The 130380-nt window shown below is 37.4% G+C and overlaps 3 protein-coding genes, 1 long non-coding RNA gene and 1 pseudogene across 6 annotated transcripts in view; 3 read left to right on the top strand and 2 right to left on the bottom strand.

The window, feature by feature from the left end:
• The window catches only part of pxylp1 (2-phosphoxylose phosphatase 1), a 14206-nt gene extending 7612 nt beyond the window's left edge, over nucleotides 1-6594 (top strand). The window contains exons 1-5 of one of the 2 annotated variants that reach the window (XM_039678707.2): nucleotides 117-247; nucleotides 1730-1891; nucleotides 1966-2092; nucleotides 4746-4885; nucleotides 5573-6594. In XM_039678707.2, the coding sequence (XP_039534641.2) occupies nucleotides 148-247; nucleotides 1730-1891; nucleotides 1966-2092; nucleotides 4746-4885; nucleotides 5573-6594 (1551 nt within the window). In that variant the 5' untranslated portion in view covers nucleotides 117-147. Of the gene's footprint in view, nucleotides 1-116; nucleotides 248-1729; nucleotides 1892-1965; nucleotides 2093-4745; nucleotides 4886-5572 lie in introns of those variants that run through there. The other variant, XM_039678708.2, reaches the window with a different exon arrangement.
• Nucleotides 6595-20729: 14135 nt separating this feature from the next.
• On the bottom strand, nucleotides 20730-29284 carry LOC148973376 (uncharacterized). Its single transcript, XR_016146905.1, has 3 exons — nucleotides 29068-29284; nucleotides 25395-25496; nucleotides 20730-21231 (listed from the first exon to the last, which is right to left on the bottom strand). It is a non-coding gene; the product is annotated as an uncharacterized LOC148973376 (long non-coding RNA).
• Nucleotides 28313-47376, top strand: LOC120483306 (uncharacterized). Its single transcript, XM_089121524.1, is given in 16 exon segments — nucleotides 28313-28425; nucleotides 28598-28708; nucleotides 29524-31299; nucleotides 31449-31597; nucleotides 31791-31812; nucleotides 31907-32080; nucleotides 32475-32621; nucleotides 41462-41489; nucleotides 42161-42169; nucleotides 42668-44397; nucleotides 44567-44737; nucleotides 44830-44922; nucleotides 45047-45220; nucleotides 46348-46518; nucleotides 46598-46771; nucleotides 46863-47376. Coding segments are annotated over 16 exon segments (5154 nt in total). The 5' UTR covers nucleotides 28313-28357; the 3' UTR covers nucleotides 47020-47376.
• Nucleotides 47171-96406, bottom strand: epha4l (eph receptor A4, like). Of its 2 annotated transcripts, none has more exons than XM_039678677.2 (17): nucleotides 96236-96406; nucleotides 95304-95371; nucleotides 88761-89424; nucleotides 70010-70165; nucleotides 67156-67491; nucleotides 61251-61375; nucleotides 60855-61014; nucleotides 59003-59117; nucleotides 58505-58557; nucleotides 58306-58419; nucleotides 58036-58221; nucleotides 54336-54397; nucleotides 53585-53794; nucleotides 51186-51335; nucleotides 50794-50987; nucleotides 48715-48876; nucleotides 47171-48617 (listed from the first exon to the last, which is right to left on the bottom strand). In XM_039678677.2, exons 1-17 carry the CDS (start codon nucleotides 96330-96332, stop codon nucleotides 48503-48505), a joined length of 2967 nt encoding a protein of 988 aa, XP_039534611.2. In that variant the 5' UTR covers nucleotides 96333-96406; the 3' UTR covers nucleotides 47171-48502. The 2 variants fall into 2 exon arrangements, with proteins under 2 accessions (XP_039534611.2, XP_039534610.2); XM_039678676.2 differs by having other exon boundaries at nucleotides 58306-58422.
• Nucleotides 96407-124850: 28444 nt separating this feature from the next.
• Nucleotides 124851-126380, top strand: LOC148973377 (uncharacterized; annotated as a pseudogene).
• The last annotated feature ends 4000 nt before the right edge of the window (nucleotides 126381-130380 follow it).

Consider the following 130380-nt stretch of genomic DNA (forward strand, 5'->3'; position numbering starts at 1 on the left):
GCTACAAAGAGCTCTTTGTGTGGCCGGCCTCTACACTGAGCTGTCCTGTGATTGGCTGAGAGTTTGGAGCTAACATGTGATTGGTCAGGCTGCTTTTAGAGGCGGGAGGAAGTCAAAGGGGGGGTTTGATGCTAAATTAAAACCAGTATGAAGTGCGCACACACACACACCTGCACATGCTCCTTTCACACCTCCGCAATGTCCGCCGCTGCACGTATAAACCAGCTAACCGTTATACTTCTATCTGGTGAGTTTAATTCCTGGTTGGATACATCAGTAGCATTTAGCCCAATGCCAATTATTCATTCATTCATTTATTTAGTATTTAACAGTTTGGTTGTTTCTATGCTAACATTGGTTTTCATAATATTGTGTGTGTATTCCAAATTTAGTTGTTATATAAAATGAAAAAAATGTTAACATTAGATGTGTAAAATCCATGTTCAGAAAGCAAAATTCTTCCTCAGTATTTTGTTCCAATCACCTGGATTTGCTAATTTGCTAATTAGCATTTTTTTCAGCCAGGAAATAATGAAATCAGCTCACGGGTGAGATAAACTTTTACTTTCTGACCCCTGGACTTTACACTTCTGGTTAGCATTGCATAGTTTTGCTTGTGTCAGGTTTATGTTGACCCAGTTTCCTCGTGTATTTCTTTTTGTTCCTCTATTCTGTTCTCCTGGTTCCCATTAATTAGCTTATTAGTTCCCTCATTTGTCATGTTATTAGAAAACAGGATTATGTTGTATTTTATAGGGCCGTCAAACGATTAATCGTGATTAATCGCATCCAAAATAAAAGTTTGTGTTTACATAATATATGTGGGTGCATTGTGTAAAATTATTTTATATATATATATAAATACACACACACGCATGTATATTTAAGAAAAAAATATTATTTATATATAAATTATATATTGATATTTATATATAATATAAATTATATATAAATCTATATACAGTATATACATGAAAATATTTCTTAAATATATACAAGCATGTGTGTATATATATATATATATATATATATATATATATATATATATATATAATAATTATACACAGTGCACCCACATATATTATGTAAACACAAACTTTTATTTTGGATGCGATTTAATCGTGGTTAATCGTTTGACAGCCCTAGCATTTAAGTTGTAATGTATTTAAGTGTATTAGATTATAATGTATTTAAAAGTTTGAGGATGATGTTGCAGGTTTCTCTTAAAACATTTTACGTGATTTAAGAATCATCATACCTAATTTTCACATTTTATCCACGTATGTTTTTTTTAAATAAAAACAATCATAATTCGTTTTTTCATAGTTTGCGTGAAACAGTTTAGATTCTGTAAATGCTCCTTTTGGACTGGTTTAATAAATGCTGGTTTTGAAAAAGTTTCTTAGAGTATGTTTTCATAGTAAAGTTTACATTTATCATCATAATATAAAAGTTGCTGTAATTTATTTATGTGTACTTAAAGTGCAAATATTTTGGTCTTGTTTATAAGTCATATTGAAGGATTGTAGGGCCCTCGTTCTGGTAGCTGTCAATCATTGGCTAATTTCCGGTCAGACTCCTCCCTCTGCCCACATCGCCATGGCAATTCCCCAAATCCAACAATCTGCAGCACTGTGCAGCCTCAATGTTTGTTCTATGAGGTCAGAACTGAGGAAGCTGGAAATGGTGTGTGTGCTTTTATGAGCCTCATAGTCCTTTCTTTCTCTAGTGCACCTCATTCCAACCAATCCAGTGGCAGAGCAAAGGGCACTTGGAAAAAGCAGAAAGCGTGTGAATCCAGTCCTCCATACAGATCCTCCCGCCCCTGACCCCATTCGAGACACCCACCAGTACTGTAATTACCCCAACCTCAGCGAACACGGCTGGGAGGGTAAGAAACACATACACACGTTTACCTCCTCACAGACCTGAAGACTCAGACGTGGTGTGATGTGTGTGTCGTAGGTCACAGTCCGGCAGACTACAGGCTGCTGTCGGTCCAGGTGATGATTCGTCATGGAGACCGTTTCCCTTTATACTCCATCCCAAAAACCAAGAAACCTGCCATAGATTGCACTCTATCAGAGAAGAGGTATGCATTCATATGCAAATGACCTGATGAATCTATCTGTCTGTCCTTCCATCTCACTGTCCATCTATCTATCTCACTGTCTGTCTGTCCATGCATCCACCAGTCCATCCATCCATCCCACTGTCCGTCTGTCCATCCATCCATCCATCCATCCATCCATCCAACCCACATGTCTGTCCTTCTGTCCATCCATCCATCCCACTGTCCATCTATCTATTTCACTGTCTGTCTGTCCACGCATCCACCAATCCATCCATCCAACCCACTGTCCGTCTGTCCATCCATCCACCCCACTTTCTATCTGTCCTTTCATCCATCGATCCATCCCACTGTCTATCTGTCCGTCCGTTCGTCCATCCATCTCACTGTCCATCTATCTATCTCACTGTCTGTCTGTCCACGCATCCACCTGTACATCCATCCATCCGACCAACCCACTGTCCGTCTGTCCATCCATCCATCCCACTGTCTATCTGTCCTTTCATCCATCCATCCCACTGTCTATCTGTCGTTTCATCCATCTATCCATCCCACTGTCTATCTGTCCGTCCGTCCGTCCGTCTATCTCACTGTCTGTCTACGCATCCACCTGTACATCCATCCATTCATCCATCCATCCCACTGTCCGTCTTTCCATCCATCCATTCATCCATCCAATCCACATGTCTGTTCGTCTGTCCATCCACCCATCCATCCATCCCACTGTCTGTCTGCCCATCCACGCATCCATCCGTCTATCCATCCATCCATACATCCCACAGTCTGTCCATCCGCCCATCCATCTTTCTGTCCATACCACTGTCTGTCTGTCCATCCATCCATCCCACGGTCTGTCTGTCCATCCATCCATCCATTCATCCCTCTGTCTGTCCATCCATCCATCCATCCCACGGTCGGTCTGTCCATCCATCCATCCATTCATCCCTCTGTCTGTCCATCCATCCATCCCACTGTCTCTCCATCCACCCATCCATTCATCCCTCTGTCTGTCCATCCATCCATCCATCCATCCATCTTTCTGTCCATCCATCTATCCCACTGTCTCTCCATCCACCCATCCATTCATCCCTCTGTCTGTCCATCCATCCATCCATCCATCTTTCTGTCCATCCATCTATCCCACTGTCTGTCTGTCCATTCACCCATCCATCTATCCCACTGTCTCTCCATCCACCCATCCATTCATCCCTCTGTCTGTCCATCCATCCATCCATCCATCTTTCTGTCCATCCATCTATCCCACTCTCTATCTGTCCATACATCCATCCATTCCACTTTCCATCCATCCATCCATCCAGCCACACATTCATCATCCCACTGTCCGTCCGTCCATCCGTCCATCCATCCCACTGTCTATCTATCTGTATGTCTGTCACAATATATGATGAAATGACTGTAAAAGTAAATAATGCATCATATTAAAAGTCTGCCTGTTTTCAAGGTCCATCATTTTAGAAGATTGTTGTTGTTTTTCAGAGCTTACTACTGATCGGTGGACTTATGTTTGCGTGTTTATCAGATTTACTGTTTATCAATCGGGCATGCAGTTTATGAATCGTTACCAGATTAATATTCCATTCCCGCAGTCGTCTTTTATCCATCTCTGAGCCGTGTCGCCGTGGTTACGGCAGCAGTGAAGAGTCACTGTAATGCTACCTAAAATAACATTGTTGTGTTTCCATGGTTTCATCATTGTATTCTAACCTGACATGACAAATGCTGTGCTCCAGAATATCCCAAGAATTATTAATCACGCACAGCAACCCATAATATTCCCATGATGTCTGAGATTTATGTATTACAAAGTAATCCTCAACCATAAATCCTTCTTTCTCTTTATCAAGCTCTAGTTCTTCACAAACATATCAAACCTTGCTATCTAAATGCAGACGTACCCTAAGAGGTCTGATGTGTGATTGCGTTTGTGACCCGACCCAACATGACCGTAATGCTCTGACGGGTTCTGACTGGAAATTAAGATGTATTATAATAAAATGCAGTAATCCAACATCCCTGCTGGAGTTTTCTGAAGTCTATTAAAAATTATCAACTTTACCTCAGAGTCTATTGCATATAGTGCATATAGTAATGACAGAACATCATTTTGTTTTGATTTATCCACAGTTGCATTAGATCTGCATTTAATCTATGCAATGATTTTATTTAATGATGCATGTTTTGTGTAATCGTGGTTGTATTATGCATCTTGATAATGCGGTTGTCTTCAACAATCGCTGAGCATTAACGTTAGTTTCGGGAACAAAGCTCATAGCAGACCTCTGCCCTTGACTTTTATTGTTTTTAAATAATGTTAATTATTTTACTACAGACTAACCCACGTCCTATTCCTGAAAGCAAATTTAGCATTTTTATAACAAACCAAAAGATTAATCTACCTTTTTATTCGCTTTGAAGATGTCCCATGTGCATAAATAGATCAGCTTGAAAAATTCAAATGGTTTTCTGGCTTCAATCATTATACATGTTAGCATGCCTCCCCCTTGTGGATATATCTTGTAATGACATCCTCACGTGGCTCCTCAGAGCTGCTTGTTGGCCATTATGATGCATATTGTGTTTAGACCCGAACGCATACATTTATTTCAGATTTAAAATAAGATCTAAAACATCTTTCATGTTTGTAATTTCACAGAAAGCCCTCTCACCCGCTTTTGGCCGCCTTCATTAATCACATGGCTCTCGGTGGGCGTGGTCACTGGGACGCATCACTGGGATCTCTGCCCAGATTACCCAATCACAACACCTGTGAAATGGGAGAGCTTACACAGACAGGTAACCAGTCACAGGCTGCATCCGAAAGCGCATACTCTCTTGAGTTGGTACTTATTTTAAATAAGTAATTACTTCACAACCACTAAGAAAGTATCTTCTATATAGTATGAATGTAAGCTGGACGTACTACTTTACCTATGTTGTCATTATCATGTGACCTCCAGCGTCAGTTGTGTCGCTTCAATGAATACTGTGAATTCTGACATACTACTTTTGTCACATACTGTTTTTCGCCTACTATATAGCAGGGAAGTATGTGATTATATAATACACACACACACATATATATATATACAGTATATATATATATATACAGTAAATTGTATTCTTGATGTGAAACCATCATTAACTAAAATCACAAAAAAAGTGCTGCTTGAAATCAAATAAATGTCAACTGGAAAATTAAAAAAATATATATAAATACAAAATTAAACTTACATATTTTTTTTTCATTTTTGTTTATTTTAAGTATTTTAAATAACTACATTTGGTATAAAAACCAAACACAAATCATAGAATTTTTTTTTTAATCTAATAAAAATGACAAAAAAAACCAACATAAAAGATAAATAAAAAAACTAATTCAAATTATTATTAACAAAAAATGTAGTAATATATCAATGACACTAAAAAAAAAATCACTGGTGTGAAATGTAACTGGCCATGCTTACTTTTCCTCTCTATCAGGAGTCGTACAGCACTTGAAAAACGGCGATCATTTTCGCCAGGCCTACATCAAGCGTCACAATCTGCTCTCTGCTGATTGGTCACCGCGTCAGGTGTGGGTGGAGACTACAGGTAAAAGCCGCACCCTCCAGAGTGGATTGGCCTTCCTCTTCGGCTTCCTCCCGCATTTCGATTGGTCGCGTCTGACGGTTCGACAGCAATGGAGTACGCTTTTCTGCGGTTCCTCGTGCGACTGTCCCACACGCAACCGGTACCTGGACCAGGAGCAGCGCAGGCAGTATCACCAGAGGACTGCCGACACCGAACTCGAACGCACGTACGTCACCATGGCCAAGACGTTGGGTGTGGCCACAAAAATTCTGAGGGCGGCCAATCCCGTGGATGCTTTGTTGTGTCACTTTTGCCACGGTCTTCCCTTTCCGTGCTCCAGCTCTCAGACTACATCACATGTTTCGGATGAGGGGGCGTGTCTTACACTACAGCACTTTGCTGTGATTCGACGGCAGCAGAAAGACGACGAACTGGAGCGGCGGGAGGCGGGGCTTTATCGCCGCTATGCTGTGCTCGCGGCTCATCCGTACCTCAACCGCACCGCGGCGCGACTGGAGAAGATCGCCAGAGGAAGCCAGACGCGCAAAGGCACAGAAGAGGCGGTCTTCGCTTTAGCATCTGCTCACGACGTGACCATGGCGCCGTTGCTAAGCGCGCTCGGTCTGGAAGGGGCGGGATTTCCGCGGTTTGCGGCCCGCTTGGTGTTTGAGCTGTGGAGTAGCCCCGAAGCGAAAGACAAAGAAAGGAAGAATGAAAGGAAACGTGGAAAGTGGTTGGACGACACGTTTATTCGTGTTCTTTATAACGGAGAGGACTTGACCTTTGACACCGCTTTCTGCCATGACCACAATCGACACTCTGCTCAGCCACTGTGCCCTCTGGGTAATTTCCTGTCTTTTGTGAGGAAGGATATGTTCAATATCGTTAACGCTACAAGTTACCAGCAGGCCTGCCGCCAAATTGTACTGTAATATATGAACAGAGCGTAAACAAAGAATAATTTACCCAAATATTCTGTCATCATTTGCTTCATGTTGTTCCAAATCCATATGACTTTTTGTGGAATGCGTAGTGCAATACTATCAATAATGAGACTTTAAAGCTAAAAACAAAAAGCAATCTCACTAAAAGTCCATTCGACTTATGCACTATTTACCAAGGAGTTTCCAGGTGCTTGTCACTGCATGTTTTCAATGTATGGATCAAGAGCAGCATTAGCATTTTTCTAAATTTCTCCTTTTGTTTTGCGACAAAGGTTTGGAATGACGTGAAAGTGAGAATTTCAGAATTTTTATTTTTGGGTGAACTGTTCCTTTAAGAGCGAGTACTACTAATGTTTTTGATGTAGTGTTAAAGGAGTAGTTCACTTTTAAAAAACTTTTGCTGATAATTTATTCACCCCCATGTCATCCAAGATGTCCATGTCTTTCTTTCTTCAGTCGAAAAGAAATTACAGCTTTTGATGAAAACATTCCAGGATTTTCTCCATATAATGGACTTCAATGGGAACCAAACGGTTCAAGGTCCAAAAGACAGTTTCAGTGCAGCTTCAAAGGGCTTTAAACGACACCAGACGATGAATAAGGGTCTTATCAAGCAAAACGATCGCTCATTTAATAAATAAATAAAAAAGTTTTATAATCACAAATACTCGTTCTGTTCTGTGATGAGCGTTCGTGACTCTCCTATTCAAACTCGTTCATCAAAATGAACAAATCTTTTTTCGAGTCACGACTTGAAGGGTCCTAGATAACACCCTTATTCATCGTCTGGTGTCGTTTAAAGCCCTTTGAAGCTGCACTGAAACTCTCATTTAGACCTTGAACCGTTTGGTTCCCAATGAAGTCCATTATATGGAGAAAATGCTGGAATGTTTTCATCATAAACCTTAATTTCTTTTCAACTGAAGAAAGAAAGACGTGGACATCTTGGATGACATGGGGGTGAGTAAATTATCAGCAAAATTTTGTTTTAAAGTGAACTCCTCCTTTAAGTCTGAGGACCAAATAATTGTCCTGCACAAAAATTGGTACACTTTGCTAATCACATAAACTGAAGTGTTTACATCAACTTTTTTTTTTAGACAGAGATTGGTGATAGAATATGCACATTTGGATGATGACTGATTTTAAATGTGACGTTATGTCAAACGACCCCTACAAAAGCACATATATCCAGCACACAATCAGTCACCTCTTGCCTTTATTCTGAGTCAGTGATCTAGGAATCCTGCCCAGTCATCATGACAATCCCAATGGATGTGCTAAATAGAGAAACGGTCCGTTTATACCACATTTCATAAATATTTAGATATAGGGCACTTCGCCACTTTATTGCAGAGATTCTGCAGTGATCGGGAATTGGATATTTCAATTTCACGTCTCTTCCATTTGATGTCCCGGATGAGTTCTCACTTGAATTGTATTAGCAGAATTTCTAGTTTTGCGTAATCATGTTGTCCTGACACATTTCTCACACATTGTGTGTGCTTTTAATTTCTTTTGTTCTTTTTATTTTCGTACAACGTAGCGGTGAAAGGAATGGTAGTATTTCTGAGTACTGTAAAATTGATTCGAACGAACTTTTGTATTATGACGTTCTTAAGATCAGTGTACTGCCACATTCCAAAGCACATTTTTCAATAAATGATTCATTTGTCTATAAAATTCACTGTGGTTTATCTGAAAAATACATTTAATTTTGACTTTCAGACAAATTATGTCCTATTCTGTTCAAAATCCACCCACTTAGATCAGATGAGACATGTAAAGTGCCCAAATGTAATGCAAGCCAGCTAGTGAGCACTTTTATAAGTAAACCTCACTCCCCAGATCTCAAGAAATCAGTCGCGGGGTTTTTGCCATAGCTATCAACTCACACTTTTATTTTGATGCATTTTTTAATTATTATTATTAGAATCCTCTATTTCCATTTTTAAATTATATCTCTATATTTTGTTTCCCCAAGCGGCAACATTCTAATCTGAAAGATGAAGTCTACCCGGAAGTGCGATAAACTGCAATACATCTCAAATCCGCTAGAGGTTGGTCCTAAAAGGGAGCAAATATCCATAGACGTCGTGTTATAATGTCCGTGTTTACAGCATAAATTCATATGTTTACACTTTGGTCCCATGGACTTTTATTGTAATCTTCAATACGTTCCGCGTGCCTGACAACTGTGAGGGGGGTGAATTTTTTTCTAACTCGTTAGTTTAGATCATATTTAGAGAAAAAACGTATGACAAATAAGGGCGGTTAACTTTGATTGACAGCTGATAACGGGCTGCGGCGAGTGGAATTTGACGTCTCGGCCATGATCAGACACAACACATCATACCACCTCTGTATCCTTTCTGAAACTTTTGTATTTTCCAAGATTTTCTAATATGGCGCTGCCCATACCCCCATAAACAGCTTCAAACCCGTTCTTCAGAGAGTCTATGGGTGACATCACAGACGCTTTGTCCATATTTTTTACAGTCTATGTGTTTACCATAGTATTCGGGACATCTGTTCTTGTTTTTTAAATTATTGTATTTTGTATTTTGTTTTATTTCAATGATACCCAAACATTTTGTACAGCAAAAATAATATAATTAATAATAATAATAAATTAATATAATGAATATAAAATACCAATAATATAAATATGAAAATGATTTATAATAATACATAAATAAATAAATAGCTATATAACCTCTGTACGTAACTATTGAACTGCCAAAAACTAGGCTAGTTCTTTTATTTTGTGTTTCACATGATGGCCACAAGGTGGCAGGAGACTTTAGTTTGTGGTCATGTCTCTGACTTCAGGTTGAGTCAGCACTATAGTGCAAGAATCAGTTCATTGGTCAGCATTATGCATATACTAAATGTAGAAAACCTCTCTGGATTTGAGTCATTATTGTTAAATATGAGATTGCAAATCATGCGGACTGGTTTTAGCCTCGCCTGTCAAATAACTCAATCACAACAGCCAAAAATCTGTCCCAGAGTAATCTCCAAAATTTCCCCAGGAGTGTGTATTGGGATGTAAGTAAAGGAATCGGAGGCCTTGTGATCTCTACGAGATGATTTTAATTAGCCGCTGCTTTCCTCGCCAAAGAAAAGATCGTTTATTTGCTGACTTTGACAGAGAAATCGATCTTCATTAAAGAGAGTTAGAATGTGGGTTTCTGATGGTATTTGTGTGCCGGTGAGTGTTTAGAAACTACAGAGATTAACTTTTTCAAATTAAAAAAAGATGATGCTGCCAGACAAAACACTTTCTTTTGCATAATCTTTAGCAATTATGCCAAAAATGGCTTGTTTTTGGTGTGTACACGAACCCATTTGGAGACCTTCAAAAAAGTTATTCACACTGAGTTCACAGTCTCTATTAAATGTACATATTACTTTATAGGACGCAAAACGTAGTATGTTAAATGAGTAGGATGTCTTATTGGTCTAAATAGCCATCACATTCAATGTGGATAAGTTTGGCCTACATGTTACTGGAAACGTTGAACTCCCAATGTTATAAGGCAACTATATCACTAAGATCCTCAAATAAGCTCCTGTTAACTATCCCACAAGTACATATTAAATCCAAGGGTGATCTTACTTTCGCTATTGCTGGTCCGAGATTATGGAATGACCAACCCTGTTTTTGTTAGATCTTAGCCAACATTAAATACTTTTAGGTTTCGTCTAAAGTCTCCCTTTTAAAGTCCTTCTTTTAATGGGTGTTGTATTTTTTTATTGTTCTCGATCATTTGTTAAGTAGGGTTGTTTTGATATATCATTTCTAATGCACAGCACTATGGAGCCACTGTATAGCCTGGAAGGTTCTTTATAAATATATAAATACAAATACAAATACAAATGATGACAGAATTCACCTTTGGCTAAGCCCCGCCCTCCTTAGTTACTGTTGCAACATCCGTCAAATTTCATCTGCGCTCTGCATGGCTTATGCTGTAACAGCTCTTCCTGCTGAAATGTTATCAAACTTTTATAAAGTAGCAAATAAAGCGTCCGATAGAAGTAGGCAAAAGGGGCTGCAATATGCGTTCGAAGGCTATATTCAAGACATACAGGTGAAACGCAAGAATCAACAAGGCATCCAAATAGAGGCAAAAGCATAATGTTAACGTTACCGGTCACAGTCAAAAAATTAACCACCGCCAGTGTTGGGTAAGTTACTCTAAAAAAGTAATTAATTACTAGTTACTAATTACCTCTTCAACAATGTAATTAGATTACTGTAGGCTACTAATTACTCTCTCTGAAAAGTATTTAAATACTTTTAATTAATTACTTTCAAAATCCCATTTCAATCTCAACCAGCTGAATAATACAAGGATAGACATGAATCTGTTTTAATTCTTTCAAATAAATACTATAAAATTGCATGAATTAGAAGGTTACATTATAAAAACATACTTTTTAGCATCAGACAATACATTTTGATGTTAAACCCACTATTGTTTTATGTCTGATCTAATGACATTTCACACTTTTTTCATACATATTTTACAATAATTCATACGAATTTGTACAAGTGCGGTCGTAATATTTAGACACCTCAAAAATGCATAAGAATCACTGTGAGATCGGATCCCAGATAGCAGACTGACATTGAATCAACGTGGAAATATGACATCGAAACAACGTTGATCTGACATTGTTTTGCTCATCGAATTAACGTTGAACCAACGTCAGATGCGTCATTCTTTCAAAACTAACGGAAAATCAACTTGAAATCAACGCGTTGTTTCAACGTTATGAAAGCAAACCAATTTTCGATTTTCATTTAGCTTTGAAGAATGCCGCGTCTGACGTTGGTTCAACGTTAATTCGATGAGCAAATCAACGTTGTTTCAATGTCATGAGAGACGTCGTTTCCACGTTGATTCAATGTCCGTTTGCTATCTGGGATTGATCTATACACAGTATTTACCTCAATTACATCAGAAGTAACTGTATTTAAATTACAGATAAATGAAGAGTAATCCCTTACTTTACATTTTCAAGGGAAAAGTAATTAAATTACAGTAACTAATTACTTAGTAATTAGTTACACCCAACACTGACCACCGCATTTCCTACTAATCGAGACGGAGGCTGGGACTAACAATATCAGGGAGCAACACTGTTCATGCAAAGCTGGGTAGGTCTCTATTCACTTCTATAATCGTTATTACAAAGCAAACGGACTACACGAGTACTGTAGTATTTATTAGCAGCGTGTGCTAGTGTACCAACAACCGGTATAAGAACCGAAATCATAACCTAAAACATTATAAAACGGTCTAACTAGTATAACGTCACACTCACAGTAAGGTTGGGAGTAAAAAAAAGATGCTTGTTGTTGATCTTTGAGGGGTTTAGCTGACTGAGGACGTCCACACAGTTTAATCCAAAGACGACACTTGTCAGGATTTTACTTCAGTTTTGGGAAGGGATAAAACGGACACCCCCCTCCAACCTCTCTGGGAAATGCGTATCTGTGTTACAAATGCACGAGACACAACATTTAACCATATTTTTGATAAAACTACGACGGTAATGGACCAAAAATATGAGACGCCTGTGTTGAAAGTCAATGGAGTGCAATGGAGCTTGTTGTTGGTTGCGCTGTGATTGGTCAATCTACATTCTAGGGCGTGGCTTAGCCAAAGGTGAATTTAATTTTTTGGGTGAACTATCGCTTTAACATTGACCAACCCTATTGAGGCCTTCATCGGGTCTCCAGTAATGTTAATAAACGATTGCCTTCATGACTGTGTCTTTTTCAGTTCTGTGTGTGTGAGTGTGTGTGGTCACATCTGTGATGCGTCACTCACTGCTCTGTCATAACATTTTCTTCAACCTGATGTTTCCTCTGTCAAAAACAGATCCTAAAACACGAATAGGTCTCCACACACACACTTAAAGGGTGCAGAAAGCTGTGGAACATCAACATTAACGCACTGTGAGTTTTTCCGTGTGTGTGTGATTGAGTGATGGAGCGAGGAAAAGAATGACGAGTGAATGCTGGTGCTGAGTGATCATGAAGTGTTTCAGAAATCCTGACCTCCACACGCCAGACGCAGTTCATCAGCCTGGCCAAACATTGTGTTTCTCTCCCCATTCCTCCCTCAACACGCTGAATATTTTAGACGAGGTGAAATTAGTAAACAAATCATGTGTGTGAAAGTGTTTCTGTGTTGTTCTTAGTGCAAAACACAGCTAAAGAGTTTCAGTTCTGATATTTAGCTTGTACTTGACTCTCACCATTTGTACTATGGACACAAACACAATAGTGATGCCCTAGCAACCACCCAGAACACCCTAGCAACCACCCAGAACACCCTAGCAACTAGGCTACCTTGGAATAATTTTGAAAACTCTAGTAGTAACTGAATAACTCCTTAGCAACACACTAGCAACAGTCTACAACCACACACACACAAACACCGCTTACTGACTAAAAATACACTTAGCAACCACTAGCATCCACCTATTAGTGTACAAGAAACCATCAAGAATACAATGTTACTGATGAGAAACACCCTAGCAACTACCTAGCACTAATTTAGAGCATTTTTCAACTGCCTAAACACCATAGCAACACGCTAGCAACCACACATAGTGTCCTTGAAAGCACCAGAACACCATAATACTGGCTAGAATCACCCTAGCAACTACCCAGCAAGATGCTAACAACCAGAATCACCCTAGCAACTACCCAGCAACATGCTAACAACCACAATGTCCTATGGCAACCACCAAGAACATTAGTTAGCATGGCTTTGCAACCACCCAGAACACCCATGCAACTGCCAAACAATATTAATAATAAAAAAACAACAACAACAACAACAACAAAAAAACATTTTATCACCTGACTGAACTCCCAAGCAATAGGAACATCCTAGCAATTATTACTAGCATGACTCTGTTGGGTTGAAGACAGTGACAGAGACTCAAATTCACATTGTACTCACAGGTATGACATGGTTGAGTCCATGTCACCCCCCATGTCAGTCTCAGTGGTTTCTTCCATCTCCACCTGTTCCTCAACACACACTGAGAGCTGCAGGTCGTACCAGCTCACCTCCTGCAGACACACAGAGAGAGAGAGAGAGATAAAGAGAGTTATTTTGAATTCCTCTATCTCTTATCGCCTATTTCATTGTGTGTCTGACATTTGTATGATCAATAATATTAAGAGGCTTGTTCTAAAACCTAAAGTATTAAAATTGGGGGTATAACTGATGATGTGAAAAAGAAACAACGCCACAAGTCAAAGAGAAACGCGATATTACGTTTAAAGGTTGATTTGTAAAAGTATACATTTTTGCATTTGGAATTTTTGATGCGCACCAGAATACAATAGAGGCCTGTAATCAACAACCTAGCAACCAGCCAGAACAACAACAATGCTCAGACTACCTCAGAAACTATTGTGACTTCTACTTAAATCACCGTCGGCATGTAAAAAGGTTCAATTCAGTTATTCAAAGCAAGAAAGAAAAAGTATCTCTAATATGAAAGACATTGTTTGTTATAAAATGAAGTTCTGTTTGTGCTTTGCCCTGTTTCTTCAGTGTGTGTGTGAGTGAAATATTTCTGGCTGGGTCTGATCCTCTCAGTTTTGTGCACCAAAAACCAGATGGGTGTAACAGATCCGAGCCAAAACGACACAGAACCCCCAGGGCAGAACAAATCCACACACATATCGCAATACAATAACACAATCACTTGCCGAACCGCTTGAGACCCACAAACACTCAAGTAAACAGTCACTCAGTCAGTCAGTACATTTGTATCTCACTCATTATTCAGTGTTTTGGAAGAAATCTGTGGATATAAGTGTGTGTGGGTGTATGAGAAGAGTGGGTTAAAACTGTGTTCAGTTATGTTGCATCAACGCAGACACGCAAGACGCAAAACCAATGACCTGAAAATCACATAAGGTCAAATATACACTCTAAAATTGCTGGGTTGTTTTAACCCAACTTTGGGTCAAATATGGACAAACCCAAACGTTGGGTTAAAAATGTAATTGAAAAATGTATCCCAATGGCTGGGTTTGTCCATATTTGACCCAAAGTTGGGTTAAAACAACCCAGAAATTTTTAGAGTGTAAAAAAAGGTCAAATATCCTTCATTCTGTGTGTATATTTCTACATCGAAAGGTGCGGGATCTACGACTTCCCAAACTGCACTAAATCTGTAAATCTGAAAGGATCCAGAGGTAGCTGTGAAATTTTCCCTCCATTGTATTTTTTTCCTTTCCTTTTAATAATAAAACAAATAAAATAGACTTGATACAATTTAATCTTATTGGTTTAAATAAATCATGTTTGTTGATTTTGTTTTGCTATTGCATTTGGTGCCACTAGTCGCACATACATTTCACACTTCATCCAAAGAAGTGATTATGTTGCTTGATTCTTCAATTATTTTATAGTCCCATGGTCATATACGTATATATATATATATATATATATATATATATATATATATATATATTAACTTTCATTTGAATAATTAAAATCACGGTAAAGATAGAGATTGTGTTTTTGTTTCGAATTCACAGGACAATCTCAACTAAAATGCGTCATATTTAGTCATTTGACCAAGTAATTGTTGTCTTAAAGATGAACTGAAGAAAATTGACGTTGATAACGTGTTGTTTATGACGATCAAATTCTACAATTTTAATAATTGCACCAATGATAATAAATAAAATACATCTGTTATATCACATTTTTTTCAAATTTCAGTTCAGTTCATCTTTAAAGCCACACTATGCAGGATTTCCGTTTTTGTCCGGGACGCACAACACTCAACCCGAAAATAGTCATATAATCATTGCAATAACTCTAAAGCTATTCAGTTAAGGTAAAAAAAACTGCATAGTGCCGCTTTAAACTGCAAGGCATGGTGAATATTAAATGTTAAAGGTCAAATTTTTTGTTTAATTCTGCAAAAGTGTTGCCAACATATAGTTTCACCTTCGGTGCTTGGCCCCTAATTAGTACAGCAAACGAAGTCCAAGATTTAAGCTGTTTTTGACTGAACATACAACATTTTCTCACAGAAATAATATTTACAAACTGTGAAAACAATTTAACATGCATCTCACACACTGAGAATAATAAATACCACATTGACTTGATAAACACATTTCTAATGCTTTCAGAGCCTACACACACACACTATAAAAAGCACATTCCTCAGACACATTGCACATGTACGGGGAAGGCCAAACACATATTTCTCACACAATATGGTCTTTTGTACTGCAACACACATACGCAACACCCTAAAAATGTTTTAGAATTTGTTACACAAGCAAACTCCACACTTAATTAAACAAAAAAAAAATAAATAAAAATGAATGCTTAAAGGTTGCAAACACTATTGCTTGTTTAATTCCAGTTATGAATTACTAAATTGTCTTTGAAGAGATTAAATATGAATTAACTAGTTCGTTTTGGTTGCCTCCTGAGCTCATAATTCAAAGGTTGAAGGTTTAATTGCATGTTTGGGTTCCCATGAGATTGAGCTCAACCAGAACCATTTGACAGACTTAATTTACTGTACATCCATTCGCTTGATACAATTATAAAGATGAATTTAGGAATGGCGGCGTCCTGTGTGTTAAGGCTGTGTGATTCTTTGAGGCAGACTGACCTACACTGACATGCTTTGAACATTTCGGTGAGCCAACAAAAACATAAGGAAAAGAATCTTAAAATGTCAGTTACCTGTTAGACAAGCTGTCATGTTGTCATCTTAGCTTTCAATACCTCCCCCTGGAAAAATGCAAAAGCTAGACAGACATCGAAGAGACACGCTTTTTACTGCCAATGCTTCAAAAAGGGGTCATACCATCTGGAAAGGCCTTGAAAAGAAGTGTGTATGTGACTTATGTCGGATTGTGTGTGTGTGTAGGTCATTTAAAGTGCCTCCGTATCTCATTGGTAGTTCACTATAACTCAGAGCAATGTGACAGAAAACACATCCACAATGTTAAAAGCCCCTCAGAGGAGCATTCGTCACTGATATTTATTTTCCGATGTGTTTTAGTGAGCAGAATAATGCATGTTGTGTGAAATATTATTGGTGAGATCATGGACGTGCACGTATAGGAACAATCTTCTTTACATCATTGAATGTGCTGCACACACATTTTTAAAGGTTTAACATTCACTTAATTTTAAAAATAGACCAACCAGCACATGTGCACCAGTTGTTTAAATCACTAAGTTTAAGTCTTAATCACTGAACAATACCAGAGAGAGAAAGACGGATGTGTGTTTATGCGTGGCATAGTCTGGGATTGTTGAATTAAACATACAGGTACTGCCAAAAGCTCATCTGAATGTTCCAGCCTGTCTTTCTCATTCTAACGTGTATCTAAATTGTTTTTTTTACACGGACATGGGAATTTTTAGAAAGTTTTTCCTCCTGCGTTTAAAAAAAATCCCGTCCACATAAAAACGCAAAAACACGCTATCAACGCTGTCATGAGCATGCCACACCAGCAGGCGGCAATATAACCCTAACCGTAAAGCCACGTTGGCCAATCAGAAGCCTAACAAAAAGTTATTAGAGGTTCCGGTAGGCGGATAACGACGCAGCGCGGGCGCACACTCTGACGTCGCAAGGCAAAAACCCCAGTTTTACTGTCTACACGACACCACTGTAACCGGCGTTTCTGAAAATCCTCACCCTGGCAGGGGTTTTCAAAAAAGTTTGGTTTCGGTGTCCTGATACCGCGTTTCCGTGTGGACGAACGGCCGAACCGCGTGAAAAAAGTCACGGTTATAAAAAATACCCGTGTGGACAAGGCCTTATACATTCAATATCATGAAGCTGAAGGCAAAGGTGGGAAGAAAAACAAACAAAAAACACTGATGGAACGGAAAAACAAAAAGCTCAAGCTATCAAGAGAACAAAATTTGGATGGATGGATAGATAGATTAAGATAGAAGGATAGAGAAAGATGGATAGAGATGGATTGATGGATAGATAGATAGATAGATAGACAGACACAGATGGATGGATGGATGGATGGAAGGATAGAGATGGATGGATGGATGGATAGAAGGATAGAGATGGATGGATGGATAGATAGATAGATAGATAGATAGATAGATAGATAGATAGATAGATAGATAGATAGATAGATAGATAGATAGATAGATAGATAGATAGATAGATAGATAGATAGATAGATAGATAGATAGATAGATAGAGGTGGATGGATAGATAGAATGATAGAGATGGATGGATGGATGGATAGATGGATAGATAGATAGAGATGGATGGATGGATAGATAGATGGATGGATGGATAGAAGGATATAGATGGATGGATGGATAGATAGAGATGGATGGATGGATGGATGGATAGATAGATGGATGGATGGATAGAAGGATAGAGATGGATGGATGGATGAAGGATAGAAATGGATGGATGGATAGATAGATAGATAGAGGTGGATGGATGGATAGATGGATAGAGATGGATGGATGGATGGATGGATAGATAGATAGAAGGATAGAGATAGATGGTTAGAGATGGATAGATAGATAGATAGATAGATAGATAGATAGATAGATAGATAGATAGATAGATAGATAGAAGGATAGAAGGATAGAGATAGATGGATAGAGATGGATGGATTGCTATATGGATAGATGGATGGATGGATGGATAGATAGAAGGATAGAGATGGATGGATGGATAGATAGATAGATAGATAGATAGATAAGATAGATAGATAGATAGATAGATAGATAGATAGATAGATAGATAGATAGATAGATAGATAGATAGATAGATAGATAGATAGAGATGGTTAGAGATGGATGGGTGGATGTATGGATGTATGGATAGATAGATAGATAGATAGATAGATAGATAGATAGATAGATAGATAGATAGATAGATAGATAGATAGATAGATAGATAGATAGATAGATAGATAGATAGATAGATAGATAGATAGATAGATAGATAGATAGATAGATAGATAGATAGATAGATAGATAGTCTGAATGAGACCGCACTCAATACTAGTTTCCTGAAAAGCAGTGAGCCACAGTCCCCCTCTGTGACTAAACCGGCTTCGGATGATTTAAAGTCTGCACTGTAAAACGGGCTAGTAGCGTTTTAATCATTTGGAAAGGTTCACTGCGGTGGCATGGAAGTTCACTGAAGAGCCGAGGGCGTCCACTCTCCTAGAGAAAGATGCTTTTAGCATCAGGAAACCAAACTTCTGACTCGTCTCTCATGCCTGCTGGAGAAACATTGTCTGTTATTAATCTGTTTTCACATATAAAGCGTTACATTGCGGCGAAGCCTTGATCGTTTCCAGTGTGTTTGCAGCTGAAGTCCTGGGGTTGTTAGTAGGTCGTAAAGATGAGTGAGATCATGTGGTTTTGGCGTTTGTGATCTAGCACATGGACAGCCATGGTGACACAGAAACAGCTCAGTGGGCTGAGAAAACATCCAAGACCACATTGAAGACCACATCGAACCACGAGCAAACCCTACAGGAAAAGGACGAACGTGAGGGAGACTGAGCTCTATCAGGTCCGGAGTTGGGTGATGGCAATCAAATTGCCAGGGCGGGCTTTATACGATGATTTACAAATGATCTGCAGGTACGTAATCATTGCGTCATCGCTTGGTTTGAACTGGTTTACGACAAAGAGGACTGCAGAAACAAGAAATCAACAGCGCATTAATTTAAAAAGACAAACAGAGAACTGCAATGAAGGCATTTGTCGATGGTCGAGATGTGTTAGCAAACCGAAGCATTGAGAACTTTGTCAGTGTCCATAGAGTTTAATAAGAAGATATTTTATACACACAGTCAACTTCGCGAACACAGGAAGAAGCCATCTTTGAAAAATAGTCTCTACCAGTCGATCTACGAACGCCGATCCAAGTGCGCTGGTGAGATGTGAATAAGGTGATAAAGTGAGCGCGAACAGTAGTCTACATGTACATATTGATGAGAAGAAAACGGTTCGTGTTTGTGTTTCTCCCGGAAACAACGGACCGTATGAGATTCTGCGCACTTGGATCGGCGTTCGTAGATCGACTGGTAGAGACTATTTCAAAGATGGCTTCTTCCTGTATTCGCGAAGTTGACTGTGTGTATAAAATATCTTCTTATTAAACTATATGGACACTGACAAAGTTCTCAATGCTTCGGTTTGTATGTAGGGACCCCTGTTATGCTGTCGTGTTACTGTGGGGCTATTTTGAGCCTTGTTAGTGGTAATAACAAGCGATTTTTATTTGTCATTACTCTATGCCCTATATACTAGCGTCCTAGGCTAAACTGTTTTTAGAGATAAAACAATTTACATTCGGCAATCATGAAAACAAATCTCGGATAACGGTTGATTAGGTAGCAATACGTAATTAGACCAAAGGTTCATTTTGCGCCGGAGTTGTCCTTTAAGACACGCCTCATAATCAAAGCCCTGTGGAGCAGAATCAGATTCACATTCTGACTAGAATATGAGTATGACGGAGTCAGGCTACTACAAAGGAGGAGATTCTGCATATTAACTGCGAGACAAGAACAAGCAGAAAGAGCATTAACTTACACCAGTTCATCAAGCACACAAAAAGTCTTCCAGCACCTTCTTCTCTTTCTTTCCAGTCCATCATATCTCTATACTGACCAACATAAGAGGGAGGAATCTGTCATACTTTCCTTCTCCCTTTGATCTCGCTCTTTTCTTCTGCTTCATTCTTTACATTATCTGCGTGTCCAATGTGATCCAGGCCGTAGTGTGCTTGTGTGTAACTGAATGACTCCTCCACCTCCCCCCATCTCCAGATCCACGCTGAACTTCTCCATCAGTCTGAAAGTTGTTCAAATGAATTTGCGTTATTCTCGTGATATGGCAATACAATCAAGCACTCCGATGCAGACTCACCTCAGTTATCGGATCGCTGGAAAACTTGAAGTGAAACCACAAACCAGCTGATATTTTTGGCTGAAGTTCGTAAGAACATTCTATGAAACTGAAGTCATTTTATGGGTTTTACACTTCATGATTTCAGAGTATAAAAGGAGCAATTTTGGAAATCATTACCTGTGGAGCTCAAACGTGCTCTAAAATGAACATTCATGTACATAAAGATAATAAATTCTTCGTTTACGAGGATAAATCAGATAATTGGCAGAGGTATTTGTACACCATTGAGGACACATTTATGAATAGAAATATTGATTTGAAATAAGTACACATTGTCCCTTTAATATATTGTGTTAATAATCGTAAATGTCTCTCTTCAGGCCTCCTCTAAGAAAGGTCTGTTTAGAGTATAATCAGGGATGTTGGACAGAATGAAAAACGAAGAACACTTTGTCAGCGAGTTAGGCGACACAGATACACACACATACAGATGACCTTTGACCTCCAGCTGTGATCCACTATCAACAGGAAACTGCAAAGGTCTTGGCTCCTAAATGAGGTCTTTCATCAGACGGCTGTTACTCCGTTACTCAGGGATGTTGAAATTTTCAGTTGAGGAGATGGTGTGTTTTTTTCCCCGAGCTTGTATCTCGCCTCGTTTCTGCGCTCAATCTCACTGCACCTGCAAAGGAGAACATGTCAGTTATGCTTGTTAATTATCTGCATCTTGTAAGACAGATGATCACATATAGAAAATGAAAAGAGTTACATTTGAAATTTGTGTGTGTGTGTACGAGAGAAAAGGGGTACATGTGGTTGTCTCATTTGAGACTGAGCCAAATGGTTTTCGTTAATTGGCCGTGCAATATCACACAGCTGGGACTGATTAAAACTCTATACCGTGAAGAAAGAGAGAAATTAGGAGAGGAAAGAAAGAGAGAGAGAGAGATGAGGAGAAGAAAGAGCCAGAGAAGGTCCCAACATGTGCTATGCTCATGTGCATACTAGCCTATGGGATGAGTGAGTTTTAGTTGATCGCTGGCCTTAATATTTATATCTACGAAAGCTACAGAATTTTAAAAAAATGACTTCAGATGTCAGGATGAATATCATAATAACCTGTACAGGCCAATCTAAAATCAAAAGAAAAAAATGCTTAAAGAATGCTCAGTTGTCTTTGTCATTATTTACATCATTCGCATTACTAAAACACATTAAAAATAATGTGGTAACACTTTATTTCGATGGTCCACTTTAGACATTCTAATAACTAAAAGTAACTTTTCAACTACGTCATTAGTATCAGTAGACTGTCAGCTTAAAGGTGTAGTTCATTAAATTTACTCACCCCCTTGTCATCCAAGATGTCCATGTCTTTCTTTCTTCAGTCGAAAAGATATTAAGGTTTTTGATGGAAACATTCCAGGATTTTTCTCCATATAATGGACTTCAATGGGAACCAAACGGTTCAAGGTCCAAATGACAGTTTCAGTGCAAACTGCAAACTGTTCAAAGGGTTTTAAACGATTCCAGACGATGAATAAGGGTCTTATCAAGCGAAACGATCGCTCATTTAATAAAAAAATAACAACGTTTAAGTTTTATAAGCTCAAATGCTCGCCTTGCTCTGTTCTGTGATGCGCGTTCGTGACTCTCCAGTTCGAACTCGTTCATCAAAATGAACGAATCTTTTTCCGAGTCATTTGTTCGTTTCATTCGTTGAATGAACCAAACGACTCGGATAAAGATTAGTTCATTTTGATGAATGAGTTCGAACAGTTTGTTTAAAGCCCTTTGAACAGTATGCAGTTTGCACTGAAAGTGTCATTTGGACCTTGAACCGTTTGGTTCCCATTGAAGTCCATTATATGGAGAAAAATCCTGGAATGTTTTCATCAAAAACCTTAATTTCTTTTCGACCGAAAAAAGAATGACATGGACATCTTGGATGACATGGGGGTGAGTAAATTATCAGCAAAAGTGAACTACTCCTTTAAAATCTGCTAACACTTTATTTTGTTGGTCCCCCAAAAGACATTCAACTCACTCGACTACAAGTAAACTTATTCTCCTAACCCAAAGCCTAACACCTAACCATAACCTAACAGTCTACTGACAGTCTACTAATACTCTAATGAGAGTTACTTGACATGCAGTTGAAAAGTTACTTATAATTAGTAGAACGACTAAAGTGACTATCGAAATAAAGTGTAACCAATAAGGTTTTTAACCCACATACAAAAATGCTTTAAAATGTAATTTTTTTTATTTAAACAATGAACACTGGGATAAATAATGTGTTTAATTGTTATATTGTTTTGGGGGAAACATGTTCCAGACACGCAGACGGGTCTTGTGAGACTCATCACCTCACAAAATGACCGATTGAATTTATTTTAAAGTGTTTCATTTCTTGTTTTATTCAGGGTCTGTCAAGAACTTCAACACTGATAGAAGGATTTTGAGCAGTCTTACCAAAAAAGGTAACAAGCTGGGATTCTGAACAGCTGGTTTGTATAACAGTCCATAATTGTGTTGCATTTGGAGCTGAACACATCATCTTCCCTGTATCCCGCTATACGCTGCCCTAAAGCGGTCATACAACTCACAGAGACCTGCTGTGGTCCTGCAACCTGACGGCTCTTACACTAAACGTCAATCTCTACTGCGCGGACCACAGCTTTTTCATGAGATCGCACAAATACCAAGAGAAATTCCCTGGATCTGTCCTCCGTCTCCCCATCTCAATCTGCTTCTGGAATGTGACTGTCCTTCTTCCTAAATCCTTCCCTCTCATGTCATTTACATACTACTCCTTAATCTTCCCAAATCCCTCTCTCACGAAAGTCAGTCGGGAATTTTTCCAGAAGAGGAGGAAAAGCTGTCTGGACTGATATTTTATTACTCTGAGGGAATTATGGAGGGATTAGAGAGGAAATTGATGAGGAACACCACTCTGCGATGTCTTTCTCTCGCTCTCACACTCTCTATGGAAGTACGCCAGTGCTTTGTGTTCATGGATATTTTGATTACGTGGACATGAAGACATGCTTTGAAGGCTGAGAAATTCATAAACAGTCGATATTCATAAACAGAGCCACCTGTGCGTACCTCAGATACAGCCAGACAACCAACAGAGTGAAGTACTTACACATCAGTGCTATTCACCTTTCATTACCCTCTGATTTTAGGGAAAAGTTATGAGTAGGGTTAGGTTTAGGGCTAGGGATTGGGTAAGGACTACATTTTGGGACAGGAATGTTGATCCAGGGATTGGGTATTGCCGTCTTGGCAAAATCATTTGGCAAAATGGCCATTTGAGGAGAGAGATTATAAGAGTCAGAACCAGAAACAAAGTAATCAAATTCTGTTGAAAGTTGGAGTGAGCAACATATGTGCCAAAAACTCAAAACTAGAGAGATGATCACAGCTCTCTCCACTGAGATTAAACGGGCATTCAGTTTTTCACAATAACGCAAAAGACAACACAGAGTAGTGCGTGTCACAGTGGTATATCTGGCATTCTCCTCTCTTCTCTAATCAACACATTTTGCATGTGACCACTGAAAATCAGCAGATCGTACAGGACACAACAGAGCAGGCAAGTGTGTGTGTGTGTGTCTTAAAATAACAATGCACATCTATATCTACATTTACATATGCCTTCCACAAAACCAGAAAAACATGTTTCTGCTCTTGTGAATGATTCAAAGAAAAAAATGTCTTTCATATGTGTCAAAGTGTATTTTAACTTGCTGTGCCTTGAGAAGGCCAATCACTTTTCTTTCAGATTAAAATTATTGTCTTCATTTACCAACTCACATACTTTTTGCCATTCAATACATTTTTAAACGTACATCTCTTGCTCTGAAATACGTCAACTGAAGAACAAATGCAGTTTAATGTTAACTATAAAGCCGCAAGGCCTACAGAGTGAACACTGCAACAAAATAAAAGTCTACTTTTTAGCATAAATATGCAAACATGCATAAAACAAGACACGTTTTCTTGAGACGGAAATAGATGTTACGTTGTTTACCAAAAATAATTTAATATGGTTTTGCTAAAAAATTATAATGAATAATTATTTCCCTGTAGGGTCAGAAAAATAAACTTAATTCAAAGGGAAAACAGCTTTATTTATCTGAACCCATAGGCAAACATTAGTTTTTCTTGTTATAAGCATAGACCTCATTAAATTTCTCTAAAACAAGACTTAATATCTCATGTCATTTTTCTTCAATTTATTATTAATATCAAAGGTCATCGAACCTATGAATCCCATCATTGCAAACATTAATTCAAGCTCATTTCCCGTTCTGGAGGTAAACACTCTTAGAAGAAAAGGTTCTATATAGAACCTTAAAAGGTTCTATCAGCGCTATGTATTTGGAACCCCTAAAAGGTTCTATACGCTCTTAAAAAAGGGTTCCTCTGGGTTCTATATAGAACCCTGGGGTTCCATACTTGGCCAATAGAACCTTTTACCAACAAAAAAAAAATGGTTCTATATAGAACCATTTTGGAGTTCCATATATGCAGCGGGGGATGGAACCATTTCTGGTTCTAAATAGAACCATTTCTTCTAAGAGTGATGCTTGTTTATTTGTGTATGGATTGTTTAGTGTTATAAAAGTTGGACTGACATTCTGCAGGAGTGAATGTGGAGAAAATACAGCTCTCCGCCAGCACATGACACACTAACAGTGGACACAGTACATCACCTCACACACACACACACTTCATTTGTAATGAATGCACCTGCTGTTCCTCACTTTTATGGATTATGCAAATGTTTATCAAATTGACTGTTTTAAAAAGGAGAAAAATCTGACACTCCGGCACCTGATCTCTCCTTGTCACGGCACATTCCAGTCCGCCTGGCTGCTCGTTGGTTCTAACAGGATTACGGTTCTGCAGGGGAGAACCGCGGGGCGCTGCAGTGACCTGTGGAGAGATGAATATGAGTGTGATGTGTTTCAGGAGGATTTCTCAAAGTCACAAATGTTCTCTTTTAATTTGGGTTTTAATAGAGGTTTATAAAGGATAGTTAAAGGACAAAACCTGAGGCTATAATTTAAGCCCAAATTTTATAGCTGTATTAAAAATTGCTTAGAATCCTAATAAAATATTATTATTTAATACTATTAAATGCATGTAATTGAATTATAAACAATATAATTGTATTCAAATGATATAGCCTATATATTATTAAGTTTTTTCATAATATATATATATATATATATATATATATATGTGTGTGTGTATATATAATATATATATATATATATATATTTTTTTTTTTTGTGAAAAAATGTATTACCCTTTTCTGGAAACACATCTGCATATTCATGACATCATCCCTCGAAGCTTATTTGCATTAACATGCTGGGAAATTCTGAGCGAATTATTACATCATTGAGATGATCTCATGCCTCTTGTCATAAAACTGATTAATATGGACATCTGAATAAAACAGCACAATAAAACAGGTATAAGCCCCACGACTGCTGTGTGAAGTTCAAATGAGTATCGTAAAATAACCGGAAAACTTGTTCACTTGTTGTAAATTGTTCAGTTTAGTTCACTAACCGTTTTCGTTATCATATTATACATTCACCTATGTTGACATTGCTGATTGTGAAAGATACACAAATAGTTAGTGAAATGGCTTATGCTATATAACAACACATGTCGGCTAAATGCAGTTTATTGTAACATTATCATGGACGAGCACATAGCATTAGTTCAACGTCAAGCTGGTAAAAGTAGGCTATTATTGTAACTGCAGTGGGAGTTTACATTAGTTTCCAACATGATGTGTGATGATTTCGCCGTTGCGTTGAAAATCTCCGTGTAGCCCCCTGGCCAGTAGTAAATGCTCACTCGTGAGATCGAGCACACACACGAGCACGAGCGCTCTTGTTGCATTCTGAAACATCACCGCTAGAGGCCGCTAAAAAACGCAACCAGCACCTTTAAATAAATCAAATACCTACAGGCATTGGTTGATGAACAAAACAGTAATCTCAATACTGCATTTTACACAAGTAGCAGCAACATTATTGCTTTAATACTAGCAGTGGTTCTCAACCAAACTTGGAAATGTGGTTCATACAGTATCAGCTCCATCTGTGATAAATCACAAACCTGTCAGTTTCATAAACTGTAAGATTAAGCTCCTCCTTCACAAAACAGGTAAAACAGAAAACACCATTATTCTCCTGTCTCATAAGACAGCGAGTGGAATCCAGAGCACAGATGGTAAGTACAACCGCACAGACTGAGAGAAGAATGTTTGATAGATTATTACATTAGGCAGGATAAATCATTTTGAGTTAACGAGTAAAGACTCAAACGTATTTGACACGGTCTAATCTGAAGCTTTTCAGTTATATTATTTGCAGAATGCATTAAGTTTAAGTGTTATAAACAGCACAAAATAAACACTATGCTTCCACTACCACTTAAATAATTTTATGATCACAAAATGCATGCATTTATGTTCAGTAATACACTATAAAACAACTTTAAAGGCTTACACAACCTAAAGGTATGAACTATTAACTAGACCAGGAAACAACAACAAAAAAAAAAAAAACCCAACAACCAGTCAAACCAGCTTGATCTATTTGTGTTCATTGTTTTTCTTCCTCGTTCCTGTCATTTGATTACATAAAGTCTTTGAGAGAGTAAAATATATATTTTTTTCATTTAGTATATTATCTTTATTTGATTGTGATGGACACAGAATTCAGTTCAGCAGTTCGGGAAACACAAACACCATAATGAATTATGATGAAGACGCAGATCATCACAACACTTGTGATGGAGAGAAAAGGTGAGAGAAATATTTTTTAGCATTTGTACATTGAATCATATTTATATAGATATAAATCACACATAAAAAAAAAAAATATATATACACTATATAATAATATTTTAAAGAAGCATATTCTTTATATATGTTATTAAGTGACAGATTGCAAACCAACTTCAAAACAACAGTTTACAATTTGAGATCAAAAATACAGCTAATTACATTTTATTACCAACGGCATTGACAATCTTAATATAATTTGAGTGAAAGTGATGCTGAATTGCTCTGAACTATGAAGATGGATTTTTTTTTTTCAGTGCTGAAGATTCTTCGTTTAAACAAAGGTAAATCCAATTACACTCATGTTTGCTATGGGCCTATGGCTTCATAGCTGTGCTGCTTTTGATCCTGTAGCAAGACGTAAATAATGTTTTCATTGCAAATAACCTTTCATTAATAAAGATTAATGACACCAACATATTAATTTACCTGAAAATAATAAATTAAACTTTTGAGAGATGATTATTTTAAGATTAATTAAACATTTAGATTAATGAAACCAAATAATTTGTTAACTTTCGAGAAAAGCTTGATGTTTTTCAGGTCTCTGGAGAGATCAGGATCACATGTCTCCAGTGGTTTGTCCATGAAAAGTGACAAATCAATGAAAAAACCAATTGAATTTAAAAAAGGAGATTCTCAGTGTGATCGGAGGTAAATAGAACTATTTTTATGTGACGTAGCTTTAATGGTTTTGGCATCAAAATAATGTGATGGTTTTGTCAATATAAAATTTTGCTAAAATTTTTTAAATAAAAATAAATTTTTTTAGATAATACAAATTGTCCTGAACAAATCTTTATGACATCGACTTTTATTTGGAATTACATAATCATTGTTTAATGGTGAGATTGATTATTTAGTTTTTTTTTTTTTTTTTTTCAGGTCTCTGGAGAGATCAGGATCACATGTCTCCAGTGGTTTGTCCATGAAAAGTGACAAATCAATGAAAAAACCAATTGAATTTAAAAAAGGAGATTCTCAGATTGATCAGAGGTAAATAGAACTGTTATAGAACTGGTTTTGGCATCAAAATAATGTGATGGTTTTGTCAATATAAAATTTTGCTTTTAGATAATATGCTATTGTCCTGAAAAAATCTTTAGACTTTTATTTGGAATTACATAATCATTGTTTAATGGTGAGATTGATTTTTTTTTTTTTCCAGGTCTGAGGAAAGATCAAATTCATCTGATCCCAGTGTTTTGTCTATGAATAGTGACAAATCAATGAAAATAGCAAATTATTTAAAAAATGAAAATTCTCTGTATGATCAAAGGTAAATCTATTCATGTTTTATTTGCATTCGTTTTAGCCATGATGATGATGATTGTAGCCCTAAAGTTAAAAAAGAATTTTGTTTGTGAATGTTTAAAAAGTATTTCCCCAATCCACACTAAATTTTATTTATTATATTTATTCTCTGATCCCAGTGCAAAACAAATGAAAGATGAATCAAATATACAACAGTGGTATTGTATCATTAAAAACACCTTTAGTGTTCATTCAGTGTTCACACCAAGAAGGTGCACTTCTGCTTCCCAGGTCAGAGAGGGTGTACGGGGGTCTGATGACTCACCAACCATATTAATTGCAGAGAACAAAAATTAATACAGATTGTTTGCTGTAAACTCTCACCAGATGCAGGGTTTCAGCAATAAACGGCAGAACATCTCATATTTCCTTATCCAGTTGCCATCATGCTGATCTCTCACATGATCTGTTTTTAAAAAAATGAGAAATAACAAAGTAAAATTAAATTTAATTCATTATTCAATCAATTATCTATGCTTATTAGAGTCATTACTCTTATATTTTTACAGAAGTCACAGTCTTCATTAGTAGAAACATCTAATTAAATTGGCCACAAAAAATGACATTACAGAGATTACAAAAAAAGGAAAATACATATGATATCATAGTGTTTATCTGTTGTTTATATTTATCTGTTATATATATATATATATACTGTATATGTGTGTGTGTGTGTGTGTGTGTGTGTGTTTGTGGCCATTTATTTATGTAAATGGCTACATAGGCAACAGATTCTGTAGTTTTATTACTTTCGACTGAAAGAAATTATATTTTTTTCAGACATAATGGTTACAGACATAACCGGCAAACACATGATCCAGAGATCTACCAAAGATTAAAATCTTGCTTGAAAAAGAAGCATCTCTACATTTTTGAAGGGCTTGCAAACCAGGGAAACCCAACACTTCTGAATGAGATCTACACAGATCTTTACATCACAGAGGGTGGAAATGGAGAGATCAGTAATGAACATGAAATTAAAAGGATAGAGAAATCATTGAAGGCTGCTGAAGGAGCAACAATACCAATCAAATGCAATGACATCTTTAGAGCTTTACCTGGACAAGACAAACCCATCAGAACTGTGCTGACGAAGGGAGTCGCTGGCATTGGAAAAACAGTCTGTGTGCAGAAGTTCATCCTGGACTGGGCTGAAGAGAAAGACAATCAGGACGTCCAGCTCATATTTCCACTTCCTTTCAGAGAGATCAATCTGATGAAGGACAAAAAGTTCAGTTTAGTTGGTCTTCTTCAAACATTCTTTATGGCAGAGACAAGTTCACATCTGATTCAAAACTCCTCTGTAGTTTTCATCTTTGATGGTCTGGATGAGTGTCGTCTTCCCTTAAACTTTCACAGCAATGAGACTCTACGGGATGTGACCAAAGAGACCTCAGTGGACGTGTTGTTGACGAACCTCATTGTGGGGAATCTGCTTCCCTCGTCTCTCATCTGGATCACCTCCAGACCAGCAGCAGCCGATCTCGTCCCGTCTGAGTGTGTCCATCGAGTGACAGAGATACGAGGCTTCAATGATCCACAGAAGGAGGAATACTTCAGGAAGAGAGTCAGTGATCAGACTCTGGCCAATACAATCATCACACACCTGAAGTCCTCAAGGAGCCTCTACATCATGTGCCACATCCCAGTGTTCTGCTGGATCTCAGCCACTGTTCTGGAGAAGATGATGAGCGAAGCAGAGAGAGGAGAGATTCCCAAGACTCTCACTCAGATGTACACACACTTCCTGATGGCACAGATTAGCATCAAAGACACAAAGTACAATGAGAAGAATGACACGAACAGAGAGATGATTTTTAAATTAGGGAAACTGGCTTTTCAGCAGCTTGTGAAAGGCAATGTGATCTTCTATGAGGAAGACGTGAGAGAGTGTGGCATTGATGTGACAGAAGCATCAGTGTACTCAGGATTGTGCACTCAGATCTTCAGAGAGGAGTTTGGCTGGTATCAGGGGAAAGTCTTCTGCTTTGTTCATCTGAGTATCCAGGAACATCTAGCGGCTCTATATGTGCATCTCTCCTTCCACAACAAAAATGTCCTTGCAGAAGGCAACACACATGAATCAGAAATGAATGTGACTGTGCCAATCATACTCAAATGTGCAGTTGAGAAAACGTTAGAAAGTAAGACTGGACATCTCGATCTCTTTCTTCGCTTTCTCATGGGACTTTCGATTGAGTCAAACCAGGCCCTCCTAGGACGTTTTTTTGGGAAAAGAACCATTATCCCCCAGGACTCCTCGGAAACTACTGAGTACCTCAAGGATGAAATAAAAATCGCTTGTCCAGAAACAAGTATTCTTCTGTTCCACTGTCTTAATGAACTTAATGATCATTCTCTAAATGATGAAATCCAAAAATACATAAACTCAGGAAAAGTCGAAGAAATCCAGTCCCAAGAACATTGGTTGGCTCTATTGTTCATTTTAATGACATCAGATGAGAAGTTTGACGAGTTTGAACTCTATAAATATGGTAGATCAGATGCAATCTTTAACTGGCTTCATCCAGTGATCAAGCTGTCTACAAAGGCCCGGTGAGTACTTTTCATAATTTATTATATTTGTGAGTGCAACAAATTTGTTAATATAAAAAAAAAAAAAAACTGAAAAAAAACAAAACAAAAAAACAGCAACAAACAAAACAAAACAAAAACCATCTAAACAATCTCACTTTCTTTTCCAGGTTGGATAATTGTAATATTACAGTAACAGGCTGTGTAACGCTGTCTTTACTTCTTTCATCACAATCCAATGTGAGAGAGCTGGATATGAGCAACAACAAACTGCAGGACTCGGGAGTAGAAATACTCAGTGTCGGAGTGAAGAAATCATGCAATGCCAAACAGATGTACGCTTCTATGGAATAAATTTAAATATAACAACGTTATAATACACAATGTACATATACAATCATTTAACATTTTTCTATGTCACTTCAGAATTGAAGGATGGTTCTGCAATGTGCCAAATAAAGAGAACAAGTTGGAAGATTTTATAAGTCACACTGCTGGACTACAGGACATAGAGTGTAGACTGGAATCTTTGAAGTAGGTTAACCCTAAATAGAAAACTTTAAATGAGTCATCATGCAAATTGTGCATGCATTTCTGCCAATTGATCGAAACATTCTCTTCTCTCTAGTCTGAAGAACTGTGGAGTAACAGGAGCGGGCTGTGTTTTCCTGAGCTCAGCTCTGAGTTCAAACCCTTCTCATCTGAAAGTGCTGGACTTGAGCAGGAATAACATTGGAGACTCAGGAGTTAAACATCTCTGTGCTGCTCTGAAGAAAGCTCAGTGTGCATTGGAAATACTGAAGTGAGTTATAGTGAGCTAGCCCGTTCTCATCCTTTATCGTCACATAGAACGCTATATGACAAAACGGCGCTATACTACGCACATGGCACCCTTTATCATTAATATAACACGCGCACCCAAGTCGTCATAAATCCTTTAGCGTAATGTGAGACTACCCTACCCCACACCTAATCCTACCCATCACAGCGCGTTATATTAACGACAACGGGTGCCATGTGCATAGTATAGCGCCGTTTTGTCATATACCGTTCTACTAACAAACTAACTGAATAATGAAATATTGATAAAGACTGTGAGAGAAACATATCTCTGTTTGAACCACATTTCATTGAGTTCAGAAAGATTCAACTGTTTTTTAAGGCATCATTTTTCAAATCCACTCTGCTTTCTTAAGGTTGTCCAACTGTAATGTTACACATGAAGGCGTGACAGCACTGACCGAAGCTCTGAAATCAAATCCATCCCACCTGAAAGAGATCGATCTGCTTGAGAATGATCTGGAAGAGTCAGACTTGAATGCGATCTCCATGATCCTGGAAAAGTAATCAAAAAACACCAATACTTATGATGACTCTATAAACACTTAACCTTTCAACAATAAGTAATCTCTCAATTGTAAAAATGTATTAAGAATTTTTGCAAATCAAATCCTGATATAATCAAACTTCAGGTAAAAACAGATCACATTTTCAATGGACTGAAAGTTTGGAGGGTGTAATGTAGAAACATTTCAGTTATTCTGTGTTGATGTAAAAGGCGACGTCCGCCCCCACACAGTGTACGTGTGTGAGTCTGTATGCGACCGGGGAGTACGACTATCCAGTAAATAAAGTTGGAAAAGTATTCTTAAATCCACATCTGGCATCCTTATTGACAGCTCAATAAACATGCATGTCAGACCGATTAAAACAGGAAGTGACATTACAGATAATATGGTTTTATATTCTGTATTTAAAGTACATTATCAGTACATCTTATACGAGTTATGCTGCTATTGGACCATTTGAAGTATGCTAAAGAGCATTGAAAATATTAGATAAGAAACCTTCATCATATCATCATTATAATATTCTAGATAAATAAATATACGTTTTTAAATTTAGCGAATTTAAATTTTTTTAAATCAGCCTGTCTAATACTGTATATAAGGTTATCCATGGTCTGGCGCCTCCACCATTAAGTGATTTTATCAAAGAAAAGTCTATCAGTGCTGTCGGGTCTCGAGTAACTAAAGCCACTATGAGAGGGGACTTTGACTTGCCGTTTAGGCGAACCACCTTTTCACAGAACGCTCTATCATACCAGGGGGTGAGCTCCTGGAATAGTATTCCTCAGTCATTGAGGGAAAACACAAGTTTTCCTATTTTTAGGAGTCGTTTAAAAGTATGGTTGAAGGACACACAAATATGTGAGCATGTTTAGTAATCAGTAGTCTACATATCTGATGTAAAATAGAGTTAGTGTTTTATAAAACTAAAGAGGATAGAATTATTAGTGTGAAATGGGTTGTGTAATAGGAGTTAGGATAGCATGGGTGGTGTAAAAGGGGTCAGTGTAATATGGCTTATCCTAATATGTTGTGATCACTGTTATTGTCCTTGCTTCTGTATATAGCCTGTGCATAGTGTGTCTGTATCTATTTGTGTAACATCTACCTGCTTGGGGGTCTACAGATGGAAATTAGCCTATGGCTATATATCTGGCATATTTACATATGTGAAAAATGTTCATTAATATGTATTGTCCCTTGTGTCTTTTTCTACAAATAAAATAAATAAATAAGCACATTTCTGGTAATAATTTACAATAAGGTTCCAATTGTTAAACACAACTAGGCCAAAGATAAAAGGGGGTAAAAATCTAATAACGCATCCACTATTCGTAATCCACTAATCAAAGAGTGTCTCAAACAAAACACAGAATAACCTTCATTTGATATAACAAACCTTTTAAACTTTAGCCAAATCCACAAATGATTTAATTCTCAAAAGCCAATACTGTCATGAATGCCACTCTCATGGTCATATGTCGTGTAAAGGAATTTATTGAACTGCATTTTCTGTTCCTAATGTTTCTGTTTTCACTTCCTGTTTAGATCCTTTTTGCTTAATAGGTGTTTGTTTCCATAGTTACCCTCATTTGTTTCCATGACTGTTAATCACCAACACCTGTCCTTTAGCCAGTTAGCCATTTGCTGCGTCCCAATTCGCTTACTTATACTACTGTATGCCCTAAAAGTATGTACTCTTTTTGTAAAGAAAAACTACATACTTTTGAGTGTGTAGCAAAAGAGTAGGCAAGCTTTGGGACATACTATCACATTATCTTTAACGCATGCTGCATGCATCCTGTCACTGTAAACTGCCCTGTCAATCATCTCATCACAGTTAAAATCCTCCATTCAATCTAATTTGATTTCCTACCGTTTCGGAGAGCACGTTCATCTGCCAGTCGTGGGTATTTCATGAGGAGACTCTCCTCGTGTTTTCCATTTGAATATAATGATGCATTTAAAAAGTCATGGCTAAACGTGTCTTTACAAAAGTTCACAATGCTGCTGCATATGCAATATACTGTAATGTGGAGAACATTGAATAAATTCATTTTCATCAGGTTAGATACTAAAATTAATCACACAAAGCCCCGTGTCTTTTTTTTTTTTAACACTTTTTACTCGTGTTTATAGTTCTAACCGAATCCTCATCTACCACGCAATGGTTTGTGGGCAATATCAGCCGTTAGAGTGTGCACAGCATAGATATCATATAGAGACTAGATACCCTATTGGCCGCTGGAAAACCATAGACATATACACTAGAAGAATCTGATGCATTAAAGTGGAGGGGCTCCCCTGTTTCAAGATGGCGGCTCTATTGACGCATTCGTTCCAATGAACTGCCGTAGCCAAGGTGAGTTCTAGTGTATATGTCTATGCTGGAAAACGAGAAATCTGGCCGCCATCTTGAACCGGTCATATTCCTAGTCTCGTTGCGTGGCAGCAGATAAGATGCCAGAGCACTGTGGAGCATTTTCCTATTCTAATCTCCGGACCACCGAAAATAGTACTTTTCACAAGTAAGTCTTAACGTTACCATACTATTGGTTGTATTTTGTGAATAGAATATTACCAGATAATCGAGAAGGAGCAAGGATATTTGTTATAGAGCTGGTAAGTCCCGCCCCTTCAGCTAGCCCCGCTGGACCTCTAGGTTGAAAAATCGTCAATGCAAGTGAATGAGAGAAAATAATTATTTTCTAATCCCGTTTGAATTTTGCAATGAATGTGAACATATGTTGTCTCTGAATTTTTTATATAATGTTTCGTGTAAAGAATGCTACAATTTAGCGGGTAGAATTTTCACACGGTTAGACTTTGTGGACTACAACTCTTTCGACGTGTTTGATATAAATCACACCCACTAGCACACGGATCCCGCTAAACATGCCTGTGTCTTTGGTGCACTTCACCACCTTCTTTCAGGGTGAGGACAAACTAGTTGAGTGTGGTGAAAACCGTGATTTGTGGAGGGAAAATGTGTTATGCGGCGACGTCACATATGCGACGTGTAGTCTTTTTTCGTTATGTCTATTCCACAACTGCTAGCCAAAGAATCATACAATATACTGTCAAACTCGTTACATGAGAAATTATATAAAAAATTCACAGACAACATATGTTACATTCATGGCACAATTCAATTCAATTCACAATTCAATTGAGTTACCCCTCCAACTTCTAGTTTTATTGATAACCTATATCTTATCACATGCGATTTGGCTATTGATATTACAGAAGTCCTGTGGTAAAATTGCATTAACTTACTCCATCTACCCTTGTAAATTTAATCCGAATAGGGCTTTATGCTGCATTCATGTGCTATGGTAATTATGGTAAATACCAAAAGCCGACGTGGAAAATGCACATGAACACCCCCTCATGTGGTATTTATCACGGGGCAACTCGTAGAATATTTTGATGGACGAGTTGCCGAGATGAGATAACCTTTTGATCTTTTCAAAATGGCGGAGAGCACCGCGAATGGTAAACGCGTCGTGAATGGTAAAAATATATACTATTCATGATCTAGAAAATATAGGCTACAGCATATTTACCTTTTGAGTTTTGATAAATCATTTTCTTGCTGTTGCAGATGACTTAAGCCATCTAAAATAGTTTTAGCTAAATAAACAGGTCTGGAACATCTTTTTAACACATTACGACAACAAAAGCACTTGAACGCAACACACTGGTAATTACCAGTTCACAAGTGGAAAATATCCTATTTTCCATAGCACGTGAACGCAGCATTAGTCTCGACATTTTCCCCTCCCACATCCACACATACAATAAAAAAGGTATAGGCTTAATGTTTACAGACGTAAACACGTTGAAAAGCTTCTTCTCAATTTTTATTACAGGTGGCTGCGTTCGGTGGATGTGTGTGTGTGTGTGTGTGTGTGTGTGTGAGAGAGAGAGAGACGAGAGTGTCTCTTCGTGTGTATGTATGTGCGTGTGTAAATCATAAATTGTTTCTTCAACTTATTAAAACTTTACTGCTACTATCAGTTTCTGCTTCTTTATTATATTTATAGTGTGTGATTTCTAAAATACATTATATCCTTCATCACACATATTGTGTCTGGTCACTTTATATCTTATATCAGAATATTATATTACTGTTAAGCCTACAATGGATATTAAAATACGCCGAACCATGTGTCCTGTATCATAGCTACATGAATGACCTTTGCAGCAAAAAAACAAAACAAAAACAAAAACGTGTGAAAATCAGTTCAGTATTCAGTGAGGTATGATTAATTTAATGTGCTGACAGCTCATTTCACCTGCCATTCAGATTACACTGAGCGGAGCGGATGACCGGTTTAAGATGGCGGCTCCAATTCTTGTCCGTGCCAATAGGCAGTAGTGGTTGATAGGGCGTCTACCTATATGGTGCACAGAGACTATTTGGTGTGCATCGATCTACACTTCGGATTCTGACCGGATATAGTAGACCATCCGGGTATCTTTGAAACACTCATTTCAACATACTACGATTTGGGACGTACTAATTCTATTTTCGAATAAACTTTTTTTAAGTTTACCCATATGTTACAGGTCCCCTTTAAACATGATTTTGTTTCCAGCCAGACATTGAGAGGTTGCTAGTGGCTTGCTTTCCACTTATGATTGCAAATAGTATCAGGTAGTTAGTGGGAGTGACGCTGAGACTCTGGGCTATTGCCAACTTCCTTGATGCCACAACATCATCACATGAGGAGCAGGTTAGCCATGATAAAAAAATAAAAAAAAAACATTGTTCAGTTCGACTGATTCCAGAGGACCGTCAAGTTGAATTTAGAAGACACATGGTAAGTACAACTGCAATGTTTGATAGATAAATTGCAAAATGGATCCTCCTGAGTTAAAAGATAAAAGAATCTTTTTGCAGAAAAGATTTGCAGAATCTCACATTACATTGAATTAAATGTGAATTAATTGTTAAAAAAACATCTTTATGCTTTACCGAGAAGTTAAACATATCATCTTGAATGATCACAGACTGTATTTGTATTCTTATGTTTAGTCAAATATAGTCTAGTATAACCTGTTACACAAAAAATCTAGTAAAACCAGTTCTTAAAAAGAACGCTTGCATGCATAAACAAATGTTTCTTTCATTTTTCCAGCATTCTTGCAAAAAGCAAAGCCTTGACACATACGGATAAAAAGCATGTCTCTAATAAATACTAAAGGGAACAACGATTCCGGCACCTCTGTCAGTGGATTGAATGGGTGAGAAAAACATATTTAATTACTAGGGGTTTGTAAGGATACACAAAACTGACGGTTCGGTTTTCCCACGGTTTTGACGTCTCGGTTCGATTCAGTTCGGTTTAGAAAGTTTTATTTATTTATTTTTTTTTTAAAGTGGTTTAATGAAAAACACTGTCTTCGTCTTTAAATTAATTCAATTACAATTAAACGTAGGATTAAAAAAAAATCTGCTAATGCTGTAAACTATATCAGGGAGCCACATTACTATAACATTGAAGGTTGTACAATGTAGCCTAGACTTTTAACCTAAATTCAGACGCTATTTATTTTTTAGATATAATAATCAACACCCAACACATTGTATTAAAACATGTAAACTGAACATAAGGCAGTTTTTGCATTAACTTGTGTTTTTATTCTATATGTTACTGAAATATAATAATTTACACAGTTGTCATTTTCATGAAAGATATTTTAAACACAAATTAAATAACCAAGATTTCATTAACAGGTTAAGTAAAATATAATATATAGGCATGGTGCATTTATTTAGTGCAATAGGAACCAATGTTGTGGACACTGAATCACTTGCCTGTTGAGGTAAATATAATGAGTGACAAGCTATGCTGTTTTATTGACGTCTTTCCGCTGCTGAAACACTGATTGAGCGATTACACGAGTTATGATGCCTTTCAGTAAGTATCCTGCATCTTTCAACATACCTTCAGGTGTCCATTCTGTAACTGAGGAAGAGATGATCGCGTTTACTCGCGCGCCGCGCTGCCGCTTGTTATTTGGTGTTAATGGTGGTTTGGCTACAAAACTGAATTTGTTGTGTACTGTACAAATAAACGGTGCGAATCCACTTGTCCGTGCGGCACTTCTGTCGCTCTGCGCTCCGCTTTATTCCTATGGGTGACGTCACACGACTTTAACGCGCCCGCAAAGCATCCCGGGAAGGCAACAGAACTAAGTTTAATCCTAATGAAACTTTTATTATTAATCTGATTATTCTCTTAGCAAAATTCTACATTCATAAATGTAAGTTTACACATTCCATACTATCTTTTATTGCTTTTAATAATGAGGTCAAGCAATTATGTCAACACTATTAAGCTTTCTCTTAATCAAAAAGCAATAAAAACTGTGAATGTATGTAAACAATTTCATATTTTTTTGTAAATCTGTACTACCCCTGGCTAAACGTGATGTAAGTCTGTTATGTTTTCTGTTATGCTCTTTATGTTTTATGTTATACCTGCAATATTGGAAACTGCACAATGTATTTTCTTTTATAATTGAGAGGAATGTTCTTGTAAACTGTGCAATTGTTGAATAATAAAAAAAAAAAAAAAAAAAAAAAGAGTACTTGGAAAAAAAAAGCAAAAAAAAAAAAAAAAAAAGAACTACTAACGTTTTAGTAAAAAAAAAAAAAAAAAAAGCATCCCGGGAAGGCGGCGCTTCATTTGAAAAAATGCATAAAGAAGTAGAGCATATGGAGACGGAGGGAAGTCTCTCGCAGGTCCTCTGTTCTAGACTGGCCGCTGGCTCAAAACCTCGCCCATAGAGGTAAACTTGAGGAACGCCCATCAAAGTACAAATGTGGGGGTCGCGACACCACGCGACTGTCGTTTCGGACAAGTGGATCCGCACCGAAAGCCCCGTTCACACTACACGTGACGCGTTACCATTCATTATCAATGGTGAGCGGGCGACTTCCGGCGACACGCGCAACGGCGACCGGTGGAGCCCCGTTCACACTACACGCGACTTTGTTGCTGCAGGTCGCCAGTGGCTGCACTGGAGGGCGTTCCCCACTACTGGTTGCCTAGTAATGTTTCTGAGTGACATTCAGGGATGTTGCTCTATGTTAGACAACAAATGTGTTTTATTGCCGCTACAAACAAATATTTTGGAAGGAACGGAGTCAGTACGATGAACACCACTGTATGTACACGGTGACGGAGATATATCATCCATTATAGGACAGTTTCTGACTGCTAAAATGAGCTTCTCGTTCAACTTGCCTCGGTCAGACTCAGCACTTAAGAGTGACTCGCTCCACTGACTTCACTCCTATTGGTTGTCGCTCGTGAAAATCGCTCTTCATTTGCATAAAGTAAAAAATTTCTCAACTTTGTCGCGTCGCTGGACATGCCCCTCCGGTCGCGACCGCGAGTGTCGCCGGAAGTCGCCCGCTCACCATTGAAAATGAATGGTATCGTGTCGCGTGTAGTGTGAACGGGGCTTCGCACTAGACTCGACCAAGCGACGTGATAACATTCATTATCAATGGCGAGCAGGCGACTTCCGGCGACATGCGCGACAGTGACCATTGGGGCGTGTCCAGCGACGCGACAAAGCTGAGAAATGATTAACTTTATGCAAATGAAGGGTGATATTCGCGAGCGACAACCAATAGGAGTGAAGTCAGCGGAGCACTCTTCAGTGCTGAGTCTGACCGAGGCAAGTTGAACAAGAAGCTCATTTTAGCAGTCAGAAACTGTCCTATAATTGATGATATATCTCCGTGTACATACAGTGGTGTTCATCGTACTGACAACGTGACTGAATGGTTTCAGGCAACACAGATAGACTGATATTTGACCGTTTGCTGCAGTTAAATTGCCAGGATGGCAAAGAGCACTCACTGTTTCTCGTTCATCTTTAATATTATGCATTTTACGTATGTACTGATTCCATTTGTATTTAGACTTTTCCTTACAAAATATTTGTTTGTAGCGGCAATAAAACATATTTGTTGTCTAACATAGAGTAACTTCCGTGAATGTCACTCACAAACATTACTAGGCAACCAGTAGTGGGGAACGCCCTCCAGCGCAGCCACTGGCGACAAAGTCGCGTGTAGTGTGAACAGGGCTTAAGACATGAGGTCCATTGAGCCGGGCTGGGCGGGGCCGGGGTAGCAGGGGGCGGGGCGGGGCGTGTTCGGTTTGCAATGATAGTATCGCGATTCGAATCGTGAGTTCAGTATCGCGGTTTTTCAGTTCGGTTAAATATCGTTACACCCCTAATTACTTTGTTTTTGTATGTGTATGAATTTGTATGTTTACAGACTTAGGATAGAACTAGATTTACGGATCAACGTCAACATCAGTTTTGTTAAAAGGAGATCTGATTATTTTGAGGAGAAATTGTACTGCTATCATTTACAGTATGTCTAGATAATAGCTGTAATTAAATTCTAAATCCACTAATCGTGATGTTGAATGTCGCATCTGACAGTTTTGATCAGGAGAGATCAGATTCACCTGCATCCAGAGTTCTGTTTATGAGGAGTGACAGATCAATGCAAATACCAATTCACTTAAGAAATAAAACATCTTGAAAAACTAAGTTATTGTTTTCATCATTTCAAGTTTTCTAATCACCCATACAGGGAATATTTGAACCAAATGAAGAAACACAGACCCTTTCTGTTTACATGTATTATAGTAATCTGCTATTTAGAAGTACTGAAATGCAAAAAATGTTAAGAGTCATTGACCCTTATTAATTTTATATCAATGGAGACAGCATATGTGGCATTTAAAAAGGCAAGCGGGATGGATTACTAAAAGTAGGAAAGTAAAGTTCTTTAGCAAAATGTGCTTGCTATTGAGCTGTAATGTAACATGGAGCATGATAACATTAACCTTAATTTACATAGCATGACATAATCTTGTGTTTCCTCTTGCAGATTTATGGAAAGATCAGAATCTTCTGGCCTTAGTGTTTTGTCCATGAAGAGTGACCAATCAATGAAAATACCAATTCGACTGAGAAATAGATCAGCCATTGGAAAAAGGTAACGATGATTTATGCCAAAGGTTGTCATCACTGCAGTAGTGTGGTAAAGGCACATTCATGAGAAGGATGCAGTTTCCAGATCACATTTTCTGATCACTTCTTCTCAATGGTTTGTTGTTAACCTTCTCTAAAATGCTACAATTACACTTCTCTTAATTTTTTGTTCGTTTCACTCTCAGTCTTCAGCAGGAGAAATCGGACACACCTGACCCAAGTGTTTTGTCAATGAAGAGTGATCAATCAATGAAAATACCAATTCGACTGAGAAATAGATCAGCACCCATTCCCATTGGAAAAAGGTAATGACGATTTATTCTAAAGGTTATCAGAACTGCAGTGCTGTGGTAGACCGACAGTCACACAAAATCTCTATAGTTCTCAGACAAACAATTACTTAACGCATTTTAAGAACAAGGAAGCATCAGAGTACTTTAAACTGACTTGACAGATGAGAAGATGAGAGTCATTGTGGCGTGGCTGGATTATTTCAGTTTCTCTTAGTGGCTTGTTGTAAGTTCACGTAAGAGAAAAGATTCAAATACGATTATCAAAGACTAAGGGCAGAAAAATATTTTTTAATTATTAAGCTGTGTCTTTGGTGTGAGAGACCCGGGTTCGAATCCACTGTGAGACACCAATGTGTCCCTGAGCAAGACACTTAATCCCTAGTTGCTCCAGATGTGTGCGACCTCTGACACTTTGGATAAAAGCGTCAGCTAAAATGAATAAAAGTAAATGTAAGATTGTCTCACCTAAATGCTGGTCATGTTTTGAAGATACGTGTCATGTTTTCATACTTTTTTTGTGTGTCTATAAGGGATTTACACCTAAAATCAGATCAAGATGTTGAGAAGAATGGCACCTTTCCTGAAAGGTGTATTGGATATCAGTAGGTTAAATGTTTCAGAACTCATTTATAGTGTCTGAATTTGTGCATAGTTGTTGCTACTGACAAACATGTATTCAACAGACAGGATTCAGAAACACATGAAGTCAAGATTCAAAGGTTGAAATCACACATAGAAAAGAAGCATCTCTACATTTTTGAAGGGCTTGCAAAGCAGGGAAACCCAACACTCCTGAATGAGATCTACACAGAGCTTTACATCACAGAGGGTGGAAATGGAGAGATCAGTAATGAACATGAAGTTAAAAGGATAGAGAAATCATTGAAGGCTGCTGAAGGAGCAACAATACCAATCAAATGCAATGACATCTTTAGACCTTTACCTGGACAAGACAAACCCATCAGAACTGTGCTGACGAAGGGAGTCTCTGGCATTGGAAAAACAGTCTCTGTGCAGAAGTTCATCCTGGACTGGGCTGAAGAGAAAGTCAATCAGGACGTCCAGCTCATATTTCCACTTCCTTTCAGAGAGATCAATCTGATGAAGGATAAAACACTCAGTCTTGCAGATCTTCTTCATGTCTTTTTCCCTGAAACTAAAGAAATATCCAGTGACAAATATAAAGTGTTGTTCATTTTTGATGGTCTGGACGAGTGTCGTCTTCCCTTAAACTTTCACAACAATGAGACTCTACGGGATCAGACCAAAGAGACCTCAGTGGACGTGTTGTTGACGAACCTCATTGTGGGGAATCTGCTTCCCTCTGCTCTCATCTGGATCACCTCCAGACCAGCAGCAGCCGATCTCGTCCCGTCTGAGTGTGTCCATCGAGTGACAGAGGTACGAGGCTTCAATGATCCACAGAAGGAGGAATACTTCAGGAAGAGAGTCAGTGATCAGACTCTGGCCAATACAATCATCACACACCTGAAGTCCTCAAGGAGCCTCTACATCATGTGCCACATCTCAGTGTTCTGCTGGATCTCAGCCGCTGTTCTGGAGAAGATGATGAGCGAAGCAGAGAGACGAGAGATTCCCAAGACTCTCACTCAGATGTACACACACTTCCTGATGGCACAGATTAGCATCAAAGAGACAAAGTACAATGAGAAGGAGGACAAAGATAAAGAGATGATCTTCAAACTAGGGAAACTGGCATACGATCAATTGGAAAGAGGCAATGTGATCTTCTATGAGGAAGACCTGAGAGAGTGTGGCATTGATGTGACAGAAGCATCAGTGTACTCAGGATTGTGCACTCAGATCTTCAGAGAGGAGTTTGGCTGGTATCAGGGGAAAGTCTTCTGCTTTGTTCATCTGAGCATTCAGGAACATTTAGCAGCTGTATATGTGCATGTCTCATTCCACAACAACGGCAAAAACGTGCTTGAAGCACATGAATCTGGAACACCCGTGACAATGTTCAGCTTACACAAATGTGCAGTTAAAAAATCTTTAAAAATGATGAATGGACATCTCGATCTTTTCCTTCGCTTCCTCATGGGACTGTCACTAGAATCAAATCACAAGCTCCTAAAAGGGCTTTTGGTGAAGACGACAGACAGCTCCCTGGAAAGAGAGAAAACTATTGAGTATCTCAAGGAAACAATAAAAACAATCCCTTGCACAGAAAAGACACTTGTTATTTTCCACTGTCTGAAGGAACTAAATGATCATTCTCTCATTACGGAAATCCAAAGCTACATGACCTCCGGAAAAATAAACGACGACACTCTGTCCCCACATCTCTGGTCAGCTCTGGTGTACGTCTTAATGACATCGAATGAAAAGTTCAATGATTTTGAACTTCGTAAATACGAGAGATCAGACACAGCTGTGTTCAGGTTGCTTCCTGTGATCAAGTTGTCGAAAAGGATCTGGTGAGAACATGTAGTTGCTTGCAAAATAGCACATTACTTCTAATTACGCTGTGTAAATCACCATTTTAAAAATGCAATTTCATTTAACTGTATCTACCATTATATACACAGTACATAGCATCTACCTTAGTCTAAACAGCTGATACTATTCATGTATTTGTTCTGGCAGGATGCATGACTGTAATATCACAGAAAAAGGCTGTGCGTTGCTTTCTGCTGTTCTACCATCAATATCTAATCTCAGAGAGCTGGACTTGAGCCACAACAACCTGCAGGACTCTGGAGTGGAAATACTCTGTATTGGATTGAAAAGATCACACTACGACTTAAAACAATTTATGTATGAATTTTCAGTGAACCAAAACACACACAAAAATATGTCTATATAAGCCCTGTTTACATTTTAAAGGTTTTAATCAAATCTGTTGTCAGGAGGAGTCTGGTTTCTGATGATTCCAATCTTGATAGTGTCGTCTTTCTTACTGCTGGACTACAGGACACAAAGTGTAGGCTGGAATCACTCAAGTAGGTTTACTCTCTAAGCTCCAGATATCGTGTATTCTGGTTTACAAATGCGTAGATAGTATTTGCATACTTAATGATAATGATAATGACGACCTAAATGCTATTTTTTCTCTTCTCTTTGTAGTCTGAAGAACTGTGGAGTTACAGAAGCGGGCTGTGTTTTCCTGAGCTCAGCTCTGAGTTTAAACCCTTCTCATCTGAAAATGCTGGACTTGAGCTGGAATAACATTGGAGACTCAGGAGTTAAACATCTCTGTGCTGCTCTGGAGAAGGTTCAGTGTGCATTGGAAATACTGAAGTAAGTTACAACAAACTTAATTAGTATGTTTTGACCTTTATCTGAATCATTGATTAAATTAAAAAGTGTTATACAGTACAAACTGTCAACGGAGAGAAAATCTAAGGCTTTAATGATGTAACTCTAAAAGTAAATGTAGTGACTTTTGAATTCATGAACTTAAGAGTATTAATTCATCAACAAATTAAAATTATTTGCTCACCATTGTTACAATGCAGATTTATTTTTTCATTTAAATCCCAAAGGAGGTTTTATTAGGCAGTGTTTCCATAAAATGAAAGTTGGTAGTTATTTTAAAATGTCACAAAAAAAGCACCCCATATGACTGGTAGGTAATATTTCAAGCCTTCTAAGGCTGCACAATAACTTTATCTAAAGGACTGTAAAATATGGGCTTACTTCTTGTCTGGAAATTTAACTCAAGTGTCTTAAGTTTTCAAAAAAATATTAAAGTTATACATTATTGTGACTACTTGTGATTTTTGCCTGGCTTGTAAATGTTCATTTAACTCATGGCTGTAAGTTAACGTTGGGGGAGGGCGGGGTGATACAGAGCAAATAGGCCTACCGTGAAACACAGAGAAGTTGTCACCATTTTGAGTTAGCGCAGCTGCCAGCAGGAGTCATTACGCAAATTTGTGCTGAAATTTTTTTTAAACTCAGAGAATCAAGTTGAAAAAACAAATGTTCATTAGCTAGATAACTTGTAAAACAAAACATTTTGAGTTGAACCAAAGAATATATTTAAGTTGAGGTAACTCATGTTTTTAAGGCAGCAGGTGAACTTTCGTTTCTAAGTTTAATGATTTGAAATGTTTTACAGTGGGGACATGCGCTTATGTACAATCGACGTGTGTCACGTGACCAATTGCAACCCGTTCAAAATGTGGCCGCGGTTTCGGAATAGTATTACAGAGCAATAGCACACTCTCCCCCTTAAACTTCTATTAAGTTAAAACTACATTTCAGTAAAATGTTATCAATGTGGTCTACTTTTATGATATTTTGAAGTTGGAATTTAAATTACCATTCACTTTGAATGCGTAAATGACAGAATTACTAACTTTCTTGTGGTGAATGATTGCTTTAATATAATATGTATAATTAAGAACTTTTTTACTTGAAAGACTTTCAACCAGCAAAATCAACGCAGAAGGCTTTGAATCTCTGGCTTCAGCTCTGCAGTCAAACGCTCATCTGAGAGAGCTGGACCTGGGAAACAACAGACCTGGAGATCAGGGAGTTGAGCTGCTGGCTGCTGTTCTCCACGATCCAAACTGTAGACTGAAAACACTGAGGTTAACATATAGAAATCAGCACATTGTTTTTGATAAAGTTGGAAAACGAAGCATATTTTACAATTAATTTCTTTCTCAGGTTGGACAAATGTGGAATTACAGTGAAAAGTTGCACTGCTCTGGCTTCAGCTCTCAACTCAAAGACCTCCAATCTGACAGACCTGGATTTGAGTATCAATGATCTAGGAGACTCAGGAGTGAAGCAGCTTTGTGTCGGCCTGCAAAGTCCTCACTGTAAACTAGAGAAGCTGAGGTAAAAGAAATGAAACCTACACAGATTTCCACAAAAACTAAACCATTGATACCAATCTTGGTTAACTGTTCCGCTTGCCTGCTTTCTTCAGGTTGTCCAACTGTAATGTTTCACATGAAAGTGTGACGGCACTGACCGAAGCTCTGAAATCAAAAAATCCATCCCACCTGAAAGAGATCGATCTGCTTGAGAATGATTTGGAAGAGTCAGACTTGAATGTGATCTCCATGATACTGGAAAAGTCATGAAAAAACAGAAAAACACAAACACTGTTTAAGATAACCCTTAAAAAAAGAGTGGGATAACTCATAAAATACAGTAACCATCATTAACTCGTGGAAAGGATGTCATACTATATATGGATATTGTTCTGGATGCTTATAGAGTGTTAACTACAAACAATTTCTTTGAAATTTTATTTAAAGTACTAGATACAAAAAGATCATAAATATTGCTCATAAGTTAGGTGGAAATACAGAAACTGTCAAATTAAGATACCTCAACCTGTTACCAAACCATTCTTAAATGTACTGCTGTTTTACAATGTTAAATTTACTGCAACATGAATATTATGCTCACTGTGAAAATTAAATACATTACATTAACATCTTTTTGCATGTGTCAAGGAGAAAAAAGGAAGAAAATGACAGAACTTAGAAGCTGTACATGAAAACGACTGCTGGTATTATATACATCACGAAGAAAACAATTAAAAACTATCATATGTACAAACAAAATCCTAGATTATGTACAGTGAAAAAAGTTTTAAAAATAGATCTGTGACTATGAAATTCTTGTAATGATTCAATTCAGCAGTTTCGAACATTTAATCAAATTACATACACAGATTTAATTATTTGCGCATGACCTCTGGTTGTAGATACTCAAAAGGTAGAGACATGGATGTAAATTAAATTAAACTGAAAAGAGGGAAAAATAAAAAGACTGAAGGGTTGACAAAAAGAAACCAGGAAGAGCCGTCAGATTAAGTCATTTACTTTGCTACTTAAAAAGATTGAATACACAGCACATGAGTAACCCAAGACTAAATCTTATCTGGATCTATCTTCTCATTCCCTTTATTTAAAAAAAAATAATTCAACAAATAAAGCGATATTATTTTCCATTCAGCAATGCCTCTAAAAGCTCCATCTGGCCTTCATAAAACAAACACATACTATCCAAAAGGTCTGTTAGATTAGTTTACAATGGCTCAAAAAAAAAATATCTCCCGAGGCAAAAGATCCTTTTGAATATAACAAAATTTGATCCACAGGGAACAATTCCTTCTTGCTGATGATGACGATCGGCCATCCTGAAAAGATCCTGAGGAGAAAGGCGTGTTTGCACTTAGTTTAAATGGTTCTTTCCACTTACACAAGGAGGACAATTCCCAAACTTTATCCTGTCAAAAAAATACTGCCTCGCTGCCTGGATCAAGAGGGTCAGAAACATCTCATCCGGGGAGACACATTAAGTCATTTTAATTGTCGGCAAAAGGCCAGTTTGAAAATCCTTAGACATCATGAAGACAATCAGGGAAGAAAATGAGAAAAAAAAAAAACCTTGTAAAAGCACAACGCGGTCCAGAAAAGTGCAGTTTAGCTCATTCATTCTGATCTTCATACCATTCATATTCCATTAAAGTGCAAGAGTGATGTGAAATATTCCGTCTCTTCCGTAATTCATGCTAACCAACATGATGCATTGTTTTGTTCCCTTCGTCACAGCTCAGACAGGAATCTTTGTGTCTTGTCTTTGATGCATTCCAGACAATAAATCCTGGATGCTGCTCAGGATTTTCCTCTGATGTGCACTGCACGAGATTCCCATTTTGGCCAGATCCCTGTAAAAGAGCAGCACAGGGCATATTTAGTGAGCTGTAGTCATCTTCAAGCTCATCAGGATGTTTAATTAGGTGTGTAATGTGTTGGGATGCTCACTCATGACTCATGGGCATGACGCTCTCTAAGCTGCAGTATCCTGCTGTGTTGAAGTTTTCTCTGTATTGCTCAAGTCCAATGATTTTCAGCCATTCATCCACAGAACTCAAAGAGGGGGCGGAGCCTTCAGAGGGGGCGTGGTGAAGCATGGATGGGTGGGGCCTGACGGCAACAAAATTACATAATACATTTTATGCCAGAGAAAATTAACTTGCCAGAATTGATTTGCGTTTATATATATATATATATATACGTGCTGTTATGCGTGTTTGCATGACTTTTCTTGTTTGCTACACTTAAAATAGAGATTACTTCTCTAAAAATGTCTTTATGGTGGAAACTTTACAAAGTAACTCAATAAAAAAATTTTTTTAAATAAAAATGCATAGTATCATATTTTAAGGTTAAGCTAGAAACATACACTACTGTTCATAACTCTGTGGTCAGTAAGATTGTTTAATGTTTCTATACTCACCAAGGCTGCATTTTTGTAATAAAGAAATAGTAAAATATTCGTACAAATTTTAAATAATTTGAATATATTTTAAAATGTAGTTTATTCCGGTAATGCGGAACTCCAGTGTCACATGATCCTTCAGAAATCATTCTAATATCCTGATTTGCTGCTCAAGAAATGAATGTTGAAAACAGTTTTGAAAACAGTTATTTCTTGTATATAAATGTGATGCATTTTCCAGGATTCTCTTATGAATAGTAAGTAAAAAAGTATTTAACATAAATGTCTTTAATGTTACCTTTGATCAATTTAATGCATCCTTTCTGAATAAAAGTATTAATTTCCAAACATGTGTATGCTATATTGCAAGTATTGCAAGAACATGGTCCCATTGTACATATCGCTAACCAGGTTCTCTTTAAGGCGAGACAAAAACATCGATTTTTTCATGCATTGATCAGTTTTGAGATTTTGGGCAAGACTCTTTCAATATGTATTCTTTCAAGCTGCTATAAAGAAAACATTGAAAATATACTTTAAGATGTTTATTTTATTACATTTTGTTTACTTGAGGCAGTAAATTTCTCCCAAATTTACCAAGTTAGCATTCCAGAGCGTCATGCCGCGGTCCGTCTGTTTACTGAAGTCTGTCATGACCGGTATCGTTGTAAAGCTCTGAGTCTGATGTAACCCAAATATAGGCATTTCCTTTCTATCATCAACCAATCGTGAATGTCCAAAGGGTGATTTAAAGCTAATGATAAAATCTCATTGAAAGCTTGACATATTATATATTATTATTACTAACGGCCTGAGCATTTATTCTGTTTTTGAGCAATGTTTTCCGATAGAAATATATTATTCTCTACTTAAATCTTTAAATGCACTTTTCTCAAAGTTAGTTTTTTGTCATTCTCCAGTACAAACATCTCAGCCTATGTAGCACCTATGTGCACCTAACTTTACAGTTATACACTTACCATTATTCTGAAGATATTTTCAGAGGGATTTGTTAATAAATCATTTCCGGCCTGATTTATGTGACATCTTAATTTAAAAAATATGGCGAAAATCATTTTTTTTAAGGGTATGGACAATATATTTTGATTTCCTAGGTAATGAAAGCATATATCCTGAACTTTTTTTTATCTTGTGTGTAAACAAAACGAAAAAATAATTTTTCATCTGGCTTTATCATATGAATACCGAAATCACACATATTTAATGCGATGATGCCTAATTTGCATAATTAAACATGCAAATTTTAAAAACTTGTAATACATTTTTTTATTTTCTTGTGTAAGTAATCAACTGAGGAAGTTTCATGGTGATATCTCTTATTGAAAAATTTTATCCTAGACACCTGTAGTGTCTCGCCTCAAACTGTTGCTCATGACAGGATTTATCTAGAAGTAAACTAAAATGCATTCTGAAATATTATGGGACTCAAGCCTACATGAAATTGAGCGTTCTATCTATCTAGTGTACAGCAATTATAAGTAGATTCATGTCAAGATGAAAATTTTTCCCAAAAGAATAGATAAACCCAATAAACGTTCATGAGGGATTTTTGTTTTCAAGAATACAAGAATAAAAACAAGAATAAAAGTGTTGATGTGCACCTGCTGGCGTCTCCTGCCGTCCTCTTGAGCGTGGCGGGATTGCGTATGAGTTTGTCCAGCATGTTGACTATCTGGCTGAATTTGGGTCGGTCTGCACGTTCCCTCATCCAGCACTCCAGCATGAGCTGATGCAGAGCCAGCGGGCACTCCATGGGCGGCGGCAACCGGTAGCCTTCCTCTATTGCCTTTATCACCTAGGAAACAGGAGAGAGGAAATGAGTGGCTGATCTTTCTGAACTAGCGCATTCAGTTGGTTTGTGTAACTTGGCATGACACACAATAGCACGATAAAGCAAAGTATTAATACTCTTCTAAGTGTACCATGGGAACGCCAGCGCAGAAAGCATGACAGGCCTCGTAATTAATTCGATTTGTGGTACAGTGCCACTTACATCCTGGTTGCTCATGTCCCAATATGGTCGTTCGCCATATGACATCACTTCCCACATGACGATGCCGTAACTCCACACGTCGCTGGCCGAGGTGAACTTCCTGTACATGATGGCTTCTGGAGCCGTCCAGCGGATTGGAATCTTTCCTCCCTGTGATTGACAGGTTCAGGTTCATGTTAAACCCATTTACACCAGAGTCCACACAATCCATCTTTAAAGCAGGATGGATTCTGATTGGCTGTCAATGTTTCTATCGTTCATCAGCTGTAAAAATCATTCTGAAAGTGATTCCAACATTATATAAACTTTATTACAGGCTCAAGGCCCACAGAAGACAATACTATACACAGAATCAATAAAACATCTCACATTCATATATACCCCTTCAATACAGCAACAACAGAAGAATAGAGCTAATGAAGGCATAGATACCAGTGATCCCATATTTTTGACATGTACCTCACGGAGCTACGACTTGGATCTACTATCTGAACAATAAGCTCATTCATGGATCGGTCCAGCCTGCTCATAAACTTGAAAGTGAGATTTCTCACCAAAGCCATGAAAGTGGTTAAACCCAGCCTACAGAACAGCTGGCTTGCCCTGGTACTTCTTGTTTTCTTCAGGAGAATCCTGAGACAGTCATTATAGGCTATTTTTAGCTTAAGCAGGCTCTCCTTCTTATATCTAATCCAGAGAGGAGCTGTGTAAAGAGGGGAGCAGTAAGTTCGAAACAGGTTGATTTTAACATCTGTAGTGCAGTGATGGAATTTCCTTGCCAGCATGTTGGCTTGGACATATAGCACTCTCCTTTGTCTGCTCATGTCAGCATCATCCTCCAGTGTATCTGTTAGGATGTGCCCCAGATATTTTGTGGTATTAGCTACTTCCAGCTCTTCTCCAGATAGATAGAAAGAAGGGAATTTAATATTTAAATCATCTTTTGTTCTACATATCATAACCACACTTTTCTTTGCGTTATATTTAATATCAAATTCTACCCCATAATCAGAACAGATATTCAGTAGCTGTTGGAACCCACTGCTGCTTGGTGATAAAATGGTAAGGTCGTCTGCATATAAGAAATGATTAATCAACATTTCTCCAACCATACAGCCAGTTTGGCAAGTCCCCAACTGCCTGGACAGGTCATCCAAGTAGGCATTAAATAAGGCTGGAGATAAAATCCCCCCCTGCCTTACCCCATTACTAACATAAAAAGATGTAGATAGAGTGTTCCCCCATTTAACCCGCACACCTTGGTTAGAGTACCAATAGGCTAATATTCGTACCAGGCTGCTGGGGACATCCCTGTACATGAGTTTATTAAACAATTTGAAATGATTAATGTGGTCAAACGCCTTGGATGCATCAATAAAACCTAAAAGCATAGTAGAGCCCTGACTTCTATATGCCTCAACAGCCTCTTTCAGTGCATAAATACATTGGTCAGTGCTATGTTTGGGCTTAAAGCCAAACTGATTGTCAGTGGTGGATAAACAGTCACTTATTTTGTCAAGAATTAGACTTTCAAGAACTTTTGAGATAATGCTGGCAAGGGCTATCGGTCTATAATTATCAATACTACCAACCTTACCAGCTTTGTCCTTGATTACTGGAATCAGAATGACTGACATCATGGAATCAGGCAATATTCCATGGCACACCAGCCCAGAGAAACAAATAGACAGTAGCACTGCTAACCTGGGGCCAGCTAGCTTTAGGTGCTCAGATGTAATTATCATTTCTCAGCAACGTTATTGTTGAGATGTCGACTCTGCGATTCTTTTATATTTAGAATGATTAATAGAACCATATGTTTATCTTTATCATCACAGTTATCCTTTACTGGCCTTTATACAGTAAATTCCAATCCACTAATTTAAAGGGATACTCCACTTTTTTTGGAAATAGGCTCATTTTACCACTCCCCCAGAGTTAAACAGTTGGGTTTTACTGTTTTCGAATGTATTTAGCCGATTTTTTTGATATTTAAAAGAATATCAGTAACTAGAGAGTTTCTGGTCTCATTGACTTCCATAGTATATTTTTTTCTTACTATGGAAATCAATGAGACCAGAAACTGTTTGGTTACTGATATTCTTCTAAATATCAGAAAATCGGCTGAATGGATTTGAAAACAGTAAAACTGTTTAACTCTGAGGGAGTGGTAAAATGAGCCTATTTCCAAAAAAAGTGGAGTATCCCTTTAAATAAGTGACATTCCCAGAAGGCTGAAATTCCATATAACAGTTTTGGAGCCAGTGTTATTATTGTTAACTATATGTTAAAGATAAAAAAAATATTGCTCAATGTTAGTTAATGCAATAGCTAATATTAACGAATAGGACCTTACTGTAAATGTAAAACCTTATATGAATAAATGTAAACACTCATACCCTGGTGGTATACGCTCCTTCTGGTTCATCTTCCAGCACTCTGGACATCCCAAAATCTGAGACTTTGCACACCAGGTTGCTGTTTACTAGGATGTTGCGTGCTGCGAGGTCCCTGTGAACGTAACTCATGTCGGATAGGTATTTCATACCGGATGCAATTCCTCTCAGGATGCCCACCAGCTGGATAACAGTGAAGCGACCGTCGTTCTTCTGAAAGAGGAAGCAACATTTCAGACCTGAATCGTGACACCTTGACAAAAATGCAATGTCAAATCTATCTATCTATCTATCTATCTATCTATCTATCTATCTATCTATCTATCTATCTATCTATCTATCTATCTATCTATCTATCTATCTATCTATCTATCTATCTATCTATCTATCTATCTATCTATCTATCTATCTATCTATCCATCTATTTATCTATCCATTTATCCATCCATCCATAAAACGAAATTTGAAAATGAATGCAGAATTATCATAAGATATATTTTTAATTTAAATATACACTCAAAAAAAATGCTAGGTCGTTTCAACCCAAATTTGGGTCAAATATGGACCAACACAAAAATTGGGTTAAAAATTTAAAATTTTAACCCAAATTCAACTTTAACTTTCAACATTTTTCAATTAAATTTTTAACCCAAAATTTGGGTTTGTCCATATTTGACCCAAATTTGGGTTGAAACAACCCTGCATTTTTTAGAGTGTAGAAACACACTGTATAGACACACAAACACAATCTTACTCTGAGAAACATGTCCAGTGAGCCGTTCTCCATGTACTCAGTGATGATCATAACTGGCTTGCCTGCAATAAAAGAGAACAATTAAACTAAATAAATCCAATTTTCTATAAAAAAAATTAAAAAATACAACAAACCTAGCTTGAATAATCATGGAGATTTGTATTATAGCATGTTAATGCCTTCTTAGGACGAATCATTTTGTTGTTTTCCTTATTTGTAAAATGTTTTAAATGAAGGCGTCTGCTAATTGAATACATGTAAATCTATTTAAAAAGCACTAAAACTTTCCCACTGACAGTATTTGAATGCCAGAGATGCATTGGGAGTATATGCAACACCGTTTCTTGAAACTCCTCGTACATCGACAAAACATCGGTGTCAACCAAACAGATGTAAACACTAGGGACAGAACATGAATATCAGTAATTCAAACAGAATCAACACACACACTGACAGCAGGCCTGCTGATTGACACTCAACAATGCTCCTTCCCTATAGAGGAAGTGCGGTAGATAAAGCTCGACCAGACACATTGTCGGCCATCTTTGTTGGGCTGGCCTTTCTGATGACCTTGAGGCGAGTTTGACTGACAGCTCTTCCAGAGTGCCTGAGGAGAGGGTGACCTCTGACCTCTCACACTCACTGTCTGAGTTTCCCAGCCCCGCCCCTTTACGCCCACCCTATTAGAATGCTAATGAGGCGTTTACTGACTTTGTCAAGTTTTGGGTGTATGGTTGTGCCAAGTATGCATATGTTTGACAATGAACTCTGCAAGACAAGGGTTAGAATCTCCATCAATTAATTTCATTTTATTTTACATTAATTTTCAAAAAACAAAAACACTTATAACTTGCATTTGAGGCAAGAATACCAGCAGTTATACGTCAAATAGTCTCAAAGAAATGCTGTTGAATCATTGATGAGAGATACTGAGAGGGCCACATTGCCTTATTTACATATTTATATTCACCTCATACTAATTTACATTATGCAAATTCAGTATTCAACTCTATTAACTCCGCTGTAACACAACGCAGGAGACTTAAGACGGCTTTATAGTTTCAAGGGGACATTTATGAGCTAAAAGTAAATTAAACATTGACAGTGCTGGCTGGTATTCACCTGTTAGAAATGTCTACCGCCAATTTAATTTACTAAGGAATTATAAATCAACGGTTTTGATGTCGCCTGCTGCTCAAGACATGAAGTTTCTTTCAGCATGTACAGCCGAATGTGGGAAATAAAAAACATAATACACAAATACATAACAACATACAAAAAGAAACTGTTATATAAAACTATTATTTAAATAATTTGAATATTTTAAAGTATTTTAAATATTTTAAAGTATAATTATTTTGTATATAAAAATACAAATGCATGCATGTACATATTTAAGAACTATTTGCACGTAAATACTGTATATATAAATAAATAAATACATAATATATATTGTATATAAATATTTTATTTATGAATAACACATTTTCTTAAATATATACATGCATGTGTATTTATATATACAAAATAATTACACAGCACACACAAATATATTATGTAAACACTATTATTTTGGATGTGATTAATTGCAATTAATCTTTGCACAGCCCTAATATATATATATATATACAGTATATATACTGTATATATATATATATATATATATGTGTGTGTGTGTGTGTGTGTTGTGATTATAATCAACATATACAAATAAATATTATAAAATATTTTTTTTTAAAATGTATCACATAACATTTTAATATGTATATATTTTCATATAAACAATTTATATATAATATAATACATTTATATAATATTAAAAAAATATTATGTAATTACATTTTGTTTCTGCATTGCAAATCTTTTAATTCAACTTATATATATTTTCATATACACAATTTATAAATAATATAATAATATTTAATAAAATCAATAGAAAAATCTAAATGTATGTTATGACGTGTTTCTGACATTGAAAAAAAAAATATATATATATATTTGAATTAAACACACAAAACTATTTTTTAGTACATTCTCTTATTCTCTTATTGATAAACTAGTGCTGGTTTACTAAACATGAAATTACATTTAGAAAAGTAAGTAAACAAAAATAAAGTAGAAGGAAATACAAGACAAATAAGAAGCCAAATGTGTAGTGTGTGAAGGCTAAGTCTCTCGCTCTCTCACACTCACACACACACACACACAGCAGTGGCTGTAGGTTAGAGATATAGGGTGACACTCTAGCCCACAAACACATTTAGGCCTGACGAAGTGATTAATGAGTCTGCTGTGCTTTTTAGCTCACATTAGCCCCTCGGAGCGGCCCACTCCATCTGGAGACCACAAGGGTGAGTGTGTGTGTGCATCCCACAGCAGTTTTTGTCAGGACACGCTCAGCAAGCAAACACACTGATAAGCTGGACATGCATACATAAACACACACGACCATTAGCACATCAAAAGGAAAACGACATCACCAAGCTGTTTCTTTAGGCGGTTTAAGCCTACTTAATATCCAGACTTTTGACCATGTCGTGTTCTGGATAGGGTTTCACCAGCCGTTCCTAAGTTCTTACATTAGAACGAAAACTAGAAGCTCAATAACAACTAGTTAGTTTGTAACTAAGTCTGTACTTTATTTGGTTGCACCATTTGTTCTAAAGGCAGAAAGTATCTAGAAGGTGGTAAGCTCTCTGTAATATAGTGGCATTATATGATGATTACCCTCAATCATCCAATAGTAGACTTCAAGTACTTTAGCAGATGTTGTGTTTAAATGCTGTTTATCCTTGATTCTAAATAAACTTCTAAAAATACCATTACATTACGTTTCCATTACATACAATTCTACTTAAAGGGGTCATGATTGAGAATTGATCTTTCGACATGTCAGAAGATATTGTACTATAAAATTATCCTGTAAGTTTCAGAGCTCAAAACTTCCTCATTGGTCTAAAAACAGCTTTTATTGAAACTAAGGAGGTGAGCTTAGCCATAACGGTAATGACGGTCTCCATGACGGTAATCCAAATGACCCCAGTAGAAAAATCCATATCTTTTGAGGCGAAACAATAGATGTTTTGTGAATAATATATTTTTTTATCTACATTCATACCAAAAACCCAAATGTCAACCGAGCGGCACCCATACACTTGCATTATATGGATTACTTTTATAAAAATGTTTCTGTTTATCTGAAGAAAGAAAGTCATATACAATACGGTTAGGGATGTCATGAGGGCGAGTAAATGATAAGAGATTTTTAATTTCTAAGGCAAGTCAACCCTCATGAAGACTGCAGAATAGGGCTGTCAAATGATTAATCGTGATTAATCGCATCCGAAATAAAAGTTTGTGTTTACATAATATATGTGGGTGCACTGTGTATAATTATTTTATATAAATACACACATGCTTGTATATTAATATTTTAATGTATATACTGTATATAGATTTATATATAATTTATATTATATATAAAAATAAATAATGTATATATATATATAAATAAAATATTTTTTAAATATAAATGCATGTGTGTATTTATTTATTTATATACAAAATAATTATACACAGTACAGCCACATATATTATGTAAACACAAACTTTTATTTTGGATGCGATTAATCGCGATTAATCGTTTGACAGCCCTACTGCAGAAGACAAATAAAAGCCCCTGATGTCAACGTTGACTTACATTTGGTGACCACGCCCTCCAGGTGAATGATATTGGGATGTTCAAACTGGCCAATCACACTGGCCTCGCTCAGGAAGTCCAGCCTCTGCTGCTCGGTAAACCCCGCCTTCAGCGTCTTGATGGCCACACAGATCTCACGCTTTCCAGGAAGTTTCAGACGGCCGCTGCACACCTCGCCAAACTCCCCTCCAGGATCAGATAGCGATATATTTACATGCATCTCTCATCAACAGATGACATGCTAAAGACATACAAGGATTGTTAACGTACCGATGCCGATCACCTTCTCGATCTTGATACACGAGGTACTGATTTCCTTAGCGAACTCCCTGATGGCCTGGTTGGGGTCTTCGTAGGTGAAAGGGTCCACATATATTCTCACCCCTGCTGGCATATTTACAGAAGTTTTGAGAATGGAAAATGTTCATTTTTTCTTCCAGCGGTGGACTAATGAAAGGTGTTTGATTACCTGGCTTCAGGATTTTCTCCTCGGCCTGTTTAGTTTTGCTGTATTTGCTCCTCCTGAGATGAAAATATACACAATTATAATTTTATTTATTTTGGCAATTTTAACATTTATTCATTTATTTGTCTATCACAGTGTTATTTTAGTATTATTATGATACTAGTATAATAATATATAATAATACTATATAATAATAAACTGAATGTGAGATAAAGTTATTAAACTAACTAAAACTAAAAAAAACCTAAAACTAAAACTTAATAAAATATTGCAAATTGGGTTTTATTAGAATTTTAGCTTGTTTTAGTAATATTATGTGCTTTTAAACTTTTTATTCGTTTTGTTTTTAAATATTTTTATTTAGCTTTAAATATTTTTTTTTAGTTTTAGTTAGTTTAATAACTTTCTCATATTCATTTTTTTATTTGAGTTAATTTGAATAGTTTTAGTTAACAAAAATCAACACTGTATCATTACAGAAAAATAGCAGATGTTCTGTACCTTTTGGTGATGATGAAGGTAATGATGAGGATGAGGAGGAGAACAACAACACACCCGGCCACCAGCAGCAGAAGCACAGCAGAGCTCATGAATCCTCCAACAACAGGAGCTGCGACTGAGATAGACATAAACACTGCATTTATATACACTCTTTAAAAAAAAGCCAGGAAGAACCTAAAAAACACTTTGTTCTCAGTATGAAAAACTGTTTAAAGAACCTTTGTCACTATAAAGAACCTTTTGAACCACAAAAGTTCTTAAAGGTGCATTGTGCAAGTATCTGAGTTTTTGCAGAGCTACGCCCCCTCTGGCGACAAGCGAAACTACAACCAGAGGTGTAAAATCTGAAAAATCTAAAATCCATAAATCTGCAAGTCATTTTAAATATATGAAAGGAAAGGCATTTGAGTAAATTACACACTTATGTGTGTGTGAGGGGAAAACGGGGGTAACGTTAGTAGAAAACATCGGTTTTTGTTTCTATCTATCTCCATGTTGAACTGTTTTATGCGTTTACTGTATCCACTTATGATTTTATCATTATGGAAACACGTTCATGAACAATATAAGTTATTACTTTGTATAGGACCCGTTTGAGCCCTAGAGCAGACCGCCCAGAGATCTCTCCATTTGTTGAAAGCTTCCCGATGTTGACTCTCGTCTTATTCCGACGTCTGGCACTAGACAGAAGTTTTATTTTCTTTGTCTTACGTGGAGTTTGCGTTGGGGTTTGGAATGAACTACAAGCCGGTCTCTTTGAATCCATCTTCTACTTTTGTCGAAAGTTGACTAAAGTTTTGTCGCTCGAGTTGTCTTTGCGGATACGGAGAATGGCGGCGAATAAACAAACCTGCCGGACCTAGCCAGGAGAGCGTGAACGCGCATGACTTCACGCCCAGTCTCAAATTTATTTTAATGTACAGGATTACAGTGATCAGAGAAGGGCTCATTCAGCCCATCAGGCAATTAAGAATGTATGGGTTAGAAAAACGGCTATTTTTAACATGAAATGTTGCGCAATGCACCTTTAATGGAACCATAATGCAAACACAAAGGCCAGGCAAGCGTAGGACTGTTCAGTACTCATGATCACGTGTCTTCAGTGTCTCAGAGCGGCTCGGTTCACAGTAAATGCTGCTCCACCTGAAATCATCTCTGCATCTGCTCTGAGTTTGGGTTGTTTATAACATGCACTTATGAACAGAACGTGCACCAATCTTTTCCCCAAACTTGTAATGTGAAGCTCTTATAAACTGGCTGAGAAGCTTTAAGTGCTTCCTGGGGTTTTCCAACAAAATAAAAGCTTGATGGATGTTAAAATTAAGAAATTATTACTGCTGTAATTGAACAGCTGCATTTTAAATTTTAATTAATATTGTAATATTGCTGTTTTCTTAAACATTTTTTGTTATATTTCTTATTTTGTTTGATATTTAGTAAAAATAATAAAGGTAATAGCAAAACTGTTCATAATTATTATTATTTTTTATAAAAATATTAATATATATAATCAAATTAGGGCTGTCAAAACACAAACTTTTATGTTGGATAGAATTAATCACGATTTGACAGCACTAAATCAAACATTTAGTATTCCTAGAAACTTTAACTTAAACATAATTTCCATTTTTATCAGTAAAAATCGCAATTCAAATCACGCAGTCCATTCCATCCAGATTTTTTCCCTAAAATATTTAATATTCAGTTTAGTCAGCCTCCAACGCTAGTGACCCGCAACTAAACAGATTTAGAATTAATTTTTTATTCATTTTATTTGAGTATAAATATATATGATTCTAGATCATTCCAACTCATTTAAAAACACACTGCTGTATATGAGCTGTACACTCACCAGTGTTGGTGCTGAACTCGAAGGGGGCACTGAACTCTCCGTAGCCCGCGGCGGTGCGAGCGCGCACGTGAAACACGTAGGAGGTCAGCGGGGTCAGATCTTTGATATCAGCATTACGAGACATCGTCTTCACGATGCGATAACTCCTCTCATTCTGGTCCTGAGATTTATAAATAAAGACACAGAGAACGGAAGACAAGAGGAAGGTGAGAGATGACGTTTGAGGGCTATTTTAACTCTATAAAACTTCACTTCCTGTTTATCCAGACAGCTAATGTCCACAGGGGATTGCTATACTGCCTTCTTAAAGGCACAGTGCACCTTAAATGAAAATTCTGTCATCATGAGGGTTTTAGGATGAATTTTAAAATACAATTGATGTTTCCCATCATTCACCTTCTCGTAGTATTTAACCTCATATTCCAGTATGACACCGTTGGGCTTCTCGGGTTCGTCCCAGAGCAGAGAGAGCGTGTGGCGGGTGATGTCCTTACTCTCAACAGTCATGACCGTAGAGGGAGCTGAAGAGAGACAGAAGGAGTTCATATTTTTATAAAAGGTTTACGTTTACTACATTTGACTTTTGTGAGGTTTTCCTGAGACATCTGTCAGTCTTTTATCACATCAGAGACAAACAGGGAGAGAAAGGATAAACCCAGAGGACAAGGAGACCTTTTCTTCTTCTAAACCGTGGATTTGGAGTTAAGTCCGCTATTGTCTGTTTGGTTTCTTTCCCCCCCGAAGCTGTTTTTGTTGAGGGTGAGAAAGTCAAACAGACAGAATCTGACACAACAGAGATGTGCGTTGTCTTCTCTGCTTGTCCAAAGACACATCACACAGAGTCGAAAACAATTATAAAAGAGAAAAACAGCAAAAGAAAGTGAAAACAGAACTGGGGGATGTGAATGAAAAAAAATCTCCATTTATTATTTTCCTCATCTAAACAGAACAACTCCTGATATCTAAACCACAGAACGCTTGCCATATTTCCACAGAGTCCAAATGCTGTCTTTGGCGAAGTCCTACACATCCCCTCCCCTTCTGCGTATTTTGGCTAATTAAGGGTGTTCGTTAAGTCAAGCATGACTATTACTATTGCTCATATTTGGCCTTGAACAAACTTCTAACTCTAAGGCCACAACACTCCAGAAAACGTGATGTTTTACATGGGCAAACTCACACTTTCTTCTTCTTCAAAAAAGAAAAAGAAAATACAAACAAACTAGCATGACTTTCAGCTATCTAACTATTGGCTCTATTTAACATATTTTGACATATATTGTCTAATTTAAACATTTGAATCTAAAATTAAAAAAAGCTTGTTTGTAGGGTTGCGATTAAATATCAATAAGATTGTAAAATAATAAATAATTGTAACGATTTAAAAAATTAAATAATTAAAAAAATTATATATATATATATATATATTTTTATTTATTTATTTATTTGACAGGGACAATGCACATTAATTAGTAATACAGCAAATGTACCAGAATTAGCCATTTTTTCATCCATTGTCCCTGGACAGATGTTAATATTGTCTACCTTAAAAAGAAACAGCAATTAAAACATTACAAGAAAAATACTAAATATAAAAACAATAAAACAATAATAATCGTTAAATCCTTTAGGTAAATACAGTGTACAAATTCACTATATTTTCAACATTTGGTTAAAATTAATATAAAAATGTTGAACAGTTACCCAACAGTGACACAGATGGCAGCACAATCGGGTAGAGAGAAATAATATATACTTATTAATGCTGACATGACTGGTGTATTATGAACCAGTTTTAAACAAAGTGTAAGTCGTAAGTTCTCTAATATTCTGAGGAACAGAGATTCAATCTTGTGCTGCTGAAACTGAAAAAACATGCTGGCTGTAACAATTAAATAATGTAATTATTAAAATAATAGACTAAATAAGAAATATTAATATTGTAATATGTCACTTTAAAATAAAAAAAAAATAAAAATCTAGTATTTAATTAAAATAAAATAAAATATTATTAAAATGGCAGTACTAATATTCATGGCTGTATTAAGTTTTCATTCTTAAACGTTAAACCATCAAGCTTTTATTTTGAAGGAAAACTGCAGGAAGCCCTTAAAGGAGTACTTGTTCGAACTCTCAATTCGTTCGTTGAATGAACCAAAAGACTCGGAAAAAGATTCGTTCATTTTGATGAGCGAGTTCGAACAGGAGAGTCACAAACGCGCTTCACAGAACAGAGCAAGGCGAGCATTTGAGCTTATAAAACTTAAACTTTGTTATTTATTTATTAAATGAGCGATCGTTTCGCTTGATAAGACCCTTATTCATCGTATGGAATCGTTTAAAGCCCTTTGAACAGTTTGCACTGAAACTGTCTTTTTTCTTTTCGACTGAAGAAATAAAGACGTGGACATCTTGGATGACATGGGGGTGAGTAAATTATCAGCAAAAGTCTTTTTAAAAGTGAACTACTCTTTAAAGCTTCTCTCTTGTTGACAACAGCCGGTTTATAAGCGCTCATTCAAATTTTGGGTAGATGATTGGCACATTTTTAAAATGCACATTATAAACTCAGAGCAAACGCCAAGACGAGTTCATGTGGAGCGGCATTTACTGTGAAGCCGCTCTGAGACACTGAAGACACATGATGATGATCTGTAAATGAACACGGTGAAGTGCTTCACTCTGAAACATGCTGTGCATGTATTTAATTCGATTTCAGCCTTTGTGATCAGATAATTGCACTAAGCCATAACCCGATTTCAGTTTTATTTCATTTAATCATGCAGCGCTCCACTATCCAGACCAATTTCCCCCCACCATCAGCAAAATGTACAAAAAGTGCACATATCTACGAGCGCCCTAAATTCAAGTGCTAAAGCTAGAGTTTCATGCATTAGCGTGTGTGTGACTGTTAAACAATCGGATCCCCCGCCAGCTGTAGCAGCAGCTCGACAGCGGCCCTCGTCCATCTCACAGATCCGTCTTCCTCTGCCAGGCCCGACAGACTAAACGTGATTTAGGAGCGTCCCTCGGGGGACTCGGAGACGACCCCCTCCAGCCAACAACACAGGGGTCACCGCCCCCCTTCAACCACCTAACACACTCATCTCTAACACACATCCATCATGCCGTCTGCTCTGACAGATATGGGCCGTAATGGAGTTGTGTGTGTGTGTGTGTGTGTGGCTGAGATAACGTCAAAAGGAAAGATGAGAATCTGCGCCCGTTCATCGTTAACACTCAAGCTTTAAGATTTATGTTAAGATTCAGTAAAATGATTTAGGAACATCACTATGCTCATTTGTTAACGCCTTTAGTGCATGCTGGGATACTCAGAATTTACATCATTTTGTCATAACATTGTTTTATAGAAAAACAAAAGATATAATTCGAGTCTTTATTGCTCAAATACAAATTTCAAGTTATATAATTATATTTAATTACTAATCAGACTTAAGTGATTTTGATCGTTAAGGTTTCTTCAAAATAAGCATTTCAAGGTTTTGCATTTTATTGTCTATTGTCTTTACAATTATCTGTAATCCAAAATTGTTTGTTTTTGCTGTCATTAGAGACATATGATTTGAAAAGTGAAAATTGGTATCTTTTATCAGATTTAAAAAGCAACATATTACAGTATTTTATGGTTATACATGGTTTTTACTATATTATACATACCAGTGTTGTAATACTCGAGACTCGGTCTCGAGACCATATTTTATTGGTCTTGGTCTTGTCATGGACTCGTGTCCATTTGGACTCGTACTCGAACATGTTTTTTTTAGGACTCGGAATGATTCCCGAGTCCACTCGAGTTCAATTAAAAATATTTTTTATGATTATTAATGCATGTTAATAAAATATTTCTTTAAATTGATTGACACACCCAGTGATTTGTGATTTTCTAGTGCACAATTGCGCATGACAAATTGTAAAAAAATTACTTTTAACACCACCTACTATGTGGCCTTTTTACCCTGATCATATTTCCCTAAACTGATCATATATAAGTAAATTCAGTAAAAAAAAAAAAAAAAAAGAATTTCTCTAAGTAAATAAAAGTAAATTAGGTAATCAACCCTCACTGGTCTCGGTCTCGACTCGGACTCGACCGTCTCTTGTCTCGGACTAGACTCGGACTCGACTCTCTATGGACTCGGTGTCGACTCGGACTCGAGTGAGGTGGTCTCGACTACAACACTGATACATACAGTATTATACACGGTTACACTCTAAACAATGCTGGGTTGTTTTAACCCAAAATTGGGTAAAATATGGACAAACCCAAAATGTTGGGTTAAAAATGTTATTTAAAATTTTAACCCAACTTTCAACTGTACATTTTTAACCCAACATTTGGGTTTGTCCATATTTGACCCAAATTTGGGTTGAAATAACCCAGCATTTTTTAGTATAAGGAGATTTTACGCAGCTTCCAATTCCACGAAACTTTTAAAAATCTGACTACGACAGCAGGAATATATTATGTTTTGTGTATAACTATGTCAGTAGCATATACGTTAAGAAGCATATGTTAATTATTGTATACACACACACACACACAACTGCCCAGTGCACGTCTAAGTAGGACACATATATTGAGGTCTTATGTTCTGTAGCCAAAGGCACGTCAATGCATGACAAAACCCCACCCTTCCACACTACGCCCTACACCCTAAACTGCACACTGCGATCCCTCAGGCTGATTTACAGGCTTGGGTTGTCACAGAAAGTTCCGGATCTCCAGCTAACGCTCTATTCCGATGGAAACCCAAGACACCATCAAGAGCACAGACCGCATATCACAAGTCGGCAATTACACACACACACACTCACACAGTCATGAATCAAAATAGAGTGTATTTGACGCTCTACATGTGTGTGTGTTTGTAATGGAGCAGAAAGGTCATGCAGAAGTTCTCCATAGTTGATTAGACGAGTGAAATTGAACCTTGTGAAATGTTTTCTCTTGTGAAAAAGTTTTTGAAAAAATGTCTCTTCTGCTCACCAGGGCTACATTCATTTGATCTAAAATACAGTAATATTGTGAAATATTATTTTAAATTTAAAATAACTATTTTCCATTTTAATGTAATTTATTTGTGTAATCAAAGATGAATTTCCAGCATCAAATCAGCTGATTTGCTCAATTATTATTGGTGCTCAAATATGAATTGTATGTTGCAAACGTTTTTTTAATGCTTAATATTATATTAAATATTATATTACAAAAACAAAATCAAATTCTTAGCCAAATAGAAAGTTAAAACATAAATTTCAATCGATTTCAACTCAAATATCGAGCAGATGTGAAAATGTTTTAAAGAATGATAATAATCAGAAATATCTCTTGAGCCTCAAATCATCATATTAGACTGATTTCTGAAGGATCATGTGACACTGAACACTGGAGTGTTGATGCTGAAAATTCAGCTTTACCATTACAGGAATAAAATACATTGTAGCCCTCAAACCATATTCACTTTATAGCCATTAATCCTGTAATTGTGGACAAATGTGGGCACAGAGGACTCAGGTGTGATCCTAATTTTTATTTATTATAAATGTTATATCACTGTCTTTGATAAAGTTTTGTCTATCCATTTATGGTGGTGTTTTTTATTTTGGGGGTATTTTTGAATTTATTTACTTCAAAAAGTACCATATTTTCTATGTAAATTATGCTTATTTTTATGTTTTATTTATTTATTTTTTTAACTACATTAAAATATCATTCCAATAAGTTCTTAGAGCTAAAACCTAAAGATGAAGTGACTTTGCTGTCACCTTGTGTCTTATTTTGGCTTATTTTAGAACGCTCTAAATTTCCGTTTTTCCCATTAATTTCAATGGGTGTCCATTTTTGACCCAAATACAAGATTAAGGAGCTTTTTTTCACCCACTTAACATTGTAGAATTGAGTAAAAAAAAAAATTGTGTGTGTTCAGGAAAACTTAGGAAAAGTAGCCTTAGCCAAGAAAAGTCTTGTACCACTCAGATCAAGGGAAGTATTTTTTAAAAATAAATCAAAACTATTTTGCCCACATTTGTCCAGAATACGGTTTTAGGGTTAAAATATATTACAATAGAAAACATTAAATTGTAATAATATTTCACAATATTACAGTTTTTAGTATATTTTTTGATCGAATAAATGCAGCCTATCAATGTATTTCAAAATAAAAATATTTTATTATTGTAAACTTTTGGCCAGTAGCATGCATGCAAACATGACACCTGATTAAATTTGAACATAAATTTGGAGACACACACACACACACACACACACACTTGCACTTACCAGCCTGGTTGGTGGTGAGCGTGACGGACACGGCCTGCTCCAGGCTGGGGTTGTGTTTGGACACCCCGTTGACGGCCCAGATCTGGAAGGTGTAGTTGGTGTGCGCCTGCAGCTGGTGAACGGACACCCGCGTGGAGCGCAGACTTAGACGCTGCGGAGAGTATCGCACGTCGTCCCCGCACATCGCGCATCTCTGCGTGTCTCGCACACACTGCTTACACACCACGTTATAGGTGAGATCCTGGCGGCCTCCGGAGGAGATGGGCGGACTCCATTCCAGCAGCACAGACGTCTCGTTGACATTAGATATCAGATTGTGTGGAGCGGATGGAGGACCTGCCATAAACACAGAGGGAAAGACATTCAGAGTCTGAGTGCATATCCCTCACATACAAATAGGCTGCAGTTTCATTTAGCTAGAGATATTCTGGAAAATTGGTTTATTTTAGGGCTGTCAAACGATTAATCGCGATTAATCGCATCCAAAAAAAAAGTTTGTGTTTACATAATATATGTGGGTGCACTGTGTATAATTATTTTGTATATATATATACATATATATATATATATATATACACACACATGCATGTATATTTAAGAAAAAAACATTATTTATATATAATTTAAATTATTTTTATTATAAAATATTTCTTAAATATATACAAGCATGAGTGTGAATTTATATATATATATATATATATATATATGTGTGTGTGTATATATATATATATATATATATATAAATAATTATACACAGTGCACACACACTTTTATTTTGGATTAATTAATCGTTTGACAGCCCTAGTTTATTTCTAAATAACATGTATGTTTCCACAAAAATATTAACGAGCAAAACTGTTTTCAGCTCTGATAATAATTTGAAATATTTCTTTAGCAGCAGATCAGCATATTATACTCATTTCTGAATGAGCATGTGACACTGATGTTGAAAATACAGCTTTGATCACAGAATGAATTACATTATAAAATATATTGCAAAAGAAATTTGTTATTTTCAATCTGTAATAATAATAATAATTTTTCACAATATTGCTGTTTTTACTGTATTTCTGATCAAATAAATGCAGCCTTATATATATATATATATATATATATATATATATATATATAAATTTACATGTTACATAAATATTTTACTGTAAATATTTATTGTAAAACAATCAGAATTATGTAAATTCTGATTGGATGAGCCACAGTTATTATTGTTCCATAGTTAAATTGTATTAGTGTCTGTGTCTGTGTGTGCCGTTCTGTATACGTTAAAATGTTTCATCCCCAATGAATAGGAGGATGAGAGAAAAAAACTAAAACAGAAGGAGAGGAAAAACAGCGTCTGTTATACAAAGAGACAGAGCTGGTCATTAGTATGGAAGAGAGAGAGAGAGAGAGGACAGACGGACAGCTGGTCGAGTGAGACTGATACAGTCTCATTTAAATTAATTTATTTGATGTGAGGAACATCTGCTGCACATAAAAGGATGAGAACAGAAATAATCACATGCCCATGCACGACATACATTACAGATTTTGCTTTCAATTAGTTATTTCTTTATTTACTTTTTTCAGACAATATGCTCAGCTCTTTTTTCCTTTTAAAGGCACAATATGTACGATTTTTTTGCCACAAGAGAGTTTGCTCACTTGTCTAATTAAGCTGTCAAGTCGTGACTCGTTAAGCGCAATCACGTCCAAGACACGGACGTGGAGCTCGCGGCATCTCAAAAACGCCACGCTGATATTGATCCTCATTTTAGTTCTCCTTGTTTGTCCCAAAGTCTGCTTGCTATGGTCCATAATGTTTGAACGAAACAACAACAGCGTGCCGCTAAACGTTACGCACTACGTAGTTGTCGTCGTCTGTCGCCATGGTTACGTCATTGCTATGGCAGTATTAACGGAAACCGAGGATAGCACGGATATTGCGTCATTGACAGGCGACATTTTTTTCCGGGACGGCCACTTTTTTAAATTTGTGATTTTTCTGAAATAAAAAATCATTGGAGACTTTTGGGATATTGTAAGTGCACAACTACAGGAATATATATCCCACTGTGCAAGTGATTTTTGGATATTTTATTACAAAATTACAATATTTTATTACAAAATAGTACATATTGTACCTTTAAAGCTAATTTGTAATAAATTCTAATTTAATTTTGAAATTAAAGTACATTATACAGGTATAAATTATTCAAGATGGACATCAGGTTTTAAAAAAATATATTTTTTTAGGGCTGTCAAACGATTAATCATGAATAATCGCATCCAAAATAAAAGTTTGTGTTTACATAATATAGGTGGGTGCACTGTGTATAATTATTTTATATATATATATATATATATATATATATATATATATATATAAATACACACACATGCTTGTTTATATTTAAGAAATATTTTCATGTATTATATAGATTTATATTAAACATAAATATAAATATTTTATATATATAAATAATATTTTTTTCTTAAATATACATGCATGTGTGTGTATTTATATATATATATATATATATATATATATATAATAATTATACACAGTGCACCCACATATATAATATAAACACAAACTTTTATTTTGGATGCGATTAATCGCGATTAATCGTTTGACAGCCCTAATTTTTTTATTAATAAAGAAGTGTAATAAATGGAAACTTTTCTACTTAACCCAATATAGTCAAATATTATAATACATTTAAAAGTAAAATATTTAAACTCACAAATACCCATTTACATGGTACTCCAAGGTCCATGCAAATCACCATCATAGCAGTTTCCAAAAACGTGTTCACCCACCTCAAACTGGTGCGTATGTTTGCGTTTAACTCACGTGTACAAGGCATGGCAGCCGGATCGGTCTCCGATCTGTAATATCCCTGGTCACAATCACAGGAAGTTTCTCCTTCTTTCATGGAGTAACTGTGCAGTGGACATTTACGACAACCAACGTCTGAAGAAAGAGACCTGTAGTAGCCCACCTTACACACTACGAGAGAAGAGACACACAGGATGACGTTAACTCTGTGTAAATACAGATAACACCTGTGAATCACATTATTATATGATTAGATTATGAAATGATTATAAAGTATATAAGCAGACAAAGGTGGAAGATGAAAAGCCGCCAGTTTTCCACACACAAAACAGTGATGCATTTAAGATGGAGAGAAAAGCCAGGAAAGGGAGGTGAAGTCAAGAGAGCGAGAGACAGAGGATGATGAATGAGGAATTCTGGGTGTTTTCCCAGCATGCACCAGTCACCTTTAATTCTCCCATCCATCTATCTGAGTAAAACATGTTTTGACATCATAAATAAAGAATGCGTGATGTTTAAATAATCTAGCGTGTCGTGTCCTCCTACTCCTCCCTGCCTGAAAAACACTGCGTTTCATCGCCCTTATCACTCATTTACGTGCACACACACGTGATCATCACTCAGTGTTTAGACGTCTGTGTACATATGGATGAGGATTGGGAGGATGAAAGATGCCGTAGACTCCAGCACACTACTATAAACTTCTCCCCGACTCCAGAGACCAAACAGAAACAATGGGAACATGAGGTCAAGGTTTGGCTGGTTAGCATGATCCTGTTCTCTCCAGCTGGTGGATGTGGTAACTAAAACATATGATAGCAAAAAGCATTTTGTTGCATTAATACCCATTGAGAAGTAGCCATGAATGGGATTGCAAACTGATAATAAATGAGTTCCACCCAAAAGTCATGTATTTAAAGATGTTTACACGAGAAAATGGAAACGTATTCAATTTGCATTTTTCACGTACAACCCTTTCAAAATGATCCCCGTTCACATGATCTGTGAAAACGACTAAAACGCTGTATTGTTCATGTCAGGCCAGTAGTTGCCGATGTCACTTTGTAAAGAAACTATAATTGCACGCCTATAGATTGAACACGTAATACGCATGTGGATGATGTCAACGCTTTCACAAATTTGTGCTTTTGTAGTTTTACACAGAGACGATAATAGTATTTATTTATTTATTTTTAAATTTTGCACTTTGAAACACTTTTTTAAAACTTTGCATTTTCAGGCCCCCCAAATGCTGTTAAAACACAGCCGTTTTCAACTAAAAACGGAAAAATTTGTGTGTAAACGGCCCCTTATTAACTAATTTAAAAATGCAAATGTTTTTTTATTTGCATTTAACGATATCACATATAATACGAACACAAAGGAAGTCATGCATGCATGCTTACCCTTTAAAGCAAGACATATGAAAAAAAATTAATTGTTTAAAAAAGAAAGAAAAAATTTTTTTTAAAAGTTTTTATATGATTTTTTTTTTTTTTTTTTTGAGAATCAGAAATGTCAGGCTTTTATGGTATGATATAGTGACAATATGGAGCTCAGATGGGGCCCAAAATTGCAAAAAATATGCAATTTGGAGCAGATGCTGTTATAGTCAAACATTAAGATCTCACATGCATATCAGTTGTTATCTGCCAATAATATATGTCTTAGTAAGAATATATTATCAGAGCTCTATAATTAAAATGAAAGTTTATTTATTTATAAATTATAAAATGATCAGAGCTCTATATTTTAGGAGCAACACATATAATGCAATGCAATACAATGATGTTTGAGAGAAGTACTAATAAACATTCAAGAGCCTAATGTATCATATTTGTTATTCACATTTTAACATGATTCTTCAAAACAAAACATTAAATTCAGTAATTGATCAGCTTAAAAAAACAACAACAGTATTTTAATACAAAAAAGTGACCCAAAATTGCACATTTTTAGAATGATACTAAAATGCCTTTTACTTGATAAGAACGTATAAACTATCAATCAGACGACACAAGGTGTGTGTATATATATATACAGTATATGTATGTATATATGTATATATATATATATATATATATATATATATATATATATATATAAATACAGGCTTTATAAGGTTAAATGTTGCTGGAAACTCTAGGAGTAAAGAAGAACTTGAGAAATACAAGTGAACAGAAACTGGAAGGAAAAACTAAACGGCACAAGGATCTCCTAAGGCTCTTAGATGCTCCTCTGCTAATCCTAATGAAGGGAACAGATTATCACCATCAATCTCGGACTCTAATCTCGGTTTAAGATTGATCCAGAGGTGCAGGAGACGCCAAAGGAAGAGGAAATCATCTCTCATTCGCTCTTCCCACTGAACTTAATCTTCACTGAACTGAATGAGCTTTTCTGTAGAGAAAAACCTTCGCAGACATCCAAACACACACTACATGACAAGACCCTCTGAGATAACGGGACAAAGAAAAGCGTCTTCTGGTTTCCAACACACATTCCAGCCGTGTCAGTAACCAGTCGTGTCAGCGTATCAGTAACATTTCTGACCCCTCAAATCAACGTCTTTCCATTAGTGAGACGCTGAGAGACGGACTGCTGCAGTGGGTGGACTGAAAATCGCTCCTCAAAATACTCACACACACACACACAGCGTCTTTATGAGCGTCTTATACTTTTAATTAAACAACATCCCGAATGTCTTGTCTTGTTCTGATTTTCTTTAATCACCTCTAAAATGTGTCACTTATTTCTCAGTCTTCATCTTATACAGCACAGACGCTCATGTTAAGAGGATAAATTATGCATTTGAAATGAAAATTCTGGCATTATTTACTTGCATTTTATTTGTATGTCAAATCTGTTTGACTTTTTCGTCTATGAAACACTACCGGTCAAAGGTTTGAGGTCATGTTTTGTAATGATTTTTTGAAAGAAGTCTCTTATGCTCACCAAGGCTGCATTTATATAATCAACCATACATTATTATTACAATTTAAAATAACTGTTAACTAATTTGAATATATTGTAAAATGTAATTTATTCCTGTGATGGTAAAGCTGAATATTCAGCATCATTACTTCAGTGTCACATGATCCTTCAGAAATCAGTATAATCAGTATAATATGATGATTTGCAGCTCAAGAAACATTTATTATTATTATTATCAATGTTGAAAACAGTTGTGCTGCTTAATATTATAGTGGAAACCGTGATCATTTTTATAAAGATTATTTGATGAATAAAACTTTACTAGAGGAACTGAGGATTGAAATTTAAGTCCACAAAAGAACATAAGGAAGATTAAAAGTTGTTTTCAACTTGAACATTAGTTTTCCCCACAAAAAAATAAAAAAAATATTTGGTGTGATATGATAAGGAGATCACTTTCAGGTGAACTATCCCTTTAAGAAAAACAGAAGTCAATGGGAAGTCTCAATTTAGATAGCTAGATAAATGTGTGTGTGTGTGTGTGTGTGTGTGTGTGTGTGTGTGTGTGTGTGTGTGTGTGTGTGTGTGTGTGTAATGATGGTTTACAGAGCACTAGGATTTTTTTAGACAAAAACATCAAGATCAGGTTCCTCTCCTAAGGACATGGAAGATCACACACACACACACACATCAATTGGCTTCTTGTTTCATGGTCTGGCATCTGTTGTTCTACATGGTTTAGTCACTAATTAACAATTACCTCTGACCCCCCTTTTCCCTCCCCCCAACCCACCACACACACACACACACAGGTCCATCAGTGTGATTGATGACAAACATGCGGAGGGCGAGCGGATCACATTGATTGATGACTCACTCGCTCCACATGTTGACCTTGACCCCACCCTGAGGCCAGCAACACTAACCGATTCATGCAAGCCCGACTTCACCTTAACAAACTCTATTCTCATTACCAGAGGAAGTCGTCCATCTCCCGATGCCTCCGACGAGCTCTAGTAATAATATTAACCTGAGCTAAAGCACATCTCCTTTAAATCTTGAGTAGATATCGACGGGCATGTGGAGTTTCTGATACCGGTCCTCATCTGGCATCTTCACTACCCAAGCAGAGAAAAGGATCACATGAGATCTTCGTAATATCTCAACTGTTGCTCATAGAAAGCCATTAAATCAATTCAGATTCAGCAAGATATCAGATAAAAAAAAACAGGTATTTCTCATCAAATTCACCAAATGATCTGAGCTGCTATCGACATTTATTTTTTAGCTCTAAAATCTTACTATTTGGTTAAGAATCATCTGAGACAACCTTTGAACTTAAATGAAATATAACTAGGAACTGAGTTATAAAAGAACTACCTGTGAGCAACAACAACAAAAAAAATATTCATTCATATTTAGGGTTGGGTATCGAGAATCGAGTATCGATTGGAACCGAGACTAACTTTTCGTTTTTTCCGGAATCGTTCAAAAGTTAAAATTTTAGATTCCTAGTTTCGATATTCACAGTCCGCCGAGCGGAAGAAGAAACCGCTGAACAACACCAACGAAGAAGCGTCTACCGGAAGTGTTGGCATGAGCACGCATGAGTAGCTTACGTCGGCGATCCAAAGTGTGGCTTCACTTTTCTAAAAATAACGAAATCTCGGCAAAATGCAAACTTTGTGACAAAAGGAGTATTCTTACAGAAGGCGTATTTCCTTCAGAAAGACCGTTGGTTAGCAAGGTTAGCTAAACTTTTTTGACCCTGCCTCTTAAAAGAATCGGAATCGAGAATCGTTAGGAACCGGAATCGAAACAAGGAATCGGAATCAGAATCGGAATCGTTCAAATTCAAACGATACCCAACCCTATTCATATTCACAATATTCAAAAATATCAATTTGCTTGGTAAATCAAATGTACAAAAAATATTGAAAAACTAAATTAAAAAATAAAAATAAAATAAGAATCGGAAAAAATAAAACAACAAAAGCTAATCACAATATCAATACAATACTGAAATATTGTATAATATGATGTTACATAGCCTGCCTCCAGTTTTCCTCAACTTGACCAATTAAGAGGTGATATTTGACCGTCATATCACCAAAAGGTCATTTTAACCTGCACTGTAAAAAACTATTGTTGGTTTAACTTAAAAAAGTAAGTAACCTGGTTGCCTTAAAATTTTAAGTTGATTGAACTGAAAAAAGTGAGTTAATGCAATGAAGGAGACTGATTTACTCATCAGAAACTCAAAATAATAAGTTACCTCAACCAAATAAATTATTTAAGTTGATTTGACAAAGGAAAAAATGTTGTGATAACAAATCTTGAATTAATTTTTTTTACAGTGTGATATATACATATACAGTTAGAATTGCTGTGCAAATGCATTCATGCCTCCTCTGAGCAACATTAAACAGTCTGTAAACTAAATACACCAAAATTATATTTCAGAAGCGCTTTCCTGCAGTGTAAATTTGACATGCATTGACATGCACCTGAGCTTGACCTCTCCTCAACAACACTCAACATGAACACGTCATTTACTTCATCAAAGGTGTGGCTGAATTATTTATTAATATACATTATGAAACCACAATGCTGTTGGTATATTGTGTCAAAGCTTGTTGCTTTAATAAAATAGATTTGGCAGGTTTTAGAAGGTAATTGATGCAAGGCTTCCTGAAATGAGCTGAACTTCATGCTCTCCTGAACACGTACACCAACTTCCACCATTCAGAGAGAGGAATTTCACAAAATTTACTGTGTGTTTATCTGTGGTGAAATCGCATACACCCTGTAGGTCTGCAGGGGTCTTTAAAATCCCAACGCAATTAATAAAACCACAGGGTTTTAATAGAAACTACCATGAAAAGAAAAGAATGGAGTGATTAGAGAGAGATGAGTGTGTTTCTGGCAAGGTCTGCATATATTGTTAAACATGAAAAGTTGTGGCAGTGTTTTCTAATACAGGAAGTTTTGGCACTGAGGGATATGCAAATGAGTCACACACACACACACCAACACAGACACACACCAACACAGACACACACAAACACAGACACACACATGGTGTGTTTTCAGGTGAATCTATAAATACTCTTCATGCAAAAAAAACATTTCTGACATTCCCTACAAAAAATGTCACACACTGATAGCATGATATATCATGGGATGAGTTTTCTGTTTTGATACCATGTGTGTAATGTGACGTATAGGATCAGGGTAAAAAAAAAATGAGGGTGTGTATTTTTAGTTTGTTTATCTAAAACTCTGGAAATGCGGGACGACAGACTGTCTGGAGTTGCAACACCTTCCATTGTGCATGTGTGTGTATGTGTGTGTTTATAGGAAGTGGGAGAACAGCAGGGAATTCGGTACGTTTCTATTGATTTGTTGGGAAAACAAACACAATTAAAACACACCTTTAGTACAAACACGTACACGACGCGAACGTAATGATGCTTGCGGAGCAACATGATGAATACGGCAGCAGTGACATGACAAACTCTCTTATTTTGACCTTTGACCTTTGTTACTTTCTCTTGACCGAGACACATGGTCAGTTCTCAATCAATTCTCAAAGGTAAAAAAACCTTCATGAATATAATAAAAAACTGTTTCAGTGATACAAACATTCAATATAGTTTAGAATATTGAATTCGAAATATTCAATAGCCGTTTCTCTATAGCAACAATAGAAGACAAACAATAGAAGTCTATGGTATGTTGTCATATGTGCATTAGGGCTGGGCTTTGAGTTGGGCAAGTTGATTCATTTCTGTGAATCAGTTCAAACTGTTAGTTTCAATTATTTGATTCAAAATCTATTTCAATGATTTGACTGCATCATAACGCAATAACAAGTCGCTGAGTCTTAAATAAATATAAACGTAAACAATATATAATTTTTTACATAAAAATAAAATATATTCTATATAAAACAATGCGTTATAAATTAAAATATTCTTATATTATATTATATTATATTATAGGGATGGGCAACGATTAATCGCGATTAATCGCATCCAAAATAAAAGTTTGTGTTTATATAATATATGTGTGTGGTGTGTATAATTAATTTGTATAAATACACACACATGAATGTATATATTTAAGAAATATTTGCATGTATATGCTTTATATATATTTATACATAATTAATATTATATATAAATATAAATATTTGATATATTAATTACACATTTTTCTTAAATATATACGTGCATGTATGGGTATTTATATATACAAATTAATTATGCACACACATATATTATGTAAACAAAAACTTTTATTTTGGATGTGATTAATCGCGATTAATCGTTGCCCATCCCTAGATATTATATTATAAACAGTGTGGAAAATATAAAACGACTGATGCCTATGGTGCAATTTTTATATTTAACTTCTTACATTGAATATTTTGAATGTTCTTGGCTTCAATGGCATTTTGGTGAAAAGTTATGGTTCCTTGCACTGCCTAAAAAAAAAAAAAAAAATACACGTATATATATATACTATATATACATTCATTCAGAAACACTGTGATCAATGTATGCTTATACAGTAAATTATTAGGCAGACATAAACAAATATGTCAATGATATTGAACCTCTTTGTGCCTGAAGCTTCAGTGTGGGTCAATTGCTAAATCACTGACGTCTGTTTGTGCTACAAATTAGTATGGATCTGTTTCAAAATATAGCGAGGACTTAATTTTAGGACATCATAGAAATAATCCGGATGTTATCCCTGCTCCAAAAGACAGCCAGCACCCATATGCTGTATTTCAAATCCATGTAACATGTACATGGATGCTTTGCAGAAAAATATGTATGCAATAATCCTTAAAAAAAAAAAAAAATAGTTCAATGATATTTGTGTGTACTATGTTTCTTTTTTGTTGCTTACCAGAGCATTACAATGCTGCCTTAGAAGAGCAAGGGAGTTCAGTTCACTAGGTTTTGGACCAGACTTTCTCACTGTATTAAAAGAGTATCTATCTAATGCATTAAGTTTTTACACCTCTTTACATCCATCATGCCATCACAAAGACGCCTCAAACTGAGAAAAGACCACCTACACACCTCCTACGGTTTGACGAGCTTAAGATTTCTACTCAAAACCTCGCAATCACAGCCCATTGTTACAGGAGAGCGCAGCGAGAGAGGGAGAAAGAGACAGCGTCTGTCATCACATCAAAGGGATGTTTAAAGGGAACGCGAAGTGAATGATGAGGAAAAGAAATCAAAGACCACCTAAAAACCTCTCTTTCACTAGACATCAGCTCCTTTTCATTCTCTCGTCTTTTCCTGTCTGAGAGGAGGGCGCTGACCTTCCCTGTGTGCTGACAAATCTGTTTTTCTCTGCGATCACCTCCTTTATTCTCGCTGTCTTTCTGTCTATTGTTGTTCCCCCTTCCTCTTACTGCATGTCTATCTCTCTCTCTGTCTTTTTAACCCCCTCTTGACAGAAAATAAAAGACAAATTCAAAGGCAGAAGGAAAGTGAGCGCGCGAGAGAAAACAATACAGAACTTCCAGCGAGATACCCGAAACCCAACACTGATGGTTAAAACACTACAACTTGTCCTAACGCCAAACCACATTATCGGAAATGACTAAAGCAGCGACACAGTTTTCATGCAAAAACAGTACATTTGACTTTTTTTTTTGATGCATGAAGCACAAAATGACACATTAAAAAAAAGTTGCCTAGTTGCCTTTTTTTTGCATCCAGTAACAATGAATGGGGACTACAAAGTTTCAAGCTTTAAAAAAGGTGGCAAAGTACCTAAAAAGCAACGTACTGTACTTACCATGTACTATATACCAAGTTTGCTGAAGTCAACTTTGAACTTAAAGGAGTAGTTCATTCAATGAACAAAATGAACGAATTGACTCGGAAAAAGATTCGTTCATTTTGATGAACAGGAGAGTAATGAACAAGCATCACAGAACTGAGCAAGGCGACCATTTGAGCTTTTAAAACTTAAACTTTGTTATTTTTTATTAAATGAGCGATCGTTTCACTTGATAAGACCCTTATTCATCGTCTGGAATCGTTTAAAGCCCTTTGAACAGTTTGCACTGAAACTGTCTTTTTGTACCTTGAACCGTTTGGTTCCCATTGAATTCCATTATATGGAGAAAAATCCTGGAATGTTTCCATCAAAAACTTTAATTTATTTTTGACTGAAGAAAGAACGACATAGACATCTTGGATGACATGGGGGTGAGTAAATTATCAGCAAAAATTTTTTTTTAAAGTGAACTACTCCTTTAATGTGAGAGCTTACAAATTTAGTCGCTATTAAACCCAGTTAAAATATATATTTTAGAAAAATGCACAGAATGCCATATAGTAGTTGTCACAGTCACCCCTAGTCACATGACTACCTTTGTTCTGTTTTCCTGCCTCATCTGTTTCTATGGTTACGGTCATTTAGTTCATCATCAGTTCCACCTGTGTCTCGTTAATCATCATTGGTGGCACCTTGTTTCTGTTAATCTGTGTCCATCAGTGTTTGTATTTGGTCCCTTTCAGTTCAGACAGTCTTTGTCCGTTCTCGGTGTTATTAAGGCCCTGTTTACACGAGAACGTTCGCGAGTGAAAACGTAAAAACGTAAAAATATTTTATCGGCTGTGCCTTTCATTTACACGGTGACAACGTTTTTGGAGCTTAAAGGGTTAGTTCACCCAAAAATGAAAATTCTGTCAATATTTACTCACCCTCATGTTGTTCCAACCCCGTAAGACCTTCGTTCACTTCGTTCGTTAATTTGTGTTCCGAAGATGAACGAAGGTCTTACGGGGTTGGAACAACATGAGGGTGAGTAAATACTGACAGAATTTTCATTTTTGGGTGAAATAACCCTTTAAAAACACAAGAAAGTGAAACCACCCACCAGAGTGGAAATCTTAAAAACGCTCCACCGCCGCGTTCTAATATAAAGGGGTAAAACCGCGAAAGTCTGCTTGACAGTGAAGGTTGTATGCAGGCGCGCGGACTGTGTTGTTGTGTGGCAGTGCTTCACATCGCCACCTAGCCGCCTGGAGTGCATACTACATTGAATTTCACACACTTTTGCGTAGGGTTGGGTATCGTTTGAATTTGAACGATTCGGATTCCGATTCCGATTCCTTGTTTCGATTCCGGTTCCCAACGATTCTCGATTACGATTCTTTTAAGAGGCAGGGTCAAAAAAGTTTAGCTAACCTTGCTAACCAACGGCCTTTCTGAAGGAAATACTCCTTCTGTCACAAATACTCCTTTTGTCACAAATTTTGCATTTTGCCGAGATTTCGTTATTTTTAGAAAAGTGAAGCCACACATTGGACCGCCGACGTCAGGTACTCATGTTCGACTCGCGTGGTTATGCCAACACTTCCGGTAGATGCTTCTTCGTTGGTGTTGTTCAGCGGTTTCTTCTTCCGGTCGGCGGACTGTGAATATCGAAACTAGGAATCAAAATTTTAACTTTTGAACGATTCCGGGAAAAATGAAAAGTTAGTCCCGGTTCCAATCGATACTCGATTCTCGATACCCAACCCTACTTTTGCGTCACCATATGCACACGGATTTCCCACCCAAAACAGTCGTCTAAACGCAGAATAAAAAATGATAACGCAACGCCACTTTTGCGTTTTCTCTTCAGAATCGTTTCCGTGTAAACATAGCCTTAGTGTGTGTGTGTGTGTTCATCTTGCCCGTTGGAGTTATATTTACAGTAAAAGTTTGTCTTGGAGCTTTTTGGCTCTTCATCTTCTTCAGCCTACACTACACCGTGACAATAGTGTGGAAAGTTCAAGTATAATTTGTACAAGTATTAACAAGTATAATTTTATTGTACTTCTTGCATTAAACATTTTAAATATACTTGGCTGAAAGTGTTGGTGAAAACACTGCAAAAAAATAAATAATATAATAATAGTATATGACTTGCGATATACCAGTGCATGATTTCCTGAAGTCACACGATAACAGACTTTAAGTTAAGTAAACATATTTAACATATTATATGATCACAAATTTAAGTCACTATTCACCGCCAGGTGTAAATATGGTATTTTAGGAAAAATGCATGGCCTGAAACACACAGCACATGTCATATAGATAATTTCATGGTTCTAAATAAGAAGTTTCCTAAATGCTCCCTATTTTCAGGAACATGAGGGTGAGTAGGTGATGTACGAGTGCACTGAATCAGAGCTGAATTTGCCTGAAACGAGAGAGCAGGTCAGCCGAGGCAACACACGTCTCCTGCCGTTCCCTTGTAAGACTTCCAGAGAGTCCATTAAGTCTGGTTAATATAAGGGACTGTCAGCGAGCTGCAACATTATATCAATGTTACGGTGGTGCCGTCCCTCTCGCTTCTGTCACGCTCCTTTTAGACGGCGGAGAGCCGGCGTTGAGAGAGATATCTGGAGATAAAGAACTGAGGGAACAGAACACCATCCAGACCAGAAACAGCTCTCAACACCTCTGTAATGATGTTCGACTCACACACACAGGACTCTTTCTATCTCTGTTTCCTCTGGTGAGGAACTGGGTTGGGTTGTCCCGAGCTCTTCAGGCAGAGGTAAACTCTGACCTGTTCCTTTTAGCCCGGTGTGTGGTTAAACCGCTCAGGCATGTCGGAGAAAAAAAAAAGAGGCCACAAAAAGCTGGAACACCGACTTTCCCCTCAGCTCAAATAAATGGCACGAGCAAAAAAGCACAAGGAAAGTGATGAAGAAAAGGTGAGAGAGATTGATTCCTTCCGCTCCTGTCCTTTCCTTCATTACCCAGAGGAAAGACTCACAGATTGCTCGTTCAGCTCAGATTAGATCAAACATAAAATGGGTACTTTCAAACTTAAGCCATAATAGCCACATGGACTTCATTTATAACACTATTGTATTGCTTTGGTGTAAAAATACAAAAGTATTTTACATGCCATTGCCGCCATTTGGTTTTCGCATGCGACAACAGTGCAACCAGTTCTAACGCGATGGCAAAAGCTCGAGCAAAGCATACAAACTCTTCGTGTAGCCCTCAAACCGTATTCACTTTATAGCCCTTAATCCTGTAATTGTGGACAAATGTGGGCACAGAGGACTCAGGTGTGATCCTAATTTTTATTTATTATAAATGTTATACATCACTGTCTTCGATAAAGTTTTGTCTATCCATTTATGGTGTTTTTTTTTTTATTTTGGGGGTATTTTTGAATTTATTTACTTCAAAAAGTACCATATTTTCTATGTAAATTATTTCTATGTGAATACTATGTAGTTTTATTTAATTTTAATTTTATCTTTCCAATAAGTTCTTAGAGCTAAAACCTAAAGATGAAGTGACTTTGCTGTCACCTGGTGTCTTATTTTGGCTTATTTTAGAAAGCTCTAAATTACAGTTTTTCCCATTCATTTCTATGGGTGCCCATTTTTGACCCAAATACAAGATTAGGGAGGTTTTTTTCATCCAGTTAACATTGTAGAATTGAGTAAAAAAAAAAGTGTGTGTTCAGGAGGCAAACTTAGGAAAAGTAGCCAAGTCTTGAACCGCTCAGATCAAGGGAAGTATTTTTTAAAAATAAATCAAAACTATTTTGCCCACGTTTGTCTAAAGGGCCTTTCACACAGGACGCGGAATGCGCTGCGCTTGCCGCTCTGTTCAGCGTTGCCCTTCAGATACAACGTGATTTGCACGTGACTTGATCTGACTTGATATGAATATTATATATATATAAACATCGAAATCAACACACAAATCATGAGCTCAGTTCTTTTTAGAATAAAACATTTAATTCAAACACTAAAGCTGACACAAAGGAACAAATTATATATATAAATATATTTTAAACACACTTGACATGCCAACTTGAATGGAGATATGTCTCCATGACAGCTTTTCTGATGATGTCCCTATACGATCTCAACTTCTATCATAAAGGTCGGGAAATTCCGACACACAGTACTAGCCGTTCGTCCATTTTGATTTCCGTGTTTGTTTGGATGTCCCTTTTCTATTGGCCGCGCTGGTAATCGTCACAGAGCGCAGCGGCAAAAGTTAAACTATTTTGAACTTTGACCGTGGCATGCGCGCGAGGACGTCAATGGTGCGCACCGCTGCGCTTGCGCTCAGGTCGACGCAGAAACAAAACGCCTTCGCAGTTCGCACGGCGCAAGCCATTGAAATGAATGGGTTTCATAGTGCTGCGCAGCGCATACCGCGTCCTGTGTGAAAGGCCCTTTAGGGGTAAAAGATCCGCTGTCTTTTGAACGGAGGCGGGGAGCTCCAGCTCATTTGCAGTTAAAGGGACACACACAAAAACTGCGTTTTTGCTCACACCAAAAAAAGGGCAAATTTGACAAGCTGTAATAAATGATCTGGAGAGGGTTTTGAGCTAGAGACTGATCTCCTGAAATGGCGTATGTATGGCACGACAATTCGTATTTACATTTTTGGCATGCTATCAACACGCATAATCACTTTTCAGCGTGTTTATGAATGCCGTTGTCTTAACATTACATTACTGTACATATAAATATATGACCTACCCCAACCCCGTCCCTAAACCTACCCGTCACTGGGGTTAATAGCATTAATGAGTCTTCCCCTACCATCCTAGGGAAAAAAATATCGCTCCCATGTAGATCTACACACGGAATCACTCAGACATTTAACGGTGTAGACATACACGCATACACGCGGATAGCTCAAAATGTGTATAAATAATAATATAATATGTACTTGACTTGAAAGTGGCGTGTATATTTACGCAAAAGTCATGATGCCATGTTGTGAGCTGAAATTTCACAGACATATTCTGGGGACACCATAGATTTATATTACATCTTGTGAAAAGGGGCACATAATAGGTCAATTTTAAAGAGATTGCATTTGCAGGCCAAGTGTAAACCTCCAAGCCAAAAGTAATGCAACTGTTTTGGAATAGAAAGAACCAACTGACAGACAAAGAATATATAATCGTATTATTTATCCTTTTAATTTCAACATCTAATTTATCTTAACTCAGACACATGTAAGATCAAGCAGAAGAAATAAGTATAAATCTCCCTCGAACATAACTTCTGTCTTACAAACAATTTGAGACTGTAAAGATGTATCTGTCCTGTGGGTGTTGTTGATCATGCAACAGGCGGCTTTAAATCACACAGAACAAACAGCAGCTTCTCTCTTGCCGTCCCCCATCGGGCCCATATAGCCGAGATCACAGCTCCCGAGTCTCCATGGCATCCTGTGGAACCTCAGCTGTCAAGAGTTTTGATGTCTTAATAAATTTCTCCTCTCTCCAGCTGTCAGCCAAGCGTCAGAGATGGATGAAAGAGTCAGTGACCTTTGACCTGCCCAAGACCTCTTCTTCAGCCCCCCAAAAACTCTCACAGAACCCCGACTCTATTGCAACTGCAGATTCCTTTCAGCACAACGTCAACCCTGAAGAAGCCCAACAATAGTGTCGACGGCATCCCACAGATAGTTTCACATGCAATGCATTGCTGTTATTCACACAGTACTGCTAATGTATGTACAGGGGTAACTTTTTCTAAATAACATGCATTAAATGTAATGTTTTTAGCAGCAAATTGTCCTCAAGCAGAGTTGCAGACCTATAAAATGTGTGTGAGATTTCGTTAGACATGGCTATATGGTAGGGCTGTCAAACGATTAATCGCATCCAAAATCAAAGTTTGTGTTTACATAATATATGTGGGTGCAATCTATTACATGAAAACATTTCTTAAATATATACAAGCATGTGTATATATATATATATATATATATATATATATATGAAGAGTTCAGATGCAAAAGCCTCTAAATGCCATTTGAAATTTTCTTCTAAAATGACAATTTTTATCAAGCTTGTATATTTAAGTTCAGTAATTTCACTTAAATGACAATTAATAGGTAATCTTCATTGTTATTTAAGTGAAATTACTGAACTTAAATATACAAGCTTGATAAAAATTACCATTTTAGAAGAAAATTTCAAATGGCACTTAGAGGCTTTTGCATCTGAACTCTTCATATATATATATACAAATATACAGTGCACCCACATATATTATGTCAGCACAAACTTTGATTTTGGATGTGATTAATCGCGATTAATCGTTTGACAGCCCTACCATATGGTGTGCAAAATTTGTGTGTTTCACTATTTGAAGTTATTGCCTCATTTTAAAGTAAATGAAAGAAGCAGCAATATAAAGGAGGAGAAACCAGAAAACTACATGAATAAAAAAAAAAAAAATTGTTACTTTTTTTAAAACAATTGTTTACTGAACTATTAATTAAATATATGAAGAGTTCAGATGCAAAAGCCTCTAAATGCCATTTGAAATTTTCTTCTTTGATGATGATTTTTATCAAACTTGTATATTTAAGTTCAGTAATTTCACTTAAATAACAATTAATAGATAATTATCATTGCCATTTAAGTGAAATCACTGAACTTAAATATACAAGCTTGATAAAAATCATCATTAAAGAAGAAAATTTCAAATGGCATTTAGAGGCTTTTGCATCTGAACTCTTCATATATATATATATATATATATATATATATATATATATATATATATATACACATTTTATTATATTTAGTTACACAATGTGGCGATTTAAATAATCAAATTGCCATTGACATCCATGGTAGGAAATACTGGAAATGTCACAAAAAATATCAATGCAAAGAGTGAAAACAACCCATAACATGTTGCTATTTAGTTTTAAATTTTCAGAATAATTAATGTGGATTCAAATGCCATCAATATTCATGTAAGCTAATAATCCGAATAACTAATAAACACATTTCAGCTCATCGTGGATGAAAATTCAGCTCATCGTGGACTTGACGCACACTTAAGGAAACCTGAAACAGCTCCAGATGACTGCACTTGTGGCCTGATCGAGAACGTAACCTTTGATCTTTGACCTCTCGGGGCAAAGGTCAAGGGTGGCACCGGCTTTCCCTCATCATCGCGATGGAAACCACGAAAAGTGTTTGCAGAGCGTCTTCGCGGCACATCTACAAATAGCAGCACATGTCTAGAAGTCATTAAGCACAAGAGAAGTCCTACTTTCCCTTTTCTCTGTCAACACTTCTGTGTGACACGTATTTATTATTGTCACAGGCTCTTATTTGGCTTGATCTATGGCAGAATGAGATGTCAGTTTTAAAGATAATTACATTTTTTTCTCCTCCAAGGATCCATTCATCACACTCGGGGCCCTCTGCCATTTTTAGATTCTTGATAACATGCCTCAACTCATTCCATCTTTCTCTCGCGATCCCTCTCACACACATCCAGAGTGAGTCACATCCTATTATGTGGCATGAAGTTGCCAAAAATTTGTTAATTACAAATCCAGAGCCTAACTAGTATGATTATAATGAACTTAGTTACGTGAGAGCGCTTTGTTGAGGACAGCACTCTCCTCTCGTCCTCTCTGTTTGTAATCACATCTCTTGTTCTCACGTAATGGTCTCATGGGAGGAACAATCTCAGTCCTCATTATTATACAACCACAAATGCTGATAAACCAATCAGAAGTGCTATTATTACCACTTGATGACAGACGCTTGAAAGAAGGAAAAAGATGGATGGATGGTAAAAGAGAATTTGAAATTAACAAACATGATGCAGAATTGGATTTTGCATGTAAGGAAGTAGTATTAAAATGAATTTTAATTCATTTTAAACTCATAACTCATAACAATTTTTAAATAGAAATGCTTTGAAAATAGTTTAATTTAGGGGTGGGCGATATGGAAAAAATATCATATCACGATTTTTTTAGGAAAATCACGATCACGATTTTTTATCACGATTCTTTTTCAAGTTGGTTTTAATATTTTGCAAGTGGCTGTAATGAAAAAAATAAATAAATAAGACAAGATAAACATTACACAAATTAATATTCATATTAAATAAATAGTTGTTTTTTTTTAGATGCAGTAGGTGTATTTAGCAGTAGCATTGAAGTAATTAAATGAACAAATATGAAATTAAAACACTACATAGACTTCACTGAATAAATCGATTCTTATTAAAGATATATTAAAGTTCTCAGTCAGTGAGTGATTTTCTTCTTGTGTTTTTTTTGTTTTATTAACACTAAAGGGATAGTTCCCTCAAAAATGTAAATTGTCTTAATTTACTCTCTCAAGATGTTTTAAACCCAAATAAGTTTCTTTCTTCTGTTGAAAATAAAAGTTATTTTGAATAATGTGGGTAACTGAACAGTTGCTGGTCCCTTATAGTTTTTTTTATAAGTTCTCTCCTGGAAGTTAATGGGGACCAGCAACTGTTTGGTTACCCACATTAAAAAAAATTGTCTTTTGTGTTCAGCACAAGAAAGAAATTAATACAGGTTTGGAACAACATTAAAGTGAGTAAATAATGACGGATTTTTTTTTTTATTTATTTAATTTTTTGTGTGAACTGTCCCTTTAAGGACAAGCGGCAGTACTATTTATTCCTGTCGCTTTTAGACCAGCACTTGACGCGTTTAATATAGACGCATATTACACCAGATATTCTCTCAAATGTTTGCTTTCACTTTAGACATAGCCTGTTTATGTAAACATTGTGTGTATTTAACAGTATTAGCATAATAAGACTCGAAAGATAACTTAGTCCAGTATTCAGGCGCTGTTTGACAGACGTCTAGTGCCTGTGAGCGTCGGGGGTATGCGGTCAGGAAAGCGCACGTTAGAACAGCACATCAGCGCGTGAATTAAATGTTTAACCGGCAAGGCTTATGCAAATAATGAACTTTTGTGAATTGCAGTGTCCCGTACCTATTCATTAACGTGTGATCATGTGTAGGCTACGTCGCGTTGTACAGTTGAGACGGCGCCAGAACTGAACTGATAGAATGCACTGTAACACGATACTACGATATTTCTTCAAAAGCAGATCGTGGAGACATTTTAATCGTCCACGATTAAAAATCGTCATATCGCACACCCCTAGTTTAATTACATGTTGGAAACTTTATAGAATGCAACACCACCACCCAATTTTTCAGCGGCCTCGAATCTGGAAGTATTTCCCATTCACTTATTTTTAAAAAGTGAACTTTAAAACTTCATTTAAGAGTTATAACTAAGCCATGAACCAAGTCAACCAGCCCTGAGATTAAAGGAGTCGTTCACTAAAAAAACTTGCTGATAATTTACTCACCCCCATGTCATCCAACCCAAGATGTCCATGTCTTTCTTTCTTCAGTCGAAAAGAAATTAAGGTTTTTTGATGAAAACATTCCAGGATTTTTCTCCATATAATGGACTTCAATGGGAACCAAACGGTTCAAGGTCCAAAAGACAGTTTCAGTACAAACTGCAAACTGTTCAAAGGGCTTTAAACGATTGAAACGATGAATAAGGGGAAACAATTGCTCATAAAAAAAAAACTAAGTTTAATTTTTATAAGCTCAAATGGTCGCCTCTGTTCTGTGATGCGCGTTCGTGATCGTGACTCTCCTGTTCAAACTTTTCCCGAGTCAATTCCTTCATTTCGTTCATTGAATGAACCAAATGACACGAAAAAGGATTTGTTCATTTTGATAATGAGTTCGAACAGGAGATTCACGAACGAGCAGTAGCAGTAAATAATTAAGGAGATTTCTTTGCAGAATCATGGGTAATGTAGTTTATCACCAGGAATTTTGATAATAATGCAGCCTAATGGCTTCAGCAAAAGCATTTCACCAATTGATTAACAACTTGTAGCTCACTGTACTTCCATATTTGCACGACAAAATTTGCCCAAGATCGGTTGTGCTAGTTTGATCAGAAGCGTCTTACCTTGACATTGCTCATTCCTTTCCTCGTATCCAGGGTTACACAGGCAATTCCCGATGGGCACCAGCCACTCTCCATCTGCGCCACAGTACATTTTGGGAACCTCCTGCTCTTCCGAATTATTCACACAGGAGCCGCGCACCTCCACCAGGGACGACGTGTCCGCCCCAGTTACGGTGTCAGGAAACTGCGCTAGGTTCCTCACGGCTAGCGGACACTTTTTATAAAACACACGGACAGAAACCAGCGCGATACAAGCTCCTACATCCTGAAAGGCCAGATAGAAGCCCGCGTGGCTCATGACGCCGACATCCCGAACCTCAGTGTTCAGCTTCATGATCCGATCACCGATATCCACCTGCGTGAAGCTCTCGTCCGCCGCCACCGTGTCGATCTTAGCAAAGTGGCTCTCGTGAGCGTAGCGCTCGTTATCGGAGTCAGACTCGAGGTAGTAGAGGTTGAACGTCTCTTTGCATGTGCCGATGACGCCGGGCAGGCTGTTACAGTCACGCAGGGTGAATTTAATCTCGATGTAGATACGCTGGGCCGGGCCACGCCGTATCCAGTGAGTCCTGAGCCAGTTGTTCTGACTGGGCTCCATGACGTTACACACCTGGTATGTTCTGATGGGGATGTTCTTCTCGTCCATGATGCTCACCTCTTCCCACTGCAGGAGACAGCACAAGAACAATGTTAGGAAGGAGAAATAAATAGATGATTTTCATCATTTTTAAGACCTTCTCAATTCCGTAGGAGATACAGGTGGAGCTGGGGAAGGAGGAGGGTTTCTGAAACCACGCTGCAAATGCTGACTAAGTATTTGAAAGTTGAGCAGTGAGCTCATTGGCTACTGATACAGCAGGAACCAATCAGATGTGGCCTATAGAGAATGATGTGTAAATGAAATGTAATGAGACAAAAAAAACAAGTCTTACTACTGAGTTGTCTTTTTCCGATTCACAAACAAATTACTTTTTTCCTGAAACTTTTGGATTGTCGGATTCACAATTAAATTCTTTAATGAATTTACTCACAAAGACGAGTTACTTTTTAAAAATAATGACAAATGACAATGAAAATAATTTAATTTCACCTGTGAAATGTTTTTAATGTTAATTCCACTTTAAGCTTAAGCTACTGTATGTCCTCATGTATCCTAATATGGATGTTTTGTGTTAGCGAACTTGTTATATTAGGTCAATTAAAAATGTTTGTTAGTACTTTTCTGCTCATTTATATGATTATTAGGGCTGTCAAATGATACAAAATAAAAGTTTGTGTTTACATAATATATGTGGGTGCACTGTGTATAATTATTTTGTATATATAAAACACACACATGCATGTATGTAAAATATTTATATTTAAATATAATATAAATTATATATAAATCTATATACATGAAAATATTTCTTAAATATATACAAGCATGTGTGTGTATTTATTTATATATATATATATAAAATAATTATACACAGTGCACCCACATATATTATGTAAACACAAACTTTTATTTTGGATGCGATTAATCGTTTGACAGCCCTAATGATTATCAATAAAATCAAAGAAGGTTATTTTATCAACCAGTTATGAAAGAATTTGTGATGAAACCAATCAATCAATTCCAATCAGAGCATCCCTATGAAAAAAACTGAGATACATAAAGTATTGGTATCGGACGATATGTTGATTTTTAATGTTATCGTTATCGGCCTGATAAGAAAATTTGGTCCATATATTAAAACCGATAAATAATGTAGTATATCAGAGTTTTGAATTGCTTGAAATATGATGGGAATCACTTCAAAAAAGAAAACAAGTCAAGTGCAACATGTGAAGCGCAAGTCTGTCGTATATAAACTACATAAAATTATAATTCGAATATTATAATTAGGGGCTTGGGACATGGCTTTTAATGGCAAGGCTTTTGTTTTTGTAATCAGGCTCTCAAAAATGATCTAAAAATTTGTATTTAGATATATCGGCTAATAAAACGGTTATCAGCTTTCAAATATAAATAATTATCGTTTATCGGTATCGACCAAAATTTTCAAATCGGCGCATCCCTAATATAAAGTATGATACTCGCCAGAGACTCTGAGAAACAGAAAACAACCGATCAATTAATTAAACAAACATGAGGTCATCCAGAGTGAAAACGGGACTGAACCATGGGAAGCTGTAGAGTAAATTTAGATCTGAAACATAACATCTGTTTCACTCTTGCAGGCTTGGGTAAGTTTGCCTGAACCAACCTCCGAAAATCAGTATTCTTCTTCTTCGACTAGCCTCGCATACAATAACAACTGTAGACAGTCATTAATGTTGTACAGCCTAACAGCGTTACAGCCACTGATTGGACTCATTGAGTTTTCATCAGCTAATCAGCAGTAATGACTTTTATTACAGCAAATGAACACACTCTAAACACATGCTAATCCCCAAGAGTCTGACTGGGTATCATGTTAACCTGCGGTCAATAGTTTGGAATAATTAAAAAATAATAATAATTATGTGCCTGGAAAGAAGTATCTTATGGAAGCTTGTTTCTGTCACTGAATTAAAAAAAAATAATAATAATTGTGACTTTTTATCTCATAATTGCAAGATATGAAGTCAGAATTGTGAGATATTACGTCAGAATTCTGAGAAAAAAAGACAATTGTGAGATTTTTTCTCACAATTGCGAGTTTACATCTCGCAATTCTGAATTTATAACACATAATTGCAAGTTAATATGTCAAAATTCTGACATCTTTTCTCAGAATTGTGAGATTTAATCTCGCAATTGCGAGTTATCAGGTGAATTCTAAGGAGAAAAAAGACTAAAAGTAAATTCTGACTTTATATCACGCAATTCTGACTTTATATCTCGCAATTCTGACTTTATAACACGCAATTGTGACTTTATATCACGCAATTCTGACTTTATAACACAATTCTGACTTTATATAACGCAATTCTGACTTTATATCTCACAATTCTGACTTTATATCTCGCAATTCTGACTTTATATCTTGCAATTATGACTTTATATCTCGCAATTATGACTTTATAACACGCAATTCTGACTTTATAACACGCAATTGTGACTTTATATCACGAAATTCTGACTTTATAACACAATTCTGACTTTATATAACGCAATTCTGACTTTATATCACGCAATTCTGACTTTATATCTCACAATTCTGACTTTATATCTCGCAATTCTGACTTTATATCACGCAATTCTGACTTTATATCTCGCAATTCTGACTTTATATCTCACAATTCTGACTTTATATCTCGCAATTCTGACTTTATATCTCGCAATTCTGACTTTATATCTCGCAATTATGACTTTATATCTCGCAATTATGACTTTATAACACGCAATTCTGACTTTATATCTCGCAATTGCGACTTTATATCGCGCAATTCTGACTTTATATCTCACAATTCTGACTTTATATCTCGCAATATATGACTTTATATCTCGCAATTATGACTTTATAACACGCAATTCTGACTTTATATCACGCAATTGCGACTTTATATCGTGCAATTATGACTTTATATCACGCAATTCTGACTTTATAACACAATTCTGACTTTATATAACGCAATTCTGACTTTATATCACGCAATTCTGACTTTATATCTCACAATTCTGACTTTATATCTCGCAATTCTGACTTTATATCTCGCAATTATGACTTTATATCTCGCTATTATGACTTTATAACACGCAATTCTGACTTTATAACACGCAATTGTGACTTTATATCACGCAATTCTGACTTTATAACACAATTCTGACTTTATATCACGCAATTCTGACTTTATATCTCACAATTCTGACTTTATATCTCGCAATTCTGACTTTATATCTCGCAATTCTGACTTTATATCTCGCAATTCTGACTTTATATCTCGCAATTCTGACTTTATATCACGCAATTGCGACTTTATATCGCGCAATTATGACTTTATATCACGCAATTGCGACTTCATATCACTCAATTGTGACTTTTTATCACGCAATTCTGAGAAATAAAGTCAGAATTGTGAGATAAAAAGTCACAATTACCTTTTTTATTTTTCATTCTGCGGCGGAAACAAGCTTCCATAGTATCTTACGCTCACCATGGTTGCATTTATTTTATTAAAAATGTAAAATCGGCAATATTTGTGAAATATTTTTCAAATTTAAATTTTTTTTTTCTATTTTAATATATTTCTAAATGTAATTTATTCCTGTGATCAAAGCTGAATTGTCAGCATCATTACGCCAATCTACAGTGTCGCATGATCCTTCAAAAATCATTATAATATGATTATTCTAATAAAAGATAATAAAAAAAGAAAGTCATAATTATTCCAAACTTATGATGGTGGTGTAAGTGCATTACTAATTTGCCATTTGACCATGAACTATATGCATTAATTGATTTACCAGACGATTTTATCCAAAGTGACTTACAAGTGTGTGCATCTCAGTTAATAAATGATTAGCAATTTTTATAAAGCAAAAAATGTTTTTTGTCAAAAATGTATGGTGCCAAATAGGCATTGTGTAGTGTGATGTCCAATGAATGCATATGCACAATACCAATATAATATCTTTTTAATTTCTCCCTGTGATATCAGCAGCCACAGTCCCACAAAGACCATCCTGACGGCCCTTAATAATCTCCAGGAATTATTCACCGTGCGCTAAACCTAATTGAGCGTTTGTGGGATAATAAGACTGACAGCGATCTGGCATCTGTCAAGGACCGCGATTGTCTCCGTTCGGCTCGTCCCTTCATCCGTGTAACTACGGAGGCCCAGAGGAGCAGCGCAGAGATAAGAACCCGGAGCTGCCGATAGCGGGACGAGAGGAGAAAGGAGCTAATTGGCCGTATTAAAGTCTGAATACCCGCCCACCGTCCATGCCAAAGACCTGTCCATCACGGAGAAGATCACAGAGGGAGAGGAACTCAGGAGCTCAATGAAACTTGGATCGATGCGAAAGGAAGCCGAGCGGCTCTGTAGTGAAAGGGAATTCAGTGTGTTATTGAATCGCTGATGTGGTAATTTAGATCCACCTGATCTTAAGATGTTAAACGGCTAATTGGTGATGAGGGGCTCCGAAAAGTGCAGAGATCCCAAGAAGCATACATTATGGGACAGAACCCGCTGACCCCCTCGATCTGAAATCTCACTCACACACACACACACATATACACACACTCAAACAGACCTTTTCTCTGCCTCTGGGTTGCCAAGTCTCTCCCCCCTACCTCTTTTGAGAGAAAAGGGATAGAGTTTCCTAACAAAGGGCATTTCTGTCTCCCTCTACTATTTAGGAAATTTGACGCCCGTCGCTGTAACCTAGCTTTCCAAAATTTACATCCGAGAGAAGTAGGGTGATCTCATTCGTATTTGGAGGTATTCGTACGTGACATGAACATTTTTTGGACAATGAAACGTAGAAGATCAACTTACTGACAGCATTCAAAACGCATACGATCCGTAAAAGTCTATAAATCCCTTTGAAAACTGGTGCTGAAACAGTGAGTTTAAAACTCAAACACAATCCCATGGCACTTCTGAGTAAAGGACGAGAAACTTTTGCCTAAAAAGGCATTATAAATGGAACATTTATTTATTAAATAACAATGGATCTGAACTCTGAAACAATTTATTTGAGTATGTTTTACAAGAAAATACTCTTTCAGTCTTTCTACTTAAAAGTTTAATGGTAAATGGTAAATGGTAAATGGACTGCATTTATATAGCGCCTTCATAGACCTAATGGCCACCAAAGCGCTTTACATATTGCCTCACATTCACCCATTCACACACACATTCACACACCGACGGCGGTGTCAGCCATGCAGGGCGCCATCCAGCTCGTCGGGAGCAGCTGGGGTTAGGTGTCTTGCTCATGGACACCTCGACACTTGGTCAGGTGGAACCGAGGATTGAACCACCAACCTTTCGGTTCGTAGATAACCCACATGAACCACTGAGCCACTGCCGCTTACTTTCAAAGTAAATCCTACACTAGTGTAGTGTAGTTTAACCATCAAATTAGAAAAAAAAAAAACTGTTAACAAATTTGTTAAATATATGTGATGTTTAACATCTTCAATTAATCTTAATAATAATACAATGCAATTTACCCATTAATATAATATTCTGTGAACTTCAAATAATTTGTAAATATTTGCAAGCCTTAAAATGCCTTCAGTACATTGATATTGTATCACTAAAAATTAAGGTTCCAAAAGGTCGTTTTCACAGTGATGTCATAAAAGAACCATTCTAGGTTCCATAAAGAATCCATTTCACTCTAAAGAACCTTTCTAACATTCTAAAGAGGTTCTTCAAGCTTTATGTTTAGGAGTGTTTTTATCTTGCATATTGTATTATATATAGGCCTATCTAAACAAATGTGCTAGAACTATATGTATGAATAAGAAAATGTGCTAGAACTATACGTATGAATACTAAAGAGGTCAAGTTGGAACAGGAGATGGAGAAAGAGGGAGCGAGAGACGGGTTTTTTTAACTCACCCCTCCTTCCGTCGGGCTGGCGACCCATGCCAGTTCTCCCAGCACTGATCTGGAATCCAGCAGCGGGACTGAAGGAGAATAAGACAGAAGACTTGAGAATGAGATCACCAAAGCTTGTGTGTTTTACCCTATAGTGGAGAAAACTGAAGGCATACATCTCTGATAAATAATGACAACAGCTGCAAAGGAGGCCAAAAAGTGTCAGGCAAGTTCACAAGGGTTTGATCTGTGAGCAGTGACTTAAGTAGGAAAATGGTTTATAAATCATTAAACAATAGTAATCGACAAAGGAATGATAAAATTTCAATTTAAGAGACAAAGAGATATAAAGACTTTTTTTGTTGTTGTGAAAATTATTAAATAATTGCTAAAACACTCCAGACCACACAAGAGATAATTATAAAGCAACAGTTATTTTTAGGTTATTTTTTAGTTATTTTTATGTTTAGGATAATATTTCCAGAAATCAAATTATTACTATTTCATTATTGTGACGGCAAGACAAAAAAGGGCCTAGATTACCTTCAAGGTAAATTTAAAGACAATATGACATTAAATAGCCAACTAATTAGGGAAGGATAAACATTCTAATGAATAAGATCTTTTAAAAAAAACTAAAATGTGAATAATTCATATGTGGAACATCTATATATGAATAGTATTTTTGTTTTAAATCGGTTAACATATGTCAATATTGTCCTGCTGTTTATATACGTTACTAGTAGGCTACATTATTTTTCCAAGACATCATTATCAACAAACTCCTTTAAAACTTCTTTAAAACTCCTTTAAATTTTTAAGCAATTTAGGCAGTTTTCTTAACTTGAGGGATTTGTGTTAACTGGCCAATATCGTTACCGTTTTGCTTGCATGTGCGCCTGGGTTTAACTGTGAGCCCTAAACTTTCCCCTCTTTATCAAAACCCCTCTTACCTTCATTCGCCGGATAATTCCATGGAGCGGACAGACCTGCACAAATCCCCAGGAAAAGTGAGGTGAGCGCGTAAATAATCCCGGCCATGAGTGCCATTCGTCCAGCTAACCGTCTCTCCGTTATTCCTGTTTATTCCTCGTGCTGCTCCGCGCGACTGATCTGAGGCGCACGAGACGCGCACTCAGCGATCTCTGCTGGAGGGGGCGTGGCATCTGTAGTGACGTACCCATCAATCAATCAAGAAAGATATTATTTTGGAATTATGTATCGTTTTTAATTTGCATTTGTTTATTTCTATTACTTTTTATAATTTCTTGTCAATGTTCTTATGTTATTGTTGTCCAAGCATTATTATTAATAATAAAAAGTTTCTTCGGAAAACAAATATGTAGATTACACATAAAAAGTAGATTGTCTAAAATAATTATAATAATAACTATTATTAATATAATAATGTAAACATGTTATGTATATTTTATGCTTGTAGGTACAAAAAAATTGCATTAGGTTGGATTCAAATTACTATTATTTTAAATAGCTTTAATTTAATTACATGTAGCATATATGTGTATTATGTAATATTTTGTTATTTAATCATAGTTAACTATTATACCTTCATTTTAAGCATTTAACAATTTCAATTATTAAAAATATTATAAAATATGCATCGACCAATAATAATATAAAAAATAAAATAATAAACATTATGAATAAACTATATAATAAGATGATAATGTTAAGGATACAAATTCTATTATTTTGAAGTATTTTAACATTATTATTATTATTATTATTATAATGATTAGCAGAGCCGGGTATTGAATCGAGCTCTGATCTTATATCGCCATCTAGTGTCCATATCCCCACAGAACAGGCTTAATAAACAGCATTATCACAATACCTCACGCGCAAACCAGCAGCAAATTAACCGTGACGACGACGTGGGATAATGTTTCATTTTTTTTTTCATCCACAATCGACTGGGTGACGTGTCATATTCAAGACTCAAATTAAAGAAACCCAATATGTCGATATTATGCTGTTTGTTGTTGGTGAAAGACACATTCTTAGGGCATCTGTTTGGACTGGGGTTTACAGCAGGGACCCATTTTTTCCCCATTTCACCGTGAAGTAAAATGCTCGTATTGACTGAATTCCACCTGACACCGGTTCCTCTCACGCATCCAGATGCATCTGCCCTCAGTCTCTTTTCCTCGGGGTAATATGGTGTGGGAGATGTTTCATCTCCAGCTGACTGAATTCAATAGTTTTCATGAGTGGATCCTGACCTCCATCGAGAGGGTCATGAGCTGCTCTGAGAGGCTGCGATACCCCAGGGAGCCTGTGTGTGTGTGTGTGTGTGTGTGTGTGTGTGTGTGTGTGTGTGTGTGTGTGTGTGTGTGTGTGTGTGAATGAGGAGCAGCTGTACTTTTCTCCACTGATTGAATGTGTGTGTTCAGGTTTGATTGCCTGTTTCATCCTGGATGAAATATATTTACAGCCAGGGCAGAACCCTGACAATGTGTGTATACTATTTTTATTTGAGGATGTCAATTTAATAATTTGAAAAAACTTAGTTTTTTAATTGTTAAAAACTGTAAAATATTATTGAAATACACTCTAAAAATGCTGGGTTGTTTTAACCCAATTTTGGGTCAAATATGGGCAAACCCACTGATCTATATAATGACAATGGCATTTTATAGATCAGTGAACAAACCCAAACATTGGGTTAAAAAGTTATTTTAAAATTTAACCCAACGGGTGGGTTTGTCCATGTTTGACCCAAAGTTAGAGTGTAGTATGTTGTTTAAAATATTTACTTATTATCCATAATAATAATTATTGTTATGATTATTATTATTATTTAAAGGTATTATTATATGTTATTATATAATAACATACCTATATGTTATAAACCTGATGCTGACTGTATTGCTGTGTGGTTTGTGCAAACAGCATTTGTAGAAAAAAAGACTTATTATCTGTTTGACACATCAATGATCTGGCTTTTCCCCCCAGTCCTTACAGTAGTGTAGAGCCAAGATCAGACTGAACCTCTGGTCCCATAATTATGTATTTATGTGTCATCTAAATATGTGCTAAATATATATAGCATTTCATATTCATACAACTTGAAAGTATAAGATAAAGGAAGGATATCATCTATATGACTGTAAAACGTGTTTAAATGAGATACTCTGAACCATGAATGATGCTCAATAAAATGTATTTTTATTTGCTCCAGTATAAGCAGACATGCTGACATTAGTACTATAACAATAATTACCAGCTTATCAAGCAAACGCAATATCACAATTTATGCATTTCACAGATTGTACAATTTATTTGCCAATTTTAATGTTTACTGCAATTGCTGTGAAAAAAAAAAGAAAAAATCCTCAGCTAAACAAAACCGTATGTGTGAGGAAAGCAACTGTCAAGAATAAGCATTACAGGCGGTTACATGTGTTGTTATTACACTGATAATATGGCAAATTAGGGGCTATTGCCATCAGTCTGTTTATCACATCCTGCCTTTCATCATGTCCTCCATCCCATCTAAAGAAGTTTCGGAAAGCAAGGGCTTTAATTCCAGCATAGTTTTGTAACTGTGTTAGATTGGCTTCAATGTTCTTTGGATTTGTTGAATTTAGGCATCTTGACAAACAGGGTGAATTCACAGTGAAATAAACCACACATTTATCTGCAACATTCACAATGTTCTTCAGATAATTCATCAGACGAAACTCTGAATGTTTGTTTTCTATTTTATCAACCTTTGCAGCAATGAGGTCATTACTCTGATAAACCCCATTGTTCTGAATAGTGTCTCTCACTCGATCCAGTAAGTTCTGCTCTGGAAAGTCAGAATGTAGAAGACATTTGGCCCGCTCGACTCTGAACGCAACAGTGTATTGTCCTGAACCCAAGCTGGAAATGAAAGCAGTGAGAATGTAATGTTGTGTGTTAAAAATTACAAATTACTAATAATATGTAATGTACATATTAGTATGTAATTATATATTATTATTATAATTAATACATGTAAAGTTTAATTATAAATAATTAATTGTACATGATTATTTAATTATAAAAGACAAATACTTCTGATTTATAACATTGTTATAAACATTGTTATATAACATTGTTCCACTACTTTTTTTGTTTTTTCTTTATATATTTCTTGTAATTTCTTTATATATTTTGGTTGTGTATATGTCATTTTCTTTTTTTTTTTTCTTTTTTTTTTTTTTGTGTAAATTCTACTTAGCCTATAAGTTCAATCAAAGACACTTACTTCTCATAAAATCGCATTATAATAGTCTGGAGGATTATTCTGTTCACATCCTGTTCTACAGCACGAGTGCTAAAGTGAAGCAGGCAGAGCAAGAGGATCCTCAGCGGAGCAGAGAAAACCTCAAGAAAACACACAAATACAAACACTTACACACAAAATATACACAGAACACACAAAGTGCAGAATAGAAATTACGTAAAAATTTAAAACAGCATTCAGTTTGTTGTAGAAATAGAATTTTCCTTGACATCTTATGCCCACCTTTTCTGATTATTTTTGGTAAAAATTATGAGTTTTCCAAAAAACAAAGCAAATGTGCTTTAGCTCCACCATAGATATATACACTAGACCTCACCTTGGGGTTCTAAGCATGCGATCCATGCGTCAAAACCGCCGCCATCTTGGAACAGGGGTCTTGTCATGGGAAGTAACTAACACTGCTAATTTCTGCCTTTACTTCGAATTCATTGATGGTGGCGGACTTTTGTGCAGCGTATGATGTTCACGGATGAAATCTGAACTAGGAAGAATGTTTTAAAAAAAAATTCTTTCTGGAATCAGTGATAAATACATGTCTGACCGTTGGAACAAACCAAAAAAACAAGAAAAATCACATTCATGATGATTTATGGTGATTTTATTTGCGTTAGACCTGTGTCTACTACATTGACGCTGATGCATTAAAGTGGAGGGGCTCCCCTGTTTCAAGATGGCGGCTCTATTGATGCATTCGTTCCAATGAACTGCCGTAGCCAAGGTGAGGTCTAGTGTACTGTATATGTCTATGTCGCTCCACTATTAATTGATAAAGACGTATGAATATGACTTACCATGTTATCTGTTGCTTAGATGAGAAGGTTCAGAGATGTTGTGTGAGTCTGCAGTGAAGCAGGAGTGAAGAGGAAGAGGAAGTCGATGTTTTTTATTCTGACACTCGACCAGCCCTCTTCTTCACCACCATGAAAAGACCAATTAAAACGGTTCACACTTACATCACTGACGCCTTTAATAATGTCACTGAGCATCTGTGTGTGTCTCGTACGGTATGTTGGACTTCCTCAAAATGGTCAAGTAATAAAACAATTAATAATTCCGCCAAGAACTCTAAAAACTGTCATGGGTTCCGCCAATAAGGATATAATCTGACACTACATCAAAAATGGAGAACACAGACTTCAAAGCATGCAGTTACAGAAAAAAAGTATATTGTGACTAAGTAAACAAATTTTGCAATTACGTAAAAAAGTAGTACAGAAAAAAAAATGACAATACAGTGATGAGGTGAATAAATTGTATACTGTATCCACTGCAAGTATAGTATTGTACTGAATTCTGAATAGTAGGCCTATTCACCACTTGCATACTGTGAAAATACTGCGTCCTAACAACAGCCAAAAAGGTTACAGTGAAAAAACTCTCAATGAAAAGCATATTACAGTAAAGTACACTCAGAAGAGTTGTGCAACTGCAGAATCACGGTGAGTGAGAGAGATTGAATCTGCTTCAGCATCATTCTTCATGTTGGTCCGGTCGGAGGAGTTTCTCCACATCTCAGACTATGAACCATTAAAAAACACCAACGCGTATCGGCCCACTGGCCTTCATCAGGGTGTAGCCCTCGATTATTTGATAAAGGCTTTTTTCACTTTTGTAACCTTGAGTGCCTGGACTTGGATTTCTTTCAAATTTTTATGAACTTTCAACCCTTCCAAGAGCACCAGAGGATACAATGGACACCAGCAGCGCTCCAGCTTCCTTTTGTTTAGTCTGATGTAATTTGATATGTTTTATTATTATTAATTACAGTAGGTGTTTTTAACATCTGCCTGATGAGTGAGACCCTCGGCCTAAATTTTGTCCCAGTCCGGCTCTGTGTACCAGTAAAGATTCTATTTAAAGACATGCAAATGATTTGATGAATGGTTGAAGTGTGAATCTTCTCAGTGCTGACTAGTGTGAAGTTTCCACTCGAAAATAGTCCATAACCACACACTTTAATAAAACAGATGTCCTCTTTAAACTGTCTGTGAGCCCTGCAAAGATCACCATGTAAAATCTTTTGTTACTTGTTATGATTACAAAATCACAAAGTGGTTGTGCTAACAATTAATAAAAAGTTAACCTAATAATTTAACTCCAACCAATGGAACACACACACACACACACACACACACACACACACACACACACACACACACACACACACACACACACACACACACACACACACACACACACACACACACACACACACACACACGCGTGCGCTTGCCAGTCAGTGGCATAGGCGGAATAGTCACATTTAATAGGGGCGCCAAAATGAGTGAACGAGTGATTTTGTTTTAATTTTATTTTTTACTAAAAACATTTTAAACCCATTAATTCAAAATACTACAAAATAAAGCAAAAAGTAGCAACAATTTCTAGTAACAATTTCCTGACTCAACAGATTTGACAAACAGGCAATTTGCCACTGTGTCACGGTGCAAATTAGTGGCACCAAATCTTGATGCAGTTTTGTAGTAAATAAAACATTTTTAACCCCTTAACTGTCACCGTCCCGGTACCAGGACGCCTAACTTTAATTCACTATTTCTATTAAATCCTAATTTAATTATGACAAATTATACATCGTTGGAAAGGTCTAAGACTTCTAAATAAATATTCTACCCCTGTTTTGTGTCATAAATTATGTAGGACGAGTAATTGGTGAATATATGACAAGAGTGCACCTCAAAAATTCTGCATCATAACAGGAGGTCTGACCTTCGGTCGATGCACCCACTTTTAATCATTGAAACGTCTGTTTTTATGCTAAAAGTTCATAATAAAACAGATAATCTAGTATTTTTCAATAAAAAATACAAAATTACAGTATAATATTATCCTCTAAAAATTATAAATGTATATATATATATATATATATATATATATATATATATTATCCTCTAAAATATATTTTTATCGCCTTTTTTATTATATCACATATTTTAGTAGTTATCATAAATTAGGTATCATTTGAAAGCTTATAAACTCAGAATTCATCGTGTGAAAACCGTTTTATAATTGAAAGTTGCGTTACCATAGAAACGGTAGTTATTTTATCAGGCTCCTTCCCTTTTGGGTATCATCATATTTGATAATTTATGATCAAAACCTTTTCTAATCTTGACAAAACACATTGTCAGAAGGTCCGAGTCTCAAGGTTCCAAATTGTGTGACAAAATTGATATTTGGACAGAAATGTATTAATTTGTTAAGGCAGAATGTATACATCTAAATTCAATGGAATTCAATGGCGCCCGGTGACAATTTTTGGTACTACGCCTAAACAAAATCTCATGGGAACTTCAATTTTTGTGATATCAACTTCAAATTTGGAACATAACTTGGTTAGATGTATGGCTTTGATTTTATTTTATAGTAAAAAATGTTTTGTAAAATATATATATTTTATATAAAATAAGAAATATATAGTACTGTATATTTGATTTATGGTAATTGATTTATGGATAAACTTCCATAACTTTTTCATACTTTCATTGTTTTCACTTCAGCAATAATCTGCTGAGTGTTTTCTTTAAAACAAGACCAAACTTGGGTATATTCCAAAGCATTCTTGAATTACAACCATTTAAGTGTGAATAGTGCATTTTAATCCCCATTCTCAGACAGAATGAAAAAAACATTTCTGTTTTAGTTTACAATTACTTGAAAATTTCATGTTTAGGACTCATTTTGTGTGTTACTTGCCATTTCTTTATAATCTGTAAATTAGTTTTTTGTATATTTTTTTAAATTATATTTTATAGTGAACATGGACACTCAATAGCAAATACAGTAAACTATAACTAGACTCATGAGTAGAATTCAATGTCTGCCAAGCCTACATAATAAATTGGCAATAGACAAAGGGCACAGGACAATCACATTTTATTAGACACAGCAATCAATTAGACATAGCTCAATAAATTTTTGCTGGGCAAAAACTGTTTAATGAAAGATATAATATTCAATTAATTCATTTACACGTCACGCACGTTTCATCATTGACAAAAGCATTTTTCGGAAATAGAAAAGTAGTGATTTCTTTTTACGCAGACAGAAAGGAATCACCTTCCCAGTGTATTTCTCCATATAATTCTGATACTGCATCACGTTATCATTGATGTCACACCGATAAAGAGTTCAGATGAACTTAAGTTCAGATAAACTTCTGCGTGAATCTTTAAGAGATCTTTTTCCATATCCTTCCTCCAGGTGTCCAGATTTCATTATCAGTGTCTCCTTAATTGGAAGCTGTGTTCCGGAAGCACAATTTTGGTCTGACCTTGGTTCTTATTGGCTTATTTGACAGTGTGACACATTATTTCAGTTTAAAAGACATATTTTTTATGATAATTTATTATATTTATGATAATGATATTTTTTCAAAAAATAACCCCCCAGAGTACATTGTTAATTTATATGGCAAATTCTTCATTTCATAAATAAAAGTTTGCAAATGGTATTCTGTCCTATCCTTATTTTGACACTGAATTAATCTCACTTCTTAGAGTAAACCTCTTTGTTATATAAATTATAATAGAAATCCCTTAGATTTATAAAATGTTTTGAAGAGATGTTTAAAGAAAATACATGCACTTAAAAGCTTTCCATGTATATCTGTGGCTTGTGCAAACAGCATTTGTTGAAAAAAAGAATAAAAAAAGGAAAAAAGATCTTTATTATCTATTTGACACATTACTGATCTGTCTTTTTTCACGTCCTGTCGTGTATAGAGTCAAGATCAGACTGAACATCTGGTCCAATAATTATGTATTTATGTGTCATCTAAATATGTGCTAAATATATATAGCCTTTCATATTCATGCCACAGCTTAAAAGTATAAGATGGAAGGATTTCATCCATATTACTGAAAAACGTGTTCTTATAGAATGTGTTTAAAGGAGAAGATACTTTGAACCACAAATGATGCTCAGTAACATGTATTTTTATTTGCTCCAGTATAAGCAGACATGCTGACATTAGTTATATAACAATAATTACCAGCTTATCAAGCAAATGCAATATCACAATTTATGCATTTCACAGATTGTACAATTTATTTGCCAATTTCAATGTTTATTGCAATTACTGTAAAACAGAAAACAATCCTCAGCTAAATAAAACTATGTTTAAGGAAAGCAACTGTCAAGAATAAGCATTACAGGCGTTTACATATGTTGTTATTACACTGATAATATGGCAAATTACGGGCTATTGCCTTCAGTCTGTTTATCACATCCTGCCTTTCATCATGTCCTCCATCCCATCTAAAGAAGTTTTGGAATGCAAGGACTTTAATTCCAGCATAGTTTTGTAACTGTGTTAGACTGGCTATACTGTTATTTAGATTTTTTACATTTAGGCATCTTGACAAACAGGGTGAATTCGCAGTGAAATAAACCACACATTTAAAGAATTTTTTCTTTCTTTCTTTTTTTTCTATTTCATTCCCACAGCCATTGTTTTAGAGGAATATCTGTCCACAGCTTTATTAGCAGAGCGAAACGAAGCAGGAGACAACAGGTGAGGAACAACAACACAGCAAATCAGTAAAGCTTAACTGAATGGAAACAGTCCTCCTTTCTCTCTCTCATTCTCTCTCTCTCTCTCTCTCTCTCTCTCTCTCTCTTGCTGATATCGATGAAGGAAGATCGGGGAAGAAGGAAGCGGTAAGCAGTAGCATCTCAGGTAAGTGTTCGGGGAGTCTGTGATCAAGAACTGATGAGACCAGAGTAGTAACTGCTGGGAGAGTGTCCGTATATAGGCAGATCTGGTGATGGGATACAGGTGACGGTGATTAGTAGTCCTTGGGATAATGAACTGGACAAACGCTGAGTGGGCGGCAAGAGAGAATGAGTGACAGGTGATGATGCACGATGTGGGGATGGAATCCTGACAATATCAAATATGCAATAGGTGTATATGACTATCTTCTTTCAGACAATCTGACACAATCTGAGTTATATTTAAAACTGTCTTTGCTCTTCTAAGCTTTATAATGGGAGTAAATGGAGGGTGAGATTTTAAAAGCCCCCCCCCAAAAAAGCAAAGCGATGCGTTTGTGTAATACTTTTTTTTGTGTGTGTTCTTCAATACGTGTGGGTCGGGTCAAAGGTCACTCTTCCGCCGCAAATCGCTGCGTATGGCCTTCTGCTGCACGCAAGTTATTTTCTAATAAAGTTTTAAATATAGATATGTTTCTTAAAAAAACCCATCGCTTCGCTTCAGAAGGCCTGTATTAACCCCCATAACCCACATGGATTGTATTTATGATGAATGCCTTCAAAATCTCGCCCCCAATTTACTCCCATTATAAATCTTGGAAGAACCAGGATATTTAGGGCCTGAGCACCGATAGCTTGGGCTCTTTTAGTGTAGGTACTAATAATCTCCTGTTTGCCTGTTGTCTTTTACACAATGCCTCTAGCTCCAGTGTGAGGATTGCTGCTGGATTGGCATTGCTTGTATATCGTGGACTTTAGCTGGTACAATGTCTTTGTCTGTGTATAAGTTGCCAAAGAAGAATATGCTCTTGGTCTTCTGCTTGATGATACACGTGTCACTGTTAAACACCAGAGGTGTTTCCACAGCTTTTTCCATTATAGGCTTATCAGAGTACAACTCACGGCACAACTCACGGCACAACTCTTCGGTAACACTTTACAATGCGGGTGCACTAATATGCATTAATTCACGCTTAACTAATACACTCATGAGTTAATGTATAAGTTAACTCATGAAGAATTAAACCATTAATGAATGATTATTGCATCAGCAACTAATAAAGAGTCTATATGATTAATAGATTAAGTACTACATGAATTGCTATTAATTCAATGTGTCATTGCTTATTAATTCCTTAATAACATATTTTATGAACTAATAGTGTAAATGAATGTGCTAATGACCACAGTTAGTCAAAGCTATGCACTTCAACTTCCAGTTGTCTGCTTTAATTAATCATTAGTTAATGATTTGCAAAGGTATCATTATGTTATGACTTTACTTGTTGGGGCACATCATTATTAACTAGTCATTTAGTAATTGTAGTAATTTACATATACATTTGCACTAACAATGAAGTAATTAATCATGTATTAATGCATATTAGTTTATCTGTCATATTATCTGGAAGTTGAAATACAAGGCTTTGACTCATTCTGGTAATTAACATAGCCTATTAATTAACACAATTAGTTAAAAAATGAGTTATTATGGAATTGATCCACAATTACATATTTAATTAAAAACAATTCATGTATGAACTAATACATTAACCTTACAGACTCTTAATTAATTCCTAATGTGCACTGAAAAAAAATCTGTTGGATTTACATGATTTAATAGTGTACATCGGTCCCACATGAGCCAATTAAGTTACACAAACATAATTTATTCATGTATCTTCAATGTCATGGAATTAAGTCATTTTAAGTTATCCAATTAAGTAGTCTCAAAGTGATTTTAAAAGGCTCCCTGATTGGCTGTTTCAAGTATTCAATTTCATATATTTGTATTCATATATCATGTATTCATATATTCAATTATCCAATTAAGATTGAATGTGTTTGTCACACATCTCAATATCTAGTCCATAGCCTAGCCTCGTCTAGGCCCTCCTCTCCACTCGGACCACCAGCGGGCTTGAGCAAGGAGACATGAAAGGTGGGTGAGATACGGTAATGGTCAGGTAAGGCTAATCTAAAAGAAACTGGAGTGATTTGTCTGATGATTCTGAAAGGACCCACGTACCTGGGACTGAGCTTCTTGCAAGGTAACCGGAGCCGTATGTTTCGGGTGGACAACCAAACCCATTGCCCTGGTTGGTAGTTGGGATTGGTACGCCGATGTCGATTGGCCTGTCCTCTGGTGCGATGCACTGCCCTTTGTAGATGGACATGAGCACTATTCCACGTCTCCTCACTGCGTTGTAACCATGAATTGATTGCGGGTAAGTCCGAGGGTTCTCCAGACCATGGAAACAATGGGGGTTGGAAACCTAGGATGCACTGAAAGGGGGTGAGCCCTGTAGACGGCTTACGAAGTGAATTTTGAGCGTACTCAGCCCATAACAGATAGCGACTCCAGTCGAACTGATTCTTCTGGCAATATGAGCGAAGGAAGCGGGTGAGTTCCTGGTTTAATCTCTCTACTTGACCATTGGCTTCAGGATGATTTCCAGAGGTTAGACTGACATTAATGTTCAGTAGCTGACAGAAAGCGGACCAGACTCGGGAGGACCCCGATCAGAGACTATATCCTCCGGTAGACCGTAGAATCGAAACACATTGTTGCAGAGGACCTCAGCGGTTTCCAGGGCAGTGGGAAGCTTGGGAAGAGGTATCAGTCTGCAGGCTTTTGAGAAACGATCAATTACCGTGAGAATGGTAGTGTGACCCTGAGAGAGAGGTAGATCCGTCACGAAGTCGATGGCGATGTGTGACCATGGTCTTTGTGGGATGGGTAATGGATGAAGAAGCCCAGCAGGTAATTGATGTGGAGATTTAGAGGTATTGCAGATGGTGCAATTTTGAATGAACGTGATGGTGTCCGCTCGTATAGAAGACCACCAGAACTTGTTGTTGAGGAGTTGTAAAGTAGCTGTTATACCTGGATGACCGGAACTTGGGTTAGTGTGTACCATTTGTATTACTCTCTGTCTTAGGGCCAGTGGAACGTACATAAGGTTAGGTGGGGTTTCAGCCGGTGGAGGCTCGGTGACTTGGGCTTCCGCGATTTCAGTTAGTATATCCCACTGCACAGGTGCGAGAATGATAGTGGATGGAATGATGGGTTCTTGATCTGGTGATAGGAGATCTGACTCATAAAGTCGAGAGAGTGCATCTGCCTTGGTATTTTGCGAGCCTGGACGATAAGTAACTCTGAAATCGAATCTGGTGAAAAAGAGTGACCATCTGGCTTGTCGATGGTTGAGTCGTTTGGCTGATTTCAGATATTCGAGGTTACGATGATCAGTGAGAACAGTGAACGGATGTTTAGCCCCCTCCAGCCAGTGGCGCCACTCCTCGAATGCCGCCTTCATTGCGAGAAGTTCGCGATTGCCAACATCATAATTCTGCTCGGTAGGATTTAGTTTACGGGAGAAGAACGCACAGGGAAACAGCTTGGGAGGTTCCCCCTGGCGTTGTGAAAGCACTGCCCCAATGCCCGTGCTAGAAGCGTCTACTTCAACTATGAATTCACGTTCAGGATCTGGGTGGTGTAGAATTGGAGCGGTTGTGAATTTCTCTTTTAGTACACTGAATGCTGCTAAAGCTGCTGAGGACCAGGTTAGTCGTTGGGTTCCCTTCTTGATCATGGATGTCATGGGGGCAGCGATACTGCTGAAGTTACGGATGAACCGCCGATAGAAATTGGCAAAACCCAAGAATCGTTGCAGTTCCTTGAGAGTAGTAGGTTGGGGCCAATGAACTACTGCCTGTACCTTCTTGTCGTCCATGGCGACCCCTCCCAAGCTAATCACATATCCGAGGAAGGAGATGGTCTCTTGGTGGAATTCGCACTTTTCTGCCTTGGCGTACAATTGATGTTGAATGAGACGTTTGAGAACCGCTCTGACGTGTTTAACGTGCTCCTCATAAGTCTCAGAGTAAATGAGGATGTCATCGATGTAAACAATTACCCATTGGTTCAACATGTCTCTGAATACGTCGTTAATGAAAGCTTGAAACACGGAAGGGCTATTGGACAATCCGAATGGCATAACGAGATATTCGTAGTGCCCTGTCGTGGTGGAGAAAGCAGTCTTCCATTCGTCCCCCTCACGAATACGGATGAGATTATAGGCACAACGAAGATCCAGATTGGTGAAATATCTTGCTTGTCTGAGTTGTTCAAGAGCTGCCGGAACAAGTGGTAGAGGGTAACGGAACTTGGTGGTGATGTCATTGAGAGATCGATAGTCAATACAGGGACGTAGACCTCCATCTTTCTTTTTGACGAAGAAGAAGCCAGCTGATGCGGGTGACATGGAAGGACGAATGAAACCTTTGCTGAGTTCCTCCTGAATGTAGGATCTCATAGCCTCTGCTTCAGGTTGTGACAGCGGAAAGACTCTGCCCTTGGGAGGTTGTGATCCTGGGAGGAGATCTATGGCACAGTCACTGGCTCGGTGTGGTGGTAAGTGTGATGCTTTCATTTTGCTGAATGCCTCGGCTAGATCCTGATAGACACTGGGAAGTACCTTGGTTAAGGAAGTCTCGGTCCCCTTTTTGACAGGCAAGTTGTGAAGACAATTGTGAAGACAAAAGTCTGACCATTGAGTGATTTGTTTCTTAGTCCAGGAAATAGAAGGGTTGTGAAGCTCTAACCATGGAAGTCCGAGGATGATGGGATTTTGTGGTGATTGAAAAACAAACAGACGGATGGATTCAGTGTGGAGAACTCCAGTGCTCAACTGCAGATCTTCAGTGGTAAATTTGATGCGACCGGAGCCCAGAGGTCGGCCATCTAGCGCTGCAACTGCCAAGTGAGAATCGTAAGGAACAAGGGGAATATTATTATTTCTCGCAAAAGACATGTCGATAAAGTTTCCTGCAGCCCCTGAGTCAATTAATGCCACTGTCTCAATGACCCTCCCATTTATCTCCAGATTAACAGCAATCTCAAAACTAGTAGTGGGTTTGGGAATTGAACTCACCACAGTGGAATTGCGGGATGGTCTGGTAGGACAAGTTGCTCTTAAATGTCCCGGTAATCCACAGTACAAACATAGGCTCTGTCGAATGCGTCTCTCTCTCCTCCTCACTGATACGTGTAACACCAATTTGCATGGATTCTACATCTGAGTTGACTGTAGCAAGTGTCATGGGGGAAGTGTGCAGACGGTTAGTGCGACGAGATCGAAGGAGATTGTCGATCTTGATGGACAAATCGATGTACTGCTCCAGTGACCGTCCCTCGTCACGACAGGCAAGTTCAGACTGCAACTCCATAGATAAGCCTTTACGGTAGTGGAGCTTGAGAGGATCGTCGGGCCATCCCGTCTGAGCTGCGAGAGTACGAAAAGATAACGCATAATCCGCTGCCGAACCCCTTCCTTGCCAGAGAGATAATAATTGCTAACCCGCCTCCTTTCCTCCAACGGAGTGTTCAAACACCTCTTTGAAGCGTTGAATAAAATCCCTGAACGAAGGAAAGGTTGGTTTATCCTCATTCCATACGGCGGTAGCCCACTCCAACGCTCTCCCCGTGAGAAGTGAACACACAAATGCGATGCGGTTCTCATCTGAAGGATATAGCATGGGTTGTTGATTGACAAACATAGAACATTGAAGTAAGAATCCCTTACATCTATCTGGAGATCCATCAAATTTCTCCGGGAAGGCGAGCCGAGGACTGGCAGTGTTAGGAATAGCCTGCGCCTGTGCCGGTACCGGTGGCAGAGTCGAGGGTGGCGCCGGTATGCCGGGTGCGGAAGGCTGAAGTGCTTGTAAAGCTTTTACCAGCTCTTCAGTAATCGAAGTCAATCGATTGAGCTGTTGCTGGTGGGTGGCCAGGACCGATGCTTGCGCAGTAACCTCCGTGGTAAAATGGTAGAATGCTGCTGGATCGAAATCAGGCGAAGTCTTCTGTAACGCGGAGGCATTGTCTTGAGAATCCATATGCAGCTTTATTAGAACAGAATTCACGTCAAACAGGCAAGGGTCAATCACAGGCTTCAATAACAATGTAGATAAGGCAGAATCAAAGTCAAAGTTCAGGCTGAGGATCAGGGCTGGCGGCAAACACACAGGGTAATCAAACAACAAGGCAGATGCAATCAGAACGGGCAGGCAGCAAAGATTCAAGGTCCAATAAACAGTCCAGGTCATACACGGGAAATCACACACGGAATAAACGCTCAGAAATGTTTGCATGGCAAGACAAGACTTCGCAATGATGAAGCTGAGAGAACAGTTTAAATAGAGAGAGTGAATGGGAAACACCTGTGAGACAAATCAGCCACAGGTACAGGGATTATGGGATTTGCAGTCCAAGGGAATTAGTACTCCGGAGATGGTGACCCATGTCATCTCAGGACTATTTCTAATTATTCTCACTTGTTTTGCTTTTTTACCAGACTCAATATTTGGCTCGTTCTTACATAGGTATGCACGTTCGCACATGCGCACTCTTCAAACACGTTAGTTCAAATCTTTTGAAAAACCAAAAGACGTAAATTACATTTGTACATTCTCTTCCCCTCCGAAGGCTGAGCTTTTTTAATGTACTAAAGGCTACAATTTTTATTATATTCTCAATATATACACATTCATTATTACTCTTGTGGCTAAAATGATGAAAACGGCTTTGTTAATGTTTCTTGTCCCCTCGCAATGACAGTAAACTATTAAATTGCATGAGTCACGTTACAGGCCTATTTATTTCAGTTCAAAATGGCGAAATTAGACAAAACTATATTAGTTTGCCTGTTTTTTTTTTTTTTTGTCATTCGTTTAACATTTATGACCTAAAAAATGTAAAATATGAAGTTTAGCCACTTACATCTTATCTCGCACACTTGCCCGTAAACTGAAGCGTCGAGTCGCTCTGCTGAAATTTGCGCTCAGCGTCTGTGAACAACATAAAGCCCGCCTACTTTGATTTGATTTGTCATCTCAAATATTCTGACATTGACGAGCAGTGACAGACCAATGAGGCTCAGATGAACACGAACACACCTCTTTGACTTGCTCTCTGCTCGCGCACTAAATCTGATAACAGAACACGGGAACACGGAATTCTGTCGCCAACGTTTAGGGGGCCTGATGTCGTAGGAAATGTATTTCACGAAACGATGTTGTTACGAATCCTCATGCTTTTTAAAGTGGGCATACGGTGATCTTTGACATTTCCTAGTGGGCATACGCAAATCCTTGACATTTTCTAGTGGGTATACGGCGTACACCTGTAGGCACGTAGACTACACTACTGAGTCAAGTCAAATAAAACATGTTTTATCTCCTGTATAGTTTGGTAACGCTACAATAAGATACCATTCATCAACATTATTTAGTTCATATCAACACATTGAGTGAACAATACATTTTTACAACATTAATTAATGTTTGTAAATGTTATTTAAAACAAACACTTGATTGTTCATGTTTGTTCACTTCATTCATTGTGCATTAAATAAATGTTAACGGATTAAATCTTTACAAACAACTTTAAAAATGTGTTAGTCTATACTATTGTTTATTATTAGGTCATTTTATTTAATATTTTTCTAAAGTGTTTATAATACAAATGTACAGTTCCCATACTTGTAACCGTGATAAACACTTAAATATATGTACATTTAAACTAAGCTTTGGTACCAAAATTGGTACAGAGAACCGTGAATTTTTACTGGTATTGGTACGAATACGAATATATACATACATATAGGCTATATATATGAAGAGTTCAGATGCAAAAGCCTCTAAGTGCCATTTGAAATTTTGTTCTAGAATGACCATTTTTATCAAGCTTGTGTATTTAAGTTCAGTAATTTCACTTAAATTACAATTAATAGGTAATCTTCATTGCCATTTAAGTGAAATTACTGAACTTAAATATACAAGCTTGATAAAAATTATAATTTTAGAAGAAAATTTCAAATGGCACTTAGAGGCTTTTGCATCTGAACTCTTCATATATACACAAGTATACGAATACTAAAATTTTTGGTACCGTGACAACACTAAATGGTAAATAAATGGTAAATGGACTGCATTTATATAGCGCCTTCATAGACCTAATGGCCACCAAAGCGCTTTACATTTGCCTCACATTCACCCATTCATACACTCATTCACACACCGACGGCGGTGTCAGCCATGCAAGGCGCCATCCAGCTCGTCGGGAGCAGCTGGGGTTAGGTGTCTTGCTCATGGACACCTCGACACTTGGTCAGGTGGAACCGAGGATTGAACCACCAACCTTTCGGTTCGTAGACAACCCACATGAACCACTGATCACACACGCAGTGCAATGTAGCGCCAGGCGGGACGGAAGTGATTTTATCTTGGTTTATTATAAACTATAATAATAAGAACAATTAATAATGATTCTATCGTAAAAATTATTATATAACTAAAAATAATTTTTTTATTATTATTGTGGAATCCGGCTTGTCCTGTGGATGGTCAGCTCGCGCGCATGAGCAGATCTGTTTACGCTCTGGAGAAGCAGTGTTTCCACTATCAAATCCGTCATGTTGCCTAAATAGTGAATCCGCCAAGGTATGATCGCTATAGTGGCTTTTAAAGGGTAACTAAACACCAAAACAACTTTTTTTAGTTAATGATCTGTAAGAATGGAGCTTCATAAATGCTGTTCATTGATTCGAGTACATTTTTTGACAATTGAGTATAAAGTGTTTTGATTTTCAAATATATGGTGTAAAAACGTCTGAGTGCTGCCCTCTTCAGGTTAAACGGAAAGCTCCTGCAGTAGGGGTACTTTCTGACGTAGCGAACTCTCAGACGCCACTCTGTCACGCCCTTGGTGCGAGCTCACCACGCCCTTGGCAGCCCCTGGTATAAAAGCATCTGGTTCCGTCAAAACTACTGTAGCGAGTCAGGAGTTGGATTTATGAGTATTGAAAACTACCAGGATAGCATATATTAGCATCTAGTTAGCATAGCATTTATATAGTTATTTAGATTATTTATTGAGTATTAGTATTGTTGCATCTATTTAAAATAGCATTATATAGATAATTTAGATTATTTTGTGTAGTAGCATAGAACAGTTAGGATAGCTTCAAGTTAGCATAGATTTATCAGTGTTTAGTACAGTGATCAGGATAGTAATGGAATAGAGGTGGACATGGGCTTCTCCACACGCAGTGCCAAACACTGCTCCTCCTGAATGGATTCCTCCACCGCAGCGGCGTCTTGATGTGAGTGATCATGGATATTTTAATCACAATTTATGGTTAGGATAAAGTTAATCCTCTGGGGTCGACAAACGAGCCGGTGCATTTTGCTGGATTTTTTCTCATAGCGGCAGAATATCAATATGAATATGCCCACAGAGCGCGCGCTATTGAGATCAACTCGACGACAAAACTCATCAGATGCCGGTCGCGATGCGGGAGTTAAGACCGCAGTTTGAGCCAGCAGCTCGAATGGATTTGGCCCTGTGTCTACATACAATTCACCCTCATCCACTTCAGGTGAAGGTGAAGGTGAGGGAGAAAAGTCCTCGACTTCAAATGGCCGCTCTGTTGCAAAGGCAGCTACTTGCGTCTCTCCAGTCTCTCTCTATTTTAGAGTCTGACAGCAGTTGTCACTCACGGCGGGTCTCAGGTGCACGCCCCCTGCCCCCGCTGGGGTCTGCCCATTTTTTCAGCATTTTTCAAATATTGCTAGTGGGTGGAGTCAGGCTCTGACCAGGGGTTTAGTTACCCTTTAAAGGAAATGGGACACTGTAATCAATTGGACTATTTTAATTATGTCTTTATTAACTTTTCTGGGCCAGCAAGTTTCAATCCCTTAGAAGCCTATGGAGGAGTGATCCAGCTCTCAGATTTCATCAAAAATATCTTCATTTGTGTTCCGAAGATGAACGAAGGTCTTATGAACAACATGAGGGTGAGCAATTACTGACAGAATATTCATTTTGTGGTGAACTAACCCTAAACTGGCAAAAGTGGATTCAGACACGCGATTCAGTGAACTTGCACTGTACACTTTAGACCATGCGCTTAGATCCTTAAAATGTGGCTCTATATTTACATGACATTACACAAGTATTTTTAATCAAGAAACATAATTTGTGAAATGTAATATTTTGAATTAAATTGTTTTTTCTCATAACTTTGTATGTTATAGTGCTAAATCTTGCTTTTTCATAAAAAACAAAACAAACTGTTATTCAGGAAGTGATAAATGTAAAAAGAAAGTATTTATTTAGTGGCTTGTGCATTAAACTCTCATTGACACTCACAGTGTACTCTCACAGTGTAACATCATCCCTTGTTGTGTTCCAAAACAGATTTTTCTATAACTCCTGGTTAGTGCATCCCATTGATTGTAGTTTTGGCCTGGCCTGGAATGACCAATTCTAAAATATTAAAACAGCATATTGTTTAAAAATATTTAATAATTAAGAGTCACGCTAGAAAAAAAAATGAAATCCGAATAAAAATTTTGCTGTGAGTCTTTTGGAATCAGTTCCCTTTCGTCCTGGGAACTCCGACGTGTCGTCGGGGAAGTTCCCTGACGAATTGGGATCACGCTAGGGAGCCTGATTACCTCTGATAGAATTAACAACGAGCCAATAATCATTGGCATGCAATCTTTGCATTCCGCGAGCCACCTACAAACGCGGGCAAACGCGGCTTTCAGTGGTCTTCGTCCCGTCTGCAGCACGCGGTTGCAGTTTCTGATTCCTGTTGGTGAGCGTATGAGGATTACTGTGAGAAACGCGACAGGTGAAAGATCCTGTTGGGCGCCTCACGCCTCTAGCAGCACGCTGGCATCGGCACTTCCGGTGGAGCGGCCGGAGCCCCCTCGGGCGGTTCCGGTTGTCTCTTTCGGGGCGCCACCTGAGGATCAGATGTCGATCGCGACATCGGAGGAAGCGCAGTCTTCCTCCTCGCTCCTCCTTTCTCACCACCCTGGATGGCGGGGCGGCGCACGGGTGCGAGGGAATCCCCCAGTGGAGTGGCCTGTCGCAATGCAGCTGTGTCCGAAGACCGGACTGCTGCAAGTCCTTCCCCTTTGGCCGTACAAGCACCGGCTGCTTCCCATCGCCAGGGTCGCTCCTCTGCACCAGCTCCTCCTCCAGTGCAGACCACCAACCCTGGAACAAGGAAGCTTCAAAGTTTCAATAAAAGAGCGGTTTCCTTTTCCTCCTCCAGGTCATCTTCGGTCGAGACTGATGGGCACTCAGTCTCCTCCACCCAAGAGGGTCAGAATGGCAGTGGATGCTGTCTCCGAGCAGCGTCGCTCTCGTTCCCCTCTTCCCAGTCTGCAGATAGCAGCGACGCTTCCTCGGTTGCGTCGCTCCGGTCAGCAACTGGTCTCGGAGGGGCAGAGACCAGCTCACGAGGAGGCAGGGCCTCGTTTTGTGTCTCTTCCCCTCCCCTCGCCATGGGGCGGCCCGCAGCGGGAAGCCCACAGGCTCTCTCTGCCGTCTGCCCCCCGGTGGAAGCAGGTCCCTGGCGAACTTCACGTCCAGACCCCGCTTCCAGTGGCTACATTGCATTGCCACTGGAGCCGGGTCCCTGCCTTCCACCTCGCTGCCCCTCCGGTGCGCCGGTACGCCGGTGGTTCGGGTGGGCTCGTTGGGTCGGTACCTAGAAGCCTGGCTAGCGCTTCCGGGTCCATCTCGATGGCTCATCCGCACCATTCGGATCAACTATGCAATTCAGCCGAGAGAACTCGCTGACTGGAGCTGCTTCACTGATCACGCATCAGTTGTCTCTCAAACGGCATCAGTTGTCTCTCAAAGTTAAGGCAGCAGCAGATTTTGCTGAAGAAGCATTGCAATACACTGAAGTTGCAAAATACCTCAATTCCGTCTGTTTACTGCATCGCGGAAATCACAGGGCTGTATTATCCCTGTGATTTCTGCGATGCAGTAAACAGACGGAATCGCGGACTCCAGTCATAAAAACAGAATTTACTGTATAAAGCGGAATATCACGGAATTTGTCAACTTTTTGATGAATTAAGAAAAAACAGGTCAGTACAAATCAAACCGCAAAAAGACTATTTAAATATTAATCCTGCGTGTCTCTGACGCGTGATTTCATTTACCACACACGCACATCCCAGATAGCACAAGGCTGTCTGATCTCCTATTTACATCTGGAAGACGTATTTTAAAGAGTGTTTGCTCATCTGCAAGACGTCTATAGAACGTTTCCTGCAGATGTCTAATAGACGTTTATATGATGTCAGTTTAACGTGCATTCTAAATCATTACATCTTAGAGACATCTTCTAAACGTCTATTTGAGCCTTGTGCTATCTGGGATAACACACACTGGAGCACGCGCTGTTTTCAGCCTCATCCAGATCATTATATGAGGACATGATTGCATAAACAACATCTCCAAAGTCGCTCGCTTAGTCACTTCATGAGCTTTTTAATGCTTCAACTGAGAAAAGTTATCATCACATCATAGACAAACGGAAACTCAAAGATCTCCACGGCTACCCGTCAAAATAAAAGTTCGGGTTTTCACAAAGCCCTAAAAATTTAATTTTTGTTAAACTAAATAAATTGAATAAGTTTAATGATTTTAATTCATTAGAAATGCTTTTTTATTACAAAAATTTTATTTAAACATTAAAATAGAGTCTTTAAGTTTTACTAAATGTTTACAGAATGCTGCTGGGTGCTCCCTGCACTTGTTATTATTATTATTATTATTAATAACAGTTCTCATATTCAAAGATATGTTTAAAATCATTTAAAGAAAGTATTTGTCAAAACTTAATTTTGACATTAATTTACAGTTTTACACCAGGCATAGGCTAAAATATTATATATATATATATATATATATATATATATATATATATATATCGGTTCAAAATAGCGGTTATCGGTCTATTTGATCTGTAATAATTGGTATCGGCATCGGCCCTGAAAATCACATATCGGGCGACCCCTAGTTTGAGCTGAAAATGAATTAAAGGGATACTGGTGTTGTTCTTTCCCCTTCTTTCTTTTATGGACCTCAAAAGGAGAATTTTTTTTTTTTTAAGTAGTCCAGATAATGGCAGTGACTAGTGACCGACATCAAGTAAAAAAAAAAAATAAAAAATGCACTGGTATCACAGGATGTGACAGGTGTCATATGGTCTAAGTATTGAAAAATAGAGCAGTTTACGATTTTGTTGCCTGGAATTTACCTAAAATTTTAATAATAGACTGATATAAGATTCCTGGACCAAAAAAAAAAAATAAGCTTAAAGTCTGATCAAATGAAAAATTGGAAAAACAGTGCAAACAAACTGGTTGACTCACAAGTCTTTATAGAGGGTTCGCACAGTTATAAGCACACTCTTTCTTCACATGTAAAAGAGTGAATATTAACAAGGAAAAGAAAACACCTTGAAACACGGTACAAATCAAAGTGGAAATTAACACATTATGGTGAAACAGCAGTCAGCGGTAGAGCGCCCATCTCCCTCTTTATGAGAGAACCCTCACATAAGAACAGCACATATTCAATAACGTACGCCATAGAAGAAGTCATCTTAAAGGTGACATATCATGAAAATCTGACTTTTTCCATTTAAGTGCTACAATCGGTTCCCTGGTACATCTACCAACCCAGTAACTTTGTTTTGGTAAGCCTTTCTCTGCAAGCAAAATAAACTGATTGGATTAAAGCTACCATATGTAAATTTGTTTGCCGCCAGATGTCGTACTTTCAAAACAATAACAAAGACGAAGCTTGATGACACTATGAAGGGAATTGCCTTGGGCCCCAAATGCAGGCACATACGGTAAATATGAAATATGAAACGTGATCTTACATTGTTAAGTACTTGTAGGCATTGGCGTAGGAGCCATTATACGTGGGGGGGACAACCCCCCCCCCCCCACACACACACACACACACATTTCAAAATCTAAGTTTTGTCCCCCCCACTATTTCCCAATGTAAGATTTTGTTTTGCATTGCCTGCCTATCTCTGCCAATTTTGGAGTCTCCCAATTGATCTATTCTGCAACTTTTAAATACATGATTCAATTTTTAAAAACGGCCGGTGTTCTTCAGCTGCTTATGTCGTCAGTCGACCATGATATACCCCCGGACCCCTCTAGCATTTAATGTCCCCCCAGGTTCAGAATTGCTCCTACGCCCCTGCTTGTAGGCCTAATTGCAGTCACAATAAATACAAAATCTTTTTATTGTAATGTAATGTGCTTTGAGACATGAGGTACTTTCGTGATACTTTGGTGTGCCCCTTGCTGTGTGTTCAAGTGTTTTGAAGGAGATGTGGCTTGTGGAGATGCACTGAAGGGTCTTATGCTTTCAAATATGAGAGCCAATCAGACAGACAGTCGTGCAAATGTGATCAACAGACAGGAAAACGCATTTTAAATTTTTAAATGCAATAGTATCACAGGATGTGACAGGTGTCATATTGTCTAAGTGTTGAAAATGATAACGATATTGTTACCTGGAATTTACCTAAAATTTTAAGACTGATTTAAGATTCCTGGACGAAAAGAAAGAATGAAAGAAAAAAAGTAGTGTAATTTTTTAAGCTTTTGAGATTCTAATCTATCCAATCTTTTTCTTATACTTGTGGTATATAAAAGATAGGTACATGGGGAGCGGCCTGGGGACTGCAGATGAAATGTAGTATTTGTTTACTAATTCTGGCATATTTACATGGTGTAGTATCCTACAACAATGTTCATGAATATGCATGGTTCCATCAAATAAACTAATAATAATAATAACAATTTACACATGTCGGAGTTTGCAGATGCTGATGCTTCAATTTACCGGCATCATCCCTACCACCAACACCAGGATTGTCCCTTCCCGTATACCTCACAGGGGTCGGATGCGCCCCTGCCTTCGTCTTTAGGCAGGAAATGCAGAGTCCATACTCTCAGATTGAGAACTCTATGTCATAATATTACTTACTGGGCTCTTAATAAATGGTTAATTGTTACAGTATTGTTCTCCCGAGTCTTTCTGGTGGAAATAGTGCCTTGGGCATCTTTCTATTTTCAGTACTGGTGGACAGTATACTCTCAAAATAATATAATTTGGCAAAAAGTGGAAGGGAGCTAGGATAAATAAAAAAGTGAGGCACAAGAGAATACAACACACACAAAAAAAACAATTATTATTCTTAAAAGTGATGTAAATTATGTTGGTTTAAAAAAAAAATGATTAACTACAGTAGGTGTTTTTAACATCTGCCTGAGACCCTCTGCCTAAATTTTGTCCCAGTCCGGCTCTGTGTACCAGTGAAGATTCTATTTAAAGACATGCAAATGATTGAAGTGTGAATCTTCTCAATGCTCACTATGTGTGAAGTTTCCACTCGCAGGTCTTTTCTCGAAAATAGTCCATAGTTTAACCACACACTTTAATAAAACAGAAGTATCCTCTTTAAACTGTCTGTGAGCCCTGCAAAGATCACCATGTAAAATCTTTTGTTACTTGTTATGATTACAAAATCACTCAAAGTGGTTGTGCTAACAATTAATAAAAAGTTAACCTAATTTAACTCCAACCAATGGAACACACACACACGCGCGCAGTCCGTGGCATAGGCGGAATAGTCACATTTAATAGGGGCGCCAAAATGAGTGAACGAGTGATTTTGTTTTAATTTTATTTTTTACTGATTTAAACAGATTTAATAAACAGGCAATTTGCCTCTATGTCACAGTGCAAATTAGTGGCACCAAATCTTAATGCAGTTTTGTAGTAAATAAAACGTTTAAAAAAAAAATTTCTGTTTTAGTTTACAATTACTTGAAAATGTCATGTTTAGGACTTATTTTGTTTGTTACTTGCCATTTCTTTATAATTTGAAAATCCTTATATTGTATATTGAACAAGGACACTCAATAGCAAATAAACTAGATAACTAGACTCGTGAGCAGAATTTAATGTCTGTCAAGACATTACATAGTAAATTGGCAATAGAGAAAGGACACGTTGCAATCACATTTTATTAGACACAGAAAAAGTGTAAAAAAAATAAAACATGCAAAAACTATGTTTGGTAAGAATTCTGATTTAATAGCCCAATCAATGTTTGCTGGGCAAAAACTGTTTAATGAAAGATATGATATTCAATTAATTCATTTACACGCCACGCACGTTTCATCATTGACAAAAGCATACCATACCATACCATCTTCTTCCGCTCATCCGGGGCCGGGTCGCGGGGGCAGCAGTCTAAGCAGAGATGCCCAGACTTCCCTCTCCCTAGACACTTCCTCCAGCTCTTCTGGGGGGATACCGAGGCGTTCCCAGGCCAGCCGGGAGACATAGTCTCTCCAGCGTGTCCTAGGTCTTCCCCGGGGCCTCCGCCCAGTGGGACGTGCCCGGAACACTTCCCCAGGAGGGAAGTGCTCTTAAATGGAATTGATCTTTTGGGCAAGAAATGGACATATGTACATTATCTAAACTTTCTTAAAACTTAACACTTAATAAGTGTGCTTATTTCAGGAAATAATTGTCACGGTGTGGGTTTTGTGTCTTGTTACTTGTTCTTGTCTGTTATGTGATTTCCCTGTTTGTCATGTGGTCCTGCCATGTGTCTTTTAATTTGTTATTTGTCAGGTCACTGTTCGTTCACAGGTGTTCCTTGTCTTGTAATTAGTCAGTGTTTTAAGCCCTCTTGGTGGAACAGAGGCAAGAAGTAGCGAACCCAAATGTAATTTAATAATAAAAATAAGAACAAACACAAAACAAAGGGTAGAAACTGGAAACTAGAATAACGACAAGAAACATTCACTGGATTACATGCAATACTAGACAAAGACACATGGCAAACAAGAGGGCTTAAAAACACTGACTACAAGACAAGGAACACCTGTGAACAATGACCTGACAATCAACAAATGACAAGACACTTGGTAGGACCACATGACAAACAGGGAAATAACATGACAAGAACGAGGAACAAGACACGAAACCCACACCGTGACAATAATTAAAGAAGGTGTAAAGGGTTGCGTGCTTGCAATTGTCTGAATTATTCTGAAATTAAAATTATTGAGCTAATGTTTATTTTTCACCATGCAGCATAAGCAAAACACACACACACACACACACACACACAAACAACTTACACTAGTAAAAACTTAATCTACCTCAGACACTACCAGAACCTATATGAGCTGCATTTTATAATTATTAATTAAATGTTTGAGAACTTGTTCATTATACTTGATGATGACATCAGGCTCATTCCCGGATAATTCACTGGTGTTCACATTGCTTTGTTATAGCCTAATAACAGATTCATTCACAAAGCAATAGAGGGGAACATAGTTTACAATCTTTTAATAGGTTTAACCAGCTCATGCCCTTGTCCCCCCAACCGTCACCCCCACCACAGCAATGTCTCCTTCCCCCCACACACTTCCCCCCTGACACCACCATACCCCAGTCTACACACCTCCCCCCGACTTCGCAATACCTCCCTCCTTTACACATTTTTCTACCAACACCACATCACCCCCATCCTTCTCAATACAATCCCCGCCCCGCATCACCACAGACCAGGTCAGAGAACAGCTGAGGAGGCTCCGGCCCAGGAAGGCAGCGGGCCCGGATAAAGTGTGTCTGAGACTGCTGAAGACCTGTGCTGCTGAGCTGGGGGAGCCGCTCCAGCGGATCTTCGACCTTAGCCTGCAGCTAGGGAGAGTGCCTACCCTCTGGAAGACATCCTGCATCGTTCCAGTTCCCAAGAAGAACAGGCCTAGCGAGCTGAATGACTTTCGACCGGTGGCACTCACTTCACACCTGATGAAGACGTTGGAGCGGCTCCTCCTCAGCCTCCTCAGACCCCAGGTACAGCACGCCAAGGATCGCCTGCAGTTTGCGTACCAGCCAAAGGTTGGTGTGGAGGATGCCATCCTCTACATGCTACATCAGATCCACTCCCATCTGGGTAAGGGGAACGGCACAGTGAGGATACTTTTTTTGGAGTAAAAATCATTGCCTTCTCCAGTGCCTTCAATACCATCCGGCCCCCCATACTTCAGGACAAACTGATCAGGATGGGAGTCGACCACTTTCTGGTAGACTGGATCAGAGATTACCTCACGGACAGGCCACAGTATGTCAGGCTGAAGGACATCATGTGAAGGACATCACCCCTCTTCTCTTCACCCTGTACACCTCGGACTTTTGTTACAACTCGGAGCTGTGTCATATACAGAGGTATGCAGATGACACAGCCATCGTTGGGTGTATTAAGGGTGATAGGGAGGAGGAGTATCGGAGTCTGGTGGGGGACTTTGCTCTCTGGTGTCGCACTAACTGCCTACAGCTCAACACCACTAAGACAAAGGAGCTGGTCGTTGACTTTGGGAGGTCCAGATCAAGTCCGCGACCGGTCCTGCTGGAGGGAATTGAGGTGGAGGCAGTCAAATCATACAAATACCTCGGACTGTGGCTGGATAACAAACTGGACTGGACAACACACACAAGCCATCTGTACAGGAAGACACAGAGCAGGCTGTACCTTCTGAGGAGACTGCGCTCCTTTAACATCTGCAGCAAATTGCTGTGCATGTTTTACCACTCTGTGGTTACCAGTGTCCTCTTCTACACTGTGGCCGCATATCCAAGAAGGACACCAATAGGCTGGATAAACTGATCAGGCGGGCCGGCTCTGTGATCGGCATGAAGCTGGATTCACTGGTGATGGTGGCAGAGAGGAGAACAATGGACAAACTGCTGGACATTATTGATAATGCCAGCCACCCCCTGCACACCATCATCAGCACCCAGAGGAGCCGGTTCAGTGGAAGGTTGCTTCTTCCCAAGTGCCGGACTAACAGACTGAAGGACTCTTTTGTCCCTCATGCCATCAGACTCTACAACTCCTCACTAGGGGGGAGGAGGAAATAGGGTAGAGAGGACAATAGGACAAAATACTGTATACAAATACACATGGACTTGCATTAATGCCTGGTCACTTTATCACTCTAGCACTTTAATACTGGACTCAACACTGACACTTTTTTTATGGTCTTTTTTCTTTTGGTGATATTTTGACTATTAAACTGTAAACTTTGACTATTATTATTAGTATTATTTTTATTATTATTATAATTATTACAGTTTTTGCCCATTGCTTGAACACTATAGACACATGCTTAAACCAAAGTAACATAACCTGAAGTTGTTCTTACTATACCTTAAACAAAGTGTATCCATACCTTAAACAAATGCGCTGCTTTGCACTTTAGTTGCAATTCTGTAACACACTTGCTCCTTTCTGCAACACACTTGCTCCTAGACACTACACACTATTTCATACATAAGACACTTAGTTCAAAAATAAAATCTCAGGGTACCATTGGGAAAACACATCTATTTAAAATACAACACACATTGGTTAATTGAAAAGACATAGACACACACCTGAAAACACTTACTTACAAAAATGAACACCAATCAGCCAGCTACAAAAATGCCTCAGTTAAGCCGTTTTGAGAACTTTGCAAGCATGGAGGCAGGGAGAGCTAGAGGCAGAGGAAGAGGAACAGGAGGACAGAGAGAGAGAGGACGAGGACGTGGTCAAAGAGGCCACACAAGGACCATTATGTCGGATGACATAAGAGCAACTTTGGTGGACCATGTTATAAACCATGGCCTGACTATGAGGGAAGCTGGGCAGAGAGTCCATCCTAATCTAAGCCGCTTCACAGTTTCATCCATAATAAGGACATTCCGACTGGAAAACAGGTATGTCTTCAACTCTCTACTCTACTCAGACTGTATCTAGAGTATTTACAGTACTGTACCATATCACGTTACTGTATCACATGTATTGTATTCCAGAGTGCTAAAGCTCCTTTTTTTTCAACAAAAGTGGTAGTTTTGTGAAACATACCATGATACTGTAACGTGTTGAGATGTTTCAGTGCTGTATATGGTAAATACAGTAAAGTTCAGTATACACAGTACTGTAAAAAAGAAGAAAACGAGAACAATTTGTGGTTGCATTTTTCTGCAGAATGACTAGAAGACCTGCTGGGGGTGGACGCCAACGCCTGTTCACGCAACGCCAACGCCTGTTCAACAAACAATGCAATCCGTCTCCACCAGCTACAGCAACAAATACTTGCAGATAGGCAAGTATTCAACAACATAAATCGAGTAAGCATTACAACTATCAGACAAATCTTGGTAAAGCACCACATGACCATGAAGCAACTGTACAGGGTCCCATTTGAGAGGAACAGTGTCAGGGTCAAAGAACTTCGACATGAATATGTGCAGGTGTTTCAGTCCTTTACATTTACAATAAAGAATGGGTGCACAGTAACAGATGAATACCACTGGATTAGTACCACATAGATTCATTCAGAAAGCTACACCGGTATCTTTGTGGTGGGATGGGTCGGTTCGGTTCTGTATAGTAGTGTAAGTGTGTGCTTTGAGTAAAGCCATCCACAACATGTATTTTTTGTTACAGAGAATCTTGGACATGGATGGGGCTGCCCAGCCGCATGAATGTATTTACATTGACGAGGCTGGATTCAACCTTAGCAAAAACAGACAACGGGGACGTAATATCATTGGCCAAAGGGCAATTTTGCACGTCCCAGGGCAGCGTGGGGGAAATATCACTTTTTGTGCTGCCATAAGTCTTCAAGGGCTACTGCACCATTATGCCAAACTGGGTCCCTATAATGCACAACACATAATAACATTTCTAGATGCACTTCATGATGCAGTTGTACAGGATGGACCAGAGCAGCCCAGGTTTGTTATTGTCTGGGATAATGTCAGTTTCCATCGGGCTGCTCTGGTCCAGGACTGGTTCACAAACCATGATCAATTTGAAATTCTGTACTTGCCCTCTTACTCGCCATTTTTAAATCCTATAGAGGAATTTTTTTCCGCTTGGAGATGGCGTGTATATGACCGCCAACCACATGCCCGTATGCCTCTTCTGCAGGCAATGGAACAGGCCTGCGGAGACATTGAGGTGAGGTCAATCCAGGGATGGATTCGGCACACAAGGGGATATTTTCCCCGATGCTTAGCAAGAGAAGACATTGCTTGTGATGTTGATGAGATCCTGTGGCCAGACCCCAACAGACGACAGGATCCATAAGCCCACTTGCGCACACTTGTGTTTTTCTGTGTTTATAGTAGTGTGTTGTTTGTTATATTTTTGATTTAACTGAATTTACTGTACTGTAAAATATACTAATTTAATAATTTTGAATTCATTATTTCATTTTTTGGTAACTGTGAAAACATGCCCTCTATGGAATTGAATAAAACATTGACAACAAAAGACTGTAGTTTTTTTATATAAAGTAGACTAGTGAGTTGCTGCTGATCTGAAAGTGTATTCATATGATGCAAGTGGGTATCATTTTGTCATCAGAGTGACATTTTGACAAAGGATTGTTAGGTTTTGATAGTAGAGTTTAAATTTGACATAGATGTGAATGGTTTATTTCCCAATGTTGTGTCTTATTTGCTTGTGTGTAGAGTTTTGACACAATGAGCCAAATTTAGCAAAATGTGTGTAAGCAATGGGTAAAAACTGTAAGTACTATAAAAAGGCAAAAGGTAAGTTAATCTGTCTTGGTGTCAGAGGAAGACCTGGAGGAGTGATAGGACATGCACAAAGAAGAAGACAACCAAATTCAGACAGGGTCAAGGTCCTGCGGCGTGAATATGTGGTGGTACGTTTTATTGGTAACACTTTAGAATACGGTTCCTTCGTTAATGAATAACTACACAAGAACTAATGAGTAACACAATATTAACAATCTAGTAACTATTATTAACTAACAAGAAACTCTAATTAACGAACTAGTAAGTAATAGCGCACAGACGAAAGTGGTAGTTCACTATTAAGTAATCAATAACTACTATTTTTTTAATACTTCCCAGAGAACTACTGAAAAAGTTTATTAATAATCTAGTAACTACTATTAACTAAAATAAACTCTTATTAACGAATTAGTAAGTAATAGCTCACAGATGAAAGTGTTACTAGATACTTCTGTGGGAATTACTAATTATTTGGATTCGTATTATAAAGTGAAGATCATGGGAACTAACTAGTAATTACTAAAGTATTACTAAAGACATTTTCTAAAAGTTACTAAAGTTCACCAAAAAATCTCAAACGTTTGCACAAATCATGACTAGATCATGTAGTAACACTTGAGTCATTACTAGTTAGTTCCAATGATCTTCACTTTATAATACGGATCCAAATAATTAGTAATTCCCACAGAAGTATCTAGTAACACTTTCATCTATGAGCTATTAATTACTAGTTATTTGGATCCGTATTATAAAGTGAAGATCATGGGAACTAACTAGTAATTACTCAATTGTTACTAAAGACATTTTCTAAAAGTATACTAAAGTTCACCAAAAATCTCAAACATTTGCACAAATCATGACTAGATCATGTAGTAACACTTGAGTAATTACTAGTTAGTTCCAATGATCTTCACTTTATAATACGAATCCAAATAATTAGTAATTTCCACAGAAGTATCTAGTAACACTTTCATCTGTAAACTATTACTTACTAATTCGTTAATAAGAGTTTATTTTAGTTAATAGTAGTTACTAGATTGTTAATAAACTTTTTCAGTAGTTCTCTGGGAAGTATTAAAAAAATAGTAGTTATTGATTACTTAATAGGGAACTACCACTTTCGTCTGTGCGCTATTACTTACTAGTTCGTTAATCAGAGTTTCTTGTTAGTTAATAATAGTTACTAGATTGTTAATATTGTGTTACTCATTAGTTCTTGTGTAGTTATTCATTAACGAAGGAACCGTATTCTAAAGTGTTACCGTTTTATTCACTGACTGTATTGTGTACTGCACACATAACCTTTTTTTACGTACTGTACATGTAATTTTACTATATAGCCTACAGACCTACAGTATATTGATCTACACAATGTGATCTTTTGCTGTATTTCAGAGAGTTGTGCAATGGATGCGGAGGAAGTCCTGCATGAGTCCCACATTTCATCAATACGCACAATTTACAGTTCAGTATTTTCCACCATACTCCCTTCTTCTTACAGTAAGGCACTATGTTGAGTTCTTCTCAACATGGCGGTGGAAGGTTTATGATCTCTGGCCCTATGTCCAGATGCCCCTCATTCAAGCTATGAAGGAAGCATGTGATCAAATTGAAGCAGCATCCATAGATTCGTCACTCAAAAAGATTCAAGAATGAAATGAAAACATAGCATAATATCTGATGTTTACGAGGCCCTGTGGCCAGAACCAGCTTGGCGGAGAAATATTTAGTACTGAACTGGATATGTAATCTGTTACAGTATTACTGTAAGCTTACAGTACAATGGTACGTTCCGTAATACTGTATGAAACTGGGAAATGTTTTTGTTGTTGTTGTTGTTGTTGAAATGTTTAGTATTGACTGACTTGAGTACATGAAAAGAAATAAATATTTTCATTAGTCTGCAAAATTTGTGTCATGTGGTGTTGGTGAATTTATTTTTTTCACTTTCTCTGTAAATGCTAAAAGTGTTTTAGGTTGAGCATAGGAGTGTTTAACTGATTCAAACAGAGTCAAACCATACGATGGTTGTGTTCATGTTATTTCAGCAAAATAAGGTTTTTATAAGACATTGAGTTTGACAAAAGTGTTCCATTTTGCAAATGATCTGAAGTGTTGTGCTACTTTGTTGTAGGGTTGTGTTAATTGTGTGTAGTGTTTTGACAAACCGGGCCCTGTTTTCAAAATTGTGCTTAAGCAATCGAAAAGTTCCCAGGATCAAACTTCCCTTGACATTGATTCCTCGGTACATTGATGGCTACAGCAAACGGCTCGGGATCACTTTTTGCATGGGTTTTCTGAATAGCTGTAAAACATCAAATGAAGCCACTTGAAAAGAGTAGCATGATTTTTACTAATGATTTTTACATTTACTGTAACACATTTATTGTTGCTTTAACACAAAATGCATACAATGAACACAAATTTAAAATGCTTGAACTTTTCACACACAAGCTTAAACAAGACCAAAACAATGTATTTTTACTGCCAAATTTACCATTGTTTTAACACTGTATGTCAGAATAACACAGTCTCATCCCAAAAAGTCATATAACTGACGTCTTGGGGCGTTTTTTGACCATACGTCAATATCCGCCTTTTTAGGGCCCCCTTAAACGTCGATAGATGGCTATCCCGGGCCCATCATATAACTGACGCTTTACCTTTAACGTCAGTAAGGTGACGGGTTGGGTTTAGGGTTAGGTTTAGGTCTGGGGTAGAGTTAGGATCCCATAACCTCATCTACCGACGTTTAAGGGGGCCCTAAAAAGGCGAATATTGAAGTATGGTCAAAAGACGTCCCAAAACGTCAGTAATATGACGTCTTGGGATGAGACCGGGTTGGTCAGAACAGATAACACCATGTTCTAAACCTAATCTTACAGGCTAAAGTCAAGGTAAACAGCTGTTTATATTGTGAATTGAAAATTAAATGAATCCCCTGTATTTTATTCTATTGTTACTGAGAAACAGCTGATTGAATAATGCAAATATGGGACAATGTGACAATGCGGCATTTTCACAATTCCAGAACATTCATGGCCTGGTTTGATCCCATCAGAGGATGATGTCCCCTTTCCCTTTCTTAGCCTGGAGATGGAAGGCTTTTGACCATCGTCTATAGGTATGTAAACAAATGCTTGTATATATGGAGGTGTGTGCATACATATGTCTATATGCAGGCTACATATATATGTACTCTGTTTCTGTGGCTTGTACATACCTGTATGTATTGCCTTCTAAAAGGAAAAATAAATAAAAATTTGATCACAAAAAAGTTTTTTGACGATCGTCCACAGGACCAAATGTCCCTCCTGGATGCAATGGATTCTGCATCCCAAGACATCCCAGCTAAACACAGGGGTAAATAAGGAATGCCAAATGATTCTTCCCAAGATGCCTTGATGCCTTGCCAGAGTAGTGTGTGATGTGGATGAGAACATGTGGCCAAATGGAGAAGACCGGGATGATTACAGTCAAGATACTGTAATTTGTATTTTTACCTACAGTAATGCTGAAAAGGGCAAGTATTGCATATTTTTGTT

This window comes from Pimephales promelas, chromosome 16 (genome assembly GCF_988280905.1).
Source record: "Pimephales promelas chromosome 16, fPimPro1.hap1.1, whole genome shotgun sequence".
NCBI lineage: Eukaryota > Metazoa > Chordata > Actinopteri > Cypriniformes > Leuciscidae > Pimephales > Pimephales promelas.

Coding starts and splice junctions, on each gene's coding strand:
- epha4l (XM_039678676.2), bottom strand. CDS start 96,332: ATGGCACTCATGGCCGGGATTATTTACGCGCTCACCTCACTTTTCCTG. Junction 58,558..59,002: donor ACCTTCATCATCACCAAAAG/GTACAGAACATC, acceptor TTTTCATCTCAG/GAGGAGCAAATACAGCAAAA. Junction 58,222..58,305: donor CGAGAAGGTGATCGGCATCG/GTACGTTAACAA, acceptor CTGATCCTGGAG/GGGAGTTTGGCGAGGTGTGC.